The sequence below is a fragment of the Leguminivora glycinivorella genome, chromosome 13, assembly GCF_023078275.1.
Source record: "Leguminivora glycinivorella isolate SPB_JAAS2020 chromosome 13, LegGlyc_1.1, whole genome shotgun sequence".
Classification (NCBI taxonomy): Eukaryota; Metazoa; Arthropoda; class Insecta; order Lepidoptera; family Tortricidae; genus Leguminivora; species Leguminivora glycinivorella.
In genome coordinates, this window is record NC_062983.1 from 2,575,345 (window position 1) to 2,719,523 (window position 144,179).

General features: G+C 38.7%; 4 protein-coding genes and 1 non-coding gene across 8 annotated transcripts; 3 read left to right on the plus strand and 2 right to left on the minus strand.

The window, feature by feature from the left end:
• Window positions 1-11,895: 11,895 nt before the first annotated feature.
• On the minus strand, window positions 11,896-43,909 carry LOC125232664 (uncharacterized protein K02A2.6-like). The gene is made up of 2 exons (XM_048138417.1): window positions 43,747-43,909; window positions 11,896-12,674 (listed from the first exon to the last, which is right to left on the minus strand). The coding sequence occupies exons 1-2, from the start codon at window positions 43,907-43,909 to the stop codon at window positions 11,896-11,898; spliced, it is 942 nt and encodes a 313-aa protein (XP_047994374.1).
• Window positions 43,910-43,912: 3 nt separating this feature from the next.
• LOC125232665 lies at window positions 43,913-46,860 on the plus strand. Its single transcript, XM_048138418.1, has 2 exons — window positions 43,913-45,236; window positions 45,612-46,860. The coding sequence occupies exons 1-2, from the start codon at window positions 43,921-43,923 to the stop codon at window positions 46,858-46,860; spliced, it is 2,565 nt and encodes an 854-aa protein (XP_047994375.1). The 5' UTR covers window positions 43,913-43,920.
• Window positions 46,861-92,035: 45,175 nt separating this feature from the next.
• Window positions 92,036-92,884, minus strand: LOC125232668. The gene has a single exon (XM_048138420.1). The coding sequence runs from the start codon at window positions 92,882-92,884 to the stop codon at window positions 92,036-92,038; it is 849 nt and encodes a 282-aa protein (XP_047994377.1).
• Window positions 92,885-98,762: 5,878 nt separating this feature from the next.
• Window positions 98,763-105,685, plus strand: LOC125232975. 4 transcript variants are annotated; one of them, XM_048138837.1, is made up of 3 exons: window positions 98,763-99,122; window positions 99,628-99,796; window positions 105,130-105,685. In XM_048138837.1, exons 1-2 carry the CDS (start codon window positions 98,777-98,779, stop codon window positions 99,768-99,770), a joined length of 489 nt encoding a protein of 162 aa, XP_047994794.1. In that variant the 5' UTR covers window positions 98,763-98,776; the 3' UTR covers window positions 99,771-99,796; window positions 105,130-105,685. The 4 variants fall into 4 exon arrangements, with proteins under 4 accessions (XP_047994794.1, XP_047994795.1, XP_047994793.1 ...); XM_048138838.1 differs by having other exon boundaries at window positions 105,252-105,685; XM_048138836.1 differs by having other exon boundaries at window positions 98,763-99,796.
• A 13,909-nt stretch (window positions 105,686-119,594) lies between these two features.
• On the plus strand, window positions 119,595-119,669 carry Trnav-gac. The gene has a single exon. It is a non-coding gene; the product is annotated as a tRNA-Val (tRNA).
• Window positions 119,670-144,179: the final 24,510 nt, after the last annotated feature.

Below are 144,179 nucleotides of genomic sequence, written 5' to 3' on the forward strand. Positions count from 1 at the left end.
AGGTGGTAAATCATCTTTATTACTAGATTAACCTACTTTTGTCAATTTTAAAGCAGTTAATTTGACTTCATTCAAGGTCAAATTACTTTAATAGGTAACCCACTAGTGGATTAAATGCGTTTTTACCCGCTGGTATTAAAGGACAAAACACGTGTTTCCGAGCTAGTGAGGGGAAAACACGTTTATCACTGCTTCCAGTAGTTCCACGGGTGGTAAAACATCTTCATTGCTAGATTAACCCACTTCTGTCAATTTTAAAGCAGGAAATTTGCCTCTATTCAAGGTCAAATTACTTTTCAGTTTCACGATTCAACTCTTACACGATTCGTGTCTCGTCGTCTTCTCTCATGATTCGTTTCTTAACTTCCTATATCGAGTAACGAGTTAAAGACTCGTGGTAACCAGGCCAGGAAACCGTACTTTCCGGCGCTAGTGTAAAAACTTAGTGTAACTCCGTCGGACCGTATGACAACTGATAACAGCCGCCCTGAGGAATGGGACTTGGCCAAGTTTTCATAAGGGGACGGAGGTTGGAGGCGTTTGGTATTCGTATCGATTGCGTACACGTTATAGAAAATGTATTATTGGCTAAAGCATACAACCATGTAATAGTTATTTGTTATACAAGGGGGCAAAGTTGTATTTTAACGCCGAGTGTGGAATTGAAAAACGAGCAAGTGAAAGGATTCTATAGTTGAACCACGAGCGAAGAGAGTTCGAGAATAGAATCCTGAGCTTGCGAGTTTTTCAATACACGAGAAGTAAAATACATTTGCACTCGTGTGTAACACAAAACTTTTCCCCTCATTATGACGAGGAAAGTACCTACAATGCAAAAAACACGTTTATCACTGCTTCCAGTAGTTCCACAGGTGGTAAAACATCTTCATTGCTAGATTAACCCACTTCTGTCAATTTTAAAGCAGGAAATTTGCCTCTATTCAAGGTCAAATTACTTTATCCACTAGTGGATAAAATGCGTTTTTACCCGCTGGTATTAAAGGAAAAAACACGTGTTTCCGAGCTAGTGAGGGGAAAATTACTATTCAGTTTCACGATTCAACTCTTACACGATTCGTGTCTCGTCGTCTTCTCTCACGATTCGTTTCTTAACTTCCTATATCGAGTAACGAGTTAAAGACTCGTGGTAACCAGGCCAGGAAACCGTACTTTCCGGCGCTAGTGTAAAAACTTAGTGTAACTCCGTCGGACCGTATGACAACTGATAACAGCCGCCCTGAGGAATGGGACTTGGCCAAGTTTTCATAAGGGGACGGAGGTTGGAGGCGTTTGGTATTCGTATTAATTATAAAAAAAAAAAAAACATTTTTTATACTACGTGGAAAGCGGTCACCGTAACCTATGGACGACTGCAACTTAAGGAGTGTCACATGCGCGTTGACAACTCATTAGAAACTTGAAACGTGTTAAGTACACAGCAAAAAGGAGTGTACAAGTTCTAAGGAGGGTTCGGGTGGCCGACGACTGTCGTCATAAAATAATTAACTTTGATATACTTAATGTTAAAAAAAAAAATATTGCGACACCTAACACAGATCAACTTAGCCCCAAACTAAGCAAATCTTGTACTATGGGTGCTGAGCGACGATAGACATACTTAAATAGATAAATACATACTTAAATACATAGAAAACATCCATGACTCAGGAACAAATCCGTACTGGGCGGGAAGAAGTTGATAACTCTAAAATGACAACTTTACAGGGCGGCAATTTTAAACTTTGTGATTTTTTCCTAAATCCATTTTTAATTAGATTTTAGGTTTGAAACTAGATTTAAGGATAAAATTATACAATCTATCAGATAATTGTATGTAAATGGGTTAATTTATTACAGATTATGAGATATAGGACTTATCAACATGTGTACCATGGACTTGTTATGTTCTTCCCCATACAAAAGCGAAAAAAAACGTTAAAAATTAAATTTAACTTTATCTCAAAAATCCATTTTTCTGGCGATCATGAAGACAAAAATTGATTTAAAAATAGTTTTTAGCAAGTTTTCATATTATATGAAGACATATTAAAAACTCGTAGTCATCTTCAAGATATTAGACATATCAACAAATGTACCAACAACTTATCTATATATGAACGGATTGTCATTAGACAAATGATGAAAAAAAATCAAGTTTTGACCCAATTTTATTTATTTTTTCTATATTCTATCTATAAAAATAAAAATCTAATGATGTTCGTTAGTCTAGCTAGAACTCGAGAACGGCTGAATCGATTTGGCTAGGTAGTTGTGGTCTTAAAATGTTCGTAGAAGTCCAGGGAAAGTTCATATGGAAAGAAAATAACTATGGAAAAATTTCGAGGAATATTGAAACAAATACAATAATTTTATTATACTTCCATACTAAGGGCCACTTGCACCAACGAAAATGGAGGGTTAACCCACCATTTTATACGGAAATTGACAGATGACAGCTCACTAACCCCGAGTTAAATGTTTAGTGCAAGTGGGCTTTACTGTTACAGAACAAAAGTCGATAAGGCGATAGTTTGATACAAATTATAAGAAAAATAGCCCTTAATACCTGAAATACGGTAGTGACAAGTGACAGTTAAGATTTGCTACTTTAACCTATAAAGGGTCGCATACACGGTACGATTCATCTTTGCTATCCACCCGTTACAAATTAAGGTGCGACCACAGCGCTGCTTAAAAAACGGTGACGGTACGGAATCGCAGTGACGCATCGTATCCGTACCGTTTTTACCGCATGGTCCACAGACCGCTGATTATAATACGCAGACGGTAGGTACGGAAACGCAGTGACTTTCGTATGGGACACGGCGTGGGGAGCATGCAGTAAAAATGGTACGGATACGATACCGTCGCCGTTTTTTAAGTCACGGTGTGGTTGCACCTTTAATCGAAACGACCTACTTGGTACCTACTTGAAATTCTCTAGAAGCCTCTGATTTAGGAGCAATTTTTAACATACTCTGTTTTAGTTCTTTTTCTTTTTATCTTTGGATATAATCGTAGCCGAATGAAAGAATATAACGCAACATACAGTAGAAAAAAAGTTCGTAAATTATAAATCCATTTTTAAAATTGAGTACTTAAAGTGACTTCATTATTCCGTTTCGTAGGAGTAAATGATCCATCGTAACGTGTATTGCTTCGTGTACGGCTCGAACGTAACGATAAATTGCTTCGTGTATGGCTGGCAATTTCAATGCGATCGATCGCCACGATATTCGTCCAGTCGATCAAAGCGATTAATCGTACCGTGTATGGGGCCTTTAATAGGGACTGCACTGTCATATTTTTTGCAATATGTTAAATTGAATCTTATCACTGAGCCATAAAGTCGTCTGTATAGAAAACGGTCCACGTGAGAGGGCGACGAGATTGGTCTGGTGCCTCACTCGCACAATGTCTATAATGTGCTTGTGAGACACCAGCCCAAACTTTGTCCTCTCATGTGGCCGAACCTGGGACCGGAGATATAAAATCTATGGACCAAACAAACTTTTTGGCCAATATTCTCTGTCCGGTTCGCCAAAAAATAATTTGACATTTTTTGTAATTTTATGGCCTGGTATCTAGACCTTTAAGCCAAGTCTTTATTTTTGATAGTGACTGTCACTAATAAAATTACCATTATGTTACCATTATTAATAAATTAATTTAGTTTATATTAAAGTAGCTAACAAACCGCCGCGCTAACATCTGTTTATAATACTGACAGTTGATGAATGACAGTAATTAGTTGTGGCAAAAATGTCTCATATAAAAGACCTCGTGATTCGTGCTTTTACGTTCTCTCTAATGCTAAAAAAATGAGGTATAATGGTAATCGCAGGTAATAATCGTTTCAGCTTAAGACGAGAGTGAGCGACATCATTTGCCATTTCTGTCACACCTATGCACTGTGATTGCCAAGCGAGGTGCGTGCGCGCAGGAATAAAAGGTACCTCATCTCTTTGAGACGCCGCCTTAATCTAAACAAACAATACTCATATCTTGTGAAACACGAATCCAAATTTACATTCACAGCATGAATATTTATGTATTGAAGCTTTTACGCTTGTTGAAGAAACTTAAATAAAACAGATTATAACTATGGCAACATTACTTCCATATATGTACTTGTATCTCTATTCCTAATACAAATTGTATATTTAGACTGTTGTACACAATACAGTAATTATTACTACTACTACTACTACTATACTTATTGTTCAGGTTTTTGTAGAGGATTATTTGGAACTTATTTACAGACCTTTTATCTTTTAGACCTTGTATTATGACTGGGTATATGTCTACCAATACATCTGCCACCAACAACATGGTAATGCCAAGGAATGACACTAATTCCGTATTGTTAGGAACGAGAGCTCGTGCGCGCCTAAGAATAAATCAGATGCAGTGGTGTGGTCTCATCTCAACACAAGAAGTCTATATGGCTTGTTGGGAAGCTAACCGATGTCACCGGGGCCATCAGCTACACGTATTAAGATAGTTAAATATTTTGCATACATAATAATATTTTAGGGTCTGCTTGATAAATTATTTATAACTATAGATATTGCACAATTATTGATCAGTCCATCATTGATAACTCATTAAATATTATTTGTACATAAGTATTTAATTTGATAACTAGAAATATTCAACTGGCAAAAACATTATTTTGAAGTATTTTTATAACATGTCTACAAAAGAGTATGAAAATAAATAATTTTGTATATGAACAACTAGATAATTTGAAATATTTATTTATGTTCACAGTATTACAATCAGAATATGTGGACATATGCAGTTACTCAATCCTATCAAGTGATGGTACTTAATTTGATATATGGATCTATTCAATAAGTTTCCGTAATATTTTACCGTGCAAATGTTGATAACTTAAAATATGCAATATAAGACATTTGGTTACCTAAAAGATGTTATAAGAGGAACAAGTTTTTCTATTGATCAATTGAGTAAAATATTAAGTAACCGCTTAAAATTAGCTCGTTGTGATCTTAGCTGCACTTACAGTTAATAAAAAAAGTTTTCTGCATACACCGAAACAAGATATTTATACATTTTAGGCTTTTTTATTTTCATCTTTTTTTCAGATAAGTATGGTTTATTACACAATTAAAACATTAAGGCGGTTAATTAGATTAATAGTCATGTTCCTATCAGTAGAGGTTAATTTTATTGGTATGATCATGACTGACATGATTTACACTACATTAAGTACACTTAGTTGGTTTTCAATAGATATTTTGACATAGTATGATTAACATTTGATGTTAATAATTAATTACAATTGAATACAGTTTTACTAAAGAGTTTACACATAGGCTCAGGAGTATGTGTAACTTGATTGCTCCATAATTTTAGTTTGAACCTCATAATGTCCTTCGATGTTCAAATCCTATTACGCATTTGATTTCTATTTTGAGCGCCAATTGACATTTAAATAAATATTCACATTTTAACAGAATAGCATTGAGGGCTACGCTTTGATATCTCAGTTTATCATTTTTTTTTATTCTATTCAAACAATTTACTATTTGTACAAGTAGGTTTATACGATTATGCACTGTGATTCGCATTTGAACTTTATTTCATATAAAGACATGTTCAAATGTTAGCGGAGGAGCTTAATAAGTCCATTTTGATATCTTAATTTGTTCGGTTTTGCACGCTTAGCATAATATTTCACTTAACTTGATATGTCGTTATATCATAGCATAACATTTCACTAAACTTGATATGTCGTTATGTCAAAATGCAAGTTAAGAATACAATGACTGTGACAAAAAGCATAAGTAAATATGTCAAATGATGTACTAGGTTATAAATTTTAGCGAAGTTTAACATTAAGACATGTTCATGTATGAACCGAGAAGTGATAAAACAAAAGGCATAATAACTCGATTCGTCAAATAAATGTCGTTCAATTTCGAGATATTCACTTGATTTCAAAACCAATAACTTCAAAATTAATGTATTAAACTGGCTGTCTTTTTTATACATATAAATATAGACCCAGTGGAATCGATTGCGCCAATAAAAAAAAAATAACGTAAGTGAAGATGTCAACTTCTTCCCGCCCAGTACGGAAATATCGGTGCTCATCACACAAATAAATGCCCTTACCGGGATTCGAACCCAGGACCGCGGCTCAGCATGCAGCAGTCAGCAGGCATTTTTGATATAAATTCAACGCCCTTATGATAGGATCCTTATCAAACACAGACGAAGGGTTAATGTAAAAAAGAACTGAAAGTTAATATCGATAATTTAAAACATTTTACTTCGGAGATACAGATTGAGAACAATTTTTAGGTTTTTTTTTCCATTTAAAATTTCGTCATATTATATGAATCGGTACCTGCTTCTCGAAATGTGCATATTTTTTTAGTTTACAAATAAAAGATGCGCTCAGTGCTCTTTAAGTTGCGTTCGAAGAGGTAAACTCTAGTACCTTATGATATTTTTTCTGTAAAATGGCTCGATAGCTTTTATTATTTTATCCTAATACAATTACCAGTAACATTAAAACGTAATCTTCAAACGTAATCTTGTATTTGTTTACACCTAATAATCAAATCAAATGTCCTTAATTTCTTGGTAGACGTTGGGACTTATTTAATACCCAGTACTCTCTAAGCTTTACACTATGAGGTCACACCTCATAAAACCCTCCAACCTCTTCAGTGATTCATACAAAACTTTTGTTATAACCCGACTCGCCATGCCTACTGAATATTTCATTTAAATGAACATTTTTTCCTTCTAGAGCTTAAATTTGCATGTTATGAGCAAGGTGAAGTATTCACTTTGGGACGTGACTTTGTTTGGAAGATAAAAGGATAAGAAAGAAAACGCAGTACGTTTTTTTATTCTATTGAAAGAAGAATCAAGTTTTCTTAGAATTAGTTTTTCATGGTTAAAACTTGCCTGTGTGGTGACGGGTTAAGAATTTCACCTCCCCCTTTCTTCCCGCGGGTTTCGTAGAAGGCGACTGTGGGATATGAGTTAAATTGTGGCGTAGGCGAGAGGATGGCGACCTGTCACTGCAATGTCACAGTTCTGTTTTCTTTCAACCCCTTATTTTGCCAAGAGTGGCACAGAAGCTACATTAGTTTCATGTGATCTGCCTACCCCTCAATGGAATACAGACATGATTGTATGTATGTATGTATGGTTAAAATTGATGACGACAATTTTTGTGGTGAAGAGGAGAAGATAAAAAGAATCTTCTTTGTACTTAATTTTTACACACATAAACATATACCTAAAAAGCGAAAAGCGAGAAGCGAAAGCGTGTTGTGGAGGGGAGAAGGCTATGCGATGAAGCCTGGTTTAATGCTTTAGATAGTAAAAGGTGTCGCAGAAAGCAAACCGAGACTGGAACCTCAGTCAGTCAGTTTCCTCTGCCAAAAATGTGGCAGGTAGTGCCGCTCGCGAATCGGCCTCCACAGTCACCAAACGCGTTGTCGAAGCAGCAATGTGTAAATCGTCTGCATTAAACGCAAAGGCCTGTGATAATGAAGCATATACCTGTATTTCCAAAGTGGGCAGACAGAGCACATGAAACTGTTCATGTTTCAGTGGCATTATTACCAACTAAGGAGTTAAAAGAAAACGAAACTGTAAGTAATATTGTCTCGAACCAAACAAGCATAAATTTAAAATAACACCGGTTAACAATGGTTTTGCCCGTGATTGATGAAATACAGAAATAGGCAGTACTTGGTAAATACTAATCATCAATTATAATATTACAAGTGTCTTAGCTCGAGTTATCGAGCTATGCAAGTTTAATCTTGTATTGCGTTCGCCGCACTCTCGCAAGTTTCAACTTGTTCGTTATATATTATAATTATCACGGCTTTACTTTACTAGATTTAATACATCATAAAGAACGTTAAGATTGCGCTGGCGTTCGCTATCAAACACCGTGAAAATATAATTAGTGTATGACGTGGTAATAGCACTGTAACATACAGCAACATCATAAGTGTATCAAACAAATTTTGTTTTTAGTTTTTATTGTGAAGTTTGAACTAAAACTATGTGAATTTATATTTTTGATATGCCTCGTTCCTGTGAAAGCAATCCTAACTATTTTTGTTACGTGTGTGGTAAATTCACTACAAAAAATACGAGCGAAAACTTCAGTCCCAGAATCTGTCGTGCTTACGAACTTTATTTCGGAATACCAGTGAAAAATCAAGACAAGCCCTGGGTTCCGCATGTAATATGCTCGAGTTGTGGTAAATACTTGCGAGATTGGCTATCCGGCCGCCGATCATGTTTGCCTTTCGCAACACCGATGCTGTGGAAAGAACAAAAGGATCACATTGAAGATTGTTATTTCTGCATAAATAAGACAGAATGGCTTAATACGCGCAAAAAGAGAAAACATAGTTATATTGAAACGCCATCTGCTCAAAGTCCTCGCCCGCATGATGAAAATCACCCCGTTGCGGCGCCACCAATGGATGCTTCTGAAGAAATTGACCAGCTTAGCACTGAAGAAGACGATCTTACGGATCCTGATTTTTGTCCCCACAGCCAGGTACTGCAACCCCATCTAATTACTCAACCAGAATTAAATGATTTAGTACGAGACCTAAGTTTATCAAAATCACAAGCTGAACTTCTTGGTTCGCGTCTCCAGCAATGGAATCTCTTGGCAAAGGGAACAAAAATTACTGTTTTTCGGAACCGACACGATGATCTTGTAGCTTTTTTTAGTATGGACGATAAGAATCATCTTGTTTACTGCAACGATATTGATGCGCTGTTCGAAGCTTTCGGAATGGAGCTCATAACCAAATGCTTGGAGATTATTCATAGACTCGTCTAAAACCAGTTTAAAAGCTGTATTATTGCACAACGGTAACACGTATCCTTCTATTCCTGTCGGTTATGCTGTATATTTAAAAGAAACCTATGAAAATATTAAACATCTATTACAAATGTTAAAATAATATATGAAAGATTTTCTTGGAAAATATTTTTTTTTTCTATTTTAGTCATTGTTGAGAGTCAATCGGTCCTCGCTAGAGATACGGGCGGCCGGTTGCTCTTTCATTGGTAACGGCTGGTTTTATTGTGTTTTGTAGTAGTGCTTTATATAGGTTAGATCTGGTAAGGTGGTCAGGTCAGGTAGGTAATAAGGGATTTGGTTATGTTTTGTTAAAGGTTTTTAGGGTATCTATTATATATTTGGTGTAATTAATAAATGAGGCTAGTGTTTCTTCTTTGTCGGTTAACTGTTTTATATTGTAGGGTTGAATATTTTGATATTTTCTACAGATAGTCTCGTGGACGCATCTGGCATATGTGTATCTGGGGCAGTATTTAATCAGGTGGTCGATAGTTTGGTTTGTAGCGTTGTCACATGGACAAGCATCATAATCAGTTAAGCAGAATCGTTTAAGATAGGTTTTATTGTAGCCGTGGCCTGTTAGTATTTGCGTTAGTTGAAAGCTTATGGTTGTATGTTTACGGAGAAGTTTGATGTCATCTAGGGTGGGTAGCCATTGTTTAACATGTTTTCCCGTGGCACTGTCTACATATGTTTTATTATAGGAGGCATACGAGTTGGATTTTATATGAATTTTGTGATAGGATAGGGGAAAATAGTCATAATCCGGTTGTTTGTGCAATGTGGCCGCATGCTTGGCCGCGAGATCTGCCCTCTCATTTCCATCAAAGCCAGCATGGGCCTTAATCCAGCAGAAATTGATCATCATTTCCCCAGACTCCCTGATGTTATATAGGATTTTGTGAATATTATTTATATTCCTGTTGGTACTGCTCCGGTTGGAGAGTTCCATCAGTACCGCTTTGGAGTCTGAGAAAATGGTGACCTTTCCAAGTTTTCGGGCGAAACACCTTTGGCATGCTTGTTCTAGGGCCAGACATTCAAAATATGTGCAGACTTTAAAGTGATTGCAATCATTTTAGGCATGCAACAGGGTTACACAAAGTATTGCTGTTTCTTGTGTCTTTGGGACAGTCGCGACAGGGAAAACCATTACATAAAAAAGTGTGGCCGTTACGAAAAGCTTTTACACCAGGAACTGAAAATGTTTTTTATCCACCTTTAGTGCAAAAAGAAAATATTATTATACCACCTCTGCATATAAAATTAGGATTGATGAAAAACTTCGTAAAAGCACTGAATCGCGAAGGTCAAGCTTTTCAATATTTAAAAAAAAAAGTTTACAAAAATGACAGATGCCAAGTAAAAAGAAGGAATTTTCATAGGACCTCAAATAAAAGAATTAATGAATGACAAGACTTTTGAAAGCACATTGAATAGTATAAAACAAAGTCGCTTTTTCTGTCCCTATGTCCCTATGTATGCTTAAATCTTTAAAACTACGCAACGGATTTTGATGCGGTTTTAATAGATAGAGTGATAGTAGAGGAAGGTTTACATGTAGGTATAGTACCCGTGCGAAGCCGGGGCGGGTCGCTAGTTAAGCTATAAAAAACGGCTGCGACTGTCGTGGTCACACTTTATTAATGTCCTCCTTACCTCCCTTTTGCACAAAGTACTATTGTATGCAGTTTACAGTTTTCACAATAATTATATTACAGATTGGTTAAAAAGGAACAACCCTCTACCGATAATAATATTACAGCTTCAGTAAGCAACACGCCTTAACCAGACATCATCCCCACTTTCAACATGTAATTCCCCCCTGTCGCCTCACACGAAAACTTGGGCATTAAATATAAAACGAGCCCGCACCGGAATTGAAGCTGTAACCCGAGCCGACGACAAAAAGCCTCGCTCCCTTGAGGGCTCACCTTGTCACCAATACTTTGTGCGCAAGCGACGAGAGGCAGCGGGTTGCTGAAAAACAAAAAGTCTTCATTTTATAACGAAAACTATTAAATCTTTAGTCCTACACTTTTGACTCGAGAATATTTTAATTATTGAGTTGTAAGAACGACAACTACTCGTATAATTAGACTTATATTGACCGGGATATAGACCGTGATTATCTTTTTGATTTTTGTCGAGCTCCCGATATAAGATCCCGGTCTATAAGTCTAATGAAAATAACCGTGAATCATTCAAAAGACAGGTATAATATTTGTTAGCCCATTATAGGACCATGCGGATTGCTCCAGACTACCTTAATTGTCGAGTTTTATCCACGCAAACTTTATTTCCAATTAAAGTATGCCGGTCTTGCCCGCACTGACCTTAACTCTTATCTTCCTTATAATATGTTTGTTTAGAGATGTCGCATAACTGTTTTTATGAGCTAAGCTTTGAAATCGATGTATAATATTTAGAGACGCAAGTAAATAACGCCTCTGAAGTTGTGATGGGTTAAGAACTTCTACCGCCCCCTTTTTTCCTGTGGGTGTCCACTGTGGGATATGGGTTAAATTGTGGCGTAGGCTGGCCAAAATGCCATGTCAGAATTTCATTTCTTTCAACTCCTTATTCGCCAAGAACGGTACTGAAACTTGGGTAGTTTCAGGTGCTCTGCCTACCTCTTTATAGGATACTAGCATTTTCCTGCGGCTTCGCCCGCATATTAAAACGTTCAAACGTTGAAATTTGGACCCCCATTTCACCCCTTTAGGAGGTGAATTTTGAAAAATCCTTTCTTAGTGCTCCTCTATACCTTATAAGGAATCTACGTGCTAAATTTGGAATTTCTAGGACCAGGTTCGCGTTGACAGACTGGTTTTCACAACTACCTCACTTTGTACACAAATGTCAAACCCTACCCTCATTGTCCATACATAACATACCTCCCCCATTAAGAGAGTTCACTAATTTATAAAATTCACTAACACTATTACCTAAGTTACCTAACCCTACACTTACACTATGCTACAGCTACACTACTTTTAACACTTGTACTATTCTTCCTCTGTCTCTACATCCCTACCTTGAGATAACTCTGACTCACTGTCACTATTTCCTAGGGCTATTCTCTTATGATCGGGCGACTCTGGGGGTGTGGTCTGCCTGGCACGTTTATGGCTGCTGGATGCTGTGTTTTGAGAGTTTCTGTGTATCGCGATGTCTTGGGGTCCGGACACGCCTATGATGTCGGCCCAACGATGCGGCGACGGTATCGAGATTCGGGTATCCTCGTCATCGTCATCTGTAGCCCCATCGGTTGCCTCAGGAACTTTCTTCCGACTTTCCTCCCCGCAACGAAGCATCTGATTGATGTGTCTCACTAGCAGCTTATCGTTCCATCTCACTAAGTATCTGCAAACCCCTAATCGCTTTTCCACCATTCCTTTTAACCAGCGTGGTCCCCCGCAGTAGTTCTTGAGATATACTGACTGGCCAGTTTGAAACTCCCTGTTCTTCGTGGCACTATTCTTTTCTACTGCTTCATCTGTATCAGCACACCGAGAAAACAGAGGGTTCAACTTATCAAACTTCGTTCTAAATCGCCTATTGTTCAGGAGCTCAGCCGGAGTTTTGTCGTTGACGCTGTTAGGTGTAGTGCGTAAACCATACAGCACCGCTGCTAATCTCGCTTCCCATGGTCCTGAAGTCAATTTTCTTAATTTAGCCTTTACGGTCTGTACCGTTCGTTCCGCTTGGCCGTTCGTCGCCGGATGATAAGGAGCGGACAGTACTTGCCTGATCCCTTGGGATTGTAAGTATTTACGGAACTCCTCTGAAACAAAACTTCTACCATTATCGCTGACAAGTACGTCTGGAAGACCCTGTTCCGCAAAAATATCTCGCAAAATTCTTATTAAGGCAGAGCTGCTCATATCTGGTACAATCTTGACTTCTGGCCACTTAGAATAGGCATCGATTACGATTAAAAATGTCTTCCCCTGAAATGGCCCAGCATAATCCATATGTAATCTAGACCACGCTTTATCCGGTTTAATACACTGATGGGTAACCTTTGATGGCATATTTCGATTTTCTGCACACACATTACAGCTCTTCACCATCTCTTCAATTTGTTTATCCATCGCAGGCCACCAAAAATAGCTCCTCGCCATAGCTTTTGTAATCACAATACCGTCATGATTCATATGAAGCTCTTCTAGCACTTTTCCTCGCATCTTTTCTGGTATAACTACTCTATTTCCCCATAAAATGCAATCCTTATACATGGATAACTCATCTCGCTTTTGCCAATAAATCTTATACTCTTCCTCGCTCTTCCCAGGCCATCCATTGCGTATCCAGTACAATATTTTACTGAGGCACTTATCCTTCTTCGTCAAATTCGCTACTTCTGTCGCCGAAAATTCCAATTCAATGGGTGTCTCCTCTATGAGTAAGATTCCTAAAAAATCCTCCTCTGCCGTTTGTGCACCTGCTGGGCTTGGCCATCGACTGAGGGCATCTGCATTACCAATTTTTTTTCCCTCAACATATTGAATATCATAGTCGTACGAGTTCAAAAGAAGTGCCCACCTTAGCATCCTTGGTGAAATAATATTGGGTATGGGTCTCTTCGAATCGAATATTCCTAACAAAGGCTTATGATCTGTCTTGATAATTACTCTTCGACCACTTATAAACTGATGGAATTTCTTCAAGCCAAATATGATAGCAGCTGCTTCCTTGTCTATTTGTGCATAATTACGTTCATGTGCGTTCATGGTTCTCGAGGCGAACATTACGGGTCGGATACTTCCATCAGTCATCTCGTGTTCCAACACTGCTCCTAAACCGAACTGCGATGCGTCGCAAGATAAAATAAGTTTCTTTTTTATGTCGTAATGTACCAGAGTATCTGAACTGGAAATCATTTTTCTTAACTTTTCGAATGAATCTTGCTGAGATTTTCCCCATTTCCATGTCGCATCTTTATCCAATAATCTGTACAATGGCTCAGACATCGAGGCCTTGTGTGGCAAAAATCTATCATAAAAATTGATCAGTCCCAAAAATGCCTGAAGCTCCTTCACGTTACGTGGTGCTGGTGTCTTCTCAATTTCACGAATCTTCTCCTCGCAAGGGTGAATGCCGAATTCGTCGATTATAAAACCTAAAAATTGCACACTTCTGGCAGCAAATTTACATTTGGTCTTATTCACTCGCAATCCCGCTTCTTGTAACTTCTGAAGTACCGCCTCGAGCCTCGTATTGTGCTCTTGCACTCCATTGCCAGCCACCACAATGTCGTCTAACAGTACGGCTACACCAGAAATACCAGCCAATAACGTTGACATGAGTCGTTGGAATATGCCAGGGCAAGCCTTTACCCCAAAGGGTAGTCTCTTCATTTTATACAACCCCTTAGGAGTGTTAATAGTTAGCAAATTTGCTGTCTCCTCATCTACCATAACCTGGGTGTATGCCCGTTCCAAATCTATCTTTGTAAATAGAACTCCCCCTTGTAGTTCTGCAAAAGCTTCACTAAGGGTAGGTAAGGGGTAAGTGTCAGTATCAGTTACGGCATTCACTGTCGCCCTGTAGTCCCCGCACAGACGTACCTTGCCATCTTGCTTAAGCACTGGAACTATGGGTGTGGCCCATTCGGAATGTGCCGTCGCCTCTAAAACGCCTTCGGCTTCTAACCTATCCAACTCTTCGTAAATTCGGCCTTTTATTGCGAATGGTACCGGCCTACTCTTAAAAAATACTGGCTTCGCACCTTCTTTTGGTCTAATACTAACTACCGGGCCAGTATATTTCCCTAATCCTTCCTGGAACACTCCTGCATACTGTTTCTGTATCCATTCCAATGTTGTGGCTAATTCATCACTATCAACTTCTAACTTATACACTCCTTCAACTTGTATTCCTAAATCACGGAACCAATTCCGACCAATCAAGCTTGGCCCATTGCCTTTAGCTACCACTATGGATAAGCTTTTCTTCATTCCCTTATTTTGAACTACTACCGATGCTTTCCCCATTATACACAGTCTGTTCTCATCCCATGTCTTTAAAGAAATCCCAACATCATCAAAAACTGGAACCGAGCCCTGCCAAATCATCTTAGCGGTCTGCTCACTTATGAGACTGTAAGCACAGCCAGTGTCTACTTCCATATCTATCTTAACTCCATTTAGCATAATTTTCATCATATATGCTGGTGTTGTATGATCTTGCCTCATATTATTAATTGTAACTTTTTCGTATAATCCATTAAAATCAGATTTAGGTGCCTTATTTCCTTTTGACTTCATACCACAAACCGTCTCAATATGTCCCGTCTGGCCACAGCCATGACATTTGGACCATCTAAACCTGCAGGGGCCCCTATGAGGTCTGCCACAACGCATGCATGACGTTCTTTCTGTCTGCCTCTCATTCCTTTTACTGGTAAATTTATTTACTTCCATTGGTACTTCTAACTCACCCGAGTTCTGATTAGAAGAAGCCGGAACAATGATACTTGCATCAATCCCTGCCGCCTCATGAGATAAAGCAATCTCACAAGCTTGATCAAATGTCAATGTACCTTGCTGTAACAACTTCTTCTGTACTTCCTTGTCCCTGATACCACACACTAAGCGATCCCTCAGTGTTCGATTCAAGTCTTTGAAGTTACAGTCGATGCTCAATTTCCTTAAATGTGCTATGAAATCCCTAACCTTTTCCCCCTCTCCTTGATACTTAGTATGAAATTTATATGATTGCACAATTTCATTTGGCGTCGGGTGGAAATGATTGTTTAACTTGGTAACAATTGTTGTAAAAGTAACCTCACTTACTTTACTTGGTGCTATCAGTGATATAATCAGATCATACAAGTCAGATCCACACACAGCGAGTAAATTAGCCTTCTTTTTACTATCATCTTCAATATCACCTGCCTGCAGACAGAAACTAAACCTCTCTATGTAATTTTGCCAGCAGCCATGTGCCACATCAAACTCCCCAAACTTAATGCCCATTTTGCGCACTGATACCTAAAGTTATGTGTTTTTCACTCAAATCACACACTTTACACTGTAAATGCACACTATTGTCCTACTTTTTCTCGTCGCCACTATTATAACTCACAGTTTCGGGGTCCAAGCACATGTGCTGGTCCAGGTTCGCGTTGACAGACTGGTTTTCACAACTACCTCACTTTGTACACAAATGTCAAACCCTACCCTCATTGTCCATACATAACAATATATTTAGATTTAGACAGGCGTGACTGAATGTATAAACACTTATTGTTCAAGATAAAGATATTACAAATTCTATTCCTGGTTAAAAAAATAATAAAACGTCTCTCGCGGCTTGTCACTTGCACCACCTTTAGATTCCTGACAAATTGAATCTTGCTGGTCGCTCCGGGCAAGACAAAGGCCCCCCGTCACATCCTATTTGCCCCTAATGACCCCGAGCGCCTCATTTCAGAGCTGACGCCTCTCGCATTAAAAAAAACGGACAAGTGCGTGTCGAACTATGTATACAAGAGGGTTCTGGATATCCACACAATACAAAAAAATGCAAGTAAGAGAGCGCATCATTCCGGTTCTTACGTCGTTTTAAAAATATATGTTATTTGTTAATAGTTCTACCAAGTAGTTTAAAACTATTTTGATTTTTTTTACGCCGTGTCTTGCGTGGGCGACGCGGCACGGTCGCGCGACCATCGCCGTCGCGTCTCATACTTCCATATCGATAAGGTTTGATTTCGTATGCGTCGCATCGCCGTCGCGCGACCATCGCGCGACCGTCGCCCACGCAAGCCAAGGCGTTATACTACGTCGGTGGCAAACAAGCACACGGTCCGCCTGGTGGAAAGCGGTCACCGTAACCTACGGACGCCTGCAACTCAAGGAGTGTCACATGCGCGTTGCCAACCCATTAGAAACTTGTTCACTCCCTTTTGCTGTGTTAAGTACACAGCAAAAAGGAGTGTACAAGTTCTAAGGAGGGTTCGGGTTGCCGACGACTCAAAGGACAATAGACGGAACAAATGAGTTCCATAGGTCCTTCCGTCACCAACACACTGCACCCTCGTTGAGCTCTGGCAGCCTTACTCACCGGCAGGAACACAACACTATGACAGTATGATGAATTTAGAAGTTTTTACCTAATTACCTAATGTTTCACTCTTTCCAATCCATACTAATATTATAAATGGGAAAGTGTGTGTGTCTGTTTGTTTGCCCGTCATTCACAGCAAAACGGAGCGACGATTGTCGTGATTTTTTAAGGGGAGATAGTTGAAGGTATGGAGACTGACAAAGGCTACTTTTTGTCTCTTTTTAACCCCCCACTTCCCTAAAATGAGGGTGGGAAATTCGTATGGAGCATTGCGCAATTCCCATCTATAATGTTAGTATGGATGTAGAGTGTCCAAACGTGACATGCACGCATTTGGCATCCCGGTCCACACATGGGAAAAGCTTGCCGAGGACAGGGACAAATGGCGCAAACTGGTATTCGACGGACGCAAAATCCACGACAACTCTTGGTTTGCGACACTCGCAAGTAAGCGCGCCAAGCGTCATCAGCGCGATACGTGTTCGTCGAGTGCACACTTCACCTGCCCGAGTTGTGGTCGTGTTTGTCGCTCCCGTATTGGCTTACATAGTCATGAAAAACGATGTCGCCCCTCTTGACACTGGTTCTATAGTCTGTTATAGACTTTGAGGCCGATGATGATGATGATGAGAGTGTCCATAGAACTTCTAAGAAACGAAATACGCTATCAATTTCGTTAAATTATATCGGATCTATAGGTATATAATAGGAATCGGTTCTCTGTAGCTTTGATTTACGGACAGACAGACAGACCGATTCGACGTAACGAAAACTAAGTGGGTCATTTTTTTTCAAAGTTGTCTACCCCACTTTTTTATAACATACGTATTTTTTGCGATTCATACTCAGAATTCGATCCTAATAGACGAAAAAATTTCCCAAGATTTCTATATATTTTTAAAACCTTCCATTCCGTTACCGCCATACATGTATGAAAAAATGGTAACGGAATGGGAAAAAAACCTTGGGACACTTTTTCTCCTATTAGGATTGAAAGAGCTCGCGATTCTGAGTGGGAACCACATAAAAATTTCCCAATCCAAAGAAATGGGGTGGACAACTTTGAAAAAAAAAAATAGACCCAAGTGTTCCGTTTTCTCAATTAACTCACGGAATCCTAAAACAGTGACAAATCACGCGGATTCGATTGTGTTATCTGTGTCTTAGAAATGTTATTAGTATTCGGATATTGCTGCAAATTGTTTCGTTTGAAGATTGTACATAGATTAAAATGTCTTTTGTTGAGATTCTTGAATTGCTTAGTTTTTTTGTTTCTGATTAATTTGTTTGGCTTTTGGGATTTCTTTGGATTTGCAATGAGATTTCTCTTGATAATAATTGTCTATTTTACTATTATTGTATATATTTGTTTTGTTACGACAATGATTCTTCTGTTAAGCAAGTTTGTTTTTTTGCGAAATAAATTACTTTGATTAAGTTTTGATCGTGTAACGTATAGGGACAATTTCGACTTTCGTATATTAATGGACACATAAGGCACTCTACCTAAGGATTTAAAATATGGAAAATATATATATTAGTTAAAATTACCCGCCACCAGTCGAAATTTCCTCCCTGTGTCACTAATTCTATGTACATCATTGATAATTATAATACTTATAATTAAGATCCACAACTTGTGACTACAATTAGAAGATTATGGCTATATAACTATCACTTAGCTTTTGCCCGCGGTAAATTAGAAAATTGCGGAATGCTTTATACAAACTTCCACCCCCCATTTTCAGGAAGTGGGGAATTAGAAAGAGACCAAAAGTAGCCTATGTCACTCACTCTCCATCCTTTTAACTATCTCAATTCAAAAAATCACGTTAATTTGTTTCTCTTTTTTACAGTGAAATTCGGACAAACAAACAGACACACACACTTTCCCATTTATAATATTAAGTATAGTATGGATAAGCCGAACTTACTTCCCAAGAAAACTTTACTCGTATGTGAGTGTGTTTAGTAAAACGTCCCACTTTGTCGGTTAGGCGAGATTTACTTGTACCTGTATATGAATAAACTGACAAAGCGGCTTTATAGCAATCGACAATGTGGGACGTTTTCCCGTGCACACTCACATTTGCATACACCAATAAATTTATTTTAACCAAACCAAATAGAACATCGATATTTCACATTCCAAACAGGAAACCCATCCATTGGTTCAAATGTAAACGCAAAATAAATATTTAAATTGTACCCTTTCCGAACGACGCCCTCAATCCATGCTCTATGGTACATCGGGGAAATCTATTAGCTTTCGTCTCCTTGTTTATAGGTTTGATTCCAAGCATAGATTGCAGAAATCCTTAGATAGCGGGTATGTGACGTCATCATGGCACCACTTTACATTCCGAAAATATAAACTCGCGATACAATTCGTCACTACTTTTAAAAAAACTTTTATCTTCGTCTGTCAATGAAAAGAAAATTGTAGTAAGTATGTAAGGAATGCATATAACCTTACTGCGATTTAACTTTGAGGAGGAGCGTGAGATGCGAGATTTTTTAAAAGTAGTGACGAATTGTACACCGTTGCTGCAGCAGCTGCTTTGAATAATGACTGCAAAGAATTCATCCACGTATTTATGACGTTTTTGTCGAATTATTTGTTTAAAAACCGCTTCATCGTCAACAAATATTTACCATAAAAGAGTAAGCAAGTACGATCAAACTTAAGGTAAGAAACAAAGAACGAACATGAAACTATTGAGACTTCACTAATCAGTGTAAAGTTCTGTCGAATTCTCAATGTAGATTGCGACTCCAGTTTCTGTTAATATCTATTCTTACGGGTAGATGTTTGCTATAACGCCACTCTAAGGCGATTGAGAATTGAGGGAAAGCATTAATAAATTCGCACATATCCAGCAGGCCTCCGTGGCGCAGTTGGTAGCGTGATGGCCCCGGCAAGGCCAAAGGTCGCAGGTTCGAGTCCTGCCGGAGGTGTGAAATGAAAAATGAAATGAAAATGAAATATTTATTTTTCAAGTAGGCATATTACAATGCGCATATGAACGTCAAATAAAGCTACGCCGGCTCTAACCCTACGCCTCAGCCTCGAGAAGATTTCAGTCCCCCCTCAGTTGGGAGGGGGGTATCCACTATGGGACCGGCAAGAAACTCGGCGGGCAACTTCTTTTCAAAACATTACATCTTATAATTAACATGCATTAAATAACAACATACAATTTAACATGCAAAAGTATTCATCAAAGAATATGAACAGACTAGGTACTCTATGGAAATCAATTTCAATAAATTATATTATTGCTTAATAATACGTCGTTCTTCTTCAGAGAAAACATATCAAATTGTCATAGAAGAAAAAGATAATATGAATCTCAATATCATTAAATATGTAATTTACCTACACAACATAAAATATAAAATATTTGATGTGCTTTCTTATCTGAACTGTGTCCTCTATACATAATACAATTATTTTAATTGCTATTCGTTTTTTGTAGTTTCTGGTTCGGGCCATGCATGTTTGTCTGTCAAATAGTCCTCGACTCTGTAATAAGCCTTTAACATCAATGATTTTTTTAAGTAGTTCTTAAGAGCTGGGAGGGGTAATCTCAAAGCAGTGTCAGGTAACTTATTATAAAAATGAATGCATTGCCCAACAAATGACTTCTGTACTTTACGGACACGAAACTTCTTTATGGCAAGCTTATTTTTGTTTCTAGTGTTATAATTATGGATATCAGAATTCTTAGTGAAACAGTCTAAATTCTTAACAACATAAATTATACTATCATAAATGTATTGGGAAGCTACAGTTAAGATATTAATTTCTTTGAAGAGTTCTCTTACTGATTCACGTGTTCCTAAGTTGTAAATAGAACGAATGGCTCTCTTTTGTAATACAAAGATAGTCTGTATGTCAGCTGCTTTTTGTGATTTTTTTCCATTTTTCCTTTAATTAAAAAAACCGTCTAAAGTGTTACTATAGCTAGATTGAAGATCGAATAGAATAGCTTTATTTGTCTCACGCTTCATGATAGTGTAAATGATAACATAAGTTTATTCAGATCCTTCTTCGGTCTATAATTTTTTCTTCAATCAATGATTCCTAGTTGTAGATTTTCCTTCTTTCGACTGTGAAGGGTGAAATGATTCAAGTTATATCCGGTACATCGGTTGTCGTTTTCCTGGGTATGTCGTGTTCGTGATATTGGAACGGGATCAATGTCACTTGTTCCAACGTATTTGTGTTATATGTATAATAAATAATCAGCTCTGAGAAAGAAATTTGTTTCTACTAAAATTCTACGATATTTTGGGATAATTCTTATAGTTTAGAAAGTAGTAATGTACAGAATAAAATTATCGCATAAGTGGCCGAGAGGCGCTACGCGCCCGCCTGTGTAGTCGCGTGGCACGTACCTACTACTCTTCTGAGTTTTACGTAGTAACTTATTCTTCTTCTTCTTCTAACTTAAGAGCTGTGCTCTTGTCGGTGGAGCAATCTCCAACTCGTGCGGTCTTCTGCCAACTCCTTCACCTTCTGATACGACATGACCTGAACCTTTTCTTTAATTTGGGTGAAATAGTTTCTCCTAGGTCTTCCTCTTCCCCTCTTTCCTTCTACTTTTCCTTCTACGATGTTTTTGAGAAACAGGTCGTGTCGTAGCAGATGTCCAACCAGTACGCCTCTTCTGTTTTCTATTGTCTTTAATATATTTCTTTTTTCTTTAATCCTATCTAGAACTCTAACGTTTGATATTTTTTCTGTCCAACTAATCCCTTCCATTCTCCGCCAGCACCACATCTCGAAGCTTTCCAATCTCTCTCTGTCTCTTTTCGTCATTGTCCACGTTTCACAGGCGTATAAGGCGATGCTCCAGATATAGGATTTAATAAAAAGTTTTTTTGTGGTAGTACACATTTTCGATTTGAAAATGTGTTTCTTATTGTTGAAGGCTTGTTTAGCTATTGCGATTCTAGTACTGATATCTTGGCTACATCTTGATTTGTTATTAATTATACTTCCGAGATATTTAAAGTTATTGACTTCTTCTAAAACTGTGTTGTTAAGCTTAATTGGTCTACTTCTCTTTTTAAATTTGGATGCTGTTAAGATCTTTGTTTTCGACATGTTAATTTTTAAACCTGATTCCTGAAATATTGAGTAACTTATTAGTATTTGTTAAATAAAGCGTAAGTATTTGTCGTTATGCGGGCAAGTGAAGGATCAACATTAGTAACTTATTAATAATCTGTCCCTTAATAGTCCGCTATGTAACTTAAATCGTAAATTCGCACATCTAAATCAGCCTTTAGTTGCATTAACAGCGCTTTCTAGGAACAGGAACGGCAGCTAGCTAAAAGTAATTTTGCGCGCCGCAGGTGTGCACTAAAGCGTGTTAACGCATTGAACACACTTAATATTAAACGGTTGTATGTTAGTATGAAATTTGTGCAGAGATACGACGTTTTGGATATTAGTTTTGGTAAATGCAGCGTCTAATGTCTTTCCCTTTCATGTGCTCCTGGTAGTATTTTGATGGTTAGGGCTTGGGGAAATATTTTGAGATCCGGTGTCTTATAAAATGGCATATTATAATTATTATGTAATGACACTGATTTAAAGTTTCACGATTATTACTCATAATTGTTTTTAAAATCGGGACTTAATCGCGTATGACTACATATTAAACTGACCTCCAACGTTTCAGGGACGGCGTTGTCCCCGTGGTCTAATGAAATGAAATAATTTATTAATAACATCGATATCAATGATTATTATCTAAAAACACAGATATAGGAAGGACGGAGATCGGACATGGCGGGCGATTTGTATTTTTTATTTAACAAATAAGAACATTACATTATTCACACTTATGTTTCTCGCCAAACTCTCTTGCAGTTTGTTGGCGAGATCACACCTATCGCATTGAATACGCCTATCGCACGTTTTTGAACCGACACACTTAGATTGCCACTCCTTTTGGGCCCAGATACTTCTGTTTGATGAAATAAAACTGTTGTATCACAAAAAGTTTACAGGGATTTTATTCCTACTTTGGATTCAGGTCCCACGTTGGGCGCCAACATACCTCAGACAATGGCGATCAAATATATGAAAGAAGCGCGTTCCTACGCACACAGTCTAAGCGCGTGTACCATACACATCATTTCCATGTCTGTACCTACATGCGAACGACCAACGAGAGAGACAACGACAACAGATTACTGTATGCTCAATGAGCGAGCATTTCTACCGGCGGCTTGTCCGGTCTTTGGATTACGAGTATAATATGCTCTTCTTTTTAAACCCCGTCATAAAAACGACGGGTGTTATAAGTTTGACGTGTCTGTCTGTCTATCGATCTGTTTGTGTGTATGAATAAGTAACCTAACCCCAAAATTAAAATTTTGAAAAAACTCCCGACTGCGGACCGATTTTCATGACATATGGCTAAGAACGACCCCGACTAATTCAGCTTTCAAACAAAAAATAAATAAATGTAAACCGGTTCATCCGTTCGGTAGCTCCGTTAGGTTATCTTTTAGATCGGTCGATGGTTTCAAACTGAACGGGCCCAGAAGTATGCTCTGCGTCTACAAAGTAAAGGTGGCTAAAGTTGCAAACAGGCCAGCCTTATCTCCAAACATATGTGTAAGAAATCAAGCAAACTTCAAATATAATAGGACTCACCTGATGTGGTTCTGAATACCAGCGTATCAATGGGCCCCAAACCTTCGATATTTTAGACTAGGTCCACAGGCTCGCTGTGAGGCACGTAGAAATTTTCTTGTGATGAGTGGCTGGATATATCTTGTAATAATTATAAGCTCAAGCTACCGAGGAGCGAGCTAGCGGCGGTTGGGTCGGTTAAGAAGAAGTGTGTGTGGTAACACTGAGCTTCAGTGTTGCTCGCTTTGATAAAAGCGTTCCGTTTCAGGTTTGTCCCGTTTTGAAATCTGCTATTCGACTAAGTTTTAATCGATTTATAATTAAGACAAAAAAAATATGTAATACTTGTGCGTACTCATAAAAATACGGGACTATATTTACTTACTTAAAATTCAATACAGCTCTAAGTTCGCCTATCAAAACTTTTGAAACCCCAAAACCCCATCGAAGCATCGTTATCCGTCTATTATTTTACATGTTACCAGCGTGATCGATGGCAAACTTGCCAAGTTGGCTAATTAAATGATAAAGTTGCCAACTTTGGCACATTTTACCGAGTTTGAAGCGCCATCAGGTGTGCATAAAATTTAAGTTAGTGTGTGTTTGGTATAAATTTAAGGGGTTAAGGTAATTTTGTATGGGTTAAGGTAGCTCGATTAGTTGAGTACGTGATGTGTTTTTATTTAAGTGGTTTTAAATAATTAGTTAACTAAATTAATTTAGTCCCGCATATATTATGATTAAATCATACTTTGATACAAGAGCATAATAACAAGAAGAAAGTAGTGAAAGAAAGGACTTAATACAATCGAGGGTAATTTCAACACGGTAGTGTTTTAAATAGTCAAGAATTGCGAATTACATAATATATCTTTTTGCACATATTATTTTGTACAACTTTTTACGTACTACATTGGTTCTATAAATATATTATTTGACACAGTTACGTAATGTGCGTAAATATCACAAGAGTGACGTAAAGTAGGACCTACTATAGATAATATTATAATTAGTACGTCCATAATTTATTATTTTAACTTTTGTAAAAAAATTAAGATAACTTAAGAAGAAGTAAACTGTTAATAATGTAACAGTCAAAAGGTGACCTACCTACCCTATCCTATACTCTACCATAAGCACCCCATATATTTAACAACCCAAGAACCCATTAAGCTTAAGAACTACCCCTAAATTTAATACCAATTTATTTTGTTTGTTTTGTTCTGCATTTAAAAGGATTGGCCATAAGAAAAATAATAAAATGTGATCGTTTAGTAAAGGTAGGACGCCTAAGCTGTACGAAGTAACCACAAATCCTTTTCTCAAGTGTAGGAAGTTTCAACACACTAGATATTCCCCTAACATTTAGAAATTCTACCTCCTAGGTAATAATAGTTTCCGCTATTCTGATATTCCCTATAGATGAGTACCGATACATAATTTATTTTATAGAGCAATTACAACCAACATATTCTTTCAATTCTCATAGTCAAATATACACTTTGTGAAGTAGAAAGAAATAAAATACAATAATTAAGGTGAAAATTTCAATTTATTAGTCAAATTTTTAGGAATTTTATTTTTAAAGGTGTTTTATCCCCAACGCGTCCTAGTATGAATTACAATACATAGTCGGTAATACATACTAAGCTCTGACCATCAACGTAGAGCTATTTGCCAGTTCAATTCTTTCTTTGAATCGAATATGAAATTGGAATTCTATTTCAATTATTTCTATTTTATATTGAATCAGTGAACATACATCTTCAATATTGATACTATTCAAGATAATTTAAAGGAAAACACTGCAATTCAAGAATTCCAAGAACCCCTTGTTTTATTTTGTATTTAGGGCTTTATTTAGGCAAATACCCCCTGGTTTGCGCATGAGGTAAGGTCGCCTATTCTGTCATCTAAAATGCCAGGCCTTGGATCCTTTCTTAGAATCATCTTTTCTGGAATGTGAACCTATCAACCGGTTCTCTTAAAAATTTTGAACTTTATAAACCATAGAACCCCAGACTCTCCTCCAACATATCGACAAATGAAAATTACAATCACTATATTTGAACAAGAAAATTCCATTTAATGGCCATCATTGTATGTGGTAAGCTCGTACGCATTGCTATACAAGACTTGCCTCAACTGTCACGTTACGCTTAGCTGATATACTCAAGCCTGGACCTCCTGCCCAAACAAGCATCATAACTTCAATGCCAAGTAGCGAGAGAAAAGACCTGAGTCTCTTTAATTTATCAAAAACAAATCCGAAATAAAAATATTTAATTCAAACTGGCATTCCCGACAGAACCTAGTCCCTAAGCTTCTCAAAACCCAGCTATCCCATATACTTCAGCAATTAAACCTCCAAAGATATAGTCCCCATTAGCAGCTCATTCTACAGATATAATAAATAATAAAAATATAATATCACAATATTATCAAGTATAAAGAAATAAAATAATCTTTTATTTCTGAAGAATAAATAAAATATAATTGGCTTCAGCATTTTCTGAAGTTGATTAAGAACCTTAGTTCATTTAAAAGCAAAAGCTTGTACAGAATAACCATATAATTAACACATAAAATATCATTTAGTTTGCTTCAGAACTCCTTGGACTTAAAGTAAGACCCTTGGATCTCAAACACAAAAGCATGTAGTTAAGCATTGTTTTTCTGAAGTTGTTTAGAACCTTAGTTCACTTAAAAGCAAAAGCTTGTATAAATAACCATATAATTAACATTGTAATAAGTTCTCATATAAAATAATTTAGTTTGCTTCAGCATTCATTGGAATTAATGGAAGACCCTTGGATCTCATACACAGAAAATATGCAGATAAGCATTGTAATAAAATTATAATATAATATGCTCCAGAATTTTCAGAGAATTATTTAAAATCTATAGATTATTCAAAGTGTATAATAAAAACCCTTAATAAATCAGTTATGTTTTTAAGTACCACAAAATAGTCATATAACAAAGCACAATAGAACATCATAATGAAATCACAAAGAAAAACAGTGATAAATATTAAAGAACTCACATGACTCCTTCTTATCTTTGGAGAGATCTCCCCGTGGCTGCCTCGACCCGCGACTCGTTCCTGAATGATCCCCCTGCGCCCCGTGTACTGGCTTATATAGCCCGCTCGGATGCCGGCCCCGCCCGAACCTGCCACGCTAGCGTCCCCCCGGAGCCCCGACGGCCCTGCTCGCTTGTATTACCATATATGGGCATCCGTCGCGCACCCTCCAGCGCCGACGCGCTCATCTCGATCGTGATTGGTTGCGCACCATCGCCTGACGCCAAGTCGAGTTTCGACCTGTTTCCTAGAACTTTTGCTACCGATGTTTTGAATGATGTTTCTATTTGGAATGAAAATAATATTATATTTATGCATGCATAGGTTTGTACGAAACGAGATTATCGGATCGTCACAATTGCCCCCAACATTTGTCACAGAGGAAAGGTTTCGTAACCCTTGACTCGGAGCACAAATGTTCCCACTCTAAATCAGATATTGTTATTTAACCCTTTGATGTAAATGTGGTGTATAAAGTGACCATTACTAGAAAGGAAACAAATTATCCGGCATGAAATTATAAACCCACAGAATTATGACCCATGAGTCCAATTGCTTTCAGACAGAATTTCCACCCTCCATGCGACACTTGGTTGTGAGGCAAGTGAGCCCTATGTAGCAAAGTCCTCGCGTTTCATCCGGAATCTACGACCGTAGCCATTGAGATTCCACCACCTACATTGCCCAGATGTCCAGAAACAACGAAAACCTCCTCATAAAGAATGGAAAAACCTTTGCGGTAACCTCCAACACTTTTTCCCAGTGGCAATAACTCCAGTCAATAACCCACACAGGACAACCGGTTCCTTTCTTTCTTGGCTTTATGTAGTACTCTATTTCCAAGCAAGAAAGCTAGAAGTATTTTGAATTCATATATATTACGTTATGGCTCAATTGATTTCCACTCGATTTTTTTTTTTTTTATTCGTGTGGAACCCAAACGAACTCTAGATTCCTTATCTGAGGTTAGCGTCAGGATAGATGGACACGAAGTAATTCAAACATGTGTTTTAATTCACATGCTTGACCACCCCACATCACGTAAGCTCAGGAGTCAGCCAAATGGTCAGTTAAGAATGTAGAAGACATCCTTAAAAGTATTTGAAAGTCTCGACCGAGTTACTGGTACTACAAATGGACAGGAAGGAACTCCTGGACAGCCTCAGCCTTGCTATTACATTAATAATAACTGTATTTTATTTTGTGGAAGTTATTATTATCATAATCCTACTTATGATGAAAAATTACTATAAAAATTATACATATCTGGATGTATATCGGCTGCAAATTGCCATACTAATTTACAATGCAATTGATTTCAAAAAAATCATTTCTATAGAAAACTTTTTAGTTAAATAGCAATGACCAAAACTGTCTATCAGAGGCACACATTTCTCTCCAAAGGTAGGACCGCCACGTCACTGCAGTTCAAACACATGGTTCTTTTTTTTTTTTTTTCCACGTGCTTGCTGTGCAGCCCGGTACCCCGGATCCCCTAAGATAGGTTAAGCAAACTAAATCAAAACACTCCTTCTGCAAACCCACTCGTTCATAGAGAGTGTGACGGACGAATAGTGATAGCTTCTTGTAGAGTATTGTGTTATCAAAAAGAATTTACCTATAAAAGGTATGACCTTAACCTAACACCAATATTCTCTTGATAACACATCTTTGTTCCCCTTTTCCCCGTTTGCAAATAACAATAACTGTTGTCAATATTTGACGATAAACAACTCTTAATAAACTCTCTCATACAAAATCATACATCAATTCTTTCATCCATCCTCTTACATCTACACATAACATACATCACCTGAGTCGTACACACATATCATACATGTTCCATTCAATCATCTTTTATTCTTCCTCACTCGCTCTTTCATACAGTTTAATACAAAGTTGCAAACCTCAAAATATTGACAGTGAAAAAGTTTATCCCATTTTTTTTTGAACAAAATATATATTGCATTTTTCTTTATATTGAAAAAATCTACATAGTATACTATACTACAAAACATAACTTATAATTAAAGTTTACGCTTACGCTTAATGTTTAACGTAATTGGTTGAGACAAATTACGCTAAAAATAAATATAGTCAGAGCATCGCTAGAATTAATTCCTGATAGTCATGAATAAACCCTTACACATACGAAACCATGACTTGCTGTTCAACAAAAAGCCATAGCCCCGCACATGCACTGGCCATCCACAATCACCAAAAACCAATCCCACATTACACCAACCATAAAAATTACGCCTTATAAGCTCTAAAAATTACGCTTGGTTACGCCTTATATGCTCTAAAAATTACGCTTAATCATTTACGCCAAATTGCAATTAAATTTACGCAAAATGTATTTTAATTTACGCTAAATTAGTTACGCCAATTGCTTTAATCAAAATTACTACACGCTATGCCACTTAACTTAGGTATTCTAACTACAAAATGGTAACATGTTCTAAAAAAAATTTTTCTATTCATTTCCCATCCACACGATAAGAAACATACTTTAAAGAACAATATTGTCATGTAACGATTCGTGAATAGATACTACTACGCTACCATAACTAGATATTCTAACACTAAACTTGCCCCCATGTCATTGCAAGTTTTATGCTATTTACTAACTCTGTAAATGTAAAATTATTAGATACTGGCTTTCTAACCCTTGCAACATTATGATAATGATGAGCACACCCCCCCCCCCCCCCCCCAGTTACTAATTAAGTCAAACGGAAACAAAAGTAACGCACACATCCACTTACAATTTAATTCATCTGGTGCTTACACAAACTAATTACAATTTGACATGCCGGCACACGTGCCCCCCTGCGAACTAAACTTTTACATACTCAGTTGTGATAATCAAACTCGGAATAACTCACAACAAAAGTCATCTTTAACACACAAAAAAAATTACAGCTCTCTTTACTCGCTGGCATACATGCCCCCGTGACAACTAAAATTTAGCGTATTCTAAAGGGTTCAATTCGTGAGAAGCTGATTGATGGAAACAATTGACCAAAGTTTAATCACAAATGGATAAACAACAGTAAGATAAAATTTAAAATTAAATACAAAACTAAAGAGGAAAAACAATAAAATTAAACTAAAATGAAATAAAAGAAAAACTCAAACAATAAATACACAAAACTATTGTCAATGCCGGGGTTCGAACCCGCAACGTGCTACTTCGTAGCCCAATGCACTATCCACTAAACTAAGTGTGCTACGGCGACTGTGGTGAAATAGGCAATGTATATCGACGAAGACAGATTGCCTTGATGTTTAATTTTCTTTCATTTATCTTTTCTGATTATTTTACCACCGTAGGAACAATTGTGTTTCGGACAAAATGTCGCACGAAAAATATGAATGAACACTAAGCACATTTAGAACTAGTCCTGTAAATACACGAACAGTCGTATAACACTTACCCCGCGACAATAACACACTCGCACGTACTGCTTGTACATATGATTACGGTATACACCGTCTTTTTCACGTACGTAAAACAATTAAACTTTCCAGTTTACATTTCTAAAATGACGACATTGACGGAATTTCTCATTGACCTCTCACCTTTCTTGACGGTCCACTTTCCTTCTTTTCTTCGCGACACCCTACATTTTAAAATAAAAATATGTATGTTGTCACCAATCTAACCATTACCCTCTAAAGCCTACAAATTGAAACTAGATGGCGTTATTAGGATCATGTAATGTGATGTTATGCTAAAACATCATGTTTCAACCACAAGCAATACCGTATCACTTGAAACAAGCGACTACTAAAATAACATACATACACATACCTACAATTACATTTAAATTACAAAAGTGTTCCTTTACATACTTGTTGGCCTACTTCAGGTCCTCTTTGCGAAACTAACTTTTCTTCTTCTGTCACAAATTACACACAAAAAATCTAAGATTTAAGTTTTGGTGATGAAAATGAATAGTGACAAATACGCTGAGTTTCTTTCTCTTACTTTAAGCTTTATTTAATTACGTCAACGATTTCAAAAGAAATGAATAGATGAATAGCCCTTAATAGAAAATAAATGACTTCTAAATAGTCTCGTAATATACATACATTACATACCTACATTCAAAAACAAAACTATACATACCTACATTCAAACACACAACTACAGGTACATACATTCAAACACAACTATGAAAATTGAAATTTAACTTTTAAGTGTGTTCTCAGTTCTCACACTATCCGATCCGACCGATATCGAATGCGAAAACTCCCTGAGTAGAGTGCACCTTTAACCTCTTAATGTAAGTTTATCTATGTATAATGATGGTAATGACAAACTACTTACGACTTATTTCGTTAATCTGCTTATAATTAGAATACCTATTGATAATAGTTAGCTTATACATCACGCAAAATACGCGCAAGAAATCGGTTGCGGAAAATCGCCCGTACTACAATACAGTACAATACAATACGTACGTACATACTCTTACCCTCTGCTGACCATTACATTGAGTTGAAATTCGACGTACCTAACTTTTACTATTTCTAAAAATCACGTCTATGTTTTCAAAATCAAAATCAAACAACTAGGAGGTATAAATAGGTATATCTATGTTTATGAAAAACGTGATGAACTATCCCTTATTTACTGAATCGATACTATAGAATTGGAATGTAAAATTGGATTTAAACAATTGAATATAATAGACGCAGATTTTACTGAGTAGGTATGAAAAACAATTTTCCTTCCATGTTATATTATGAATACCTACTTACATACCTACTTCCACAGAATATATGATAGAACAAATACTTACTACTTACTTGGTACTTACTTATACCTATTACTTACTACTTACTTCGCTGGCACGATAACCCAAAATGAGTTTCGTCCTTCAACACAAGAACACGCCGTTTCGTTCGGTCTTGAGCGGTGTCATTACCTCACATTCACCTTGAGAGAATGGAAGAACGCCGCGATACGATAGAGTGGAGGTAGACTTCCGTGAGCTCGACGTTGACGAAAGCAATATTATGAATACTCGACGATAATGGTAATCTAATAATTATATCTAGTAAAACAAGTACTTACCAGGTACCTTGGTTTAAGAAACTAATTAAAGTTAAGAGTGAAACATTTCATAATACTACTTGACTCTATTTGACCTTACTTAACTCTAATGTTAATCTGAAAGTTTACTGATATGAGTGCTTATCAAAAATTTAAAAGACTAGTTAATTTTAAGACTAAAACTATTACTAAAATTGTTAGTAGAACTAGTTCTGTTCAAAGAAGTATAAAAGATTAACATGAAAATCCTTCTAATGTTGAGTAAACGTAGCAATGTTAAAACTAACAACTATGCAGCAATATAAACTACAAGAAGACTCAATAAACTACGGTTGCACTCACGTTGTTATATCACTATTGTTGCAACATATCTCGGGCCAATAAAAGTAATCACAAGACGATTCCAATTTAATTGAAAGCATTATAGGTTTATCTCGCCGAATCTATAAAGTTACGAAGATTATAATATTTCAGACATGCTCACTTACCTCGACATAATATGAAACTGCTAACTGACTCTAACTAGTCTGACTTCATTTACCATTTTACCAATTTCTTCTACCACGTCGATGACAAACAGGTAATTATACGGCCCGCCTGATGGAAAGCGGTCCCCGCAACAATTTTTGAAACCTTTTAATATCTTCTGGCTGATATTTACTCCACTGTGCCTTGAGTCAATTCACATAAACTTCTAAGTTTACTAAGCTATAAATGGGGAAACAAAACAATGGAAAAACATAACAGTACATAACAAAAGTAAATAGGATTAGTATAAAATAATAAAAGGGTAGATAAACATCTCAAATAAATGTCCCGTTAACTTGTGAATCTTCATTCCTTCAACCTCGAACTTCCTGCATCTTCACGTGCCCCCCCTTATATTAAAGTCTTGACCCACCATTATACAAGAATAAGATAAGTAGTGTAGACATAATATCTACACATTATGTGACTATGTTTGGTAAAACATATAACTTTTTATGGGGTAGGAGGCAAACAAGCAGACAGGTCGCCTACTGGTAAGCGATCACTGCCACCCATGGACACTGGAAACACCAGAAGTGTTGGAGGTGCGTTGCCGGCCTTTAAGATAAGTGTACACTTTTTTTTTGAAGATTTCAAAGTAGTATCGGTCCGGTCCGAAAATAACGCCGATGACGATTCATTCTATAGTTTAGCTGTATGGGCAGACATAACAATCGAAGACATTTAAACCCAGGTTCGGCTTTGCGAGCCATACTTATACATATTCATAAAAGAAAGTTGTAAAAGTCGCTGACATGGACTATATTTTATTCGCGTTTTAGTGATAAAACTGCCTATTTCTACCTATTTATATACTCTCACTCAACATTATGTATACATAAATGTAATGTGTAATATGGTGCAATAAAGTATGTTCACATATGTACTTAAAGTGTTAGTTCCTTACTTCCTTATAACAATCCCTACAAAAACGTTCCTTCAATGTTGTTCTTGAAACCCTTTCATATTCCTACTCATACATACATATAATCACGGCTATATCCCATAAAGAGCTGGCAGAGCACATAAACTACCAAGTTTCAGTGCCACTATTCATACGAAGAAAGTTGAAGTAATCTTTGCTTTAGTTGCTGTCACTAAAACCCTGACGACATATGAACGTCTTATAAACTATATGGCAGCTCTTTACAAAATCTGAAGGATTAAAACGAGCTTTGAGACTAAATAAGAACTAATAAATGTTAATTATAATAAAGATTACATGAAACCTTACACTAACCACGTATAATAGACAAAAAGATCCTAAATGTTAAAGACGACAATCGTACGTTACGTAGAATTGCTATTACAAAATGACAGGCGTTATTTTTGTGCCATACTAACTAACAAAATCCAACTCACTAGACTATCCTGTTTGCCGTTGGTAAAAACAAATCTATTCTATTTTGACCATCTATCAAATTATAGAACTTCCTACTCTAATGTTGATAACCATACAATAGACCTATACATATCAACACTAAGATTAAGTAAAGATAAAAGTAAATTAAGTAAAGGTAAGTTCAGAACATGTTAAGTTTTAAGTAAGAACCCCTATTCTATAGGATAAAGTCCTGCTCCAAGGTTTTCCAGAGCTCTCTATCTGAAGTAGTAGTCAACCAGTTGGGACTAGTCGGCGACGGCGGGCGGCGGCGGCGAGGCGGCGGCGGCAAGGCGGCGGCGAGGCGGCGGCGACGGTAGGCAAGGCGGTGACGGCAGGCAAGGCGGCGACGGCAGGCAAGGCGGCGTCGCGGGTGCGAGCCCGGCCGTCCCTCTTCTCGTTTGAATCTCAAGATTTGGCGTAGGCACTAGTTTTACGAAAGCGACTATCGACTGATCTTACTACACGTAAAATAATAAATAAATGCTAAACAAGTAGGTATGTTGAAGACATTGAAACTAACCTATTGCGGCTATGTACTTACAAAGTAAAACTTACAGAAATAAACTAAAACTACCTAGAAATAATATTTAACCTAGAAATAAAACTTAAAACAAGAAATTTAAGTTGCCTAGAAATATGTGAATATAAATTATGATGTATTATTTTTGGAATTTCCCTTTTTATTCTACTTAAGTAGATTTTTCTTTCTCGCTGATCCAACAACAAAATCTATAACCATTATTACCGTTAGAACTTTAAACTGAATCATTCATTACATATCGAAACGTAGGTGTAACAATAAATCGGCGACAACTTTACAAACAATAGCATAACAGTATATTCATAAATTCTATAGATAATCAAAATCAAAAATATAACTGTATATAAATATAAATTACCCAAATATCCTAGAAAAACAGGAAAAGTAAAAAAAAACAGAAAAATTTGATTATCCCATCGGAGGTTCGAACTCTGGATCCTCGAATCACATGCCCGATGTACTACCGCTGAGCCACATACGCTGTTAGCATAAGCTCGAATTTGTTGACCAGTATCCTCCCGTGTGACATAGTTTGAAAACCCCACAATCCCTAAATCTGATCAATTTTACCTATAAAAGATTTTAGCTTAAATTTTAGCTCGCTAACATTACTAAACACTAAAACTAACTTTCCTACGCTTTCTTATGAAACATGACTAAGTACACTCCCGACTAATTCAGTTTTCAAACAAAAAATAATCTAAGTTGGTTTCTGCGTTCGGGAGCTACGATAGCACAGACAAACACACACACAGACAGACAGACAGTCGAACAGACAGAAAGACATACTTACATACAGACAGACAGACAGACATACATACATACATACAGACAGACAGACAGACACACGGACAGTCGAACAGACAGACAGACAGTCAGACATACATACAGACAGACAGACAGACAGACACACGGACAGTCGAACAGACAGACAGACGTACAGACAGACAGTCAGACATACATACATACATACAGACAGACAGACAGACACACGGACAGTCGAACAGACAGACAGACGTACAGACAGACAGTTAGACATACATACATACATACAGACAGACAGACAGACAGACTTATAGCACTCCGTAGCGCGTCGTTTTTACTCGCTACGCTCGTGGTTCAATACCCTACTATCAACTTTGGCATGACCGGTCAAACAACAAACCACTCGCTACGCTCGCGGTTCAATACTAGAATCCCTCGCTTAAGTACTCAAGTATCAACATCGGCACGGCCGGTCAAACAACAAACCACTCACTACGCTCGCGGTTCAATGCTGAAATTCCCCGCTTTAGATATTAAAATATCATCATTGGCACGACTGGTCAAACAACAAACCACTCGCTACGCTCGCGGTTCAATACTAGAATCTCTCGCTTACGCGAATATCAACATTAACAAATACGATTAAACAACAACTTTGCCCCCTTGTAAAATAAATAACTAGGTATCTATTATTATTTATCTAATCCTAGTGACAATACAATACTAACTTAACCTACCAAACCCCTGTTTACAGTATATTGAACAATTTTGTCGAAAAAAGACATAAAACCCTCTAAAAATCAAAATTTGTTTTGTGATGAAATTTTGAATCCCTCGTATATTTTCAACCTGAGCGCACCGTCTAGTAACCACGTAGTCCACCAGACTATACTCGCTCTGTCAGTGTTGCCCGCTAAAGTTTACTGACAGATGGCACTTTTCCTCACTAGTAACAATAGTTCCATAGTTTGTCAAAAAAAACAAACAACTTTCTCCGTGTTTTCACTTGTTTATCAAGTTTTAAAGTAATAATTATTCTATTTTTTCAAGTGGAAATATATTCGCATACATAACAATCAATGAGGTAAAACCCCCGTACAAAAATAAGTGATAATTTAACCGCAATTCCACGACTATTGAAGCCGGCAAAACAACTTAACCTATCAGTGAAATTCATCATTTACTGTGAAACGAAATATAACAAATCTAGTTAAAATGTGTAATGTGTTAGATATTCAGTAACTACCACATGTTGTGTAAGTGATTTGTGGAATAGTGTTAAGTGATATGTGGAAAGAAAATGGTCAATCACCATTTATTGTCTTCAAACCCGTTGAATGCTGTAAGGTTAGTAATCAATTTATAGTTACACTGTATATAAATAAGATGCGTATAATCAAAACTACTCAAACTTAATACAATGAGTTGAAACTACAACTTGAGTCCTTTTTCACTGCAACAAATTGTGACATTAAAACATGTCACTTGCAAAACAAAACAAATACACTCTTAAGTAAAAGAAAGACATGAACAAATGTAAACAAATGAAGCTAACAACATTCTAATGTGGCAAACAACCACAACATGGAATACAAATGCCCATCCTGATCACAAATAGCCCGTCCTGGTCACGGCACCAAATTGTAACAGTCAAAAGGTGACCTACCTACCCTATCCTATACTCTACCATAAGCACCCCATATATTTAACAACCCAAGAACCCATTAAGCTTAAGAACTACCCCTAAATTTAATACCAATTTATTTTGTTTGTTTTGTTCTGCATTTAAAAGGATTGGCCATAAGAAAAATAATAAAATGTGATCGTTTAGTAAAGGTAGGACGCCTAAGCTGTACGAAGTAACCACAAATCCTTTTCTCAAGTGTAGGAAGTTTCAACACACTAGATATTCCCCTAACATTTAGAAATTCTACCTCCTAGGTAATAATAGTTTCCGCTATTCTGATATTCCCTATAGATGAGTACCGATACATAATTTATTTTATAGAGCAATTACAACCAACATATTCTTTCAATTCTCATAGTCAAATATACACTTTGTGAAGTAGAAAGAAATAAAATACAATAATTAAGGTGAAAATTTCAATTTATTAGTCAAATTTTTAGGAATTTTATTTTTAAAGGTGTTTTATCCCCAACGCGTCCTAGTATGAATTACAATACATAGTCGGTAATACATACTAAGCTCTGACCATCAACGTAGAGCTATTTGCCAGTTCAATTCTTTCTTTGAATCGAATATGAAATTGGAATTCTATTTCAATTATTTCTATTTTATATTGAATCAGTGAACATACATCTTCAATATTGATACTATTCAAGATAATTTAAAGGAAAACACTGCAATTCAAGAATTCCAAGAACCCCTTGTTTTATTTTGTATTTAGGGCTTTATTTAGGCAAATACCCCTGGTTTGCGCATGAGGTAAGGTCGCCTATTCTGTCATCTAAAATGCCAGGCCTTGGATCCTTTCTTAGAATCATCTTTTCTGGAATGTGAACCTATCAACCGGTTCTCTTAAAAATTTTGAACTTTATAAACCATAGAACCCCAGACTCTCCTCCAACATATCGACAAATGAAAATTACAATCACTATATTTGAACAAGAAAATTCCATTTAATGGCCATCATTGTATGTGGTAAGCTCGTACGCATTGCTATACAAGACTTGCCTCAACTGTCACGTTACGCTTAGCTGATATACTCAAGCCTGGACCTCCTGCCCAAACAAGCATCATAACTTCAATGCCAAGTAGCGAGAGAAAAGACCTGAGTCTCTTTAATTTATCAAAAACAAATCCGAAATAAAAATATTTAATTCAAACTGGCATTCCCGACAGAACCTAGTCCCTAAGCTTCTCAAAACCCAGCTATCCCATATACTTCAGCAATTAAACCTCCAAAGATATAGTCCCCATTAGCAGCTCATTCTACAGATATAATAAATAATAAAAATATAATATCACAATATTATCAAGTATAAAGAAATAAAATAATCTTTTATTTCTGAAGAATAAATAAAATATAATTGGCTTCAGCATTTTCTGAAGTTGATTAAGAACCTTAGTTCATTTAAAAGCAAAAGCTTGTACAGAATAACCATATAATTAACACATAAAATATCATTTAGTTTGCTTCAGAACTCCTTGGACTTAAAGTAAGACCCTTGGATCTCAAACACAAAAGCATGTAGTTAAGCATTGTTTTTCTGAAGTTGTTTAGAACCTTAGTTCACTTAAAAGCAAAAGCTTGTATAAATAACCATATAATTAACATTGTAATAAGTTCTCATATAAAATAATTTAGTTTGCTTCAGCATTCATTGGAATTAATGGAAGACCCTTGGATCTCATACACAGAAAATATGCAGATAAGCATTGTAATAAAATTATAATATAATATGCTCCAGAATTTTCAGAGAATTATTTAAAATCTATAGATTATTCAAAGTGTATAATAAAAACCCTTAATAAATCAGTTATGTTTTTAAGTACCACAAAATAGTCATATAACAAAGCACAATAGAACATCATAATGAAATCACAAAGAAAAACAGTGATAAATATTAAAGAACTCACATGACTCCTTCTTATCTTTGGAGAGATCTCCCCGTGGCTGCCTCGACCCGCGACTCGTTCCTGAATGATCCCCCTGCGCCCCGTGTACTGGCTTATATAGCCCGCTCGGATGCCGGCCCCGCCCGAACCTGCCACGCTAGCGTCCCCCCGGAGCCCCGACGGCCCTGCTCGCTTGTATTACCATATATGGGCATCCGTCGCGCACCCTCCAGCGCCGACGCGCTCATCTCGATCGTGATTGGTTGCGCACCATCGCCTGACGCCAAGTCGAGTTTCGACCTGTTTCCTAGAACTTTTGCTACCGATGTTTTGAATGATGTTTCTATTTGGAATGAAAATAATATTATATTTATGCATGCATAGGTTTGTACGAAACGAGATTATCGGATCGTCACAATAACCTAACCACAAAATTAAAATTTTGAAAAATAAAACCCCGATTTTCATGAAACTTGGCTAAGAACACTCCCGACTACCTCAGCTTTCAGCCAAACTAAATCTAAATCGGTTTATCCGTTCAGGAGCTAAGATTCCACAGACACACACACACACACACACACACACACACACACACACACATACAGACAGACAGACAGACACGTCAAACTTATAACACCCCGTCGTTTTTGCGTCGGGGGTTAAAAATGAACCTAATTATTTACTTAAAAATTACAAAACCTAAAAAGTTGTAAAATTGCTTTGCAAAACTCAGCGTAAATAAATCCGCATCACTCCGCTTGAACTAATTTTCTTACTAATCAATTCTTCTTTACCTAATTAGCGACTGGAAGTTAGTGTGAAAAATTCGCAGGAAAAACTGACTTGAGATAACTTGGGAGACAGAAGAAAAATAACAGCGGTATCATTAAATTTATATTTTTCACATCACCATTTTGGAAAAGGTTCTTTTCGTCCCTGCTATTAGGGAGCAAAGTGATACTTTTCCGTTCAAGGACACATTTTGTAATTTTTTTTAAAGTTTGTATTTACGCGTTAATAATTTCACCACCCCCGTTTTTCCCGTCGGTGTCGTAGAAGTCGATTGTGGGACATAGGTTAAATTGTGGCGTAGGCGAGATGCTGGCAACCTGTCACTGCAATGTCACAATTTCGTTTTCTTTCAACCCCTTTTTACCAATAGTGTCACTAATACTTGAGTAGTTCATGTGCTCTGCCTATCCCTTCATATCCTACAGGCATGATTGTACGTATGCATGTGTGTATTATATATTTTCCTGAAAAGTGACGTGAATAATGGTATGTGTAACATGGAAGCAAAATTATTTTCATCTTGTTCCACCGCTAACACTTGAATCCCTCACGACGCTCAGGATTATATTTTAGAATTCCTCGCTACGCTCAGGATTTAATTGTAGAATCCTTAGCTTCGTGCAACATTCAATCTACGCCCTCGTCGTAAATATCTCATTTTACTCCCTGGATACATAATCTAATATAATTGTTTACTGGCCTTTAATGGTATCCCACTCCTGGGCTATGGCCTCTCCCCTTAATTCCTCCCTTAATTCTCCCCGAATTAGTGCCTCTTCCGGACAGTTAGTAAGGTAGGCACAGAATTTTTAGATAGAAGACACAAGTTCATCTATTTATATGGCGGCCGAGCGTGTCAGATTTTGTACTTGTTAATTGCCTGTGATTTTAAATGTCCCAAGCCCTTGAGTGTTAAAAAAAAAACCGTGACACAGTGGACCGACCTTCATTAAACATGGCTAAGAACACTCCCGACTAATACAGCTTTCAAACAGAAAAACCCGTTCCAAAGTTTCGATGCCACAGACAGACACTTCAAACTTATAACACCCCGTCGCTTTGAGTCGGTTTTAATTTTGCCCGTTTAAGTCGTTTCTTGCAAAAATCACGTCATCTAATACAGTTTATTATTAAAATGTAATGGCGTAACTTACATTGTTTCGAGACACAAGGGAGCCCCATGGATTATATTTTAATTATGTCGTAATACTTTGTGTACGTGCCATTGTAATAACATTTTGCCGTAGATGGGGATAAAACTGGGGAAAGAGAAACACACGTAGGACATTCTAATACTGTTAGCCCCTGGGAAGATAATGTGCAGTAAAACTCCTTATAAGTTGAATAAGAACGAAATATGAAATAAGCAGAAGTACCTGTAACGGGAATACCCAAAACCGCAATAAAGATATGTACCAATATTTTAAACCCGTACCTATTTTTGAAACCAGTACCTGTAACCATTTATCATGCTAAAGATGTGTACAACAGATCTTCAGTTCCCATTAAAAAAAAATCTTAAAGAAAATCATAAGTGGTATTTTTTTCGTTAGCTAATCTGTGTTCGCACTGAGATTTTAAAGCAAATATAAAAAAGGCTTCCAACGTAATTTCATTAAGATTTTATCAAGCGTTTTAAACGCTCTTTTACGATAGGAAAATATGTTTTTTACAACGCGCCACCGAGGAAATAAACCATCTTTAACTCTTATCAATATTTGGGAAGGAGGTACTTCTGTTTGATTAAATAAAACTGTTGTGCTAAAAACAGTTTACAGAGGTTTTTTTATTCCTATTTCGGGTTCAGGTCCCACGTTGGGCGCCAACACATCTTGGACAATCAAATATGAAAGAAGCACGTTCCTACACACAAAGCTCGCGTACCATGCTTGTATGAGTGAGATAAGATAGGTCGACTGAGATCGTTCTTGACAGGAGGTAACTGTGAGGTAACCGAGGGTGGCTTTGATTTTGTCAAACTAAAAGTTTATCCTAAAAATAACAGTTCTCCGTTTTGTAATGGGCCAAAATTGCTCACAAAATATTGCTTACCCAAGCACAAAATTCAAAATGTAGAATTATGAACGTTTCGAGGCTTTTAATACAGGGTCTCTAAGAATAAATATGTATTAATTTTATTAAACCTCGCATTGCAACCGATACTACATAAAACGTTAACACAAAAAATATTTTACATGAAAATCTCTAGTATACTACTTTTTAAGCGCTTTATTTGCTCAGTTGACAAATGGTCACAGCGCCAGATTAGCTCGTCGTGACAGCTTATTTCGCTTCGCTGAAGCTGAAAGCGGACGTCACTAAGAAGACATGCAGCTTTGAAATGCTTTATAAAGGCGGTTAACTTTTGTTCCGTATTTTTATGAGTACGCACAAGTATTACATTTTTTTTATGTCTTAATTTTAAATCGATTAAAACTTAGTCGAATAGCAGATTTCAAAACGGGACAAACCTAAAACAGAACGCTTTTATCAAAGCGAGCAACACTGAAGCTCAGTGTTACCACACACACTTCTTCTTAAAACCGACACCGCCGCTAGCTCGCTCCTCGGAAGCTTGAGCCTATAATTATTATAAAATACGCTGCAGCCACGAATCACAAGGAGATTTCTACGTGCCACACAGCCTGTGGACATATGTCTAAAATATCGAAGGATTGGGGGCCCCCCTGGAAGCTGGCATTCAGAACCACATCAGGTGAGTCCTATTATATTTGAAGTCTGCTAGATTTCTCACACATAATTAGTTTTCGAGCCGGATACCACTCTGGTATCTGGCATTTTATTAATTTTCTTGTGATATTTGTGCGAACTTGTAGTAAAATTTCCAATTTCTTTGTTCCGTAAGTTAGCGAGAATCTACCTCCACTTACAAATACAAATATCGAGTTTCCGATCGCGTCGGACGATATTTCTCAAAAATACCGATACGTATAGTTAGATCTCAACGAGACGATTCTAATTATATATAGTTTCATAGGGTTTTGAGCATTTTTTGCGAAATTACATTCGTTTATATTTCCGTCGAGCGGGCGGTAGGTGTGCGCGCGTCGAATCGCCCATTGCATACCTATTAGGTCTAATTAAAATATATTTTGTCGCAATTCCTTTCTTTCATTTTGTACAACGTACACTATATTGCATTTAGTATTTGCGTACTAAATTGTAATTTAAGGTTCTGATATAACGTATCAGAAAACCAAGTTAATCGGTGCTGTCACAATACAGTATCGAGTAAAACTGTCGCTCGTATTACGTACGGCACAGGGTTCAAATTTCTGTTGCTCGGGTTCTACCGACCGGAAATCTTATCTTTGTAATTTACTTACTTTCAATTTGCGACAAATTATATTATTACACATTTTACTAACTAACTAACTAACATTGTGCTAGTACCTAGCCATTTTAGAGATCTTAATACTTAACATAAACAACATATTTACAAGTTTAGTCATATTTTATTTCGTGACAACTTTATTATTTCTCACAGTACAATAATATTACCATGACCGCAATGGAGATTGAACAATTAACTTTCGAACGCGATTTAGCAATTAATAATATTCAAAAAATTGTAGACTGTTCAGATAATGTGGCCGAATTTCGAGTTCGAGTTAAAGAATTAGCGGCAATTAAAAAATCATTTTTCCAAGTTCAAACGAAAATTGAAAAGTTATCGGCAAAGAATGAGTCATTCAACCGCGATGATAATTTAGCTGTGAGAAATCAATTTGATTCCTTGTACTTTAAGGTTCAAGTTGCCTTAGATACGTTTAAAGAAGAGCGTAAACAAAGCCTTACGTCCGTCTGCGGCGGATTTAGTGGGGTGTCACATGCGAGTTGCTGCACTCAGCAATCTCAGCAATCACATATTCGTTTACCGCGCTTATCACTGCAAACATTCACAGGTGTTTTGACTGAATGGAATGCGTTTTATGATTTGTTTAAATCACTTGTTCATGAGAATACAACTTTATCAAATGTCGAACGTTTTAGGTATTTGTTATTGTTTTTAAAAGATGAACCGTATAATCTTATCAAGTCTATTCCTGTTACGGACGTGAATTATGAGAATGCCTTACAGGTCTTAATTTCGCGTTATGAAAATAAGCGAATTATTTCAACAAAACATTTCGATAATATTTTCGACTGTGAATCGGTAAATGAGAAAAATGTACAATTAAGTTTACGTAACTTAATGAATTGCTATCATGAAAACATAACGGCCTTGAAATCTTTAGGGCTGCCAGTTGACGACTGGAGTTTTGTACTTTTAAATATTTTGCTACGCAAAATTACACCTAATATTCGTAGACGTTTTGAATTATCATTAAAAACTTCAAATGACATTCCCAACGTGTCTGAATTACTCGATTTTCTCGATAAGGAATTAGCGGCATCCGAAGTGATGACCGCGTCCGCGCGTACGTCGAGTACCTCCGCGGGGCCCGCGTCGCGCGCGGCGCCGGCGCCCTCGCTCGCTGCCGCTGGCGGAGCGGCCGGCTCGGCCCGCCCCGGCGGCGGTGACGTCATCGCGCCATGCGATGGCGGGAAAACAAGCAATGTCGCTTGCTCGATCGCACTCTGACGTGCAATATAATGCGCCGCGAAATACTAATTCGTCGTTTGCGCGTAATTCACGTACTATGAGCGTACATGCTACTAGTGCAACGGATTATTTAAATAAATTTAAATGCGTATATTGTAAGGATAATTCACATCCTATATATAAATGTGAGAAGTTTAATTTGCTCACTTTAAATGAACGAAAACATTTCGTAGAACAAAATAAACTTTGTACCAATTGTTTATTTTCTGGCCACGAGCCTAATGACTGCAAGTCGCGCCATGCTTGCCGCGTTTGCGCTCAAAAGCACCACTCTTCATTACATGAAGACGTGCCTACTCCAAACGTCTTACTGACTACGGAGTCACCTTCTTCCCCTGAGTTACGCTCAGTAGCGGAAACCTCCACGCCCACTCCATTACATGGAGCTACGGGGCAACCTTCTGGTAAGAACTGTACAGTCTTACTCACGACTGCGCTTGTAAATTTACGACCCCTGAACCAGGGGCCTTACACGCCGCGGTCCGTTCGCGCCCTTGTGGATCAAGGAGCGCAGACCACGCTCATTTCTGAGTCGTGCGTCCAGCGTCTTGGCCTGCCACGGTACTCTGTGACTGGCACTACGCTCACCAGCATTGCTGGCGATGTTCATCCTCGTGGTTACGTGTTGTGCGAGGTTACACCCCACAACAAACCCGAACCTAAACTTCAAATCGAAGCTTTTATTCTACCGAGCCTTACACGCTACACTGCTAATATTCCTCAATCAATTGGGAATATCCAGAGGTTCGAACACCTCCAAAATCTTAATCTAGCGGACCCAGAACTGCGCTCAACGCGACCTGTTGAACTGATACTGGGTAATGATCATCTCGACAGCATACTGTTACGAGATAATATTATAGGTCCTCCGGGCACACCCGTAGCCATCAACACTGTTTTTGGTTATGTGATAGGTGGTAGAATTTCATATGACAGTATGAAATGCCTTAGTGTCAATTTGAGCACTTGTCAACTTGACACGAAACTGCAACGATTCTGGGAATTGGAATCCATACCAGATTACCCACATCTTACGAAAGATGAGTTGCGCTGTGAGTCGATTTTCGTCGAAACTCACACACGAGATGAAAATGGGAAATATACAGTTTCCCTACCTTTCAAGGAAAACGCTCCGCCTTTGGGCGATTCTCGTGCTATAGCTCTCTCACGTTTAACTAAACTAGAGGCACGCCTGTCTCGCGACCCTGCCTTACGTGAGAACTATAATAAATGTATCCAAGAATATTTAGACTTGGGACATATGGAACCAGTCAGCGACTTAGCGAGTCCTGGCACTCCTCCCTACTACCTGCCTCATCATATTATCGTTAAGTCTTCTACTACTACGAAATATCGTATCGTTTACGATGCGTCATGCAAGACTACGTCTGGTCGTTCTCTAAACGATAATCTCCTCACTGGTCAGAAATTACATCAAGACATTTCTGATATTCTTCTGAGGTATAGACTTCACAAAGTCGTTTTTACGGCTGATCTCAAAATGATGTATCGCTACATCGGTCTTTGTAAAGAACACCGAGACTTCCATCGGATTCTTTGGAGATTTTCTCCCCACGATCCTGTCAAGGAATATCGTATGTGCTCTGTCACATTCGGCGTTGCGTCCGCGCCTTTTCTGGCCTTACGCACACTTCGTCAATTAGCAATTGATGAAGCTGCTAACTTTCCACTTGCCTCGCAAGTACTTCTCAACGAAGTATTCGTTGATGACGTCGTTACTGGAGCTGATACGGTTGAAGATGCTCTCACTCTTCAGCATCAGCTGACCTCCATTTGTAAAGCAGGGACGTTCGAACTCCGCAAATGGACCAGTAATAGTTCCGAGTTTCTGTCGCATCTAAACGATGATGCTTCCAATCATGATGATGCTCTTATTTTGTCAGCACTTGACACTGACACTTCGGTCAAGGTCTTAGGGCTTAAATGGAACCCTAAATCTGATACTTTTACCTACCAAACGGATAAAGTAGCTAACGGCTCACGCAAATGTACGAAACGTATAATGTTAGCGGAAATCGCTAAGATTTACGATCCTCTCGGGTTTCTCAGTCCAGTGACTGTTTTCGTAAAGCATTTAATCCAACTTCTATGGGCATCAGGCTCAGGATGGGATGCTGTTCCTCCACAGAATATCAGCGACTTGTGGTTTCGGTTCATCGACGAACTGCCGTTATTACAAGACATCGCGTTACCTCGTCATGTGCTTCCCAGCACACATCAAGTGTCACTTCATGGCTTTTCAGACGCATCTGAAAAGGCATATGCTGCCTGCGTCTACATTCGTGTTGTCGATCCAAACGGTGCTATTAGCACACACCTACTCATAGGTAAAACTAAAGTTGCGCCTCTGAAACGCCTAACAATACCTCGATTAGAGCTATGCGGAGCTCATCTCTTATCAAAATTGATAAAAAAGGTCCTCACTGCTTACAGCAGTAGAATATCGTTCGACCAAGTCTACGCTTGGTCCGATTCCACTATAACTCTTGCCTGGCTGCGTTCGTCTCCAGACAAATGGCGGACATACGTGTCTAACCGCATAGCGGAGACAACAAGCAACGTGCCTGCCTCACAGTGGCACCACGTTCAGTCCGCAGATAACCCCGCAGACCCCGCGTCTCGTGGTGTTCTCCCATCTCAGTTGAACCATCAATTATGGTTCACGGGACCTGCTTGGCTCAGCAAAGATGAGTCTGAGTGGCCTAAGACTAACGTCATATGCCACACCGACGAAGAACGTCGCAAGCATGTTCTTCTCACTCAAATCAATGAACCTAATAGCTTAGAGTTCATTGAGCGATTTCATCGCTTCCAAGGTTACTACGCGTCACTGCTTATGTATTACGATTCATAAACAAATGTCGTAAAAATGAGAATCCTACGACTAAACATGTAACTGTTCCTGAGACGAAACAAGCTCTCAGTCGAATAATATCACTTGTCCAAAGTGATTCCTTTCCTGAAGACATCTCTCGTCTCAAAGACGACGACCGATGTACCAAACGTCTTCAAAAACTGAAGCCTTTCTTGGACGATGCCGGACTCCTCAGGGTCGGCGGTAGAATAAATCGGGCTAATGTACCGTATGATGCCAAACATCAGATTCTGCTTCCTAAGAAACATCATTTTACAAATCTGCTTATAGATTTCTATCATAAAACACAGTTACATGTGGGACCTCAAACTTTGCAGTTTGCCCTCGCACAGACCTACTGGATCCTGTGTGCTCGCGATGCAGTACGTATGCGTACGCGACGCTGTATATCATGTATTCGCGCTCGACCTGTTGCGCCACAGCCGTCAATGGCTCAATTGCCTAGTACTAGGGTTCGATCACTTCGTCCCTTCTTAAATACATCAGTTGATTTCGCGGGACACTTCTTCCTTAAATCAAGTAAACTTCGCAACGCGAAAATTTTCAAATCATACGTGTGTGTATTCGTTTGCCAATCGACGAAGGCAACCCATTTGGAGCTAGTCCCTGATTTATCAACCGAATCCTTTCTAAACGCATTGCGTAGGTTCATATCCCGACGCGGGCATTGTAAAACTATTCGTTCCGATTGCGGACGGAACTTCGTAGGTTGTGACAGGTATCTATCTGAACTCTATACGTTTCTACGAAACGAGTCCAATCAGACTACTATAAATAACCAGCTGACTAACATGCAAATCACCTGGCAATTTAACCCTCCGTATGCGTCGCACTTTGCCGGCCTCGTCGAACGAGCCGTAGGTAGTCTGAAACGACACTTACATCGTGTCATAGGCACACTGAAACTTACACAGGACGAATTTAACACTCTACTTTGTCAAATTGAAGCCGTCTTGAACTCAAGACCCCTGTGTCAACTTAGTAATGATCCCACTGATCCATTACCCCTTACTCCTGGACATTTCCTCATCGGGGAACCATTAACGTCTTTACCTGAATTTGACTTGTCTAACGACAATCCAAACCGCCTCGCGAGATGGCAGGTTATTCAACAAGCCGTTCAACATTTCTGGAAACGCTGGAGCGTAGAATATTTACACCAGCTACAACCAAGAGGTAAATGGTTCCACGACAATACTAACACATCCCTCCGAGAGGGTTCTGTAGTCGTGTTGATAGATAACACACTACCACCATTGCAATGGCGTCTCGCGCGCGTGCATCAATTGCATCCCGGCGCCGACGGTATTACCAGAGTCGTAACTGTACGCATCGGTAATACTCTTACTAAGCGACCTGTCGTTAAGGTCTGCCCTTTGCCTGTTGAATAGGCATTACTTAGGTAGAGCATTACATGTTTTAGCCCTAAGTTAGCATAGTTTTTTCTAGTTTTTAGATAAAATAACGCATTATTTTATGGTCGGCGGTATATGTTCCGTATTTTTATGAGTACGCACAAGTATTACATTTTTTTTATGTCTTAATTTTAAATCGATTAAAACTTAGTCGAATAGCAGATTTCAAAACGGGACAAACCTAAAACAGAACGCTTTTATCAAAGCGAGCAACACTGAAGCTCAGTGTTACCACACACACTTCTTCTTAAAACCGACACCGCCGCTAGCTCGCTCCTCGGAAGCTTGAGCCTATAATTATTATAAAATACGCTGCAGCCACGAATCACAAGGAGATTTCTACGTGCCACACAGCCTGTGGACATATGTCTAAAATATCGAAGGATTGGGGGCCCCCCTGGAAGCTGGCATTCAGAACCACATCAGGTGAGTCCTATTATATTTGAAGTCTGCTAGATTTCTCACACACACATCCTAAAATTATGATATACCCCTGATAGCTAGCAATTCTTTTTTTTCATACACTCAAAGAAATAGGTACGGGCTGAAAAACAGCGCTGTGCAGTCACGAGACTCGCGGCACAAGCTGAGTCTCGAGCCTATTGTCGCACCTAGTATTTAACTGTTGGTAGTTACTTAGTTATTTTAGTCCTCAAAGTTGTGATCATAGCTAATATATAATATAGACATGATTGTACTGTATCATAGCGTAGCTTACTCTTAGTTGCATGATAGAAATAAATACTTAAGTAATTGTACCTTAAAATTATTTGCGACAATAAATGCCTTTTTATTTTTATTTTTTATATAATGTTTTATGACATTGTGAGTATTACTTGTGGATGTGACTCGGTTTTCAGCTTATTAAATACTTATTTAAAATTTTTGGAGGTCTCTGAAATCGCTAAAATACCTAATTTAGAAGAAATTACATATAGGAATTTTTGGGGCAAATCATTTTATTTCATCAACAACAGCAATTAATTATATTTCAGGCATTTTTTTTATATTTATAATTTATTTTCAATCTTCAATCAAGTGATTCAGAGCAACTAATACTAATGAAATCATACGTAATCGTACAAAGTGGTTGCTTCATATATTCTGATTGTCCGTCAATGACATTTGATATTTATTTTAATTCGAGTTTTATTATGATATAAAATAATCAATCATACAAATTAGCTTAATTTGAAAGTCTTAAAATTAGTTAAAAGTCACACAAATTATGTCAAACAAAGCGAAAAAGGTAACTACAAAACCCTTAATTGACCCATAAAAGTCTTACCATATGCATTGCAAAGTAAGGTCCCAACATAGTTGATCAAGTATTTGCATTAACTGTGTCGTGAAATATTGTTGTGTGAACCAGTTCCACCTAGTTTAATAAGCTGTGTTAAAATAGCTTACGAAGAGTCGAACTTTACCGAACCAAGGATTAAACTACGTTATTGGCAAACAATAATGTACATTGCGGAAATGGAGATAGATTGGACATCGTACATACTTACCCTTCAAAGAGGAGCTACCAACAGCGCCAGTATCGCGTTTGAGTGGCGGCCTCATGGAGGAAGGCGTGCCCGCAAAAGCCTCGTATACACCTGGAGGCGGAGCGTAAAACTAGCTTCGGGAATATGGCCTGAGCTGGAACGAGGCTAAGGTCATGGTCAGCCACCGCTCAAGATAGAAAGGCGTGGATGGATCTTGTGGATGCCCTATGCACCTGTGATGCTTTTGAGATGTGGTGCTGAAGACGGTGCTCAGGATTCCATGGACTGATGAACAAACCAGTCAATACTGCGAGAACTGAATATCATCAAGCGGCTCTCAACTATTTGTCAGGAGAGAATACTTAGGTTCTTCGGGCATATCATGCGTTCTAACCAGCACACTCTCCAAAGTAACATATGCTCAGCAAAGTCGAAGGCCGACGCTCCAAGGGTGGTTTCACAGAACATTACTACTGTCTCAGAGCCCCCGTTAGGTACGACGACGAGCGAAGCGAGGAGGACTGTTAGGTATCTTGCATCCCCAACACATCTGACTCGCTATTAAAAAGCAAATTGCAACTTTATGCCGTCTAAATATTATGCACAAATATTATCTGCGAAAGTATTGTTCGACTAGAAGACTATTATGCTCATCAACATTACGCCAACGTACGATGCGGTATTATAAAAATCTGCGAAATTATTTATGCCAAAGTATATTCTGCGTAATGTGTTTCTGCCAAACGTGACCTCTGCCAAGAACTATTATCAGGGGCGGCTCACTCCGCGATCCTTTCGCCGCGCTACAAGTACATGCCGGCGGCCGCGAGTTCGCGGCCCATTCAGTGGCGACGACCTTCGCGCGGCGCAATAGAATTCAATGTCGTCTGCACGCGTGCGGTCCGTTTGTTAATGTAGGTAAGAATTTAGAATGGCGGCGTTTTGTGAACATGAAAGGAGTGAGCCTTCTGTACTTGTACTATTATATATTCTGTGCTATTATGCAAATCAAATATAGTAGAAAAAAGTTTCTGCGAGATAACTAAACTGCGAGTAAACCGCCAATTTCGGTTTACATCGCGTTCGCCTAACTTTCATAAAATTAACTATTATCTGCAATAACGCCAAGGACGAACTCGCGTGCGGTGAGCTAGTTAAGGGGAAGACTTGAAACAGTTTCTAGTAATTTCTTCTTCACTGCAGCTTCTATTTCCTAAGAGATTAGAATATAGAGAAGGGGCATTCTTAGAATTATTCAGTTCTACTTCTACATCATTATTTTAAAAATAAACTGAGTCTTATTAATTCCATGGTCGTTTTTGGTGACGGTTTTATAAGCATCACAACATAGATATTTTGCGTTATCTTATATATTTATTGTTATCATCAAAAGTTCTGTTTAGTAGCGATAAGCAAATTACCTAAGTATTTATTTATTAGGAAATCTGTATCTGCTAGTACATCGTAATTTTTACTTTACGATGTCAATAACCGATACTCATAACTACATTTAAATTTAGAACTTTATGCTATGATAAAAGTACACTTATTAAGTAGATGTAGATATATCCTTTATTCATCTTTCGTCGTCTAGATAATTATATTATTATTATAGTAGTTATGTATACAACTGTACACAATTAACTAATGTTTATTTGGTTCCGGTTCACAGATTGTTTTATGGAATATAATGGTAAAGATCCACAATCCGGTGAAGAATTTCAGGTAAAATAAATAAATACCTTAAAACTGACGCACCCTTAATAACCCGCTATAATTCCGATGAGAAAACGACTACCTACTCGATATGAAACTTGGAGCATACTTAACCCTTTTATTTCAAAAGGACGTATATACATTAAAATGGTGAGTCGCTTATAACGTTTTAGAATATGTAGGGGTTGCAACCTCAAGTTTGCATACTTGGAACTTTTACTTTTAAACTTACGTACAGGCTCGACCTGTAATTACGGTAATACCTTTGGAATATTAGTAAGAGTGCTGGTAACCTAGCGGTAAGTATGTGCGACTTTGGTTCCGGAGGTCGCGGGTTCGAACCCCGGCTCGCACCAATGAGTTTTTCGAAATTTATGTTCGAAGTGTCGGTGAAGGAAAACATCAAAAACCGGACTAATTCCAATAAGGTCTAGTTTACCCTTCGGGTTGGAAGGTCAGATGGCAGTTACTTTCGTAAAAACAAGTGCCTACGCCAAATCTTGGGATTAGTTGTCAAAGCGGACCCCAGGCTCCCATGAGCCGTAGCAAATGCCGGGATAACGCAAGTAGGAATGATGGCCTTTGGAATTATGGGTTTAATAATAATACTTTTTCTACTCCCGAACCGTTATTCGTCATTTACAGGGTCGTGCACAGATCTTTAAAACCCTACATAAAGGCGCATGCGCGCAGAATCGAAAAAACTGAAAACGCATTGTTTGGCTCTGTAACCATGGCAACGCCTTATAACGACACTGCGGGCGTGCGCGGGAAGGCTTTGGGCAGCCGAGCTGACAGTGCAAACCTTTGAGTCAAAATACAGGAAACAGTGTGAATTTCACGAAAGTTATTCAAGAAAACTATTAAAAACTAAGTGCATGGTCGTAGGAAAAGTATTGTATATTGCAACGGTGTTTAACTGAGTCAAAAAATACTCGTGGCATCTCAATAACAATTTTCGGCTTCGCCTCGAATTGTTACCCACGCCACTCGTCTTTTTTGACCTCCTTTAAACGCCTGTTGCATAAAATACTATTATGCAACTGGTGACTAAAAGAGGTCGAAAAGGCGAGTGGCGTGGGTAACAATTTGAGTCGAAGCCGAAAATTGTCAATAAAGACGCGACGAGTATTTTATGACTCAGTTAAACACCGTTGCATACAATACTTCTTCCACGACCAAGTACTTACTCTTGCGTACTTATTTTAGGACACAATAATTATGTTCCATCGCTCTGACCAATTGAGTCACGAAAGTCTTCCAGATATAGGTACAGAGTAATATCTACCTAGGAGACGCAAATTATTCTGTTAAGCAGCTTATATGAGACAGTGCGATAAAAATAGTCTTGCTGGTAACACAGAATACTTGAGGACAGATGTTTCATTTCTATGGGTATAAACTCAAAGCTACGGTTAACACTTGAACCAAGATTATGGTCAGGTGGTATTAAGCCTATTATTTTTGCTTATGTCTTTAACACTTACAGGTTCACCCGGTCCCCATAAAATTCTTACGTACCCATTTTAAACCGACTAACAACTATTTAGATTGTTCAAAAACATTATATTGTTACCACAGAATTAGATTTAGATAGTAGAAACACTTTCATCTATTTGCATGGCGGTCGAGCGTGTCAGATTTTGTACTGAAGTTGTTACTTGCCTGTCATTTTAAATATGTTTCAGGCTCTGAGTGTTCATAATTATTGTGTTTTGTTTATTTGTTGACTTCATTTTACAAAATATGACGTCCGAAAGCTGCAAGCTGCGATTAAAGTCGGACAACTCAGGGAATTTTTTTTTGTCAGGGTACCCCCCCCTAACATGTAATTTTTTTTTTCATTCCAACCCCAACGTGTGATATATTGTTGGATAGGTATTTAAAAATGAATACGGGTTAACAACAATCGTTTTTTGATAATATTAATATTTTCGGAAATAATCGCTCCTAAAGGAAAAAAAGTGTCCCCCCCCACCCCCTAACTTTTCAACCATGTGTTTAAAAATTATGAAAAAAATCACAAAAGTAGAACTTTATAAAGACTTTATAGGAAAACTATTTTGAACTCAATAGGTCCAGTAGTTTTTGAGAAAAATAAGGAAAACTACGGAGCCCTACACTGAGCGTGGCCCGACACGCTCTTGGCCGGGTTTTATTATTGCTTTTGATGACCCAATAAAAAAAAAGACATCTGTGATGGTTACTGTCAAAACATAAATAATAAATTCTTTACTCATAGAAAAGTGTCTTCTATGCTCCGAGCGTTCACTCGGGCCTTAGTCTATGCAAAGTTTAGAAGTGTCAGTGTAAAGGAACCCTTTGGTGTGACCCTGTCCGTCCATCTGTCTGTCTGTCTGACACATTACTATTTTTTTTAACCCCCGACGCAAAAATGACGGGGTGTTATAAGTTTGACGTGTCTGTTTGTCTGTTTGCCTGCCTGTCTGTCGGTCTGTCTGTCTGTCTGTCTATCTGTCTGTCTATCTGTCTGTCTCTCTGTCTGTCTGTGTATGTCTATCTGTGGCATCGTTGCTCCCGAAGGGATGAACCGATTTATATTTAGTTCTTTTTTGTTTGAATGCTGAGTTAGTCGGTAGTGTTCTTAACCATAATTTATGAAAATCGGTCCTATGTCGGGGGTATTTCAAAATGTTAATTTTGTGGTTAGGTTATGAAATAATATAAGAAAAGTGAACTCGCTGTTTTCAATTAGCTAAGACTCCGTAGCTGCTACGGATCGCTACGAAACGCTACGAGCTGTAAACTGCTACGCCCGACACAGAAATGCTACGTACATTCCAAAATGTCTACTTCTCATACAAAGTTGTTGTCACTTAAGACCTTTCGTATATTGAACGTGCGAATGTGAAAATGTCTTACGCTATTTAGGTAACGGTTTTAAAATGAACACGGAAATTTCAGGAATTTTTATAGGTATGATCATGAAGGTATTTTGCTGGAGTTATTCTATTTATAAGGAATATTAATTTTATTACGCGATGACAAGTTCAAGTAGTAGGTATAAGGTGCAGCGGAGCAAATCTCGACTGGGGGTCATTATCATTGTTACAGTTGCCCCCAAGCCTTCGAGTCTTGCCTTGACGGAAGTGCCCCCCATTAATTTCTACTCTTTTTTGCCAGACTATTACAGTAGAGCTAATCAGATGTTATAAATATAGTTGTAGGTGGGCTTAGGAGGTATCGATATGCTCATTTAAAAAATCGAAACAAGATGCCATAATATTAAAGAAAAAATGACGGACACCACCAGTGGCGAAGGCCGGATTCGAACCGCTAACGCCATGAACCCCTAGGCCACCCCGTCACAGCGGAAGCCGCCGAAATTTCTCTTCTATTATGCCATCTTTGTAAGACTAGGCGTCTTTGACCAACTCTAAGGGCAAGGAGTAGGTGCTTGCACCTCCTATACGAAACCTTTACAGGTTTACGTTATAGCTAGAGAGACTGGTGCTGCCATCTATACGCCACTATAGGAACATATCAAATTATTTTAACAAATATTTTGATTTTTTCTTTAATATATGACATCTTATTTTGATTTTTAATTTATACATAGTGTACTTAAAAACACAAAATCAAAATATTTGTTAACATAATTTGATTAATTGTTCCCATAGTTGCGGATATGCTCATTTGCCACACGAAAAGTAGCTTTATGAAAACACAATTTTACTATAAATTTAAATATGTATCATACACGAAAGAAAAAACGACAAGGCCCATTGGTGGACGAGCCGGGAATCGAACCCGGGTCCAGGGAATATTCAATAAAATAATTTGATTTGTTCCCTAGTTGCAGAATTTTACTTTCTAAATACTCTTCAGTAACATAAATTTAGTAGCCCAACCTAGGCAAGGCTAGTCTTTTACTGATTAAAGTGAATAAAACCTAGCTAACCGGCTATCGGCGCCCATTACAGATAGCATCTCAGGCATTTTACACGCCACTGTAGACGAAGTGCTGTTAACACTTTCTTTGTTAATTGTTGCCATTTGAAGCTATTTCTTTTTTTATAGGATTTTTTGACTCAAAATATAGTACTTGTTAGAAGTGAGATACCTACTAATTCATTAATTTGTGAATAACATACATGTGTAGCGGTCAAACAGTATTATGAATAATGAAATTTATTATAGTTATAATTAGCTTTTGCCCGTGGCTTCGCTATCGTTAGAAAGGTACAAAAAGTAGCCTATGTCACTCTCCATCCCTTCAACTATCTCAACTTAAAAAATCACGTCGATTCGTCGCTCCGTTTTGCCGTAAAATATGACAAACAAACAAACGGGTGTGTTTCACCATTTATAATCTTAGTAAGTATGAATGAATGACGGCAAAAAATTTTTCCCCTCACTAGCTCGGAAACACGTGTTTTGTCCTTTAATACCAGCGGGTAAAAACGCATTTTATCCACTAGTGGGTAAAGTAATTTGACCTTGAATAAAGTCAAATTAACTGCTTTAAAATTGATAAAAGTAGGTGAATCTAGTAATAAAGATAATTTACCACCTGTGGAACTACTGGAAGCAGTGATAAACGCATTTTTTGCGTTGTAGTTTCCTCGCTATAGTGAGGGGAAAAGTTTTGTGTTACACTCGGGTGCAAATGTATTTTACTTCTTGTGTGTTAAAAAACTCGCAAGTTCAGGATTCTATTCTCGAACCACTCGCTTCGCTCGTGGTTCAACTATAGAATCCTTTCACTTGCTCGTTTCTCAATTCCACACTCGGCGTTAAAATACAACTTTGCCCCCTTGTATAACAAATAACTAATGTTTGTATTAAGCTACTCCTTGAAACTTGATTTTTAACCCCCCACGCAAACACGACGGAGTGTTATAAGTTTGACATATCTGACAGATTTTCTAACCTAGTGGCGGCAGCTGGAAATAATTTGACACCATACAACATGGAGAAGCCCACAAAATGAGGGCAGCACCAGTCGTCCACGTAATACAGGGTGTGTATTCCATACGGGCGAATATCTTAATGACGATTAGTATCGGATCTAAGGAGCCCAACTACATGATTTTTTTTTGAATAGATGAGATTTTTTTTTCATACATAATAATTCAGCACGCAATGTATTATGTCCACATCAATTAGCGTACCTACCTAAACGTCATTACGACATGACGTTTATGTCATGTCAAATTAATTGGATGGTGTACATTGCTGCTTGGCCAGATTTCAAAAATTAATTACTCTTTATTAATAACATTTTTTTACAAAATGATTATCCTATACGATTCGTACCATCGGATACTATAACTGGGTACATTATTCGCCCGTATGGAATCCACACGCTGTATAACTTGTCGTGTATCGTGAACAACGTTGTTACAGTTAGTGTCGTGTAAATCAGTGCTGGAGTAAATAGGGACTCTGTCCTATAAAACGAAGTAAAGTAGTGGCTGGCTTTGCTACGATTTAGTAACTTGGTTGGTAAATAGGAATGTAGGGAAAACAAAAGAAAAAAAAACTAGGAATTTGTAGAAAAAGTTGCCCAAATATTATTTTAATACTTATACGTCTGAAAAGTAATTGCTCGCACCAATGAGTTTATCGGAATTTATGTGCGAACTGTCATTTGATATTTGCCAGTTGCTTTTCGGTGAAGGAAAATATCGTGAGAAAACCGGACTAATTCCAATAAGGTCTAGTTTATCTTTCGGGTTGGAAGGTCAGATGGAAGTCGCTTTCGTAAAAACTAGTGCCTACGCCAAATTCTGGGATTAGTTGTCAAAGCGGACCCCAGGCTCCCATGAGCCGTGGCAAATGCCGGGATAACGCAAGGAGGATGATGATGATAAACTAGAATAATTAATTATACGTCTACCTTTTTACAATAATAAGTATTTGAATATTTCAACAACAAAATGTCTGTATTCTAACAAAGATATTCAAAATCCCTTGAATTACTTTCCTTTTTATTGTTATTCAGACTAATTTCTAGAAATGTTTATTAAATAAATTAAAACATTTATAATATCACTCATAAAATCCTACCTTTTAAGCCTAAGCGTCTTTCTAGACATCTAGCCGCAAAGCACTTTTTTAATCTTTTCAAACCCTTTATTTACATTTTTAAAGCAAAACCCTCACGGGGGCAATAACTAAGGGCCGCTAGCCCCAGGGGCCTGAGTCTGAATTACTTTCCAAATAATCGTAAATTTTCTTAAACTTTTGCCCTTTTGAATAATATTATATCTTCCGAAGTTCTCGTATTACGAATTCACAAGAATCAATTCGCCCTTGAATAAATAATAATCGTTATGTTTTTGATTTTGGTGATGATTCAATGTTAGTAGTAGATGTTTAATTTGAGATGTATAATTAAATAAATATTGGAGGACGCCTTACACAGATCAACCTAGCCCCAAACTAAGCAAAGCTTGTACTATGGGCGCTAGGCGACGATATACTTACTTATATAGATAAATACATACTTATATACATAGAAAACATCCATGACTCAGGATCACAAATAAATGCCCTTACCGGGATTCAAACCCGGGACCGCGGCTTAGCAGGCAGGGTCACTACGCGCTAGGACAGACCGATCGTCGGTCGGTTGTGTAATATAAGTACTTTTAAGTTTGAAAAGTGTAGTCTTATCGTTTCCGTATATTCCGCAGGTTCAAAATACCAAAAATATCAATGAACATCGAAATGATTGTCAAATACATTTTTACATTTTTTTTTATTTGTTTAGAATATTTACTGTTTACACTACCAGTCTTTGATTAATATACAATACCAGTGAGGGCCAGAGAGGTTTCAACTCACTACCCCCACTGCCTACTACTGCTACTGTCTTTGCCAAATTAAGAGTAGTAACTACAAAACTCAAAGAAAATAGCCAAACTTGCATAGGCTTGATGTTCTTAAATTACACCTCTTATATATGCGATAGATCTTTGGCTGTAGGTTCGTACATACTTAGTTGAAGTTTTAACGCGGTTAATGGTGTGCAGTCAGAAGTGTGAGGAAATTTAAGAACTCCTGAATATTCACGGAAAGAAAACTTCTCCTTATCGTTTTGAGAAACGTTTAGGGGGGGTCTTTCAGCACGGATGTGGTATGCACCATTCAGCTTAGTGGAACCCGTTCTCGCCAGTGGTATGCGGATGAATGCACAATAAAATTTAACTTTTTTGGTAGATGACGTCAATGTAGCTTTCAGAGTGGAATATGCATTTTTATGATTATTTTGTTAACCGTTGTACCGTTAACATCGTGAGGAGACCGGACTAATTCCAATATGGTCTAGTTACCCTTCGGGATGGAAAGTCACTCTGAAGGGACTCCACACGGTTTTCATCGATTTTTGACAAGTTTTGAGTTGAAACCCCTATTTCTGCACTACAGGTAGAATTATAAGACCAACGGCTATCGGTTTTTAAATTTTTTATCTCTATTCGTAAGAGCCATATTTTGAAAAAAAAATTAGTAGGTACTTATTTTTTTAGGAATTTTTCAAACATGATCTAAAAAAGAGTTTTATCGAAATTTGATTTTAGTGAAGGGTGTTACGTACATGAAACTGAAATTTTTGGATTTAACTTTGAGTTTTCTAAAAATTCAAGAGAGACTTCAAGAGAGAACTCAAGAGAGAATTTTAAACTAATTAAAACAAAAAAAAAACCAGTTTTTAACCCTAAAGTTGTTCAAATTTGATGCAAAATACCACAAAATAAATTAAAATTTTGAGAAAACCCCCGACCGCGACATAGTGGACCGATTTTCATGAAACATGACTAAAACACTCCCGACTAACTCAGCTTTCAGACAAAAAAAACTAAATCAATCGGTTCATCCGTTCGAGAGCTACGATGCCACAGACATACACACACACAGACAGACAGACAAACAGACAGACAGACAGACAGACATACACACAGATAGACAAACAGACAGACAGACATACACACAGATAGACACGTCAAACTTATAACACCCCGTCGTTATTGCGTCGGGGGTTAACAATGACCTGTGAAGTAATTATGAGATGCTGCTATTTTGTGAAAGACGATGCTGATTTAAACTTTCACGATTATTACACATAATTATTTTTTTAAACCGGGACTTAATCGCGTATAACTACATATTAAACTGACCTCCAACGTTTCAAGGACGGCGTTGTCCCCGTGGTCTCGGAGAAGACTGGCTTGAAATGACATCAACACCTTCTGACAGCCGCGCGAGCTTTTCGAACTACCCGCACTTGGTTTTGATTATCAACTTGAACTGTTTGCGCACTAGGGATGTTACTCTGTCGACATACAACACTGACGATATTCGATTTAACGACTGTCGATATTATTTTCGGCTTACACTTATTAATGACAGGATTCCATGTGGATGAGATCCTAAAACCTTCGTCCCGATTGAAATTGCGATGTTTTTTGATTTCAATGGCTTCACGCACTTTTCTACTGTAGAAATGGCGTTCCGTGGATAGGACTTTAGGGTCATGTAGTTCGATCCAGTGGTTTGGCCCTGACTCTAACAAAAAAGTCCCGGTTTTATAAAATAATTAAAGACGATTCTGTTAATATGGCTTTAGGAACTATCATAAATATCAATTGGATTCAAATCGCAGGGAATGCCCTAAAAAATATACGTAATACATACATACAATCACGCCTGTTTCCCAGAGGGGTAGGCAGAGATCACGGATTTCCATTTACTACGATCCTGACCAACCACTTTCACTTCACACAATTTCATAACGTCTATTTCCAAATATTTCAATATGTTTGAGTCACGGGAGTTTTTTATGAAATAGGAAGCAAACGAGCAGACGAGCCGCCTGATCCGGAACATCAGGGGTGTCACTTACGCGTTGCCGACCTTTTAGAACCCTAAATACCGGCTTCTTGAAGAACCACATAGTTAAAATTGCGATAGTAATATCTTGATCGGAAAAATACATTTAAACTAATATACCCCAGCCACATTGCGTGTCTATCACTTGCAGGTCGGAAGTCTGGAAACACTTTAAACACTCATTCCCAACAATTAGTTTAGTCACGTTCACCTGAACCACACTTACCAGTTATAAGTGTTAAAAAACGTTAATTAACACTCGTGGACACGCGATATTTTTCAAAACTATATTTTAATATTTTAAGTCCAATATTACTATACTTGAGGAAAGTCACTGCTGTATTAGAACAATATTATTAACTGTTTAACCACGTTCTTGTATGTGATTTGTATTTTTTCTGCCTGTTACCCTCCGTGAAATCTTTCTCACTTGATGGTCTCATCGGAAGATCAGCGCTGGAAGTCACCAGGAACACGCTGAGGTGAGGCCATTTCGTGGCACTTCATTCCTTTCTGTCTTGTTGTTATTATGTGTATTTTGTCTTGCCTGAGTTCACGAAAAAATATATTAGTACCAGACCTTTTAGCACAACTTGCCTTGTCGCGCGTTAGTCCATACATCAAGCGCGACTTCAAGTATGGACTCGTGCGCGACCAGGCAAGTTGTTCATAAAGCCCCATTTAGATGGTACGAGTTTCTCGCCCGTTTTGGTCGAGAAACTCGTATGACATTATCGTATGCGATAATCGCCTGGCGAGTATCGTACGAAAACGTTTACATTCGTGCGAGAAATAAAAACTCGCATACGAGTATCGTATGCGATACTCGCCAGGCGATTATCGGCAGGCGAAATAGTTTAGACGGAGAGTTGAATTTTCGGGAGATATTCCCATAACATTTCTCGACTCGTCTAAACCGATTCTCGTATGACATTTCTTCATTTGGCATTAAGTTCGCCTGTTGTAAATTTTTTTTACTGTGCAATTAAGTTTAAATAAATAAATGCGCATTCAGTGGTGGACGACCTCCGCATGGCGCAAAAAGAACTCAATATCGGCTGCTCGCGTGCGGTTTTTACGCAGGTAAGAATTATGAAAGGTGGCATTTTGTGAACATCAAAGCAGCCTTCTGTACTTGTACTATTATTTATTCAATGCTTACATGTAATTTTAGCTATAACTATTAACACGACAATTATCAATATACTGTAGTAAGCTATTGTAGCAGGGCAGGGGGTTGAATTGACCCGATGCTGGTGACAAACTTAACACTTTCGAAACCGGGCTCTACGCGGCGCTACGACATTTTCGCTACATACGGGGAAACCCATGTAATCGGCTACGCTTCTACGAGCGGTGTACCCGACAGTCGGGTTCTTGGTAGCGAAAGTGTTAAACAGTTTCAGAGGAGATAAAATAAAAAAATGGGGACAAAAATCACGAAACAACAATCTAGAAACATCTCCTAAAATGACACTACAGCCTACCGCTTGAAGGGGAGCACTGCCATGCTGAGATAAAACAGTGTAACTGAAAATTAGAGAAAAAATCAAATTATTTTATTACCTACATTTTTTTTTAAGTAGTTACATTACTATATATGCCGAATGCGTCGGGCCAAATTGGCTACCTACTGGGACACCGCCGGGTCGGAGACAGACCAAAGAAGACATGACGGAATAACCTCGACGCATTTTGCAGTGACTGGCCGGAGCAGGCGGCAAATCGATGATAAGTGGCAGAATATAGGGGGGACCCAAAAATGGGCTAGAAAAAAAGTATATGAATTAAAAACCGAAATAGATACCATATATCAAAGAAAAAACGATCGAACTCACTAGTGGCGAAACCGCGAATCGAATCCAAGTCTCCAGCTATCGCAACCTTATTTGCTTACGGCTACACCTTTTTGACCGCCCGATCGCTTGGGGCCTTTGTAGTGTATCTCAAGTTTTTGACAAGAAGCAGATTTTACACATATTCATTAACTCAACCAAAGTTGGGCTTTGTCAGAGAGTTCCTTATTTAAATTACCGATGAATTTAACATTAACGACTATTTCTAGCATTATCATGTTAAAATGTAAGTAACAAAGATTTAAATGGCGCCTTCAGTAAGGATGCGTTCAACTTACAGTAGAGCCGAACTGCGTGGCTGCGTTCGTGTCTCGCAAATGGTCTCGTCGGAATATCAGCGCTGACCTTCGGGTCGGCATTAAATATGCTGCTGAGATGGGACCATTTCGTGATAAACTTTCCAAATCCTTGTACATTTGTAGTTTAAGTCATACTTTATGCATAATGTGTGTAGTTTTTAAGTTTATTGCGAATAAATATTTTGATTATGATTATGATTATAAACGTGCAATTTACATTTTTAAGGGGTGTTATAAGTTTGACGTGTCTGTCTGTATGTGTATGTCTGTCTGTCTGCCTGTCTGTCTGTCTATTTGTCTGTCTGTCTGTGTGTGTGTCTGTCTGTGGCATCGTAGCTCCTGAACGGATAAACCGATTTAGATTTAGTTTGTTTTTGTTTGAAAGCTTAGTTTGTCGGGAGTGTTCTTAGCCATGTTTCATAAAAATCGGTCCACTATGTCGCGGTCGGGGGTTTTTTCAAAATTTTAATTTTGCGGTGTCCTTAAAACCGCATTTTTTTCAGATACCCCGTTTTATCACGCCGTGGTATTCGAAATTACTTCGTAAACAAGTTCATCCAGATTTATGAAAGAAGTTCGTTATAAATAATTTTTAAGGGCAAAAGTTATTTGACGCAGGTGTCCTTTAACATTTTTTCGCGAAACACCGCGGAAGAAATGCAATTATGCAAATTAAAAACGGCTCCGAAGAGGTGGATTGGGTTTTATGTTGTTTCTCATTTTTGTAAATTTTGCTTTATAGGTTTAGTTGGTTTAGCTTCGGCTTGCGTTATGGGGGGCTATTCGTCAATTATATATTCATAAATACTTTTGCCACACACACACACACTCACAGTTTCGTTTCGTTTTCTTTCAACCCCTTATTTGCCAAGAGTGGCACTGAAGCTTTAGTAGTTTCATGTGTTCTGCCTACCCCTTTATGGGATACAGGCGTGATTGTATGTATGTATGTATGTATGTACTTTTGCCCGTGGCTTCGCTCGGGTCAAATTCGAAAATGGCGGACTGCTCCATAAAAATTTCCACTTAAAAATCACTTCAATTCGTCGCTCCGTTTTGCCGTGAAAGACGGACAAACAGACACACACACACTTTTCACTTTGTATTATTAGTATGGATAAGAGATATGGTTGCCGAGTGGATATAACTTCCGATTTTCAATTTCAGAGGTCGTGGGTTCAAATAATAGCTCGTTCCAATAAGTTTTTCAGAATTAACGTACGTATTTACTTACATAATATTTATCATATTGGTCGACATTTACCTACTTAATTACACTTAAACACACTTACCTCAGAGGAATACACACAAACACAATTTTTTTTTTAAATGAAATATTTAAGTTAACAATAGAGCCCTCATGCAAAAAGGGTGGGCTTCTGAATTCAGCAAAAATGCACTGCTGGAAAACTATGCAGAAAAGTGCGTATTTAGAAGAATGGTGGTTTCTACTGTGATTACAATCTAGATGAGAGTTACCACATGCAAAACGTTTACGTGTATTTCAGTTATTTTTTTAGAGTTCCGTAGTCAACTTATAAAGAATCATAAATTTAAAAAATATGAAAAAAATGACTAAAGTAGAACTTTATAAAGACTTTCTAGGAAAGTTATTTTGAACTCGACAGGTTGAACAGTTTTTGAAAAAAATACGGGAAATTACGAAACCCTACACTGAGCGTGACCGTCGTCTTGGCCGGTTTTTCAATTTTACAGAAATATAGGTTAAGCACTCTGTCACTTTGGTAAGTAATCATTTTTTAGGGTTCCGTAGTCAACTAGGAACCCTTATAGTTTCGCCATGTCTGTCTGTCCGTCTGTCCGTCCGTCCGTCCGTCCGTCCGTCCGTCCGTCCGTCCGTCCGTCCGTTCGTCCGTCCGTCCGTCCGTCCGCGGATAATCTCAGTAACCGTAAGCACTAGAAAGCTGAAATTTGGTACAAGTATGTATATTAATCACGCCAACAAAGTGCAAAAATAAAAATGGAAAAAAATGTTTTATTAGGGTACCCCCCCTACATGTAAAGTGGGGGCTGATTTTTTTTTTTCATTCCAACCCCAACGTGTGATATATTGTTGGATAGGTATTTAAAAATGAATAAGGGTTTACTAAGATCGTTTTTTGATAATATTAATATTTTTGGAAATAATCGCTCTTAAAGGAAAAAAAAGTGCGTCCCCCCCCTCTAACTTTTGAACCATATGTTTAAAAAATATGAAAAAAATCACAAAAGTAGAACTTTATAAACACTTTCTAGGAAAATTGTTTTGAACTTGATAGGTTCAGTAGTTTTTGAGAAAAATACGGAAAACTACGGAACCCTACACTGAGCGTGGCCCGACACGCTCTTGGCCGGTTTTTATTGACTGTAATGTATGTACATAACAGTACAAGTATTCGTTTTTTTTTTTTTAATTATAAATGGGGTTACTCTTGACCATTAGTGTTGAAAAGAGGAAGTTCTAAACGACTGGCGGTAAATTAGACCGAAGTGAGTGTTTTAAATTTACACGAATTGCGATCTCGGAAACCGTTCCAACGATTTCGATGAAATTTGTTATGTGAAGGTTTTCGGGGGTGAAAAATCGATCTAGTTTAGTCTTAGCTCCCGGATGAAACGCGAATTTTCGAGTAGTACGAGTACTAATTAATATAACCTAACCAAAAAAAATTTTGAAAAATCCCCCGACCGCGACATAGTAGACCGATTTTTATGAAACATGGCTAAGAGCACTCTCGACTAACTCAGTTTTCAGACAAAAAAACTAAAAATAAATCGGTCCATCCGTTCCGGAGCTACGATGCCACAGACAGACACACACACAGACAGACAGACATACACGTCAAACATAACACCCCGTCGTTTCAGCGATGGGGGTTAAAAATGAAGACTTTCTGCGACTTATGAAATGAAAACCTGGCATCCCCACTCTAAAGGCTATTGTTGACTTGCGTTGTAAATGCAAACCGGTTTATTTTTACCGCTTGTTTATAGTACGGAAAATGGTACTATAACATTCATAATTGAGGCCGGGGTTGTTAAAACTGTAACTTTTCATCATAAAACGTGTATTGTTTTAAAAAAGCTTGTTCTTACATTTTAGAGCTCCATTTTTGTACTATTTTTATCCGAGCGCTGGAGAAGTGAAACTCTTGTTCTTTTCTGCTAGTAGGGCTAACAACATTACACACATATATACATACCTACACACGCCTTTTTCCCAGAGGGGTAGGCAGAGATGACATATTCCCATTTGCTACGATCCTGACAAACTACTTTCACTTTAGCACTTTAATAACGTTCCTCATACATGTTTATTTATTAAAACTTTATTGCACAACAAAGAAACATGTACAAATGGCGGACTTAATGCCAAAAGGCATTCTCTACCAGTCAACCATTGGTTTAAATAGATACATATTATGTCGGTGCTGGAGATAGCTAACAGACACAAATATAATCGTGACATCAATGATAAATGTACAAAACTAAGAATACTACACATACACACACATACAATCACGCCTGTATCCCATAAAGGGGTAGGCAGAGCACATGAAACAACTAAAGCTTCAGGGCCACTCTTGGCAAATAAGGGGTTAAAAGAAAACGAAACTGTGGCCTTGCAGTGACAGGTTGCCAGCCTCTCGCCTACACCACAATTTAACCCACTACTAATACTTATATAATTACATAAAGACAAAACATACAATACATGTTCATCAAAATTAATAATTAATTGTTTATTATTTATTAAACATGTTAAATCGGGTAACACAAGTAAAATTTAGAAGGTCGCTCCTAGCTAGCCTAGGTTCCTGGCTTGAAGACGGTATTACATACTACGCCGGTAGTCCGTGTGGATGAGCCCTTAGCTAATGACGTAGTGAGTGTAGTGTGCAACCCAACAAATGGCAATTGTGCCGAAAGTGAGGGTAGTTTCGCACCGCCCCTGCCGCCGCCGACCCCCGCGCCGAGCCAACGGTCGCAGCGAGCTGCGGCCCGCAGTCTGCGTCGGGATACCATCGGTATCACGCGTACTCAATGAAAATGCTCCTCGTTACGGAGCGAAACATGTCGAGCGACCTTCGACAATTTTACGTGAGTTACCCGAATTTACATGTTTAATATGTCAGTGTCTCACGGTAGTTTTATTATTAAAATTGTTTATTATTTATACGAGTATGTCCTCATCACACAAATAAATTTAATGCCCGTACCAGGATTCGAACCCAGGACCGTGGCTTAGCAGACACGCGCTAGGCCAGACCCGTCGTTAATTTTGGTTAGTTAATGCGACCAGACAAAGCAAAAACACCTAATTTTACTCGCACTTGTGCAACGCATTCCCCAGCCTACTAATTCTCACTTAGTCTAGTAAAAACCGGGAAAGTTGGCTGGTGTAACCGCCAGAGGGCCATAAGTCAGTCCGGCTGCAACGTGAGGATTAATCAGCCTTTAACTACGACCATCCTGTATGTCTAAACGACTTATGTATAACAACTTAGGTTATAATAAATTTAAACTTTATTTTAATAGTGTAAGATGGAGTTTACTGGATGGAGGGAGATAGGACCTTTTTGTATTGAAGGGTGGAATATGTTGGTCAGTTTACATTTGAAAAATTTAGGTAAAAAGTAGAGGTGTGTTTAAGTTGTTGTTTATACTTGCTATGTTGTTTCGTGTATTGAGGTGTGCAATAAAGAGTATTTGTATTGTATTGTATTGTATTGTGTGTGAATGTGATTGCAACAGAACTGAACTGAACTGCAGTATGGGGTTCTTCAAAAAAGGAGTGTACAAGTTTATTCAAATATATTGCCGATTCAAATGACAAGTAGCTTGTTGTTTGAACCAAAGAGCACGTAGGCGCTATTTTAACCAAAAAACTTGTTGAACGAACATGAAAACTGGTTGTATTTTCTCTCAGTGTAATGGGTCGGCAACGCGCATGTGACACACCTTGAGTTGCAGGCATCCATAGGTTACGGTGACCGCTTTCCATCAAGCGGACCGTATACTTGGATGACCACCGACGTGGTATAAAAAAAACCGGCCAAGAGCGTGTCGGGCCACGCTAAGTGTAGGGTTCCGTAGTTTTCCGTATTTTTCTCAAAAACTACTAAACCTATCAAGTTCAAAACAATTTTCCTAGAAAGTATTTATAAAGTTCTACTTTTGTGATTTTTTTCATATTTTTTAAACATATGGTTCAAAAGTTAGAGGGGGGGGGGGGACGCACTTTTTTCCTTTAGGAGCAATTATTTCCGAAAATATTAATATTATCAAAAAACGATCTTAGTAAACCCTTATTCATTTTTAAATACCTACACACGACACGTTGGGGTTGGAATGAAAAAAAATATCAGCCCCCACTTTATATGTAGGGGGGGTACCCTAATAAAACATTTTTTTCCATTTTTTATTTTTGCATTTTGTTGGCGTTATTGATGTTCATATTGATACCAAATTTCTGCTTTCTAGTGCTAACGGTTACTGAGATTATCCGCCGACGGACGGACAGACGGACGGACGGACGGACGGACGGACGGACGGACGGACGGACGGACGGACGGACGGACGGACGGACGGACGGACGGACGGACGGACGGACGGACGGACGGACGGACGGACGGACGGACGGACGGACGGACGGACAGACAGACAGACATGGCGAAACTATAAGGGTATAAGTTGACTACGGAACCCTAAAAACGAACTGAAAATGATAATTGTTTGACTTTCGGAAAAGGAAATTCGTAACCTCATGTCGATTTAAAACACTCCTTTCGGTCTGATTTATTGTATCGCCACTCGTTCTGCCCTCCCTTTTTTCCGCACTTGTATCGTAATGTTAGTAATGTACCTACTATACACAAATTTAAATGAGTACTAAAACAGCGACTTTGGACAGTGGACACCCTAATTGCCTTCGTCTTAGGTGCAATGCTTCCACGCGTATGGTTTTAAAAACCTAGTAGCCCTCTTTTTAACCGACTTCTTTACTGAAAATAAAGAAGGAGGTTATAATTATATTCGGGTTCATTTTATGTATGTTACCTGATTACTCTGAGACCTGTGGTCCAATTTCAATAATTCTTTTTTTGTTGCAATAATTCTTTGGTGGTTGGTGGTTTCATTTTTTTTTATACTACGTCGTTGGCAAACAAGCATACGGCCCGCCTGATGTAAAGCGGTCACCGTAACCAATGGACGACTGCAACTCAAACAGTGTCACAAGCGCGTTGCCACCCTATTAGAAATATTAATCATATTAATCTGGAGCTGTTCTGATGATTGGTTCCATGAAGAGTTGAGGGAACTCCTCAAATTTTGAAGGCACGTGTATGGTGATTTCCGTGTTTTCTTAAGTAGCTCGAGTAGTTTCTCTCGAAAACTAGCACTTTCATAAAGTGAGCCTCATGATGATGATTGTTCTTTTTGAAGTCGGTTGTATTTTTTTGTAAATAGTTTTTCTTATTCATCAAAGTATTCGGCCACCTAGGTAAGTACTAGAGTCACGTGACTCACGTGCGCGGATCACGTATCGATAAGTACGGAAAGATGTTACACCGAAGACACGTCGGATCGGTATCTAAATGTGAGAACAGACAGGGTTTGTTATGGTTTTCTTTGGATTTATTTATTAAAAAAAAAAAGAAATCCTCGACATTGAGGACCAATTTTCATTCAACATAGCTAAGAACACTCCCGACTACTTCCGCTTTCAAACAAAAAAATACGAAATCTCCGTTCGAAAGATACGATACCACAGACAGACAGTACAGACACACACATCAAACAGACAGATAGACACGTCAAACTTATAACGTCCCCTCGTTTTTACGTCGGGGGTTAAAACAAATGACAATGAATTCATCAGCGTCGTTCTGAGATATTGACAAAACTAATTCATATTTATATTATAAATATCTGGGCAACCGAGCTTCGCTCGGTTCTGTTTCGTATCCTTGACATGTGTCGCCATCTAGTTCAAAAATGAATAGTACCTACATCGAGCGAAAGAATTCTCAGCCTTAACAACACAACTACTCCACACGAGATGGCGCGCATTTCGCCACAAAAACTCAAATAGTGTATTTTCTATTCGTTTTAGCCTTGACCTGTGTCGCCATCTAGTGTTTGCAATAAATAGTACTTACATCGACCGAAAGAATTCTGTCTTAACAGTACAACTACTGCACACGAGATGGCGCGCGAAGAAAAACGCATAACTCGAAAATTCGCGTTTTCCGGGACCTAAGGATAAGTTAGACCGATTTTTCACTCCCAAAAACCCCCACATAACAAATTTCTGCGAAATCGTTAGAGCGGTTTCCGAGATCGTCAGTGTAAATAAATATATATATAAATAAATAAATAAATATACAAGAATTGCTCGTTTAAAAGTATAAGATATTATCAGTAATTTATCACTATTTGACGACCGGTCTGGCTTAGTAGTCGGTAGTGACCCTGCCACCCTGCCTACTAAGCCCAATGGTCCTAAGTTCCAATACCGGTGAGGGCATTTATAGTATTTGTGTGATGAATACAATACATATTTGTTTCTGAGATTTTTTTTATTATTATTATTATTTCAAAATCAATTATTTTTAAGGACGAAATTATAGTAGTAGCAGCAAATAAACACTTTATTGCGCAAAACACATTACATAAAGTACAGAGAATATAATAAGAGTGTACCAAGGTGAACTTTTCCCTTTAAGGGATCTCATCTCTTCCAGCTAACCATGTCCCAGTCATCTCGATAAAGAATGTGCATAATCGTAGATCTGAAACGTTGAAATCAGTGTTCCATTTATTCGCACCAAACATCAAAGTATTGGAGTACAATTGTCACGTGCACAGATCACGTCTCCACGTACGGAAAGATGTCACGACGAAGACACGTCGGGTTGGTATAGAATAGCACGTCTCCACTAACTTACGTATATAATGGATGTTCCTGATTTCGTGTGACTATGAATATTACCCTTTATGCATCATCATCCTCCTCGCATTATCCCGGGATTTACCACGGCTCATGGGAGCCTGGGGTCCGCTTTGACAACTAATCCCAAGATTTGGTGTAGGCACTAGTTTTTACGAAAGCGACTGCCATCTGACCTTCCAACCCGAAGGGTAAACTAGACCTAACTGGAATTAGTCCGGTTTCTTCACGATGTTTTCCTTCACCTCGATATTAAATATCAAATGACATTTCGCACATAGATTCCGAAAAACTCGTTGGTGCGAGCCGGGGTTCGAACCCGCGACCTCCGGAACGAAAGTCGTACGTCCTTATCGCTAGTACCCTTTATTATAGTGATATTAGAGCGAGACGCCGCGAAAGGTAGTCTGGCTCTGTCGTACCAATACGCAAGAGCGATAGAGATAGATATCTACGAGTGTTTCGTTTCGTGAGCGTTTGTGCCATTCGGCTAAAAAAAAAAATTTAAAATTTAATCTGTTTATTTCTAAGAAACGTACATGCATTTATAATATACTTAACTGCTAATCTTAAATTGAAAAGATTATTTGAGTTAAGGAGTCTAGTTACATATGAATTGTTATTTATTTTATTTATACATAATTAAGTTTTTTCGTTTTTAATAAGTGTTTTTCAGTATATAACGAGCTTGGCTACAGTAGGCCTAGCACATGATTGCCGCGGGAGTATGTCGCCGCGAGATAGATCACACGTCTTCTTCTAACTGTATTAATGACATAAGGACGGGTAGTCTATCTCGCGGCGACATACTCCCGCGGCAATCATGTGCTAGGCCTACTGGTTCGACTTTCTAATGAGTCTATCAATTCATACCCAGTACGTACCCAGTTACGTATTGTGGGCTAGCGATTACGATGCTACGCCTCCAGTTTAGCTTCGACCAAAATTAAAAACACACAAAAAAAAACCTCAACTCTGTCTTCTCAATATCAAATATTACTTAATTTTAACGCGCAGATAAGTGCCACAAAATGGATTTCCGATCGCTGTAAAATGGAATGAAGATGTAAAAGATATTCGCTATTAAATATTATAAAAGTCCGTGAGCAATTAGTAGCTTTCCGGGTGTCGGTAATTCAGCCGGAACGGCGGTGCGGTTACAGTGCGGGCGGAGGCGGCAGCGGAAGCGGGTATCTTAACGGCCCTACTACCCATCAGTTCCCTACAAGTAAAAAGACATAACGCCGAGTAACTGACTAAGGGTCACTTGCACAGTCACCGGCATAAAGAAATGATGATTTCTGTACCTTGTCACTTATAATTAATTGTTTGACAATTTCGTATATTGACATTTCAAACAAGATGTTAATATGACAATGTACAGAAATCATCACATATTTTTGCCGGTTACTGCACTACCGAAAATGAAGGGTGAACCCGAGGTTAATCTACCATTTTAAATGGAATTTGACAATTGACAGCCTACTAAGCTTGAGTTAATCGGGTAGTTCAAGTGGCTTTAACGCCGTGTCTTGCGTGGGCGACGGTCGCGCGACCGTCACCGTCGCGTCTCATGCTTCCATATCGATAAGGTTTGATTTCGTATGCGTCGCATCGCCGTCGCGCGACCATTGCGCGACCGTCGCCCACGCAAGCCACGGCGTAAGACTTTCTTTTTCTTCTTAGAATATTCGCGTCCACTGTTGAACATAATAAATAATATGTGTCTTTCATGGATTTACCTTCCATTCCATATGCGGCGGTTCTGTGCCAGGTCAGCCCTGCCGTCTTTTTCATGTCGTCCGACCATCTAACAACTTGATTTACCGTCACTTCAGTAAAACGTTGAGATCCGGGAAATATTACTCAATGTGGCCTTTTAGGCTATTGCATAGGTGGGTCACTTGATCTGTTAAATTATGGTGATATGCCACTCTCAACTCACATTTTGACATAGAGTGAAAAAAGTAAATACCTTTTATTTTAGAACTAGATATGCTGCTAAGAATACCTAATGATATTCAGACACAAATTACCACATGGTTGGTCTCGGTTTGCCACACGTCGCGTGATGATGTATGAAGCGTTTTTTTTCCGCTTCAGCACCCGCTCCGCTCATCACCATAATCACCCCGCGCATTAAATGGCAAAATCACCCGCAATGCAGATAAATGTCATATTTTGTATTTAAATTTAAGTAACGCGTTTAAATGCGCTCATCAAGCACGCGTAACTCTGGAAAACGCATTGGCACATGATCGTGTTAAAAGTCTTTTATGAAATTAATATGGATGCTTTTATGACGCTTGTCCGACTCATCAATGAGTTTTTAGGAAATTATGAACGATAAATAAATAAATAAATGAATATTATTGGGGACACCTTACACACAACGATTTTTTTAATTTATCAACTGGGTAAATCCACGTATAACCTAACCTAACTACAAAATTAAAATTAAAAAAAAATACCCTCGACTGCGACATAATAGACCGATTATCATTAAACATGGCTAAGAACACTCCCGACTAACTCGGCTTTCAGACAAAAACAAACTAAATCTAAATCGGTTCATCCGTTCGGGAGCTACGATGCCACAGACAGATACACACACAGACAGGCAAACAGACGCAAGTCAGCAACAGCTTTTAGAGTGGGGATGCCAGGTTTTAATTTTATAAGTCGCAGAAATTCTTAATTTTTAACCCCCGACGCAAAAACGACGGGGTGTTATAAGTTTGACGTGCCTGTCTGTCTGTTTACTAATATTATAAATGGGAAAGTGTGTGTGTCTTGTTTGTCCGTCTTTCACGGCAGAACGGAGCGACGAATTGACGTGATTTTTTAAGTGGAGATAGTTGAAGGGATGTAGAGTGACATAGGCTGCTTTTTGTATCTTGAAGCCGCTGGCAAAAGCTAGCAATTAATAAAAACACGCTGGCCGCATCTCCCGCCACGCCTCCCTGAATGACGTCATACGTAGGGCGCTTGCTTCCGTCAGCGTGCCGGCCATCCTAGAGCCGAACGGTATCGCACGTGACGACGGCAAGCGACCTGACGGTATGACGCTCATTCCTTGGAGGCTGCGGAGGTCGCTGATATGGGACGCGACATGCGTTGATACGCTGGCGCCGTCCCACCTCTATGCGACCTCGTCTAATGCTGGAGCTGCGGCGACAACTCTAGAAGCAATCAAAAGGCGCAAATACTCCGCCCTTAGTGACGGGTATATATTTGCGCCTTTTGGAGTAGAAACTCTTGGGCCGTGGGGGCCAAGCGCTAAAAATATAATGAAAGAAATATCGCAACGCCTGGTTGACGTATCCGGTGACCAGATGGCTGGCAGCTACTTTGGCCAGCGAATAAGTTTGGCCATTCAAAAAGGCAACGCTGCCAGCCTACTGGGCACCATCACCTCCGAGGATGATCTGGGGAGCATTTTCTATTTGTAATTATGTAGTTTTAAATTAAATTGTTTAGTTTAAGTTATATATAAGTCATTGTCTTGTGTTTTTTTTTCTGATGTATACCATGTTTATAGCAATAAAGATTGTTATTATCTCAATAAAAACGTACCTACCTGACTAACTAAAATTAGGGTAAGAAGATTTTGCTTTTGGATTTGTGTACTTAACATAGCAAAAAGGAGTGTACAAGTTTGTAATGGGTTAGCAACGCACACGTGACACTTCTTGAGTATAGATGACGGTGACCGCTTTCCATCAGGCGGACCGTATGCTTTTTTGCCACCGACGTAGTATTAAAAAAAAAGTTTTTTTTTGTGAGAACACAGGCTAAATCGTCAAATGACGACTGGTCTGGCCTAGCGCGTAGAGACCCTGCCTGCTACGCCGCGGTCCCGGGTTCGAATCCCCGGTAAGGGCATTTATTTGTGTGATGAGCGCAGATATTTGTTTTTAAGTCATGGATGTTTTCTATGTAATATAAGTATTTGTATACTAGTAAATATATTGTTATTATTATTATTTTTTTTTTTATGGGATAGGAGGCAAACGAGCAGACAGGTCGCCTGATGGTAAGCGATCACCGCCGCCCATGGACACCCGAAACACCAGAGGTGTTGGAGGTGCGTTGCCGGCCTTTAAGATGGGTGTACGCTCTTTTCTTGAAGATTTGATTTTATTAATAAATAAATAAAATATATTTTAAGAACCACAAGTATGCTATCGATTTAACTTTTGGAATAGTTATTTCAAATATTTTTGCAGCAAGAATAATATGTTGAAAATGCTTATCTCATTTTATTTTTAACAGGCGAGCTTCCACTGTCAAGCCTGTCATTTAATGCGAAATGAATCACTTCTGATACTTTTAACTTTTTATTAATAACTTGATGCTTTTGTAAATATGGGAGCGAAAGAAGATATTTAGCATAGGTTCCGTATGATATTCTGATGTCCACTGGACCTTCAATGCGAGTAAGTATTATTATGTACGACTTTAGATGACAGTCTGCAACAATAGTTTAGAAAGTAACATTTTATATTGCCATTTGCCACAATGAGAAATTAAGAGGATACGGTAGCGAAAATGCTAAAATGGAAAGGAGCCCCCTTTCAACTTGGGAATTTTAGTCAAATATACAAGTGTTATTAACTAGATTTATCGAAACAAAAATTGTCCCTTAAGAACAACTCAGTCAAAAGATATTTCAAAAAAATCTTTAAAATCGAGGTTCCGCTCTCGACTCTTTCCTCCTTCAAAACTTAATCAATCGGAACGAAATTTGAGAATCTGAATAACAATGAAATAATCTATGTCGGACCGTTTAGCTTTTATGGTTAATTGTTACAAATCTTGAGTATCACACCTTTTTTTGCACCACAATGAAAAAGGCCGTTTTTGGAAATTTTTGATTGGCTCTAGAGTCTTTAAAAAGCAGAATATCAAAAAAATCAAAACGGTCCGACACAGATAAAAATAATAACAATCTGTGTTGAAAAAATCATTAAGTATTCTATCTTCAAAAACCAAGGAGGAAATAGTCGAGAGCGTTTGTATGAGAATTGACCCCTACCGTATCGTCTTAAAGTCTGTATTTATACCTCTGCCACACTATGCCCTTCGCACTGCCCTCTGCGATGTTGCCCTCTCCGGCCACACACTGCCCTACTCGCGCGATAATGGCAGTAGGTTGTTGCCGACTGGCGCCAAAAAACCAACAAAATACTCAAAATAGGGAGCGGTGGGTATGTCGAGGAGCACATTATGCCTCTGCCTACTTCCCTCGCTGCTTCCGATCTCGTCGTTTGTGGCAGTATTAAAAATATTTCATGTAAGTATATGGCTACTACTAGTATAGGTTAGGTAGGTTTCCACGCCATCACGCTCTGAATGACATCATACGCAGGGCGTTGATTTCAGCTAACGTGCCATGTTTGCTTGAGCCTCCGGGTCTTAGCCGGTCTGATGGCAAGAGGCCGGATGGTATGACCCTGGTGCCCTGGGAGAAAGGGAAGTGCTTGCTGTGGGATGCTACATGCGTCAGCACTTTTGCTGCTTCCCACTTAGGTCGCACAGCGGGGTTAGCGGGGTCAGCAGCTGAATCAGCCGCCCTTAAAAAGCGAGAGAAGTATGCGTGCTTGAGCGGGTATTTGTTTGTGCCTCTCGCGGTGGAGACCACTGGGTGTTGGTGCTCAGAGGCGCGGTCCTTCCTAAGGGAGCTCGGTAGTCGGTTGCGTGCAAAGGGACTTGATCCACGCTCCGGGTCATTTCTGGTGCTTATGCGGTGATTATCCATCGCAGTTCAACGGGGGAACGCTGCGAGTGTGCTGGGTACTTTTGCGCCGGGAATGACTCGTGGGGGGCTGTTCGACGACTGAATAATAGGGAGATGTATATGGTTTAGTTTTTGGATATTGTGTTTCTTAGCTTTTAAGTATTAATTATTGTTAATTGTATTTTGTATTATTGTGTAATTTTGTATATTTAGAATGAGTATAGGTACATATATGTAGGCACCTAGGTATAATAATAATAATATTGCAAGCTTTACCTACTAAGAACTGCATCTATATACGGACCTCTATATCTTCATACTTTTCTTTATTAAGTATATCTTTTTTTTACGTGCCAGTTTAATTGAGAAAGAAAGAGGGAGTTATTTTCCGTAAAATATGACATATTTAATACCTACCTAATCGATGGAATCAGGCGTTACTTTGCGAAAATCGATGTTAATCGTAAACTAGAACTTTCCTTTGCTAATCCGCGAATAGATAACGTGCAAGTCAATCAGTGCTAACCTGTTATAATTACTTGCGTATTTTTTACATGCAATTAATTTTTCCACCCTCCCACCGCAAAAATAAAAATAATTAATAATTATAATAATTAATAATTTATTTGCGTATTTATTTTTATTTAGGGTGGGAAAATTAATTGCATGTAAAAAATACGCAAGTAATTATAACAGGTTAGCACTGATTGACTTGCACGTTATCTATTCGCGGATTAGCAAAGGAAAGTTCTAGTTTACGATTAATACCTACCTGTCAAATATTATGAGATTAGCTCACTCTGTCTCTCCTCTCCTCCTATCGGTTTTGCGTACAAATAGGGCTATTTAATTTTGATGGTTGAACCCTAAAAACTAGTAGTCCGTAAAATATGCCCGTCGCTTTTTCAACAATACACGAACTGGCGATGTCGCCCGCAGAGAGCGATAACGCCAGAGTATACTTTGTTTGTTAAAATTGTAAAATGACGATACATTTGATGACAGTGCTTGCAGCTGATGGGCTTTTTTATCCTGGTTTATTTTGACTTGAAGTGACTTAAGTGTCTACACAAAATTGTGGAATGAGCTACCTTCTGAGGGTGTTCCCCTTGTGCTATGACATGGGGTTCTTCAAGAAGCAGGTATTTAGGGTTATCAAAGGTCGGCAACGCATAAAGTGACTCCCTGATGTTGCTTATGTTCATGGGCGGCGATAACTGCTTCCCATCAGGCGGCTCGTCTGCTCGTTTGCTGCCTATTTCATAAAAAACTTCTAAGTACATATATCATTGATTCCGTAGCCTTTTGACGCCTACAATCATTCCAATCCCTCCAAAAATATTAGATGTGCGTTATCAACCCTAGAACACTTTTACATCGTCGTTGAGCTCTGACAGCCTCATTTACAGAAGGAACTCAAAAATATAAAATAGAGTTCCGTCTATTGTCCTTTGAGTCGTCGGCAACCCAAACCCTCCTTGGAACTTGTACAGTCAGCTGCGGAGAAAAGTAGACCCCCTTGCATACAAATTTGTATGGCAGGGGGTCTCCTTTTCTCTGCAGCTGACTGCACACTCCTCTTTCAAGATGGCAATCGCTTTCGTAAAACTAATGCCTATGCCAAACCATGGGATTAGTTCACAATTTGTCACAGCGGACCTCAGGCTCCCATGAGTCGTGGAAAATGCCGGGATAACGTAATGAGGATGATGGTGAGGATGATACCTACTGCAATATGTTTCATGTAACGGTTGTAGCACCTTGTTTAAATGCAACAGTACAAGCAATGCATAAAGGCAGCGCCAGAGCTGTTTGTACGACAGATTGCAGGTGCGACCGCGGGCTGATTTATACAGCGATTTGTCATGCGATGCGGACCGCTGGCGGTGGGGACAGCTAGGGCGCCTATGTAGGTACGGAATTTACCTGTGTGTGTATTACTGTTAGAGTCTGGGAAATACAGCTTTATTGGTTAATGAAACACCATCATCCTCCTTGCGTTATCCCGGCATTTGCCACGGCTCATGGGAGCCTGGGGTCCGCTTTGACAACTAATCCCAAGATTTGGTGTAGGCACTAGTTTTTACGAAAGCAACTGCCATCTGACCTTCCAACCCGAAGGCTAACTAGGCCTTATTGGAATTAGTCCGGTTTCCTCACGATGTTTTCCTTCACCGAAAAGCGACTGGCAAATATCAAATGATATATTAAACTCAGTTCAGAAAAACTCATTGGTACGAGCCGGGTTCGAACCCGCGACCTCCGGATCGAAAGTCGCACGCTTTTACCGCTAAGCCACCAGCGCTTATAATGAAACACCATAGATACTAAATTACAGAATGTTTATTTCGACACCTGACTCCTTCAGCACAACTTGGGTTGTCGCGCGCGAGTCCATACATCAAGCGCGACTTCAAGTATGGACGCGCGCGACAAGGCAAGTTGTGCTAGAGGGTCTGTTGTCTTATAATCAATCTAATATAAATATAGGTATGTGCCGTTACATATAAGTATTTGTACAGCGATTTGTCAGCTAGGGTGCCTGCGTAGGTACGGAATGTACCTGTATTATTATAAAGTTTAGGGAAATAATATTAATTAGACATATAGTGATGTAGGGAACAAATCAAATTATTTTATTAAATATTTTTTGATTTGTCTTTTTTAAGTAGTAACACTACTATAAATATAAATTTTATAAACTGAAATAGATACCATACACTAAAAAAAGCGATTAATCCCACTGGTGGCGAAACCGGGAATCGAACGGTGGTGTAGCGGTTTATCACGTCAGCCGCGTTAGCTGGAGACACGAGTTCGATTCCCGGCTTCTCCACCAGTGCGCTTGATCGCTTTTTCTTTAGTGTATGGATAGACTTATATGTACCGTGATTACTTTTTTTTTGTCTAGCTCCCGATTTTTCGATGTATCGTGGTCAAGCGAAACTTCAAAACTCTTTTAACCTGTTCATTGCCGATATCCGCATTCGCATTACAATTTAACATATGTCGTGACGCAAATTCGAGTCTTCGGTGCGGAAGCCCAAACCATCCAGCACATAATTCAAGACTGCCCTATTACACGCTATGATAACCATATGTTCCATAAGATCTTTTGTAACCATATTAATTTATAGTGTAATTTTTATCATGAAATGAAGAAATCTAATCTAATCTAATCTATATATGTTCATTGTGATTAAACGATTATTATTAGTATTATTCATTCATTCATTATGCCGGCCCTCTTGAAGACCTGTGGCCCGTTTCTCGAAAGGTACAAGCCTTTTATTACAAATGTGTTTCCATGACAACCCATACCATTTGACAGTTCGCGCACTTGTAATACAAGGCTTGTACCTTTCGAGAAACGGGCCCCAGATGGCCACAAAATGACGAAGCCACAAAATGGCTGACTGCTCTTAGTCTAGATATTTAAATAAAATTTTACGTTCTATATTTCTATTTTCTATTAACATGTATGCCATACGAATAAATAAATAAATTCGAGTCTTTGGCAATGAACGGGTTGATAATGTTTGTCGGATAACCTAATGCCGCATTATGCTGATATCAATATAAAAACAGTAATAGATTTTTCAGTACAGATGGGCTTTTTTATACGCACTAGTGCGAGAAGTGGTTCATTATATGTTAGGTCGAAACTTTGGAGGGTCATCTTTTTTTTTTTTATACTACGTCGGTGGCAAACAAGCATACGGTCCGCCTGATGGAAAGCGGTCACCGTAACCTATGAACGCATGCAACGCAAACAGTGTCACATGCGCGTTGCCACCCCATTAGAAACTTGTACATTCCCTTTTGCTGTGTTAAGTACACAGCAAAAAGGAGTGTACAAGTTCCAAGGAGGGTTCGGGTTGCCGACGACTCTAAAGGACAATATACGGAACAAGTTAGTTCCGTAAGTCCTCCCGTCATCAGCACCGCACCCTCGTTGAGCTCTGGCAGCCTTACTCACCGGCAGGAACACAACACTATGAGTAGGGGTAGTAGGGTCATCTGTACTGAAAAACGTCGTACGATACACGTGCGAAAGGAAATTCGTAACTCGTGTCGATTTAAAACACTCCCTTTGGTCGTGTTTTAATTTATCGCCACTCGTTTCGTACTTCCTTTTTTACGCACTTGTATCGTAATATACTATTATAGAACACTTTCTGTATATCTTGCAAAATATAATTTGTATTCTCACTTCATTTCAACATAGAAAATCATTGAAAAACACCAAAAAAAGAAGCTTTCTAGCTTTTGTGCTAAAGGAACAATACACAGGTCCCAAGTGACAAAAAGCTTAGAATAGATAGCAACGAATGCAACTACGTGATTTGGGTCGAGATTTAGGTTTTAGGAAAATTCGACCAATTTTCCATACAAATTTTGTTCCCATTTTCCTCTGTGAATATTAAAATCAAATATTAAGGCAGCTTCTGAGCGAGCTTACTCCATCGTAGGCCACGTCTTTGTCTTTGGCTAGTCTGTGGCCAAGAGTAAGCCCATTTATAATTTAAAAAAAAAGTTCTACACTCTTTAGGGGCTGACAACACCCAATTGCGCAAAATGGATGTTACGTGCGCAGTTTTTTAGACAAACTTTTATATTTAGTAAGACAAGTAAATTATATGTTATTATTCATTATATTTCAACGAATAAGATTGAAATATATTCATTTCACTATATTTCGATACAAGATTTCATGGAGTCGGCTCGATAGAAAAAAAAATGAAAAGATTGGTCTCGAGTTCGTCGTTAAACGGTTCCATGTCGTTCAATTATTCACTTAGTTATATATAATTAATATTAAAATAACAAAAATATACATAGCTGAAACACTAACGAAACATTTTGCACAAATAATGCAATTTCCTATTTTATTTTAATATTTTTCCGTACTTTTCGTACCTAGCCGCCCCCTTTTAGTGACATCGCGCTCTCACTTACTCCCATACGAATAGACAGTGTACGAGCGTTAAGGCCATTGGGTGTTGTCAGCGTCTTAATGTAAAATAGTAAATGACTTATTCCTGTTTTTTTTTTTAGGGTTTCGCGCTAAAATTGAAAATGTATCTACGCCTGTCTGTCTACCCGCATGTCATAGTCATTATACTCAGAAAATATAAAATATATTTTGAACCTTTGGAACGCGGGTGCATTTTATGGAAAAAATACAATTTCATAAAAATACACGTTTTGGATCTGGTATTAAATTTGCTTCGACTGGCAATTCAACTCAATTTAAGACATTTCTTTTACTTTACGGCTTTAGGTGTCTAATTTTTTTTTAAATATCAATAGGCAGAGAGGAAAATGGGGATAACCTTTGTATGGAATAGCGATTCCCACTTCCCCTTTAAGTTATTCTAAGAATAGTGAGGCCATTATTTACCGATGCATCTATTCTGGAGGTGTTCGATGTTTTGTAACTTCGTACCTATTTTATACAGTTCTTATAAAAATACATTTAAAAGTGGAAAATTTCTGCCTTGGGTGAGATTTGAACTTACTGCCTCCAGCGCTCTGCCACCAAGACTACAACCAAGCCAGCGAAATTTTGCACCACTCAAATTTATTCTAAGCCTGGCATTGATTGCATAATTTCATCTTCTAGTTTGTAATAATCAAAAGTTAAAAAAAAAAACATGGTATTTATGGATAATCGGTCCTACATCCGAAATCGGATCGGATAACGTGAAAATGCACTAACTGAACGGTCGTTGACGTCCAACAAACTGACAATCAGTAGACCCCTGTCACAGTATAATAAAGAGTACTATCGTACAGTATGGCCACTCCCGCTCCCCGCTGAAAGTGCCGCCCACCCCCCGCCGTCAAAAACGCGAACAGTCGACCTGTCTCACTCATACAAGCATGGTCCGCGTTCACCTACACGAGCTTAGAATGTGTGCTAGGAACGCGCCTCTTTCATATATTTGATCGCCAGTGTCCGAGGTGTGCCCCTGTATAAAGGATGTCATACGAGTATATTTAATGTGCCTAAGTACCGTCTAATTTAATTTAAGAACAAATAAAGAGTCTATAGCTGGCCCCGTAGCCGAATGGCATTTCTCCGACGCCAAACGAAAGCGATACGCCGCTGGCTCTGTCGCGCCAATACGCAAGCGCGATAAAGATAGATATCTACTAGCGCTTCGTTTCGTGAGCGTTTCGTGAGCGATTGTGCCATTCGGCTAGCCACCCTGAGTCTGTAAAGTTCTACATACATATCCTAAGGGGTTTTAACAAACATGGATTTCTCCGTTCCACATGAAAAGTTTCTGAAGTTTTAAACTTTCTACAAAGTGTGCAAATTATAATTGTGATATGCTTTTATTATTAAATTAAAACGGGACTTAATCGCGTAAAACTTACGTTTTATACCATCCCGTCTCATACCATCGGATGTCGTGAGTGTTGTATGTAGGCAGAGTGGCAACCCTAGCGTAAAAGTGACTGATGACAATCAAGTGCGGGTAGTTCGAAAAACTCGTACAGCTAGAAGATGTTGATACAACTCCCAGCCAGTCTACCCGTGACCACGGACGTAATGTCATGTCCGAAACGTCGGGTTAAATATAAAACGTAAGTTTTACGCGATTAAGTCCCGTTTTAATTTAATAATATGAGTGAAGATCGTGTTAGTTTAAATCAATATGTGATATGCTTTTATTATTTTCATGATATACTCATTTTTACTTAGTTCGATATTTTACCGATCTGTCAGCGCCAAAAGTAGGTAATTATTCATTCTAAACACTGCCCTTTATCGCCACGAGTTCCGGTCCTGAGCTAGTCTTATCCAGTTGTGGTTCCGTAGCCGAATGGCATTTCTGCGACGCGAAACGAAAACAAACCCCGCGAAGGGTAATCTGCCTCTGTCGCGCCAATACGCAAGAGCGATAGAGATAGATATCTATGAGCGTTTCGTTTCGTAAGCGTTTGTGCCATTCGGCTACGTACAGTCAACCAATTGGAACCCTAGGCCACTGTAGAACTATGTCATAGTGACGTTATTAATCAGATTGTGAGAAATCTCTTACTGCTTGTTATTTTGACATGGTTGTAGAGTGGCCTAGGGTTCCAATTGGTTGACTGTACCCAGCAACCTTCCGGATGTCGTCCACCTAACGAGCTAATGGATGCCAAGCGCTTCTTACGCCTGTAAGTCTGTTCCGTCAACATTTTAGTCCATCTGCCATCACTCTGACTAGCAATATGTCCCGCCCAACACCATTTTAGTTTGGTAATGACGAAACCCACGTCTTGCACCTTAGTATGACGATCGATCGCGCCACTCCTCACTCCATAATTTATATCAATGATTGAATTGGTATGACAATGAGTGTCAATCCGCGGCAAGAATAACATGAGTCACGATTTTATGACGTTCCATTTTATTCACGATGCACGTTCAGTGATAATCTATCTCTAAATAAGTGTTACTTTCCCGATATATGCATAGATTCTTTCATTTGCAGCTGTGGTTCAAATAAACAATAAAGTCGGGACTCACGTTACTTTTACGTGGATTCACCCATAACGTCTATGACTACATACATACAATCACGCCTGTATCCCATAAAGGGGTAGGCAGAACACATGAAACTACTAAAGCTTCAGTGCCACTCTTGGCAAATAAGGGGTTGAAAGAAAACGAAACTGTGACATTGCAGTGACAGGTTGCCAGCCTCTCGCCTACGCCACAATAGCCGTGGTTCAAATAAACAATAAAGTCGTGACTCACGTTACTTTTACGTGGATTCACCCATGACTTATAGTCGTATCTACTATCTATGGAAATATGTCAGAATCGCCTAAAATCGTACCCGGTGACCGCAAAGCAATTACACTTGATAGCCGTCAACTAAAAGCCGGGGCTAAAAAGCTTTTTGCGTAATCCAATCATTTTCTATTGTTATTTCATTATGGTCTTTGGATAGTTTTAACTATGCCTGAAAGGTTTATCCTCGTCCTGCCCAGTGTGATTTTAAAAGGACATTTTTCATTTTTTTTTTATGATAGGTACAATAGGTAGGTACAAAGAGTTTATTTAGATGTACAAATTGTACATACAAAAATTCCAAAACATATTATATGCATGCATTGCATGGGTTGCCCGTGTGGTGACGGGGTTGCCCGCGTGGTGACGGGTTAAGAATTTCACCACCCCCTTTCTTCCCGTGGGTGTCGTAGAAGGCGACTGTGGGATATGGGTTAAATTGTGGCGTAGGCGAGAGGCTGGCAACCTGTCATTGCAATGTCACAGTTTCGTTTTCTTTCAACCCCTTATTTGCCAAGAGTGGCACTAAAACTTGAGTAGTTTCATGTGCTCTGCCTACCCCTCCATGGGACACAGGCGTGATTGTGTGTATGTATGTATGTATAATTTCATGCTCAAGAATCTCAATATATAAGTATAGGTTACTTCGAAGCTGAAGTTTGAAGTGCGGGTTTTAATAATAAAATGCCTAAAAGTATGAAAATAAAACAAATATCGTTTGTTACATTTCTTATCTAACATGAGTGGGGATGATAAGACACATATGATTAGACACATACCTAATAATAACATAAAATTGTGTATCCTAGCCATAAATAATTTGAAACCGATTTAAATAAAATAAATGACAAGAAGGTATTTCAAGGTATGACAATAGCGTTTAAAGACTTTCAGGTTCTCTCTACCAAAATCACTGCAAAGTTACCTTGGACATATTTAAGTTAGTCACTAAATAAGCAACAACCCGCAGAGCTTTATAAAATAAAATGTGTCCACGAAATTGCATTTCGTTATCTTTTGCGGTGTAAAAGTGAGGATTTTCGTTATGAGCTCATTCGTCTTGTGTGTCTGTGGTTTAGTGCAGTGCAGACGAGCAGGCGACAAGCGCGGTTTAAAAATATTTTGTGTATGATTGTGTGTATGTTCTGTGTGTTGTGTGTGTATTTATTTCCTTTTTTTAACCTCCGACGCAAAAACGAAGGGGTGTTATAAGTTTGTCATGTCTGTCTGTCTGTCTGTCTGTCTGTCTGTCTGTGTGTGTGTCTGTCTGTGGCATCGTAGCTCCCGAAGGGATGAACCGATTTAGATTTAGTTTTTTTTGTTTAAAAGCTGAGTTAGTCGTGTTCTTAGCCATGGTTCATGAAAATCGGTCCACTATGTCGGGGTTTTTTTTTTTCAATTTTTTTTTCATTGCCGGTGGCTATAATTCCGTGCTTGAACCCGGAAATCTTCAAATCAAGGGTGAACAGGCATCTTCTGGGCAAGTTCACTCAATCATAGGCCACGTCTTTGTCTTTGGCTAGTCTGTGGCCAAGAGTAAGCCCATTTATAATAAATTATTTTAAAAAATAAATTTCGATAAAAGTCCGGAAAAGAGGGGGACGAATTTCTGTGTGGTATTTTATCACTCAAGAAGGCCAAGAAGTGGTTAATTATGTGCCTGGGTCGAAACATCAAAGGGCCATATGTACTGAATAAACGTCGTACGATACACGTGCGAAGAGGAAATTCATAACTCGTGTCACAAACTTTTGAGTTGATCTATGAGAGACACACATTTTCTCCATAAATTGTTTTAACATAGCTCAAACGGCGTGGGCAGCGTTTTCAATTAAAGCTCTTAATAGCCATCGGATGTCCGACTTGTTTAGCAAATAATCGTCATATTTCAACCAATTCACACAAAATCTCAACAAATTATATACTTTATCAAAAATTGATAAGGTTATCAAAAAGCACTCTCTTCATATGTGAAAACCGTAGGAACAACTGTGCCAAGTTTCAACGCTTATTCAGAAAATACATGGTTCCCATAATGCAGGGTTCTTGACATTGCAATATCGTCTTCAGTAGGATACTATAAAAAAATATGTAATATATTATATGACATTCTTACAGAGATTGACTGAGTCCCACGTTAAACTCAAGAAGGCTTCTGTAATTGTGGTTAAGTACTCAGACAACGACATTTATAATATACAAATACTTACACAGAAAACATCCATGTCTCAGGAACAAATATCTGAGCTCATCACACAGATATATGCCCTTACCGGGATTCGAACCCGTAACCGCGGCGTAGCAGGCAGGGTCACTACGCGCTAGGCCAGACCGGTCGTCAAAACTACTAAACTATGAAACGCCCGTCTGCCCTGCCCTGTTTAGTGCTTATGTGTATTTTTAATCACGCAGCCAGGGACCAGGGTTTAATTCCACTGCAATCCTCTCCATTGCATCTTTCCTAATTAAAAATGTATATAATTTTCTTGTTGTTTAGTTTCTTAAGCGTCGGCTTTACCACCTGCCTGTTTTATGAAACTTATATGAAATGAAATGAAAATGAAAAATATTTATTGCTTTAAACCATACATTACATTTCATATATAATGATAGTAACACGAAACATACTTATGATACACGAAATATATTGTAGTTAGAGGTGTTTTTTTAATGTTTTACATGTTGCATTTATCAGTGATGAGAATGTTAAGGTGTGTGATGTGACAAGAGTGGATAGAATAAGAAATGAATATATTAGAGGAAGCCTGAAAGTTGCGCCTATAATAGAGAAAGTAAGGGCGAAGTTTAGCGTGGTACGGTCATGTGATGCGGAGGGATGAGAGTCATGTTACGAAACAAGTATTACGGATGAGTGTGGACGGAGGAAGCGGGAGAGGAGAACCGAAGAAAGGGATGGACTGTGTGAGATGTGATATGGAACGAATGCAAGTGACTGATGAGATGACGTCCGATAGGGATGTATGGAAGAAAAAGACATGCTGCGCCGACCACAAGTAATTGGGATAAGGGCAAGCGGATGATGATGTTATGAAATATTCAATTCTTAAACTATCTAAATAAATATTATATATTTATTGGGGAGTGGGAGGAGGAGGGGAGAGTTGATACGTCTCTTTACTGCGATATATTTAGGAAGTTACAGCAAGGATCATGTTGCATAATTATATCTGAAATAGCATGACAAGTTCGTACGTTTCCGTAACGATACAAAGGCAAATATTTTCGCATTACATCTGTATCAGATTAAACCATACCATTATTAAAATTTGTAGAAAGTGTTACACTTACTTGGCTATAAACAAATCGTCTGTAATTCTAACTAAATTAGGTCCTCACAGTTTACATAAGAACAAATGTGGAGGTAAAGAGCAGCGATTTGTATTATCTAGGAACAAACAAATAAATTCCAATTGGGCGATAAAGGTGCAGCGATCGGCGGGATCTAGACGAATGGACGGATTATGGCCGTGAGTGCCCGCAGACTGAAGAAAACTTAGAATAGTTTAGAAACAATAACATTATACTATAATTGCATTCAATTTACTATAATCCAATGGTCACAGGATGCAACCCCAAGACACCTTGGTGTGTAAAGTAATTTTGAAATTTCCAAATTTTTTCGTTGTTGTTTTGGTCATTACTTTTAGGTCACTTGCTTAATATTATGTTATATTTAGACCTACAGTAATTAATTATTACAATTCATTATTTTGTTTTTCCTTTTTGCAATAAACTGATTGATCAATTTGTGTCACAAAATGTAACCCTGAGGAACACCTTGTATAGACACTGCGCAATTTTCAAGTTTATTTTTAAGTTCCTATTTTGAGTTTTTAAATTGTCTCGATTTTCCAAAGGAGCGATATTTAAGCTCTTTAATTTTAATTTTATTTTAAATTAAACAGTAAGGATAGTAATGGCGTTGCATAATTCATTCAAATGCTTTAGACTAGTCAACGAAACAAAATACATAGAATCGTGCAGCTATCGGTGAGATTAAGACGAATTGAAAGATTGATGAGCACAATTATTATAAAACCACAAATAGTAAATTGTACAACAAGGGCATGAAGGGCATTTTTACCCGAGGGGTATATTCGCGGCGAGAGTAACACGAGTCACGATTTTATGGCATGTTCCATTTATTCGCGAAGCAAGTTTAAGTGATAATCTATAATACGAGTATGTGCTACTTTCTCGATATGCATAGATCCTTTAATTATGCAGTTGTAGTTCAAATACACACTCAATGAAGTCGTGACTCACGTTACTTTTACTTGGATTTACCCTGAGGCAATTTTAGTTTAAATAGTAGACGAGGGTAAAAATTTACATTTATGCCCTTTTTACACTGTGGTGAACTAGCCTAGCGAGATAAGTAAAACAAGCTAGTTCCACATTAATAAGTTGTATTGTCAAATAACGGCACACAAGAGTCACAAGCACAAGTAGAGAAAGAAAGAGTACAAAGCACAGCACAGTATAGTAAAAGAGGAAGTCAGAAATAGCACAGAAGATAGGAAAAGTACATAACGAAAGCACACATTAAAAGCGTAAGCTTAAAGCATTAAGCGGCGCACAAGCAAACCGAATATTATAATGCAAGCGAGTCGGCGCGTAAGCATTAACCGTTAGCTCAGGCGGCGCGAGCGCATGCGTCCAGCCTCGAGAGTGATAAATTGCCGACTGGCTGGGATTTCCGAGCGCACACGAAAGCGCGCTCGCCCGCCGATCTGCGGCGGAGCGGCCCGAGCGATAAGGCAGTACCTCAACGCCGCGCTTGCGTCGCGCGAAGCGTAACAGCATTTTAAAACATATTATTGTTCAAATATTTATTATTTATTAACAATATATTGAATGCACCTGTCGCCACATCAGCCCCCCCGAGACCTTACGGTCGACAACCTAAGGTCGATAATAATCGGGGAAACGTATATGGCGACCAGAGCGAGATAATTTAGGTTCTGAAGGAACGACAACTGAGCTGGGCGGCACGGTCGATGACGTTTTGGTAGGGCCAGACGATTCCGACAAGATGTAGGCAGGTTTTAACCTATCGACGGAAATAGAAACTTCCCTACCGGCGATGTCAACTCTAAAATATTTATCCGACCTATCAACTACCCTGTAGGGGCCAGCATACGGTGGCTGTAGCGACCTACGAACAAAATCTTGTCTCACAAAGACGTGAGTTGCAGTTGCCAAATCCTTATAAATAAAAACTTTGGCAGAACCATGGCGAGCGACTCTTGTTGGTTGCAACTTTTTCATATGTTGGCGCAAACGCGACAAGAAGTCGGTGTAGTCCGCCAGCTGGTCAGGCGTCGGTTGCAACAAATCGCTGGGAAGTCTTAGCGGCTCGCCGTAAACTAACTCGGCGGTCGAAGCAGACAAGTCTTCCTTCCATGCACTACGGATACCTAAGAGCACTAGTGGAAGGGTTTCAGTCCAGCATTCATCTGCGTGGCACATTATGGCAGCCTTAAAATGACGGTGGAACCTTTCCACGAGCCCATTCGCTGCTGGATGATACGCAGTAGTCTGCAAGTGACGCGATCCAGTCATGGTTGCTATCTGACGGAACAAATTGGAGTCGAATTGCCTGCCTCGATCCGTAGTAATATTCTGCGGGCAACCAAAACGCGCTACCCACGTCGAAATGAAGGCCTTCGCAACACTTTCCGCCGTAATGTCGTACAAAGGGACTGCCTCAGGCCAACGAGTAAACCTATCAACAGCCGTGAGACAGTATTTGAACCCATTCGACACAGGCAAAGGGCCAACCAGGTCGACGTGAACATGCGAGAACCTACCAGTGGGGGGTTTGAAATCATGCACCGGGGCGTGCACGTGGCGTGAAACTTTAGACCGCTGGCATGGAATGCATGCACGCGCCCACATCCTACAATCTTTTTTAATTCCAGGCCACACATATCGCTCAGTCACTAATTTGATAGTGTTCCTAGCGCTAGGGTGACTGAGTCCGTGAACAGCGTCGAATACCTGCTTCCGAAACTCAGATGTAATAAAAGGACGTGGAATCGGCCGGGATACATCACAGAACAGCTTGTCAGATCCAAATGATTTTTTCTGTAAATCCAGAGATGAACCGTCACTAAGTAAACTACGAAGCTCAGTATCTGTAGCTTGCGATAAAGCTAAAGCTTTCAAATCTAGACCGTCTGTGATGGCATCAATCCGAGATAGTGAGTCCGCGACAACATTCTCCTCGCCCGATATATGCCTGATATCTGACGTAAATTGAGATATAAAATCTAGATACCGGAATTGCCGCGGAGAACACGAATCGAGGGACTTTTTAAAAGCAGAGACTATAGGTTTATGATCAGTGAGTATAAAAAATGGCTTCAACTCAATCATATGCCTAAAATACTTCACTGACTCATAAATGGCTAAAAGTTCGCGATCGTAAGCGCTATACCTCGTCTGAGCAGGTGTCAATTTACGAGAGAAGAATCCCAACGGTTGCCAATGACCCTCGACCTGCTGCTGTATCACGGAACCAATCGCGAAATCTGAAGCATCTGTTACCACCGCTAAAGGAGCGGAAGGGTCTGGATGAGCCAGGAGAGCGGCATTAGCGATACTTGACTTGCAAGCATCGAAAGCCTCCCCTGCCTCCGGAGTCCAGACAACTGGGCTGTTGCTCTTCACCCCTGGACCACTTAACAGTCCATGGAGAGGAGCCTGTAATTTAGCAGCGCCAGTAATAAACCGCCTGTAGAAATTAAGCGCTCCTAGAAAACGCCTCAGATCCTTAATCGTCTTAGGTCTAGGAAAGTCCTGGATAGCCTTAACCCTAGCTCCTATAGGCTTAGTACCCTCCGACGAAACCAAGTAACCTAAAAACTCTACTTTAGGTACCGCAAATACACATTTGTTAGCGTTTAACAAAATACCGTGCTCATTGAAACGCTCAAAAACGGCTCTCAAATGAGCTACATGTTCAGTGTCATCAGCGGAGGCTACCAAAACGTCATCGATGAACGGAAAACAGAAATCAAGGCCCCTAAGGACTTCATCCATAAACCGCTGAAATGTTTGCGCTGCGTTGCGCAAACCAAAACTCATAAATGGGAATTCAAAAAGTCCAAAGGGAGTCGTGATCGCCGTCTTTGGAACGTCCTCAGGCGCAACGGGAATCTGATTGTACGCGCGCACTAAATCTAACTTGCTAAAAACCTTGCATTTAAAAAGGTTATGCGAGAAATCAGCGATATGCCGCACTGGGTACCTATCTGGAACAGTCCGTGCGTTAAGAGCGCGATAATCGCCACAAGGACGCCAGCCATTGTCCTTTTTAGGTACCAAGTGCAGCGGGGACGACCAAGGACTCTCCGATCGTCGCGCAATACCCGAGCGTACCATATCCTCAAATTCCCGTTTCGCAATTTTGAGGCGATCCGGTGCCAAACGCCGTGGCCTTGAAAACACAGGCGCACCTGGCGTAGTCTTAATAAAGTGCTGCGTCTGGTGTTTACATTTACGCTCTTGAGGATTACCGGCAGGCCTAATAATGTCCGGGTATTCCTCAAGCAGGGCATGAAATGGCACATTGCCAGTAATGACCTTGATTTGCGCGCACTCGCAAGCTGAAGCATCTACAGCGGCTGATGAGAGCAAAGTTATTCCATCGACTAGACGAGCATAGCGAACATCGACAAGCAAACTATAAAACGAGAGAAAATCCACTCCGATAATAGGTTTGCTCACATCAGCAATGACAAAACGCCAACAAAACATACGGCGTAAATTAAAATCAAGCGCTAAAGTTAGCCAGCCATAAGTACTAATAGCAGTGTTATTAGCAGCATAAAGTTCATAATCAGTCTTTTGTAAATGACGACGATGCGCACGCAAAAAACTAACCGGGTAAACACATAAATCGGACCCGGTGTCCACCAAAAACTGCACTTTCGACTTTGCGTCAGTAACAAATAAACGCTTCGACACTGGAACACCATCACTGGTCGCTACAAGCGACCGACTAACTAGTTTTTTGAGTACGCACAGGGGGAAAGGCACTTATCTGCTTTATCCGCGTATTTGTAGTGGTACCAGCATAGGCGCTGGCCGTCGCCGCTGGGCTTGCCCGCCCGCGAACGGCTCCGGGAACGGTTCCGTGGCTTGCCGCGGGACCTCGACCGGGGCGGACCTTGACGGCCCCGGGAGGTGGACATCGCGTCAAGCCTCGACGTCAACGCGTCGATTTTCAGGTGCAACTGGTCGATTACAGAAACTGGAACGCTAGATGCTGAAGCCGCAGCCACCTGATAACCGGGTCCCGGCGGTGTAACTTCATGCACCTTGTCCGCCATCTGGGCTACCGTATCCAAGGGCAAGTTGTCCTGATAAGCGACAATACTCTGTAGCACCGTCGGTAACCGGCTCATCCACAAGTGCCGGATAAAGTCATCCGGATAATCCGCACCCGCTAAACTCCGGATATGCCGCAGGAACTGGCTCGGCTTCCTGTCGCCGAGCTCCTCTTTCGACATCAATTGCTTCAAACGCTCCTGCTTAGAGCTCGACAACCGAGCTATGAGCTCTCTTCTAAGTGTACCATATTTATCACTCGCCGGCGGGTTGGTAATAATATCTTCCACTTCAACCGCGTACTTGTATTCCAAAACCGATATGGCGTGATAAAACTTGGTACTGTCACTCGTAATCTTGGTCAAATTAAACTGGCCGTCGAGCTGCGCGAACCACATAGTCGGCTTATCCGGATAAAACGGCGGCGGTTTTACGCTAATGTGACTCACTGCTTCACCAGCGCCGGCCCCCACCCCAGGGGCCTGCACCGGCCTCCTAGGTGTCTCAACCTCGGTATCAGACATTTTGATATTTAAAATTGTAAAACGTCTATAAAAACTTAAAACTGATCTCAATACTAAATGCTTGTTAAAAGATAAAACGATAAAAATGTCTGTTAAAATTTAAAACTCAAACGTTTGTTATAAATTAAAATTGAAAAATAACCGTTACACGGCAAAATTTAAAAATGTCCGTTATACGGTAAAATCTTAAAACGTCCGTTACACAACCGTCCAATTCAACAGAGGTCACCAATTATGTGGTGAACTAGCCTAGCGAGATAAGTAAAACAAGCTAGTTCCACATTAATAAGTTGTATTGTCAAATAACGGCACACAAGAGTCACAAGCACAAGTAGAGAAAGAAAGAGTACAAAGCACAGCACAGTATAGTAAAAGAGGAAGTCAGAAATAGCACAGAAGATAGGAAAAGTACATAACGAAAGCACACATTAAAAGCGTAAGCTTAAAGCATTAAGCGGCGCACAAGCAAACCGAATATTATAATGCAAGCGAGTCGGCGCGTAAGCATTAACCGTTAGCTCAGGCGGCGCGAGCGCATGCGTCCAGCCTCGAGAGTGATAAATTGCCGACTGGCTGGGATTTCCGAGCGCACACGAAAGCGCGCTCGCCCGCCGATCTGCGGCGGAGCGGCCCGAGCGATAAGGCAGTACCTCAACGCCGCGCTTGCGTCGCGCGAAGCGTAACAGCATTTTAAAACATATTATTGTTCAAATATTTATTATTTATTAACAATATATTGAATGCACCTGTCGCCACAACACTTTTAACAAACAATTTTATTGCTCAGTAAAATTGTGCAATATGTTTTAACTATTTGGCTGTTGAGACCGATTACCTTAGTCTTAGAAGAAAAGTTTGCTTTCATGCTCTAGAGTCTAGAGCATACAATGCGATTTCATGTAGTCTACGCACGACATAAAGGTGCACTTTTTGAGCACGAGAAGTGAAAAGTATACTGAAAAGTACTATTTGGTCGAGTAATACACTTTCAGTAAATTAATTGTGTTGCAGGTATATTTTGTCATTTGTCGAAACAATTTGGGCCACCACATTTACTTCAATTTTAGGTCACTGGTCCACCGCAGCTGTTATATTTTTTCGTTCTGTCTAAACGTGACGAATAGCTACGCACAATACGGTTTCATTTGGCAGAAGATTGCCGCGCGGAGCGCGCAGGCCGCATACGAAGAAGGGTCGGACTAGCATGATACCTTCTGTATTTTATTATTTACTAACAGGAACCGTAATGTGAATGAGACATTGCACATATCCAAAAAAAACCTGGCTTGAACCATCGTAACTGTCAAAAATTGTCATAATTATTTTACTTTGATATTATTAGCCTTATGTTAGGATGGCTTCCTTATCAAACAAAGATGAACAAGGAAGGGTGGGTTTTGAATCAGCCTATTTATCAGCTTTTCAATCGTAATATAACGTAATAGCAAGTGTAAACAAGTATGTAGATACTTGAAATATTTTTTTTTAATTCTAAGTTAAAGTCGCTGAAATGCTGGTATCCTGGCGTGACTTATGTGAATATTCATGTAGGTATCTACATACATATAACATCATGTCTATTCAATAATTAAAATTTTTGTTTCAGTTGTGATAGAAATTCTAAAAACAAAGTTTCAGTCTAATAAATTAACTTTTTAACAAAAAATAAAACCGCCTTCAAAAAAAGCGTGTTACAAAACACGGAGAAACTAAAAAGCCAAAAATAATAAACCTTCGAATTCAGATTTCTTATCGGATTGCAATAATCTAAACATCCAAATTATAAACAAATCAATTATTTTTGTAGTCGGTACCAGACCTGTTCGTCGCCTTGCTATTTCCTGTTTGCTCCACCCAACCATACGCAGGCTGGCCCCGACTCCAAAAATAATTGATTTGTTTATAAATTTGGATGTTTAGATTATTGCAATCCGATAAGAAATCTGAATTCGAAGGTTTATTATTTTTGGCTTTTTAGTTTCTCCGTGTTTTGTAACACGCTTTTTTTGAAGGCGGTTTTATTTTTTGTTAAAAAGTTAATTTATTTGTTGATTTTTAGTGGTTCCTAGTGATATTATATGTATCAGTCCGAATATATGTACAGTAGTGAAAGAATTATCCTTTAACTCCTAACCATTGAGGAGTTGACCTTCCATCATCAGCTCAGTCACATAAAATTATTACCATCAGGCGTAAATACTGGTTTACCTTTGAAAAATACACTAAAAACATTACATGTGCCTATAACATTTGAAGAGTTCCCTCGATTTCTCCAAGATCCCATCATCAGACCCCGACTTGGTGCCAATGGGACCATCTCGGGGTTATACCCGTTCGATCAAAAAAAAAAATTTTGAAAATCGGTCCACGATTCTCGGAGATATCGAGTAACATACATACAAAAAAAAATAAAAAAATAAAAAAACATTCAGTCGAATTGAGAACCTCCTCCTTTTTTGAAGTCGGTTAAAAATAAAATAATACAATATATTATATTTATAGAAATATTATTTTATTTGAATGTAAAAAAAGCTAAATCGGCGATGAGGTACTACCCTTTTAGAACTGTAACAACATATTGATGGTTGCAAGTGTCTAAAGCGTTTATGATTGAAGTACTTTCTTTGTCTGACTCATTACTGTTTACACTCCTTTTTCTGCTAATTTTATAATATTGAAGCTTGAAGTAATCGTCATGCTAGCACTTCACTGCCCGCGGTCCGATAAGCGATCTTCTATCGCGCGTTGATGTATGTCGGGCCTAACGCTGCCAACCCAAAGCAAAACGACACAAAATACAAGAAAATGTTAGGCGCTTACGACATTCCGTACTCGATAGGTTACACCTAAGCCTTAAATTGATTAGTATCGGTTATATTTACGATTCCCTTTCGGATTTATGAAAAGATCGCATTGCGTGGTTGGTTTAAAATTAAATGTATATTTAAACATATTTTTACATAAATGGAAACTATTTTAAAGCTGAATTTATGATCAAGCTATAGCATTAAAATGCTTTTCCCAATTTGACCAAATTTTGCAGCTAAATCACATTTTTCCGACCTATAACTATGCTAAGGATAAACACTTTTGAAAAGTTTAAGTCCGAAACCTAAAATATCAGTCAACGAAATATCGACATTGGTTTTTTGATATTTTGGTCGACGGAAGTGACAGTATAAGGACGACCTTTTGTTACTCGTACTGTGCTAAAATCGTTGAAGCAATAAAGTCTCCGCCACACATAAAACGTTTTGAATGCATTCCGCTCGCTATCCGCGTTCGTTAGTTCCCGCCGGTGGCCACCGGGCGCAACGCCAGCGTTCGTCAGCTCCGCTAACGCTCCGCCTACGCCCTCAAAACGCGCATGTGTGGCCGGAGCTTTAAATGTTCGCCCAATAATAGGAATAGAATAATTCTCCATGACCACCGTCTATTTATATCTTCTAATAACTTTATAGCGTTTAAAGGGAAACAATGTTTGCAACTATTTAAATTTATTTTCATCACAGAAAACCGGGTATGACAACTCCTAATTAACTTCATCCGTCACCATCTAAAACATGTCTAAAAATCATCAGCTTGTAGTGCTGCGGTAATTCCACCATTAATCACCGACCGCAGCGCCATCTGGACTACTGTATCGTCAACGAGCGCTTTTAGACGACACGATACAGGTACGATACTGTAGCGACCCTTAAGACGATACGGTAGGGGTCAATTCTCCATACAAACGCTCTCGACTATTTCCTCCCTGGTTTTTGAAGATAGAGCAATGATTTTTTCAACACAGATTGTTATTATTTTTATCTGTGTCGGACCGTTTTGATTTTTTTGATATTCTGCTTTTTAAAGACTCTAGAGCCAATCGAAAATTTCCAAAAACGGCCTTTCATTGTGGCGCAAAAAAAGGTGTAAAAAAATACTCAAGATTGGTAACAATTAACAAAAAAAGCTAAACGGTCCGACATAGATTATTTCATTGTTATTCAGACTCTCAAATTTCGTTCCGATTGATTAAGTTTTGAAGGAGGAAAGAGTCGAGAGCGGAACCTCGATTTTAAAGATTTTTTTGAAATATCTTTTGACTGAGTTGTTCTTAATGGACAATTTTTTTTTCGATAAATCTAGTTAATAATAATAACACTTGTATATTTAACTAAAATTCCCAAGTTGAAAGGGGGGCTCCTTTCCATTTTAGCATTTTCGCTACCGTATCCTCTTAACCCTGCGACACACATGCCTATAGCTTGTACAATAGGCATGTGAGCTGCCGTACAAAATTACTGGCAAATGGACTGATATGCCTTGTTCTTTTTAACCCAAGACGCAAAAACGAAGGGGTGTTATAAGTTTGACGTGTCTGTCTGTCTGTCTGTCTGTCTGTCTGTCTGTCTGTCTGTCTGTCTGTTTGTCTGTCTGTATGTGTGTCTGTCTGTGGCACCGTAGCTCCCGAACGGATGAACCGATTTTGATTTAGTTTTTTTTGTCTGAAAGCTGAGTTAGTCGGGAGTGTTCTTAGCCATGTTTCATGAAAATCGGTCCACTATGTCACGGGCGGGGGTTTTTTCAAAATTTTTAACCCAATCCAATGTCCGTATAGGATGTTCCTAGATATTTGAGAGCAGGTTGTTCTCGCTTTTTGAATATATCCTAACGTTTTGAAACAGCATACAGAAGCATGGTAGAGTGACTAAAGCCAAGCGCGGATCCAGCTTCGTGCCCAGGGGGGGGGGGGGTGTCACGTGGTAAAGGCCCAGGCCTGGGGGGGGGGGTCACGCGGTCTATTAGTACGGCCAACCTAGGCTCCAGTGGGGGTCATGGCCCCCATGACCCCCCCCCCTGGATCCGCGCATGATTAAAGCCTTGACCGATATGCGGCTATATTGGTTGTTGGAACTAAACGCAAAGTTTCAACCATCACTACGACGACGGGAGCGACCTCTGCCTTAAAATATGCGCTCTAATTTGCGCATTAGCCATCTTCGTGACTTTCGTTTTTGAACTCGTATCGAGTAACCGATATCCTATTTTTCTATTTTGTATTTTGTGGCAGAATAGAGGATTTTTACCTTTTCAACATTTTTTTATTCTGCCTGGTCCTTCTCCAAACCACAACATGGTCTTCGATGCCAGATAATTTGGAATCAGCGAGCTACGAGCTATTAAGGACCAAGGGCCTCCATTGCGGCTGAGACAAAGGAGAAACGCATCGTGTGGAATATTTCCTGCCCATCCAACATACCGGCTTTCCAGTGAGGAGTGCAGCTAGAAGTATCCCGAGGCGGCTATTTCTTCATCCAGCTACGAAGTGCTCAACTGTTCTACCTATATTCCGGATACGACGACCCATATCATTATTCCGTATTCGACGACGTCCATAAGGAGTGAACAGGTTAAGAAGAGCTAAAAGTGAGTCCGTTCCTTAATTACCATCCTAAATTCTACAAATACCTATTTTCTAAAACATTCTTCTATTTGACACAGCGTATTAAGATAATCAATTAATCACCTATCCTTTAAAACCCAATACCTATTTTAAACATACATTAAATCAATAACCGTTACCTATTTACGATTTCTATACAAATAAATCATACCTAAAACTCAAATAAATCTTCCGTTTTAAAATTGCATAGGTAAATCGGCCGAGCGCTGATAACGTTTTTTGCTATATCTAACGGGACGCCCGGCCGCCATAGGTATTTATCGCCATAACTCAGCCGGCTTGCATTAAGTAAACAACATTGGAATAATTAGGATTAAATTCATAAGAAAGTGGTTAAGTTTACGTTCCTGGTTTATTGTGCTGGTGTTTATGGTGAAATAAAGTGTTTATTTAAGTGCTGAGAAGGTAAATATTAAGTACAATTAAAGATGTCAGAAGCCGTGATGAAAGAGTTAATTAAAAAAAGGGGTCATATTAAGTCGCGATTAACTAAATTTTCAGGTTACATACGCGAGTTAGCCGAAAAAGTGTTGTGTGCGGCTCAGGTGACGGAACTTCAACTTCGGATTGCTAAATTGGAATGTGTTTACAACACGTATGATGAAATTCAAACCAAGTTGGAGTACATGGCAGAGGATGACGAGGCCCAGTTAGACGAGAGGTCTGAGTTCGAGGATTTATACTACTCGTCAGTCGCGGCGGCTAAGGAATTGGTAACCATGCATTCCAAGGTCGCGCCTAGCGATGGGGGTTCCGACAACAATACGCGGCGCCATCCACATGTAAAATGTAAGTTACCTACCATTTCTTTACCGAAGTTTGGAGGCTCGTATGATACATGGCTTGAGTTTCGTGACACATTCGATAGTTTAATTAATAATGACGACTCCATTGATGATGTAAATAAGTTTCATTATCTGCGGGCTTCATTAGTAGGAAGTGCCGCGATAATTGTACAATCCTTAGCCTTATCTAGTAGTAACTATAAAATAGCCTGGCAGTTATTATGCGATAGGTACAATAACAAGCGGTTATTGGTGAATAATCATATTAAGGCCATATTTAATTTAACCCCAATTACCAAGGAGTCGCCGACAGCTATTAGGCATCTTATAGATACGATATGTAAAAATATACGTGCGTTAGCGACCCTTGATGAACCAACCACCCATTGGGATACATTATTAGTTTATATAATATGTCAAAAACTTGACAATGTTACTAGACGAGAGTGGGAGGAGTTTGTGCCTAGTTGCGAAACAATTACTTTCGATGCTATCATACATTTCCTCAGCGACCGTGCGGATCTGTTGGAAACCATGGCGATGGACGGGCCCGGGCGCCGCGCGTCCTGGCCGCTCGCCGCTGGCGCCGGCGCTGCCTCCGCTGCGCACGCGCGCTCCGCTGTGCGACAAGTTAAGGAAAAGTGTTTCGTAGGACTAGATGAACGTCAAACTAATACTGTGAGTAGCCCACTTTCTTCATATGAATGTCCGTTGTGTAAGCGTGGTCATTGGCTATTTGGGTGCCCCGACTTTCTCGCGTTATCGAATAAAGAACGCGCAGATAAGGTTAAAGGGATGAAAGTATGTCTCAATTGCTTGAAACCCGGTCATATAGCAAAGTATTGTAGGCGTGGTCCGTGCAAAGAATGCTCATTACGTCATAACTCGCTTCTACATATAGATATGTTGCCGACGACGGCTCCCGTAGCAATGCCAGTCATAGAAGTGAGTCCTAGCGACCCTAGTGAGCATGACGATGATGAACCTGGGCCCAGTCGCAGTGCTAGTAGCGGCTTGTGGTTGCCGGCCCTTCCGGCTGTCGAGTCAGGCGAAGGGCAAGTCATACTGTCTACCGCTCTAGTACAAGTATATGATCGTGATGGTAAACCACATACGGCACGCGCATTCTTAGACAACGGAGCTTCACCTAATTTTATTAGAGCTGACTTTTGTAAAAAACTTAACTTACCTATTAGAGATATAGCTGCGTCTTTAACTGGCATTAAAGATATAAAGTCAGACGTAGGTAAAATATGTAATGCTAAGTTCTCATCTTTATTGGACAAAAGTTTTACCATGAAAAGGTCATTTTATGTAGTACAAAAAGTAACATGCGACTTACCTATGTATAAGGTAAATGAATCAATGTTGGACATACCTAAACATTTAGTCTTGGCGGATCCTAAGTTCCACACGCCGGCCCCTATCGATATTCTTCTAGGTGCCGAAGTCTTTTGGGAATTAGTAGGTAGGGACAAGATTAAATTGGGACGAAACAAGCCCGTGGTTTACGAGACCAAGTTAGGTTGGGTAGTGTCTGGTCCTAGTATGGATAATTATTATTCAAAAAATATTTGTTGCAACTTTGTTCAAATAAATAATCAAGACGACGAATTGACGCGTTTTTGGAAGTTAGACGAAGCCACAATAAAACCCGCGACGGCTTATTATTCCAACGATGAACGGGCTTGCGAGGAACATTTTGTTAAAAACACCTCTCGGTTACCGGACGGTAGGTTTATGGTTAGGTACCCTTTAAAGCAGCCTTCATCTTTGTTGGGCGATTCTTACGAGCGGGCTAGGCAATGTTTTCTGTCGTTAGAGCGCAGACTAGAACGGCAGCCGCAATTGAAGTCTATGTACATGGAGTTTATGAATGAATACGAGACTTTGGGAGACATGTCCAAGGTTACTTCCGATGAAAACGTAGGAAACTTTCTACCTCAACACTGCGTGTTACGGCTATCTAGCCTCACGACAAAGTGTCGTGTCGTGTTCAACGCTAGTGCGCGTACGTCAACCGGAGTAACGCTGAACGATATTCAGCACGTGGGACCCACGATTCAGGATGATCTCATAGCTATCTTGTTGCGTTTTAGACAATATCGCTTCGTGTACACGGCTGACGTAGAGAAAATGTATAGAAGGATAGTCGTGCACCCTGACGACAGGCATTTGCAGCAAATCCTTTTTCGCAAGGATCCATCTGATCCTTTGTGCACATATCAATTAAATACGGTCACTTACGGTACGGCTAGTGCTCCGTTCTTAGCTGTTAGGTGTCTTAAACAGTTAGCACTGGAATGCTCAGACCCTCAGCTAGCTGAAATCATTGCCCGTGATTTTTACATGGATGATTTTTTGTCAGGGTCTGATACTGAGCTACAGGCTGCCAGTATTATAGCTCAGGTTAGCGCAGTACTTAAGAGTGCCGGTATGCATTTACGCAAATGGCGTTCAAATCAACCTAGACTCATAAATGAGCATAGTGATGACTCTACAAACCTTAATCTGGGTAACTTGGATGAGAGTAAGACGTTAGGGCTAGGTTGGACAAGTGGAACTGACGATTTGTACTTTACCATCGATTTAGGGAAAACCCCAGATAAGTTAACAAAGCGGTACATCCTTTCCACGATAGCAAAGATATTCGACCCTCTAGGTCTTCTATCACCAGTTGTAATACAGGGCAAAATCCTGCTTCAGCTTTTATGGCTTTCAAAGCTCTCTTGGGATGATGAAGTGCCTCAAGAGATTTATAACAAGTGGCATAATATTACCACGTCTCTGCCAGAGTTAAACCACTTACGCATTCCGCGTAGGGTCATAGGAATTCACGCATCGCGGGTGGAATTCCACATTTTTAAGGATGCGTCTCAATCAGCGTACGGGGCTTGTTTGTACGTACGCACAATCACTAGTTCAGGAGTAGTTACTCGGTTACTCATGTCAAAAAGTAGAGTAGCCCCACTCCGGCCGATAACTATTCCCCGTGCGGAATTATGCGGAGCTTTGATCGGAGCGCAGCTTTACCAGAAAGCGCTAACATCACTTCGCATGAAAGCAGACAGCTGCACATTTTGGACCGACTCCATGATCGTCTTAGGATGGCTTAGGATGCTACCAAACCAACTTAAGGTATTCGTACGAAATCGCGTAGCAGATATACTCGAAATCACCGGTGGTTGGCCTTGGCGACACGTACCTACTAACGACAATCCAGTCGATCTGGTCTCACGCGGACTTGACGCGGGGTCTATTGCTGCTGCCGATATTTGGTGGAATGGTCCAGCATTCCTATGTAATGACGAAGAGGACTGGCCCAAAAATCACCACGCGAGCAATGATAGTGATGAGGTTAAGGCTGAGGTAATCACGGCTCATGTAGCGGTCGATGTCACACTATCACCTTTATCAGAATTGTACCTTACGAAGTTTTCTAATTTTACTAAACTTAAACGTGTCACCGCTTACGTTTTACGGTTCGTTAACAACGCGCGACCAGGTAGTGTTAAACGTTCAGGGTTCCTTAGCACTACAGAGCTACAGGCGGCTATGAATACATTAGTAAAATTAGCACAAATAGAATCATTTCACTCATATGACGATGTTAAAAATAAAACTATGCTCAAAGCCAAAGACCCGCTTACAAAACTGGATCCTTTCGTGGACTCTGAAGGACTTATGCGTGTAGGCGGTAGACTTAGAAATGGGCCTTTTAACTTTGACAAAAAGCACCCAGCTATCTTGCCAAAAGGGCATTTTATAACTGTGACATATTTTAACTCGGTTCATATAATTTTGTTACACGCGGGACCTCAAGCCATGCTAGTATATATCAAATCTACGTATTGGCCAATCGGTGGTCGTATCCAAGCTAGGTCAACGTATTACAAATGCGTCCTATGCACTCGCATGCGCGGTGCGACTATAGCGCCACTCATGGGCAACTTGCCCTCCCCGCGAGTAACACCAGGCTTTCCGTTCGAGGTTATATGGGTGTACACATCTTATTACTAGTTGCTTATGCTTATGATTAATATTTTTAGTTAATATTTCTATTAATTTCATTTGTTTAACTTTAATGAATACTCTGTAATGTTGACATGTAAAAGTGCCCCCGTGGCCTATTTGCTGAATAAATGATTTTGTATTTTGTATTTTGTATTTAGGTTGTAGGCGTAGATTATGCCGGTCCGATACTGGCCGCGTCTCGCAAAGGTCGTGGTAGTCAAACAATGAAAGTCTACATTGTGATTTTCGTGTGTTTTAAAACTAAATGCGTGCACCTCGAATTATGCAGTGACTTATCTGCAGAAGGTTACATGGCGTCGTTAAAGCGATTCGTTAGCCGCCGCGGACTGCCTTCTGACATTTACTCCGATAATGGAACCCAGTTTGTCGGGGCGTATAACGATTTAAAAAGGTTTCTTAGCACGAATGCAAGGACGTTATCTGAGTCTGCAGCAAATGACGGTATTAGGTTTCACTTTATTCCACCATATTCAGCGCACTTCGGTGGGTTGTGGGAAGCGGGGGTGAAATCCTGTAAACACCATTTAGTTAGAGTTCTAGGTAACTGTCACTTAACCCATTAACGGCTAGCGGTGCCATACGGCATCGCTTTTCCTGTGCTTAGTATTTCGCTGTCTAAGGTTACAATTATTGAAAAACTAAACAGATTTTTGATGAATTAGATACCTAAGGGTACCAGTTATCACTATAACCACATATATTGTAGCAATTTGGATTATATCTACTAATTTCGAGTACCCAAAAATATAGTATCTAAAAATGGGCAAATTCTTCATGTTCGGTCTGAGGAAAATGGTCAAAAATGGTTTTATTTCTAGTAAAGTATAAATTAAATGCATTTTATTCTATTTTGGTATATATTATTGATCCGATGGTACTCAAAAACTATTAAATTTTAATTTCACTTTCCGTGTATAGCACGGCAAAATTTGCCGATGCCGTACGGCATCAGTAGCCGAGTATGTTGTCTTTTCAAATGATATAATATTACGTGTACTATGTTTAATTCCTCTTATGTTTTAGCATTTTGATTACAGTTTTAGACTATTATTGTCCTATTTCAACATATCTAGTGAAATTGCTTCAAGAAAAGTAAGGTTTTGAGTTATAACATCTATGTTGGTCCTCTTGCCCATACAGTATATCAAGGTTCAACCCACTTGGTTATAAATTAATTTCTAACAACACTGGTTGAGATTAAGATAGGATGATGGCGTGGTACGATGATGCTTTTTACAGCTAAGAAATCTCAATACCGGTATCAATATAATTAAAAGCTTCATATAGTATAACCTTACACCGGAGCTTCATATACCTCGTTTTTAGCCATTATAGAAAAATTAGGATGTCAATGCTACATTGTGATGAAGATTTTGGTCACTTAGTGGTTACTAATAATATACAGATATATTCAGACTGTTTCACAAACGGTTTACAACAAAATTAGTGAGATCAATATAAAGCAGTTGGGTATGTCTGGAATCTACCTAAACAATCAGTCATTTTCTGGTACCATGCGCTGAGGGTGTACCTCCTAGATGGGTCTTATAATAGTGTAAAAAACAATCCAGATAACGTAGTTGCCAGTACGATTTAGGCCTTTATCCTTAATGTACGTAAAACTTACAAGTTACATAAATATTTAAAAAATAACAACTTGTAATTGTTGACACGGTACAAGGCTAGAGGTGCCATACGGCATCAGTATTTTTCTCCAAAACTATTGGTCCGATTTAAATTTTAACTTTCGGTCTCTAATCCTGGAAAGAAATATAGTAATATATTTAAAAATTATCAAAATCGGCGACATGAAAAAAAATCAGCCGTTAATGGGTTAACATACCAAGAGATATATACGACACTGTGTCAAATAGAGGCAATCTTAAATTCTAGGCCTCTTACCCCTTTAACCAGCGATCCTTCTGATCTGTTACCACTCACTCCAGGTCACTTTTTGATCGGACGACCACTTACAGCTCTTCCGACTCCCTGTCTAACAGAGATTCCTCCTTTGAGGCTAACACGGTACCAGAGGATTGAGCAATTAAAACAACACTACTGGGTCCGCTGGTACAAGGAATACGTCTCTGAACTTCAGGAGCGCACTAAATGGAGGCAAGCCAAGGGTCAACTTGCAGTCGACACCATGGTCGTTATTAAGGACGACAACCTGCCTCCATTGAAATGGAAGCTCGGCAGAATCGTCAACGTCATGCCTGGATCCGATGGCATCAGTCGCGTGGCCGACATCAGGACGTCATCCGGGATCATCTGTCGTGCGTTCAGCAAGATATGTCCACTACCAGTCGACAAGTAATTCCTCGGTTGAAAGACCAAGCTTTCAACGTGGGCGGGCATGTTGGAACTAAACGCAAAGTTTCAACCATCACTACGACGACGGGAGCGACCTCTGCCTTAAAATATGCGCTCTAATTTGCGCATTAGCCATCTTCGTGACTTTCGTTTTTGAACTCGTATCGAGTAACCGATATCCTATTTTTCTATTTTGTATTTTGTGGCAGAATAGAGGATTTTTACCTTTTTAACATTTTTTTATTCTGCCTGGTCCTTCTCCAAACCACAACATTGGTCTTATTCGTGGCTTATAAGATTACGCAGCGATGCATTGTTACGGCCCAGCCACGACATTGGTATAAGCGCGACAGCGGTGAGCGGCGGCCATACATTGGAGCGAGACACAGCGATGGGACTTTTCATTCGCACGTATGGCTTCCGCTCACCGCTGACGCGCTTAGACCAATTTCGTGGCTGGGCCATTAGTCTGTCAGTATCAAAAAGACACATTTTTTGGTAAAAACGTCACTTGATACGTACATAATAATTATGTATTTCGAGTATAAATTAACTATCGGCCTAGTTTTTAGACAATAATTGTCAAAAAACTAGGCCGATAGTTAATTTCTCAAAATTCCATTTATTTATTTATTTATTTAAACTTTATTGCACAATTGGAAAAAAAAAGTACAAATGGCGGACTTAATGCCTTGAGGCATTCTCTGCCAGTCAACCATAGGGCCAAACAGAAATTCGCAAATGTGGGTGCAGTGAGAAAAATAAATTTCATTTCCTTTAGTGACCGTGAAAAAAGGAAGTTCGAAACGAGTAGCGGCAGGAGTTACGAATTTCCTTTTCGCACGTGTATCGTACGACGTTTTTCAGTAGGTACAGATAGCACTCCAATGTTTCGACCTGGCATATAATGAACCACTTCTCGCACTAGTGCGTAAAAAACACCATTTACTGAAAAATATATTTTTCCCCTCACTAGCTCGGAAACACGTGTTTTGTCCTTTAATACCAGCGGGTAAAAACGCATTTTATCCACTAGTGGGTAAAGTAATTTGACCTTGAATAAAGTCAAATCAACTGCTTTAAAATTGACAAAAGTAGGTGAATCTAGTAATAAAGATGATTTACCACCTGTGGAACTACTGGAAGCAGTGATAAACGCATTTTTGCGTTGTAGTTTCCTCGCCATAGTGAGGGGAAAAGTTTTGTGTTACACTCGGGTGCAAATATATTTTACTTCTCGTGTGTTAAAAAACTCGCAAGTTCAGGATTCTATTCTCGAACCACTCGCTTCGCTCGTGGTTCAACTATAGAATCCGTTCACTTGCTCGTTTTTCAATTCCACACTCGGCGTTAAAATACAACTTTGCCCCCTTGTATAACAAATAACTATTTCTCAAACATGCAATGAAATATTGTCTTTACGTTCCTTAAAATGGGCTGGGAAGTATCGCTTTTTGGGCGCAACAACTCGAAAGGAATGTAAAGGGATTTCATATTATTTTTTAGGCCTAGGCCTGAGAAGTAACTTTTTTTATAAAATATTGTCCTTTAGAGCATTTTTTTTTATTTCATTGTATGTTTGAGAAAAGCACTATACATGCCTCGGCGTGAAAACGGATTCCCGGCCTCGTATCCCTATCCGGCCTCGCTCGCACGCTCGCTCGGCCGTATATACCCACTTGGCCGGAAATCCTCATTTTCCCGGCCTCTGATGTAATGTACTATTCCTAAAGAACATCGTCCAGTATAAAATACTTTCAGCCCAACGTTCATTTTTCACCAGCCGCATGCATAGTTTATACAGGAAATATTAGCAGGAAAAATACTCTAGAATATTTCAGGATAAAAAGAAGGATTGCATTAAAAATAAACATGTGCGGAAAAGATTAAGGTTTTGCATTTTAGCCTTTTTAAGTGTTTAATGAATTATTTATGTCTGTCCCGTATTGAACCTGCGCTACATACGTACTAACAGAAGTTTAAATAAAAAAACCGGCCAAGTGCGAGTCGGACTCGCCCACCGAGGGTTCCGTACAAACTTAATAGTTGAATCATCAAATGTTATTCATAATTATTAACTCTACAGACTTGACTAAATCCCTCAAGACTCAATTTACCAATTAACAAGTAATATTTGAATATACAATTTTATTGTTAGACATCGTCCAAAGAAAATGAAGACTATTTGACTCAATAGTTTATATGTCGTAAAGACGCTCCTGAACCGACCTCATTATATCAGGAAAAACCCGATGTAGGAAATGAGCGTTCAACGTACAGCGACATCCATCGTCAAATAAAGTTTATGTTGGTAAACTTCGGAGATAAGGGGGGAAACGGTATTTTTTTTTTACATTTTACCTCAAAACACAATTTTTTTCCTCAACAAAAAAATTATAATAAATAGTTTTCATATGTACAGTTTGAGCTCTTTCTAACGATACCCCATTTGACCTAGTAACTTTAAATTTGTAGTTTGTCCCTCTTTCATTTTGGCCATTTTCTGTAAATAATATTAATAAATTAAAAAAAAAACACCTTCAATTTGTAGAGGTTAACAATAATCATAACTATTCCAAATTTCATACCGATAGCATAAGTAGGTTCTTGAGATATTTAGTAATATGACAGACGGACAGACAGACAGACAGGCGGACAGAGCGGCGCCATAACGGTTCCTTTTGTATCTTTTTAGTACGGAACCCTAAAAAGTATACAGCGCCCCCAAACAGTAACTTGCTAACATCCAAAATTACATGTGAAGTTTATGCTAACGAGTCACGTATTAAAAAACGTCAAAAACTACCCTAAAGGTATTCATTTCTTACAAATGTTAGGGATTATGATCTCATGGTTACTTAAAATATCAGAATATGTGAAGCAAGTTTTTGACCTAGCTACGTATATTTTATAATTTAATATGCAGAAAAGACAGCTTTAAATAATTTTTGTAAATAAGTACCTGTCAGAGATAAAATTATTCAAAATATCACCTTGGTGTCTTTTAGCCCCGAGTATTTCACGCCTTAGTAGTATATATCTCATTTAACGACATAAACTGGTCAGACTGTCCCTACAGTCCATTCAGTAGTGTTGTTCCCATCTTTTAACGAGCTTTAGTTTCAGAAAAAGCAATATAAATATCAGCTCAATGCTAAGCTGCGTTGCCAGACATCGCTAAATATGTTTATTTTATTTAGAAAACGTTAAAAAACAATTTGTCCGAGTAGTTCCAACTTTATTTGATAAACCAACCAAATACAAAACCAAGCTAATCTGTCACTGGGCGAATGGTTTTTAACCTCCTAATTTATTTTCAATTACCACCAAGTTTAAGGAGCCTTCGGAAGGTACATTTTATAAACATTTATACCTAAAGGTTCAGACTATAGTTCCTGAAATTTTGCATTATCAAAACTCGTGTTCTCAAATATATCAAGGACAAAGATCCGATCGACCACACTTAGTAACCAACAGGAATACATCCCAACTAATAGGGTTTCAGTGCTCAGGCACGTTCGCTTTGATACGTTTTACGGCATCTCTATACGACTATTTCACCCCAACCACCATAACGTCGTAAGTCACAACATAAAAATTTTACTCACAAAAAAAAAGTCGATGCTGAAGGCAAGATGTATCAAAGGTAACTGTTGTTTAGTATTGTATTATTTTTTGTCACTTATACTGGTTTGTATCTAGAGAGTAAAAAGTCTATTTCTCTTTGAGTGCATCTTGTGCAGCGTCTAGTGATAAAAGACGCGTGCGTTCTCAAATCCTTTGAGCTTTGTAGTTTGCTGCTTTAAGAGTTAAAATAGCATTTCATGGTTTTCTTACAATATATTTTGAAATTAGGTTACAGTTTTACAATGGTAGAAAGTGGTTTGTAAGTTGTGTTAAGTAATTAAAATTATGTCTAGTTACTGAAGGCCTATTTAACATAAAACAGTATTTATCGGGATTAAGAACCCAAAACCGGACGACCGGTCTGGCGCAGTCGGTAGTGACCCTGCCTGCCTGCGTTCGAATCCCGGTAAGGGCATTTATTTGTGTGATGAGCACAGATATTTGTTCCTGCGTCATGGATGTTTTCTATGTATATAAGTATTTATATATTATATATATCGTTGTCTGAGTACCCATAACACAAGCCTTCTTGAGCTTACCGTGGGCCTCAGTCAATCTGTGTAAGAATGTCCTATAATATTTATTTATATTTAATTATTTTTTAAACCATTGGTTTCAGTGGCAGGATCACTTAAACAAACACAAATAATTTATTTTATTCAGCAAATAGGCCATAGGGGAACTTTTACACGTCAACATTCAGGAAGGTGTACAGAAATATTAACAATTCAAAATATAAATTGTAATCGAATTGTTAAACTTAGCAAAAGGGACGATAATTACTTATAAATGTATAAAGTCTCTAAATGTCGTCTAACCTGAAGAATAAAAAAAAAACACAAACAAATACAAAGAACTACTAACCTAAAACCGAAATAAATTACATATATGAAAGAAAAAGTGACCAACACGGGGGCAAGAACCATACCGTTCTGCCCTAGGGATGGACAGAGGGCGCTACGAGTCCTTGTATAGATTACTCATATGAGAGATAATTTCGACCTCGACAGCTGTGACCTGGGTTGCCGAGCGGATTAAGAGGCATCTCCCGCGATAGGAGGGTACGCTGGTTCGATTCCAGCCTCAGGCACCAGAGGACTTGGTCACTTTTTCTTTCATTTTAATTTATTTCGGTTTTAATTTATATACATAGTAGTGTGACTACTTTAAGACAGCACAAGTTGAAATATTTTCAATAGATTATAATTTAACTTGTGTTCATTAGAACTACTAACCTGCTAGACCAGACATCACGGCTAAGATGGATGGCTGTCTATCATTTGTCACTATGTCTGTCACGTTCTAACAACTAACAAGTATGTAAGTGCGAAAGTGACGCATGATATGACAAGAGACAAAAAGACGACCAATGTAGGGCCACTGGCCATAAATTCTCTTGTGAATTCCCAAACCTGTCACCACGGAAAGCTGCAGTATTAAAAGTTACTGCTAATGAAGTCTCAATCCGAATTTCACCTTTCACCCCATCAGTATTCAACGCATATGCGCGGTAATATTGGTTCCATTCATCAGCTTCCTAATAACCGTAAAAACAAATAATGAATCAGCATTAGCGCCTGCATCTGTCCCGACTTGCATCCAGACTCTGATAAAACGCAGTATCTCCCACTATTCAGCTCCACTATACAGCTTTTTGGCTTCACCAACTTAATACTTCTCTACCCATTCAAAGAACCAGATAACTGCTTAAACTGACATTGCATTTATCGCTTTTTAACTTCAAAATTTCACGCGCGCGCGAAAAAGGCAGTAACTTTCTGCGACAATTTGCGATTTACGTCGTTTTTTGGATGTACGTTTTCTTTGATTGTAAAAGGTTGTAAGTGTAATTTTAGGCTTGTTATATACGTCATTTTGTGAGGGTAAGTAGGGCTTGCCTGTGTTATTTATAGCCCGATTTGTCGTCGGGCCAAACCGCGCCGATTCACCGTGTTTAATGCCTCCACGATAAACAACCTCTGCTATTTACGCTTACACTATGCGGTCATTATTTTTATAGGCTTGTGTTTCGTTTTTATAGGGAAACGATTATTGTAAGTGGGTGATATGGAAGAGTGATGCTTATTGTTTTTGTGCGGGCACGGTGTTTTTAAATATCTAGGAGGCTTGAGATTAATTACTTTTATTAGAAATCTGGTATTTTATTTGATTTTTTTGCGACAATGGAAGTACAAACTAGATTTGGAAGAGAAATACATATTAAATAAAAGTTACTTTATCTGCGTAAATATCTTTGGCCGATAAGCAAAGTTAATAGTTATTTATTTTACAAGGGGACAAAGTAGTTGTTTAACCGTACGTGCCAATATTGATATCCGAGCCAACGAAAGATTCCAAAAAGTGGAATCTTGAGCGCTGTGAGGGTATCAAGGCACGAAGGTCAAACAAACTTTGCCACCGAGTGATTCACAAAATTTTTCACCACACCAACACGGACAAAATACTGACAATAAAACATCAAAATAAATCAATTTTTTTTATATTACGTCGGTGGCAAACAAGCATACGGTCCGCCTGATGGAAAGCGGTCAAAGCGGTCACCGTACCCTATGGACGCCTGCAACTCTAGGAGTGTCACATGCGCGTTGCCAACCCATTAGAAACCCAAACCCAAATCCATCAATTTACTCAATATTTATGATTCAAAATCATCATTTATAGGTAACATCTAGCAACCAGATTAAGACATCGAGTTAAAATTTGTATGAAATTACTTCTTGCCCCCTTGTGGATAAAATGCAATTTGCTATCTGTTTTCGAATAGCAAAGAAAGCCTTTAGCAGTTGGTGTGGTGAAAAATCATAATACTATAATAGATTTCCGCAAAGTACCTAACGCTTGACTCCGTCCTACTTTTCGATCACTCTTTAGCAACTAAGCTACCGCTGAGTATTTATCTGAAGAGTGCGAATCATGTTTTTTCATTCGTCATTGATATACGCGCCCGGTGACTATTTTAAAAATACTATTTCAGTACAGATGGTCGCTTTTTTATGCACTAGTTCGAGAAGTGGTTCATTATATGGCAGGTCGAAACTTCGGAGGCTCATCTGTACTGAAAAACGTCGTACGATACACGTGCGAAAACTTCCTTTTTTACGCACTTGTATCGTAATGTATTATTTTGAGCAAGCTGCACTAAGGGTGAAATAAAATTATCAAATACCAAATTTATTTATCAAATTCCAGTCTTATTAATACTTGTACCTACAAGTAAATAATCCGATTTGGCTTGTTAGCGTGATTTTAATCCTTAAAGGTGTTACTGTGTCAAAGTTCAGTAAAATACCATTAATTTTATCAGCATTTCGTATTCAGAACCTAGCGAATAATGTATTAAAGTTGATAATTTGGTAGGTAACTGTTGGGTAATGAAATAGTTTATTTTATTACAATTCAGTTATGTCATTAGTCGGTCAGACTTTTCACCTTGTCTGGTCGATGTCAAAGTTAGGTTGTAGGTAAACTTTTATACACCGTGTTGTTTTTGTTTTCCGTTAAATTCGACACGTAGCTAGGTTCATTATCAGGAACACCTGTACATCACTTTTAGTTAAATTCGCAAAAAAAATTGCATCATTTTCATACATAATAAATGAATTTAGTAGTGTGAGAGACCCTTAAGAATAACATTCAAGTTAGTGTCAAGTGATTGACAGCACATGTCAAAACAAATAACATTAGGAATTGGTAAAGGTGTCACACACGTGTTCAGTGATTATATTTATTTTTTTAACAACTCGATAACCGTAAGAGTTAAGACGCTAGTTTCTTAGAGAAATTAATTGTATTTGATCTAAAGTTAACGGAATTCAATAAAAACAGGTTGTATTCCAAATTATTTTACTTACGCTGGTTCAGTTACCCGATGTGGATGTTGGCCTCTGATTTTCATCATCACCATAAACTTCGTCGGTATTTTCCATATTTTTCTATCCTGTACCAGCTTTTCGACACGGCCCCTACTTTTTAATCCCCGACGCACAAACGACGGGATTCATTTTGATCTTACAATGACCATAAATTTGCTCAAATGAAAATATAGTATTTTTACTTGACAACCCCATAATTGTTAGGTTTGGTTAGCTATGATTGTAAGGTTTGAGAAGAAAATGAGAACTGCTTTCTGTAAAAAAGTTGATTTTTGCGCAAGTTCCTCTACGTTTGTCTATTTTAACATAAATACGGACCCTCTTCATAAAGTCACTTAAATCCAAGCACTGAGTCTAGAACTTCTTAACAAGAAAACACTTATCCCACTTTTTTCGATGCCATAGTCTAAAATTTTACTTTAATAGTTTTAATCAGACTTAAAATTAGTACTGAAATTTGTTTGAAGTTTATTTAGGCTGTGGTTAAGTCTGCATTCAGTTCGACAAGGTTCTATGAAAGTATGCAATTATAACTAAAATAACAATTTGCTCTTTTTTAACCTCCGACGCAAAAACGAAGGGGTGTTATAAGTTTTAGGAAATACGTGTCTACGTGTCTGTCTGCCTGTCTGTTGGTCTGTCTGTCTGTGTATGAGTCTGTCTGTGGCTCCTGAACGGAAGAACCGATTTAGATTTAGTTTTTTTTTATCTGAAAGCTGAGTTATCCGGGAGTGTTCTTAGTCATGTTTCATGAAAATCGGTCTACTATGTTGCAGTCGGGGGTTTTTCAATATTTTAATTTTGTGGTTATTTTTAAATTTAATACGTTTCAGTGGCGCCCTCATAGTACCTAAAGAGAATTTAAAGGATGACGATATTGACGATGTTATTAATATTTCGTCTATTTTTTTTCTATGGCCAGAAAGGCATGAAATAGTACATTACGATACAAGTGCGTAAAAAAGTCTCGACTCGTGTCGATTTAAAACACTCCCTTCGGTCGTGTTTTAATTTATCGCCACTCGTTTCGAATTTCCATTTCGCACGTGTATCGTACGACGTTTTTCAGTACAGATGAGCCTCCGAAGTTTCGACCTGACATATAATGAACCACTTCTCGCACTAGTGCGTAAAAAAAGACCATCTGTACTGAAAAATGTATGTATGTTTTATTTCTACTAGTAGGGAATAGTTAGTAGGCGCTATATACTTTCTCCATACATTTTGCGTGCCATTCATAGCTATATTATAATAACGTATTCTAATTTAGGTATACTCATAATTGCTACACTACTACGGAAAATCTTTTACCGGGAAGACAATTTAAAATAACAACTTTGAAATAATAAAAGACAAGAAGCATTCAATTTATTGCATTCAGTCATTCAAGCGTTTTGTAATTAAATGAGTTAAAACTGAACTGCAGTTAAATCTGCGCTGAGTTCAGGCGGTGAATTCACTATTCTCATTTGCTTGCAAAAATTGACTACTTGGGGTGAGCTCAAATAACAATTACCTCAAATTCAGAACGTCTTTGCCTTTGACTAGTCTGTGGACAAGAGTACAGCCCATTTATAATAATAATAAAAAAAGAAGTTTAGAATAAAATTTCATGTGAAAAAAGATCTTATAAACTGATTAAAATTTAAAAAAAAACCCCGACATAGTGGACCGATTGTCATGAAACAATGGCTTTCTAAGAACACTCCCGACTAACTCAGCTTTCAAACACAAAAAAAAAATCCAAATCGGTTCATCCGTTCGGGAGCTACGATGCCACAGACAGACACACACACAGACAGACAAACAAACAGACAGACAGACAGACAGACACGTCAAACTTATAACACCCCGTCGTTTTTGCGTCGGGGGTTAATAATTAATAACAGAGTCCACCGATGGTCGATCCACAAAATGGAACCCAGGTTTTTAGCGGCTTACGCGGCTAACGTCTTTACCACTAAACCACCCGGTCGCCGTGGTACCAGTTAATACTTTTTTTTATAAATATAAATATTGGAGACACCTTACACAGATCGACTTAGCCCCAAACTAAGCAAAGCTTGTACTATGGCCCATATTATGGGTGCTAAGCGACGAAATACATACTTAAATAGATAAATACTTAGGTAATACATAGAAAACATCCATGACTCAAAAACAAAATATCTGTGCTCATCACACAAATAAATGTCCTTACCGGGATTTGAACCCATGGACCGCGGTTTAGTAGACAGGGTCACTACCAACTGAGCCAGACCGGTCGTCGACTTTTTCTAGTATACCAATTAGTAATGTAGAAATTGCAGAACATTCTCAAAAAGCGGAAACATTCTTGAGAATGTTCGCAGAACATTCCCGCAACATGCAATTTATTATTTAAACAAGAGAATATACTTGAAATAATGTTTAAATGGGCATAATATAAAACTATATGTTATTATAGGTATAATATTGTTTATTACAGTTAGCTATTTTGTTGATAAGTGATAAGTTACCTAAATTATCACTATAAGTTGCTTAAATTCTCACTATACTTCAGGGTACATTTCGACTTTCAGACTTCACAGTTAAGTCCTGACTTTTTTAAATTAGGTACCGAACTATTATTTCTTGATGCCTGTTTTTGGTCATGCCAATATATGGTATATACAAAAAAAAAAACAAAAAAAAATACAAACAAAAAGATCGCTGTCAGGATCGAACTTGAAAACATCGGCATACGAAGCCAGCTCACTACCACGGGACTACGTCTTGACTTGCTGAGTTCGACGAAATTATGGTATAAACTACGAAGTTACTAAGTATTCTGATAAATTCTCGTTCTCGAGAACATTCTCAGAAGTTACCGAAAATTCTCATGAGGAATGTTCTGCAACTTTGGAAACTTCTCGACCGTGCATTGCTAATACCAATGTTTTCTCTGAAGGGATTGACGCTTTTGTTGTTACTTTTATATTTATGAATTAGTGTTATTTAATCTAAAATATGAATGAAACTGTCCCAATCTCGTTAAGCAATATGAACGGCAGTCAAGATTGCAGTAATGTCCCGAAGTCGGACACTATTTACTTGTGCTAACTTGATTCGCAGTGACTTGCGCTTTACAGTTCCATAATAACAGTAGGTAAGTCGAGAAAAAATAGAAATGAGAGCACACAATAATATAATCGCACACAAGTTAAGATAAGAGTAATAATTTTAAATAATAATAGTAATAGTTCTACATGACATCAAAGCTCTCCAAACGGCATCTACGTGTTGGATCTATATCCACACGCACGCCTTATAAATGACTGGGCTCGAAAGACCCAAGAGTTTTAAACGGAGATACAAATAATAATAATAATAATGGGCCGTGCTCGTTGACATCACCATCCCCCATGATGAGAATCTCGTGAAAGCCGAGAAGGACAAGTCCAGTAAGTACCTAGACTTGGCTCACGAGATAACCGCCATGTGGGATGTTGATTCAACGATCATTGTTCCGATAGTCGTTTCAGCGAACGGTCTCATAGCGAAGAGTCTCTACCAACATCTAGGTTAGGTTTTTAGGGTTCCGTACCAAAAAGGTACAACAGGAACCCTTATGGTGCGACTCTGTCCGTCTGTCTGTCCATAGTGTCCATCTGTCACATTCCTAAATATCTCGAGAACTACTAATGCTATCAACTTGAAATTTGGAATAGTTGTGAACATTGTAAACCTCTACAAATAGAAAGTGTAAAATTTTTAAATATATTAATTTTATTTGTAGAAAATGGCCAAAATGAAAGGGGGGCAAACTGTAAATTTCAAGTTACTAGGTCAAGTGGGGTATCATTGGAAAGAGCTCAAATTGAACGTAAATAAGCTATTTTTTATAATTTTTTTGTTGTGGAAAAAAAAAGAATTTTGAAGGAAAATGTAAAAAAAAATACCGTTCCCCCCCCCTTATCTCCGAAGTTTACCAACGAAAAATTATGAAAATTTTAGTAAATATTTGTTTTATGCTAAATATTACAGGAAAAATATAATCGTGTTTGTATTTTGAATACTTTTTTTTTAATTCACAAAAAACTTTTCAGATTTTTACTTTCAATTTACCCACCCTTGCGGATGTATATCGTACTTCAAATTAATACGAGATGTTACGTAAACCAACTTCTCTCCAATAAAGTAAAAACTGTTTCAATCGGTTAACATTATAAAGAATTATCCCTGAAAAAACCAGGTCGCGCAAATTAGTTAGAAAATTGACCGGGAGATGGTGATATACACAATAATACTCATTAGTGCTAATATGAGATTATTTTTACTAGGTAGTTTGAAAGAAAGTTTGTACGGAACCCTCGGTGGGCGAGTCCGACTCGCACTTGGGCGGGTTTTTTATAATGTGTTTACATATTTTTTATAAATTGTTTTTTATGTGTGTTTTGTATTTTACATATTATAAACAGCCTAACTTAAGACAAAAGATGAATAAAGGAGGTAATAATAATGAGCAAGGCAGGTGCCATAGTTCTTCCGATAGTACCGGTTACCAATCCACCAGCAACTAAACCTAGTAGCCCAGTTTCTTTTTGTACCTTTTTCTTACAATAGTTCTACACTAACCGGGGCTTGTCCTTGGGCGCATTACTATAGTGCGGACAGGGATAATTGCCGGTTAGTGTCACATTACTTTTTTGATTACATTATCTTAAAGGGCCTCTGCGCTGTTGACTTCGACCCCACGTACGCCTCTCAAAAGTCCGAGACCCCATGGTCCTGAGAACTGGAAAGGACATACAAATAATAATAGTAGTAATATTTTATTCGAGACAAGTGTAAGAATATGAAAATTCTGGTATTTAGGTGTCCATGCCTTCGCTTGAACCACTAATGAAATTAACACCTTCGTAACTCAGCCCTAATCGAGTGAATTCCTCGACTAGTAGCGCCAAGCGTTGGTCGGCCAATGTTACGATATAAAGATTGCACCAAACGTGACATGCATGCCTCATCCCGGTCCACAAATGGGAAGAGCTTGCCGAGGACAGGGACAAATGGCGGTGTTCGACGGACGCAAAATGCTTGGTTTGCGGCACTCGCAAGTAAGCGCGCCAAGCGTCATCAGCGCGATACGTGTTCGCCACGTGCACACTTCACCTGCCCGAGTTGTGGTAGTGTTTGTCGCTCCCGTGGCTTACATAGCCATGAAAAACGTTGTCGCCCCACTTGACACTGTTTGTATAAGTCTGTTATAGACTTAGAGGCCAATGAGCACCATCTACTAGTATTAAATATAGTGTGTGTGTATAGTATGTGTAATTTTGGAAACGGTATTTTTTTCGATAGCAGTCGAAATTTTCCGCTTCCTCTCTGGATTTTAACTGAGGAGTTTTACTGTTCAAACAAGTACTGTGAAAATGTTTATAAATATCCAGCAAGTCCTTTCATAGTTTCTTCAAGTTGGTAACTTCTGAAAGGTGCCTATCATCTTAATAAACATCATTAAGGTAGCGTAATGAAATCATGTCAAGTCCACTTTGCTCTTAAGATTCTACTCAAATTAAGTAATGAGGATTAAGTACCGATGTGATGGAGTTCATAGACAATAATGTCATTTATAGGACTGAAATTAGTGGTATACGACTAAAGATTCTTATCAATTATTTTTTATTAAAGGAAAAATTGGAAAAATTCACACCTCCGGCAGGACTCGAATCTGCGACTTACCACTTTGCCGGAGAGGTCGCTATGACCAACTTAGCCACGAAGCCTTCTGGGTGAAAAGAATTGCACGTATCCAGAAGGTCTGGCAGATATTTCGGCGTTCTTAACATTCTTTCAGAAGTTTTTTAGTTTATTTCGTCTTTCTTTAAGTTTTATTTCGATAATATTGTCACTCATACTATTAAATACATTAACGGTCATACTTACTGTCATCATCATTCCCTTGCCCTTTTCCCATTATTTGGGGTCGGCGCAGCAGATCATCTTCCTCCATTCCTCTCTGCCGTCATTTCCATACTAATACCTTTTTCACTCTCATATCATTGTTCACACATTCCATCCATCTTTTCTTAGGCCTTCCACTACCATTGTATCCATACGGTCATACTTACTGTGACGTAATTAAACCTACTACAGGTTGCTAGGCAGAATGATGGCAGGTGCACTAAAATCTAAAAACGTTAACGGAATGGTGGCCACTTACAGATGTAAGAAGGGCATCCGTTGGCTAGTTAGGACATCCAGAAAATTGCGGGTCACAACTGGATGAGACTAGTTTAGGGGCGGGACAAGTAGCGTACTAAAAGAGAGGCTTATATGCTCTGCACTGGGCGATAAACGGCTGATATGGCGATGATGATGATTGCATTAAAATTGCTACGATCGTCAATCTGACCTCACACATTCTGTGAGAATTGAGGCCTTCAGTCAATACAAATCCAAGATCAATAATGTAAACTTACTACTAAATGCGTTTTTTATCATGCAGAAACGTCTGCGAGCGATATTACATATTTTTAAATTAAAGGAAAAATGGAAAAATTCACACCTCTGGCCTTGCCGTGCTTGTTTGCTATAACGCCGGTTGAGAATTGAGGGAAGGCATTGATAAATTCGCACACATCCAGCAGGCCTCCGTGGCGCAGTTGGAAGCGCGATGGCCCCGACAAGGCCAGAGGTCGCAGGTTTGAGTCCTGCCGGAGGTGTGAATTTTTCCTTTAATTTAAAAATATGTTATTACTAAACGATTAAAACGATACACTTTCGTGAACAAACTGTCGTCCATTTAACCTCCGTTCATTCAAAAACATGTACATTTCAATCCGACCATTCAATAACTCTAAAACGATGTAACGATCACTCAAAACATTTCCACTTATACCAAACGTATTCATCAACAAAATACCCGCAGTGCGCCGAAAAATCCCAAACAAAATGGACAGCCAGAATAACCTAACACAATTAGAGAATATACCCCGCTCACTATAGGCAGTTATGCAAAGATAAATCAAAAATCCGTACTCCAATATGACTTTTATTCCGTAGTAACAAGCGTGTACCCAACTCCCAGCTTTTGGTAAGCTAGCCGAGACAAATGACTACGATATTGGCTGTTAAACCAAGTGGCGTGCTGAGCGATGTGCCGTGACCGAAAGTTTCTCGAGAATAGAGAAACCTATCGGAAATATACTCGGAAATTTTCGGGAACGTTCTCGGAGAGTTATAGACCCTTTTCGTCGCAAAATTGATGAGTTTTTTTGTTTAACTGTTTATTGACAGATATAAGACGAATGCCATTGGAAGCGTGAAATAAAATATGTACTTAAAAAAAACAGTGCGAAGCCAGTTCGAGTCGCTAGTGTAAACGAAACAAAAGCAAAATTTTCCATTAAAAAAAAGATCATCATCCTCCTTGCGTTATCCCGGCATTTGCATTTGAGTCCGCTTTGACAACTAATTTCAAGATTTGGCGTAGGCAGTACTTTTATGAAAGCGACTGCCATCTGACCTTCCAACCCAAAGGGTAACTAGGTCTTATTGGAATTAGTCCGGTTTTCCTCACGATTTTTTCCTTTACCGAAAGGCGACTGGCAAATATCAAATGACATTTCACACATAAGTTCCGAAAAATTCATTGAACTAGCCGGGGTTCACACCCGCGGCCTCCAGATCGAAAGTCGCACGCTCTAACCGCTAGGCCACCAGCGCTTCCATAAGAAATAAGATAGTGCATAACTTATTCATGCTATTAAGACAGAACGTTCTCGACTAAGAGACTTTTCCGGAAATTTCTTCGAAAAATAATTTCTCAGAGACAAAAACATTCTCACGCGCGCATCACTATCAGTTTTTTGTCCCGCCATTTACGTTTGGCCAGTGTGCTCCAATATCGGACAGAATTTTGTCAATTTTGATTGGGATGAGCTGCACGCGTTTTGGCGTGGGTTTGTTTTATTTGGCTTGCGTATTTGGAACTGTTAGAAAGGCCACTTAGCGTTTCAATGGGGATTGACGATGTCAAAATTTAGTCAATTTTGAGACGTCAAAGACAACATTTCCGTCTCCACTATTTAGATGGCTAGCAGTCCTCAACTGTACGTTTCTCTAGAAACTTCCTGACTCGCACAGCTAAACTGTTGAATTAAATGTCGCCTGCGGTATTTCCGGACTAATACGACCTTCAAATCCTCAAGAAAAGAGCGTACAGCCGTACACCCCTTTTAAAGGCCGACAACGCACTTCTAACACTACTGGTGTTTCGAATGTCCATGTGCGGCAGTGATCGCTTACCATCAGGCGACCTGTCTGCTCGTTTGCCTCCTCAAAGAAATACATAAATTTTATGGCTACGACGAGCCTGGTTTAATGCTTTATATAGCAAAAGGTGGAAGGCAAACCGGGAGAACACACGAACCTCAGGAGGCATGAGTTTTCTCTGTCAAAAATCTGGCAGGTCGTGCCGCTCGCGAATTGGACTCCACGATCACCAAACCCGTTGTTTAAACAGGGTACGTAGTCGAATGGCACAGACGCTCACAAAAAGCTCACGAAACGAAACGGTCGTAGATATCTATCTCTATCGCTCATGCGCATTGGCGCGACAGAGCCAGGCTACCTTTAGCGGCGTTTCGTTTTCGTTTTGCGTCGCAGAAATGCCATTCGGCTACGGCACCAGCTGAGCAATGTGTAATTCGTCTGCAATAGACGCAAAGGCCTGTGATGATGACATTGGCTCAGTCGGTAATGACCCTGCCTGCTGAGCCGCGGTCCTGGGTTCGAATCCCGGTAAGGGCATTTATTTGTGTGATGAGCACAAATATTTGTTCCTAAGTCATGGATGTTTTCTATGTATATAAGTATGTATTTATCTATTTAAGTATGTATATCGTCGCTTAGCACCCATAGTACAAGCTTTGCTTAGTTCGGGGCTAAGTTGATCTGTGTAAAGTGTCCCCAATATTTATTTATTTTTTTATTTATTTATTAATTTATTTGTATTTAAAGATTAGTAAAAAACTAGATTAGGAAAGAAAAATTTACCATTCCTTTTTTTCAAGTGGGTAACTTCGCTTTAGAGCAAAATGAAACGTAGAAATACCATTTTTAGAAACCTTGCCTTTACATAATTAACCGTTTGTGGAAATTCAAATTTCACCCGGTAAATTAAAAAGGTGTGAATTAAGTTCGCAAATTATACAGTATTTAGCTTGGAGCTCGCAATTATAACAAATTTCTGTTCTGAAGGAGAATTCGTTTAGGAAACCCGTTGCCGGTTCGCGCCGGGTCTCTTACGTAACTGTTTGTTTCCATTGAAATGGGAGCGTTAAGAAGCATAAGTGGTGTGAAGTTGAGTGGGGATCAAAGATAGCGTGATAAGAGAGAAGTGTAGACTGACTGTAGATGTGGTGACAAAGATTGAGATGGGTATGTTCGGGCATGTAGAGGTAGAGAGGATGGATGAGAGGAGATTAACGTAGAAAGTACTTGTAAGAAAAAGAGTGGAAGAGTCAGTTGGAAGTGGAAGACCTAGGCGAACTTTCCTCGATCAAATCGGGGAAAGGGTATAGCCGTGTTTGTATGGGACATTGGCCCCAGAAGCCAAATCGATTGCCGTTTTGCCAATTTATAAACCTAAATGAAAGATGCTTTTTCATAAAAAAAAAACACCCTAATTGCTGCAGGTTTTTGAGAAAATTAAAAAAATCGAAAATTGGTTTTAATTTTTTTTTATCTAAACTACAAATCGATTTTTTTGTAACTTACACACATTATGTAAGCAATAAAGATGCATTATTTAAAAAAAAATGAATTTCCAAATATCTTTATAAGTAGTGAAATTTTCAGTTTAAAGTTTTCAAAAAAATTTTTTTTATATTTCCGTGATAGGGACACCCACCAATTTTGGTTATATTATGTATAAACTAATATTCTATAACATATATTTTTTTCAAAAACATTCACTTGGATCAACAGGGTAAAAGTACCATGTGTATGTGCAGGGAGAATTCGCCCGGTCCCGGATCTTCCGCCGCTCTGTACGAATTTGAATTTCGAACGTGACAAATTGCTCAAAAGGAATAACTCATATTTTTATTGGCTGTATGCGGCTTAGTTGGTGTCACGTCACGAAATTAAAAAATAAAAAAGGCGGGAAACGCGGCTTATTAAGGAGTTCTGTTCCGTTAAATATTAGTTTTGCAATGGAAAAAAGGAGATTATCCGCAAAATATTCTCCAAATCTCCAAGATCGTTACATTATTACGTTCTTAGTAATATCAGCGAACGGCTACGCAAATATGCGATCGATTATATAGAAAAAAACCTGCTGTCCGTAGAGGAAAACGTAAGCACACTTCTTTTTAAGTTCTTTGTACGATAACTTATGTGTGTTACACAATTTTGTTTGGTTTAAAACAATCTATACTATTATATAAAGAGGAAAAAATTGTTTGTTTTATACAATAATAATATAAGTAAATTCTGAACAAATATGTAGGTACGTTAAATCAATCATAGCCATATGATTAATTTGGCGATTACACGTACCTATGTTGACTGACTTTATAGTAAGAGTAACCGAGTACCTATGTTATTAAACTTATTAACTCTCTGGTCGTTAACAGTTACAATTAATAATGATACAAATATTGCTTTTTAGGTAGAAATATTAAAAAACATATATTTCGAGCAAGTACAGCTTCCAACAAATATGCTCAGAACACTGTTTTTGGAAGTTATGTCGTTTGGCGATGTGTTTCTGGAAGAAGAAGGAATTGTTTTGCTTGACCAATGCTCGCATTGCAAGTTTCATCGACAGAGTGATGGTTATAGACGCTATATTGTGGAATACAAAGAATTATTTTGTCAGTTCTGTGCAGGAAAGTTGTTTTATGTAGAGGACAATATTTAATGCGTAGGAAAATAGATAGGATACCTGTTAATTTGTAATTCAAGTACTTCAGTATATATGCTATCACTCAAGTAGAGGTGTTGTGTTTGTTTGAATAATAATTTAACATAATAATCTATTTAAATGTCGACAATTAATCGTAGATGCGACAGCTGTAAGAAACAATACTGTAAAATATCAGGTAAGAAGAAAATGTTACATACACCTGCAGACGTCGATTTCTTTTCTATTTCATTAGTACAGAGTTTCAGTATTGGTGATTCTATTTGTGGATCCTGTCGAACTAAAGCCTATCGTAAAAAAACACCAGTGGTCGATGCGAATACAGACCTTGAAATCAGCAGCGAAGATGAAGACCCAACCTTCTCTGTTCATCTGAATAATCCCATTTGTGTTGAATCCGTTGAGTTACCAATCCAAAGAACTATATCTACACACCGCTGTTGTTGTATTTGCTCTAACTTGGTAAACCTACAAAAAATACCTAAAAAAGCTAGACTACAGGCATACATTCAGAGAAAAATATATATACCTACAGATAACAGATGTTGTCCTTCACACATCATAAATGGCCAGTTTTATCAGGACGATTTAAATAAGATTGTAATTTATTCGAACACATCCACAATTAATGTATTAGAGATATCGGAACTCTTTGAGTCTTTGGCTGTTCAAACGCAATTAAATGTATTTGATAAGATACAAAGTAGAGCACTCGCAGATAATGATTTAAAAGTTTTAACAGGCTTTACATGGAACGAAATTGATGTCATTCGAAATAAATTGGTTAGCTTACGAAACAGCATGCAGCGTAGTACTTTACAAGCAATTATAGTTTTTTTAGTAAAATTACGTACTGGTAGTAGCAATAAATTAATTTCAACAATGTTACAGCTCTCGAGAGAACAAGCTGTTTCCGATTACGTAGCGAGCGTAATTCAGTCATTTGAAACAGATGTCCTTCCGTATGAGTTTGGGATAAATACACTTAGCAGACAATGGTTAATTGAGAACCGCACAACCGATCTTGCCATTAAAATATTTAAAGCCACAAATACCTTGATTCTAATTTTTGATGGTACCTATGCTTACCATCAAAAGAGTAATAATAACGAGTACCAACGCAAGTCATACTCTGGCCAGAAAAAGACCCATTTATGTAAACCATTTACAATCTGTACGTCAGATGGCTTCATTGTGGACATGTTGGGGCCTTACCATGCGAATGAAAATGATGCTAGTATAATGCGTAAAATCATTGATAGCATGAGTAACCTTGTACAAAGTGACGACATATTTGTTCTCGATAGAGGATTTCGGGATGTCGTTCCTTTGCTGGAATCAAAAGGATTTAAAGTTATGATGCCCCCAATCAAAGGTAAAGGGAAACAATTAACAGCTCAAGAGGCTAACGAGTCCCGAAGTGTTACTAAAATTCGTTGGGTTGTAGAAGCAAAACACGGTGCCCTAAAACAAAGATATAAACTGCTTGACCAAACATTAGACAACAAAATGCTTCCCAAAATAAAAAGCTTATATAGAATTGCTTCATATCTATTAAATCTTTTTGGCAAGCCGTTAACTTCTGACATTCACATGTCTAATGAGATTTACGAACAAATGATATCGAAAAACTATTCAGAAAACCTTTTAGCAGCGGAAGTAGAACAAAAAGGCTGGTTGCGAAAGAAACTACCCTTCCAAATGTTCTCATCCAATAATATTACCGATTTCCCCAATTATCAGAGCCTGAATTAAAGTTATTGTTCACTGGTAGCTACCAGTTAGGACAAGCAATTTCATATTTAGCTGAGCTTTTAGATGAAAACGGTACTTTCAAAATGGCATACGTTAAAGATCAAACGAAGTTATTAAAAATACAGGTTCAGTCACGACACATTTCTAAAAAGGTGTACAGATGTTTTTTAAAATATGATCCTGAAGCTGAAGGCATTCACACAATACAACAGTATTGTTGTGAATGTGCCAATGGCTTGAGAACTGTGGGCTGTTGTTCGCATGTGGCGGCTGTGATTTACTATCTGTCACACGGCAGATATTTATCTAAAATTCCACGCCCCAATGAAAGGCTCAGTTCCCTTTTCCAAAATGAAGGCTTAATTGTAACGATTGACACGGATAGTGATGACGATTAGTATTAATTAATACATCTGGCGACATTAATCTATGTTGTACGTTGTACCATACCATCAACCACAAACTTAACTGAACTGACCATCGGTAGACCTAATTAACATTGACATAGTAAGACCTACTGATGGCCAGTTAGATGTGTTCCTGTTTGTAATATAGACATTTTATTTTGACGATGCTCTTATGTTATTTTTATTAGATTCTTGTAGTTAGCCATATCAAGTCCAATAAATGTATGGTATATCATAAGTCTGTTTCATTTTGGTAATGTTGATCCAAGTGAATGTTTTTGAAAAAAATATATGTTATAGAATATTAGTTTATACATAATATAACCAAAATTGGTGGGTGTCCCTATCACGGAAATATAAAAAAAAATTTTTTGAAAACTTTAAAGTGAAAATTTCACTACTTATAAAGATATTTGGAAATCCATTTTTTTTTGAATAATGCATCTTTATTGCTTACATAATGTGTGTAAGTTACAAAAAAATCGGTTTTGTAGTTTAGATAAAAAAAAATTAAAACCAATTTTCGATTTTTTTAATTTTCTCAAAAACCTGCAGCAATTAGGGTGTTTTTTTTTTATGAAAAAGCATCTTTCATTTGGGTTTATAAATTGGCAAAACGGCAATCGATTTGGCTTCTGGGGCCAATGTCCCATACAAACACGGCTATACCCTTTTGCAAGAAGGCAAGGTCTGAAGTTTTCGAAACCGACGAGCGTGTATGAGAAACGTTATGGAAGTATGTGAAGCGAAAGTGGTTTGTTAGGATCGTAGTAAATGGAAATCCGTGAATGCCGAATTCAATAAACATTTTGCGGTCGTCATGCTGGGAACGGGTGTCCTATCGTTTGACCAAAACTTGTTTAGCAAATTGACATTTGACAACCAACTAACGATATACTATTATTGTGTTGCGATTATAGGTAGGTAGTGTCGCAGTAATATTGCTTTCCATAATGCCATATTTTGTTCCGTTTAATAATATTATAAACCACGCTATCAGAAATGCAGAACCTATAGATAGGTTAAAATTAAGGCAATCATAACGGGTGCGTATTGATCGATATAACTTTTTTTGATATATTTTTAGTCGTTATAACGATCATTTGATATAATTATTAAATCATATAACAACAAATAATATACTAACAAATTGTATAATTCTTATTTAATATAATGATCATTTTTTCGAATAACATTTATTATAACATACTTTGTGTATAATTCTTATTTCCGATAATAAATAAATTGTATAACACAAATTCTTTCTAAAGCACAGTTAAAATAAAAAACAATTGTACAATAAATTAGATCCATCATTTACTCTTTATTTAAGTAGATTACGTTAGAACTGTGATCTCTACACACAACGCGCTGCTACCAGAAAAATAGGTTAGGTTAGGTTAGAACTTTGACCCTTAAACATATGTACTGCTATCAGAAAAGTAGGTTAGGTTAGGTTAGAACTGTGATCCCTTCAAAAAAAGAATAAAATTAATTCATGAAATGTTTTATACTGTTTGCTAGTTATATTATACTAGTCGTATATCAATAGATAGTTATACCATATAACGGTTATTATTATAAATAAGTGTTATACGAAATAATGATTATACAAAATAAAAGTAGATATTTTGTGGTTATACCAAATGTTAATTATGTCAAATGAGTGATTATATCCTTTAAATATATACGAAATGTTGTTATATCAAATGTTATTATACCAAAAAAAGTTATACCAATCATTACACACCCAATCATAACAATAATTCCAAAGTTTCGTTTTCTTTCAACCCCTTATTTTGCCAAGAATGGCACTGAAGCATTAGTAGTTTCATGTGCTCTGCCTACCCCTTTACGGGATACAGGCGTGATTGTATGTTGTATGTATGTATGTATAACAATAATTTCTCAAAAACTTATCACAGCACCTAAATATTATATTTAGGTAGAATAAGTTTTAAATTATAAAAACCGTAATATAATGGAAACAGTGCAAGCTGCCGTCTAACCCGTTACTCCGAGATTAGGTACAGACAAGTGTCAAGTCCCGTGTTAGCACGTTCCAGTACTAACCCTAGTACAGTCAGCAGCAAATTAAAGAGATGTGTTATAGAGACTAACTAGTGGCTTTGGGAGCTGTATACCTTCGCGACACACTGTGAGAAATTTGCATTGTGAATTTAACAAGTTCGACTTATTGCAGGTTTATCCATTTGAAACAAACGTATTTTAGTAAACAAAATTTCAAATCACAATATTGATGATACAAGTCGAGTTTGTTCGAACAACAAGATCAAACTTGTTAAAATATTTTTGATTGAGTCAGCCAAACCATATGTTTAAAACAATATGCGTCATGTTGCTTTTATAAAATCGCCTTGTTGATTCAAATATATTGTTGATTAAAATGACAAGTAACTTGAGAAAATAAGAAACTTGTAGAATGTAGTAGTCACACTTAATAGAATCTAACTTGTTGTTTGAACCAAAGAGCACAAAGGTGTTATTTTAACCAAAAAAGTTGTTGAACGAACATGAAAACTAGTTGTTTTTATAATAATATGGTGTGACAGGGATCACATTCTTGTTCTTAAAGTTACGATAATCTTAAGCCCCATATTTTTGTATTATACGTTATACGGCTTTTAAGCCCTTTAGAGCAATTTCCGCATTTTACAAATTCTCCATAAGCTAGATCGACAACATATTTGTCAATCATAGAATGTGATTACAGAATTTTATGAGAATCAGTTGAGAACTGCGACCTGTAGAGGAGACCATCCGGACATCCAAAAACCTCAATTAATAAAGTTTGAGATTTCTGACCACGAACTGGGTGGCTAGCCGAATGGCACAAACGCTCACGAAACGCTCACGAAACGAAGCGCTAGTAGATATCTATCTCTATCGCGCTTGCGTATTGGCGCGACAGAGCCAGCGGCGTATCGCTTTCGTTTGGCGTCGGAGAAATGCCATTCGGCTACGGGGCCTGTACATATCTTTTATTTATCTACAGTCAATCAGTCATCATCCTGCTTGCGTTATCCCCGCATTTGCCAGGGCTCATGCGAGCACCGGGTCTGCTTTGACAACTAATCCCAGCAAGATTTGGCGTAGACACTAGTCAAGCGTTAGCCATCTGACCTTCCAAACCGAAGGCTATCGTACAGTATGGCCACTCCCGCTCCCCGCTGAGAGTGCCGCCCACCCCCTCTCGGTTACCTCACAGTTACCACCTATCAAAAACGCGAACAGTCGACCTGTCATATTTCACTCATACAAGCATAGTGCGCGTTCACCTACACGAGCTTAGACTGTGTGCTAGAAACGCGCCTCTCTCATATATTTGATCGCCAGTGTCCGAGGTGTGCCGAAGGGTAACTAGGCCTTATTTGAATTAGTCCGGTTTCCTCACGATATTTTTCTTTATTGAAAAGCGACTGGCAAATTATCAAATGACATTTCGCACATAAGTTCCGAAAAACTAATTGGTACGAGCCAGGGTTCGAACCCGCGACCTCCTGATCGAAAGTCGCAACCTCTTACCACTAGGCCACCAGCGCTCCATTTATCTGCAGTATCTCTACCTATATCCATACTTAATATTGGGAAAGTGTATGTGTCTGTTTGTTTGCACGTCCTTCACGGCAAAACGGAGCGACGAATTGTCGTGATTTTTTTAAGTGGAGATAGTTGAAGGGATGGAGAGTGAGATAGGCTACTTTTTGTCTCTTTCTAACGCGAGCGAAGCCGCGGGCAAAAGCTAGTTCTCTATAGATGTCAGACATTTTTGGTGCGTTCAGCTACTATTAAAGCTAACTGTACCTCACGATTGCTACGGACACTAGCGGGAGAGTGCAGGTTGAGAGATTAAGTAAACCATTTTGAGTGCCCAATAGAATTTAGAAAAGTTTTATTATAGAGAATGTAAGGACTTATTTTGAAAGAAATAAATTTCGTACTAATCTAAGATCTCTGTTGTACGCGCAGAGAAGAGGCCAATTGCTAATGCTTCTTAGCTTGTCGTAGTTTTTATCTACCGATCGGTAGATGTCGCTATAGGATACCCCAAAGGCACACCTCGGACAATGGCGATTAAATATATGAAAAAAACGCGTTCCGACGCACACAGTCTTAGCTCGTGAACGTTTATCATGCTTGTATGAGTGAAATATGACAGGTCGACTGGTCGCGTTTTTGACAGGCGATAACTGTGAGGTAACTGAAAGCGGGTGGGCGGCACTTTCAGTGGGGAGCGGGAGTGGCCATACTGTATGGAAAAAGACGCCGCGTTGGCGTCTTTGCCATACAGTTGGCCCGACGCTATGGTCGCGAGAGAGATGGGGGGGGCTAACTACTGTATGTATATGTATAATTTACGACTTCGCATTACCGACAAATTGTATGTGTCTATTCGTACAAAATACAAGCTTCCCTGATATTACACTGTGACACAGCGCCATGGACCGAATAATTTCCGCATGTAATCCTGTATTAGCTCGCTCGGATTGTCATACAAATGACGTCATTATTGTACTCAGACCTATTTGTATTAGTTGGGTCCAGCCAGACCACCTTGACTACTAGACGGAGCATTCAAGACAACTCAAAGTTTGTTTTTAAGTAGTCTAACCCCCTTATTCATAAACAGTCAGTAAAGTTATTAAGCCGATAAACTTAAATTTTGTTTTTTATCATGCAGAAACGTTTGCGAGCGATATTATATAATTTTCAAATTAAAAGAAAAAATGGAAAAATTCACCTCCGGCAGGACTCGAACCTGCGACCTATGGCCTTGCCGGGGAAATGGCTCTTCCAACTGCGCCACGGAGGCCTGCTGGATGTGTGCGAATTTATCCATGCCTTCCCTCAATTCTCAACCGCCTTAGGGTAGCGTTATATATAGCAAACATCTACCCATAAGAATAAATCTTAACAGGCATGGATAAATTTGCACACATCCAGCAGCCCTCCGTGGCGCAGTTGGAAGCGGGGTGGCCCCGGCAAGGCCAAAGGTCGCAGGTTCGAGTCCTGCCAGAGGTGTGAATTTTTCCATTTTTTCCTTTAATTTAAAAATATGTAATATCGATAAAGTTAGTTTGTCCCTTTCCGACGTATTGGTGTGATAGAAAGGGACAAACGAACTTTATCGGCCTGAGTATAAAACCGTGAGGGTTCCCTAACTATAAAACCGTGATTTATCCTAAGATAAAAAGATGACATCTGCCAAGAAACTGGTGAGAGCTGAATGCAGATAGCAATGGACTGACATGCGTGCACGTGGATAATAAAGATGAGACCTATGTCCGAAGATGGCCGCTTTAGAGACTGCCTGCAATATATAATAGATAGATAGCTACATATACATTTTAAGTCAAAATTGATACCCCAAAGAAAAAGCGATCCCATTGGAATCGAAAACTAGAACATTCCTTTGCTAATCCGCGAATTGAAAACGCGCGCGCGTTGGCGTTATCAAATCGCGGATTAGCAAAGGAATGTTCTTTCTAGTTTACGATTAACATGGATTTCCGCAAAGTAACGCCTGATTCCATCGATTATTCAATCCCATTGGACTTGTGTCGTATGTCAGTGGCTGGAATCGAACTCGGGTCTTCAATTTACGTGGCTAACGAGCTTACCTCCATATCATCTCGACCGCTTTGGTATTATTATACCAGTCAGAAATTCTCTGGATTATGTTGTTATCACTGAAGGCCATTTGATATTTACCAGTCGCTTTTCGGTGAAGGAAAACTGGAAGGTCAGATGGCGATTCGCTTTCGTAAAAACTAGTGCCTACGCCAAATCTTGAGATTAGTTGTCAAAGTGGATCCCAGGCTCTCACGAGTCGTGGCAAATGTTGGGATAGGTATGATGATGTTGTGAAATTGTACAAAATGCGGTGTCTGTGTAGTCTGTGGTTGGGTCTCATTTTAATATCCAAGTTATCCGGTTCGAAGGACCACCGGGATTAGGAGGAACTTGTAATTGATATTGATTTGGACTTTAGAGTGATTTAGTTATATTTGGGCTGTATTTGTTTGTTGATTGTTTTATTATCTGACTTAAAACGAAAATATGACTGTTTCATTCCAATGTGTACTCGTAGTTAGTAAATTAACCATCTAACAATTGCAATCGTTAACGGGGAATTATTTTTTTTTAATACGATTGTACTAGTTATTACATTACTAAAAATAAATGTTTTTTTTTTTTTAATTAGCCTCTTTTGTGTCCCACTGCTGGGCAAAGGCCTCCCCTCGCTTTCTCCACTCGACCCTGTTGTTGGCATTTTCCCACCATTTCGGGTAGAATGCGTCCAGGTCGTCCCGCCTCTCCTTTTTGGTCTGCCTGCACCCCGGGCTGCCCCGTCTATGGTGTTTCGCGGGTCCCAGTCTGTAAATATTTTGGCCCACCTTTCCGGGTGCATGCGGCAGACATGTCCAGCCCAGTCCCACTTTAGCTTAGCGGTCTTGACGCCCACATCTGCAACTCCAGTTCTGGAGCGTAGTTCCGTGTTTCTGATTCGGTCAGTTCTACGAACACCTAATATACTACGCTCCATCGCTCGATGGCAAACCTTGAGTTTCAACTTTAGAGCCTCAGTTAATGACCAAGTTTGTGCCCCGTAAGTCATGATAGGCAGGATGCACATGTCAAGGAGTTTGCGCTTAAGACACAGAGGAAGGTCACCCTTCATTAGCGCTTTCATGGACCAGAAGCTCTTCCAGGCATTCTTGATACGTCTATCGATTTCGACAGACTGCCTGTTTTCGAAGGATGCTATCTGGCCCAAGTAAACATACTCCTTGACGTATTGTATATCCTGCCCATCTACCACTATTCTATCCTCAGCTTGATTGGTCATCAACTGGGTTTTTGCTCTGTTCATTGAAAGTCCTACCTCAAGGCTTGCCGTGCTAAGATCTAAAAATAAATATAACACACCCAAAGTATAAACTAAGAAACTAAGTAGAAACTAAAATAGGTACTATAGAAAACAAGGCATATGTTGGTTGTATAGTAAAATTAAGACATGTCTTGATAATATTACAATTGAAAACAGTAAATAGCGTAGACCTACTCTTGAGTTTTGTGTCTTTTTGGATTTGGAGCAGTTCATTATGTACAAAAGGGCTTTTGCCGCTTTTTTCCAACGCTACTTAGCAGTAATATATATATATATTATGCAGTCATGCAAAAGCATCATTACCTGAACGTCTCTTCGTTCTCTATTAGTCCAAAAGTTTGTATCCCTTTAACCACTTAGTGAATGTTGTGTACCGAACAATACCTTTTTAGCGGGTGTCGTTACGCCAAGTTACCTACCTACTGTCAAAGCTACATTATCAGTACACTAACTCCAAAATACTCAAACTAACTCAAAACAACTTATCCCCAGTAACAAATTAGGGCAAATATCGGAGTGCACCAAATAAGGGAATCAGCACTAACTTGTCACAAAGTTAATTAGGCGAACTGAGTCGGACACGGAATTTACGGACGGAGACTGTTGTTCGTGCTTACAGAGACATAAAGGTTAACAGATGCCAAATGAAAAGGAAAAAGGGTGATATTTTTATTTGAGAAAAGTTGGATTGGGTGTGGGATGAAACGAATGCAAATGAACGATGAGTAGATGAGATGACGTCCAATAAAGAGCTATGGAAGAAGAAGACATACTTTATAATTGGGATAAAGGGTAAGCAAATTAACAAATGCCAAATGAAGAGGACAAAGTATGACGATAATTATACGTTGAAGAAAATAATGATGGACTGAGTGTAACATGATATTATGAAACGAGTGCAAGTGAATGATGAGATTGACGTCCGAAAGAGAGATATGAAAAAAAAGGTATAATGCACAATTGGGATAAAGAACAAGCAAGTGATGATTAAATAATAGAATAAGTAGGTACTTGAATTGCTTACTATAATAAAGATTCAATTTTAGAATTGCTCATTAAGCTCATAGGAGTCAACCGAAGAATGTTTCACTTCGTCAATAATTTGGACGTCCTTGCCCTAAATTGTGACACAAGCTATTGTTTACTGTGTATTAAATTCATAATGAACACCAGTTTTAAAACAAAACACTATCACGAAAATCTAAATGCCACCTGGTATTAATAAACACGTCATAAATGAATCGTCCAATATGTCTCGATGACAATAGGTTACAAAACCCCCAATTGTCACCCCACCATAATGATCCGCGTAACAATGGATCGCATTTGGCGACAAACATACGAGAATTAAAAGCGCCGTGCATCGGAGCATTTCCCCCATTTTCACCCCTTAGCACATTCAACGGATCGACCCAGGTATCGCTCGTATCTTGGGCATCTTGGCCTCCAAAATGAGAGATCGCCACCTTACCTGTTGACGTGTCTGTGCACTTAAGAAATAAATGAATTTGAATACCCGTTCCTGCGCAGCCTCTTGCCAGTCACTGACTTGTCGAAGTTGACGCAGATCCGTCGCGACACTGTGCTTCCAGCCTGTGTGCGTAGCCGAATGGCACAAACGCTCACGAAACGCTCACGAAACGAAACGCTAGTAGATATCTATCCCTATCGCTCTTGCTTATTGGCGCGACAGAGTGAGACTACGTTTCGTTGTCGTTTGGCGTCGGAGAAATGCCATTCGGCTACGGGGCTTGGATCTGCGTCAGCTTCAAGTTAGTGATTGGCCAGCGGTTACGCAGGATCGGGACAGATGGCGATCCCTCACTTCGGAGGCGAAGATTCACTTTGGATCACTGAGCCAAAAAATTGTAGTTAGCACATTCAGTGCCCCAGCGCTTGATATGTGCTACGAGTGTAGACGATAATACGGGGACTTGGGGGCTGTTCTTCAAATCGATCTTGGCCCACATCGACTGTATGCTGTGCATTGTTCTCTGTTCCCTATGCGAATATTCGAGCGCATTGTAAACATGTGAATACACTAGGTACCTTTATAATTGTAAGTGTAAAGCCCGAGCTCAGAGCGTTTGGTTCGGCGAAGCGTGGGCCCACCATATTAAGCGTCGAATCAAGACACTTGTATGAGCTTCAATTGTTTGAAATGCACGCTGCACGCCCCGCTGCACTGCACGCCCAATATGAACACGCACTCAGGCCTTACGCCAAATAATTGAGGTTGGCGGCCAAGCTTTACGTTTATCTCGCTTTCTGTCTAGCTCTGTGCGACATTCAGTCCCAAAATCTCTGCCTTGCACCAACTCTGCACATATCATGCACCTCTGATCCCACTTATATAAAATATGAGGTAAGCCGATATGTGCCGTTATCTGGGAAAAGGGACCTTATTATCGGTAGCGCTTACGCCCCGCGGCGTCGTATTTGTATACGAACATCGTTCATAACGCCGTAAGAACCATCGACAATAAGGTCCCTTAACCCAGATAACGTCACATATTAAGAACCGACAGTTGCATGATGGTGCTGGGTGCTGCCTTTTGCGACCGCCGCGGTGCGCGACAAAACTCTGCCCCGTATGTCCTCCTCCTTTCAGTATTCAAGGCAGTAATTCATCATCGATACACCATTTTCACAAAAGACTTATGTCCCTATAAACAATAAGGCTCATACAACCTTTACAAATTAAAGGGCTTTCACAATGTGCCGTTATGTCGATATGATCTGCCACAATTTGTGTCCATTGTTGAAATGTTTGTTCTTGGATTGTGAGTTCCGTTTCGTTTAATTTGTTTGTGGCATTGATGACGTCAATGTATTGTTAAATAAAACATGACGTCTTTTATGAACTGAACATGGACTAAAAACTGAAAGATATAATTTTATTACAAATTTTAATGACATATCAATATTTTTATTGTTCTACTTTTAAGAAACCTTATAAGGTTTTGTCAAAACTATAGTTTTGATTATTGAATTTGACAAAATGAATGATTCGATTATCACTGATTTGATTAACGATAAGAAAATGAAAATTATTTAATCTATATAATCATACAAGTTCGATAAATTTAAGTTTATTTCAATTAAGAACCTTACCTTTTTGTACCTAAGGGTATCTCTCTTTACCAAAACAATTCTGAAATCAAATCTCTGAAGACACTAAAATCCAGGAAATTAAAATCGCGACTCCTAAATCAGGCTTTATTTCGTTAAATTCACGTCTTCTAACATCACTAAGATAAAACAAAGGGCTTTCCGAACTTTGGTCCCGAGGGGACAAAGTTGTCACCAATTTTGGCCCTTCGACGGGCCCGATGGGAAAACGAGGCCCTGCACTGCAAGTTATTTAATGAATTAATCTTGGTAAGTTTGATGATTCTGAGAATTAGGTACTGTATCGAGAATGGAATTTTATTTTGTTGCGTAAACAATCTTACACTGAGCCGATAGAAGTACCTAATGATGGTCACCATCATCATCATCATATAAGCCATTAAATATATTATGTAAAAATGCATGCAATCATTAGTATCATTACTTAGCCATAAAAGATAGGACTCCTTAACTCAAAAAATCTTTATTAGTTAAGATTAGTAGTTAAGAAAAAACATGTTATTTGTAATTATTTATAGAAATAAACAGTTTAAATTTTAATTTTTTTTTTTATCGCCCACTGCTGAGCATAGGCCTCCCTTCGTGTACGCCACTTATCCCGGTCCTGGGCTAATCTCATCCAGAAGTGCCCCGCAGTTTTTCGAATGTCGTCCACAAACGAGCCAACGGATGCCAGGCGCTTCTTACATCCGATAGCGGCCACCATTCGGTCAACATTTTGGTCCACCTGCCATCACTCTGCCTGGCAACATGCCCCGTCCAATTCCATTTGGGTTTGGACATGACGTCACCCACGTTCCGCACCTTGGTGCGGCGTCGGATCTCGACATTCATCACTCGATCTTACGCTCCGTCTTGCGTGAGCGACGGGCGACGCGACGCGACGCGACGCGATGCGACGCGATGCGACGGCGATGGCTCAAGGTCATCGCGTATCCATCGCGCGAAACTTCGGCACTAGCATTTTGGTGATTAGAATCACAAGATTCGCCGTCTTTCACAATGTGCAAATGGTCTAGCGGGTTTGACTTCTAGGTGGAATCGTTTGCGCCATGAGTGTCGTGAGTTCGAATCTCGGCTCACGCAATCTTTTTGCATTTTTATTTACTTTTTTCTTTTATGTTCTACTAGCTTTTGCCCGCGGCTTCTCTTGAAAGACGGACAAACAAACAGACACACACACACTTTCCAGTTTTATCAGTATGGATTATTTGATTTTGTTTACCTGCTTATTTCTTTCTCTAAGATTCTACTTTCTTATTTTTTTTTAAGAACTCCGGGTTTTATACTAACAAGGAAAGTTTTAAGTAGCACACAATAATACTGCATTTTGTTTTTATGAACTTAATGTTTATTTTAATCCATACTAATATTATAAACGGGAAAGTGTGTGTGTGTCTATTTATTTGTCCGTCCTTCACGGCAAAATTGAGCAACGAATTAACGTATACTATTTACTTATAACGAATGCTATTTACTTAATGTTGAAATGAAAAAATGTCATACAGTGTAACCCAGTGTTTTTAATGCTGCCATCTAGTGTCGACTGGCATAACCACTACACTAAGAGCCCTTATTCCTTAGAGCGTTCATCAATTTCGTGAAATAGCCATTGATAGATGGCGTTGGTGCTCGGTACGCGAGCCACCGGTAACGCAACACACAGGCAAGAATGATCTTGATAGTTTTGAATTTAATTGCTAGTAACAATTCTTTTGGTTTCATGTGTTAACTTTTTTGTAAAGTTTACAAGAGATAAGAATATATTATTATTATATGGTACCTACTAATTGTAAGTAACTTAAAATAAACAGTTTCAAAGAGCTGAGCTGTGTGCATAAAATTACATGTGTTATTGGCCCGGCTAATGAGATCAAACATGGTCGAGTTACGATAAGTAGAATAGCAGTTCTGTTATTCATTTCCTGACTCGATCATGTGACCTTGGACATCATCGAGATCGACGCTGCTCATCAGCCCAAATGTAATAAGCCCAAACATAGTGGAGTTATTATGAGTAAAATAGCAGTTTTGTTGACCATATCCTGACTCCACCATGAAAACCAGAACCTCATCCTGGGGGCCGGTTTTTGAATCTCACATATGGGATTTGTCACTAAAATACCGGTTGAAAACAGTGAATTGCTTAGTATTTTCAGTGACAATTTTCTGAATTCGAATGCGTGAGACTCAAAAATCGGTCCCCTGGTCCCGAAATATAATAATAATTCAAACTCTCATCAGATTTCAAGTAAAATTTCTTGGATAAAATTGCATGTGTACAAATCAGGCGGACCGTATGCCTGTTTGCCACCAACAGGATCAAGATTTGTTTAGTCGCAGTACCTATACAGCACTTCTCAGAACTATCTACCTGCTTACGCTTACGAGAGCACGGTGCGCCGGACTATCGAACGTAGGTCCACTGTCTATGAGCGCTGTATATTTTATTCGAATTTTATGTGCTTTAAAATAGTACATTACGATACAAGTGCGTAAAAAAGGAAGTTCAAAACGAGTGGCGATAAATTAAAACACGACCGAAGGGAGTGTTTTAAATCGACACGAGTTACGAATTTCCTTTTCGCACGTGTATCGTACGACGTTTTTCAGTACAGATGAGCCTCCGAAGTTTCGACCTGGCATATAATGAACCACTTCTCGCACTAGTGCGTAATAAAAACACCATCTGTACTGAAAAATATCTATCGACACAAAGGTATGTCTTATATGTATTTTTTTTTATATGGCAACAAGAAGTTCTGGTTTAGGATAATATTATTATTTAAGAGTTACAATAAATGCAGGAATCGCAGGAATTACAATGAACGCCCCTTAAAGAGTAGTCTAATTATATTTTTTTTGTATGGGTACCTTTCCTTGTTAGTATAAAAGCCGGAGTTATTAAAAATAAAATAAAAATAAGAATGAAGATTCTTACAGAAAGAAAAAAGTAAACAATCAAATAATAGAAAATAAAAGAAACAAAAATAAAACTGCAAAAGCACGCCTCAGCCGAGGTTCGAACTCACACCGCTGGCGCGGCGTCCAGACGTCGAAACCGCTAGGCTACGAGCCCGTTGTAATAACTAGTTAATTTTGTGATCCTATTCACCAAAGTCAAGTGCTAGTACATATATCGTAAGGTCATCGCACTAGTGTTTCATATAATCATATTTTTAGTTCACACTTAAATTTTAATATTTTACGCAGACAATCTCGTATCACCGTGCACATAATCAAAGGCTGTCAATACAAGTTACAAAAGTTGTAATTTCCTTACTTTTTAGGCACATTACTCCTTTGGTCAACTTATGTTAATTTGAATATTTTGAATTTTTATTATAAGAAAATATAAAGAATGAAATGTGAGACTAGTAATCAATCGTTATTTCTCTAGTCCGACCTCTCTACGTATTGAATTTGCTTCTAAAAATCAAATAGCTTGATCGCGCGCCCATCGCCATCGCATCGCGTCGCATCGCCGTCGCGGGCCGTCGCGGGCCGTCGCTTACGCAAGACACTCCCATATGAACACAGCGGTTTGATCGCATCGCGTCGCATCGCGTCGCTTAACATTCGCATGTTCATCGCTAGTCCGTCGCGTCGCATCGCCGTCGCGTTCCGTCGCCCACCTAAGACAAGTCCATAGAGATAGAAGGTTTGATTTCGTCGCATCGCATCGCATCGCATCGCCGTCGCGGGTTCGTCGCTCACGCAAGACGCGGCGTAAAAGTTTAATACCTACCTACTATACTTTTACATTTGTAAAAAGTTGTGATTCTAAATAGATTTTTTTTATGAGATAGGATACGATCACTTGAGCACACCTATTTATTATTGACTTACGTGTTAGCATTTTCCTTTACTTACAATAACAAAATATCAATACTCCGTTAGTACTTGTTACCGAAAATTGGGCACAAAAGAATTTAAATAACGCAGCAAGTTAGGTTAAACTCGTTTGAAGATACCCAATAGCGGTTGGTAAATTAGATTATTTTTGTACGGTTGAAACAATTTTGCTGATATGGTTCAAGTAACAAGAGGCAACATGTCGATTTTATCTTAATATTGTGTTTTAAATAAAACTTCAGTGAGACTCTAGTTATTTGTTTTACAAGAAGGCAAAGTCGTTGTTTAACCGCACGTGCCAAAGATTCCAATATTGAACCGCGAGCGTAGCGAGTGGTTCAAAAAGTGGAATCTTGAGCGTTGCGAGGGTTTCAAGGCACGAAGGTTAAACAAAGTTTGCCACCGAGTAAACCATACAATTTTTCACCACACCAACACGAACAAAATACTAACTGTTAAAAATCAAATTGAATCAATTTCATCAATGTGTTCAATATTTTTGATTCAAAATCGTCATTTATAAGTAAATTCTACCAGCGAGCTGAAGACATCCAGTTAATTTGTATGAAATTAGTTTGCACCTTTGTGAATAAAATGCAATTTTGCTATCCGTTCTCGAATAGCAAAATTGATCCCCACCAGTTAGTGTGGTGAAAACATATTTAAAGTATTCTAAGTGGCTTACTCACGTTTTAAATCAGTCGAGTGCTTCATAGTGTTACGCCGTGGCTTGCGTGGGCGACGGTCGCCCACGCAAGACACGGCGTTAGACAACGCTCAATGCGATAATATTTCATTGACCGGAGCGAAAGCGTGGGTCTATAATGTTACGGTATACTCGATAATCTTTGTATGTCCGGATGTTGTTCTCCTGTGTAGGCTGAAATCTTAACCGATTTTCTTTAAATGTTATAACCATATTCTACGATAATTTTTCTTGTCTATTTAGTTTTTGCTTAGATGCAAAAAAATCCATAAAGAAGTGCCAAAATCTTAAAACCATCCAATATTACGCAAAGGTTTACAGGGTGGCTAGCCGAATAGCACAATCGCTCACGTGTGGGGCGGGAAGTACGACGACAATTAAACACCTTGAGTATTGCGTAAAGACTGACTTTATTTCACAGTTCATACCTATTTAAGTACATATACTTAATACACTATTCAGCACTAATATAACTCCTCACACCTCCCCTTTTACAGGAAAAAAAAAATAATTATACATTTTTTTTTTTTACATAGCGTCTATCCTCCTCAGTCCTCTTGTACAATTTGTTTGTACATATTTCAAAATATATTTAAAACGTTTTTTTTTTTTTTTTTTTACAAAGGGTATTTGATAAAAAAAACAAAACAATTGCTTATGGGACTCAGGAGGTTATACTGGCTATACATGTTTTTACATTTTTATCTTTTTTTTTTTTTTATTATTCATAGAAGGGCTTAGTTCTATTCTTATGTACTAACATTGATTTCCCGTCAATTTCAACCTCCACATTAGGAGACAAATCATGTAGAACACGGTATGGGCCCAAGTAAACATTAGCTAATTTATTTCCAACTTCATTTTTAATTAAAACCTTGTCGTTAGGCTTGTAAACAATACTGTTTGTTTTGAAATCATATCGAAGTTTTCTACATTCTTTTGATTTTATTAAATTTTCCCGTGCTTCTTTTTGACTTAGCTGAAGTCGGTATTGCAATTCTTTTGGGTAGCTTTCGTGATTATATAAGGGTTGCACGGTATCTCCGAACAAATTACTAGGTAAGTTACACTTCCTGCCATACACAAGTTCGAATGGGGTGTACTTGGTTTCAGTATGCACCGACGTGTTAAATGAAAAACTCCAAAATGGGAGCCAAGTGCTCCAAGTTTCTGGATGTCTATCTGTTTGAATACGTAAGAATGCAGCTAAATGTTTATGTGTGTTCTCAAGAGCTCCAATACTTTGATGGTGATAAGCTGTGGAGTTTAATTGTTTTATATTAAGTATTGCACTTACCTCTTTAAAAACGGTTGAAACAAACTCTGCACCCCGATCGGAAGCTATCTGCCTGGGAACGCCGTATCTAAGTATAAAATTGTTTACCAAAGACATAGCTACGTCTTTACTTCTTTTAGAAAGTAATGGATAGGCTTCTACAAATTTTGTTAGTTCGCACTGTAATGTGAGTATGTATGAATAACCATTGTCATCGGTCTGTAAGGGTCCAACTAAATCTAAATAAATTTTCTCAAAAGCATATGTTGCAGTTGTCGTGATTACCATTGGTTCTTTAATGGGGGTAGCATATTTGTTTTTCTGGCACTTATCACAGCATTTAACAAAATTTCTAATGTCTTTTTCCATGCCCGGCCAGAAGTAATATTTTTTTAAATTATTGTACATTCGCCTCATACCTGCGTGACCAGAATGCGTGACTAGTGGGCAGAATATGAAAGTCATTTAAAATTATTTTACGTTGTTCGCGATTAGATACTCTTATTAAATCTTTCAAAATACAAATATTCACTTTCATTATACATTCAGGCTTCTTTATTTCATTCATTAATTTTTGTATAAATATTTCCATCATTTTATTTTGCACGATGTATATCATATTAATATTCATTTTACAACAAAAGAGATCCAGCTCTTTCACAAACTCGCCTGGCGAAATTTGCGATGAAGAGTCCAGAAATTTAATATAAATAACGTTTTTATTGCAGTCGTATAAGAATATCTTATTCTCATAGTCATTTATTAACACATCTTTCCTTAGCGTATTTAACTCCTTTCTACTAATAAATCGTAACTCTACTGAACCCGGTAACTTATTATGTGTTTCTATAATTTTTGGTGATTGTTGAAAATCATCCTTGCTAGTCATATTCCGTGTTATAAGTGTACGAGTATTACTTATTTTCTTTGATTGTGCTCTAGTCGTAACACATATCTGTTCATTTAAGGTTTTTAAGTCTTGACAAGTTATATAAGCACGCGACAACGCGTCAGCGGGCGCATTATCGGATCCTCTTACATATTCAATGACAAAGTCGTATTCCTCAAGCGCTAGCCTATATTTTAATAGACGACTCGATGGATCCCTCATTCCAAATAAGTAGACAAGTGGCTTGTGGTCTGTTCGAATAATAAAATTAGTACCATACAGATAAGGTCGAAAATGACGGACGGCCCAATATATTCCTAAGAGTTCTTTGTCTATGGTTGGGTAATTTTTCTCTGATTTATTTAGTGTTCTGCTAGCATAAGCCACTGGTCTGTTGTCTCTGTTGCTTAAAACTGCTCCCAAAGCATAGCCAGATGCATCTGTCTGCAAAATAAACTTACTGTCCGGTGAAAAATCTGGGTATTGAAGAACTGGTGGAGATGCAATTTTTTGTTTTAAAGTATCGAATGACATTTGACATCTTTCGTCCCATACAAAGGGGACGTTTTTCTTTGATAAATGATTTAAAGGTATTGCGATTTCAGCAAATTGTTGAATGAATTTCCTATAATAGTTTGCAAATGCCACAAATCTTTTAACTTCGTCGCTATTTGTTGGAACTGGAAAATTTTGTATTGCCGATATTTTATCCGGGTCAGGTAATACTCCGTCACTTGAAACTACGTGACCCAAATACAAAAGTTCTTTCTTTAAAAATTCACATTTGTTTGGATTTAGCCTTAAATTAACTTTACGCAACCTGCTAAATACATCTAATAGATTTTTGTTATGGTCATCTAGATTTTTACCAAAAACTATGAGGTCGTCTAAGTAAATTAAACATTTGTCGTATGTCAGACCAGACATGGCGATATTCATCATCCTGGAAAATGAATTCGGACTACTGCGAAGGCCCATTGGCATACGGGTCATCCTATACTGGCCGGAGTCAAAGGCCGTAAACTGTCTACTATTTTTGTCGAGCTCGCATTGATAATAACCATTTGCTAAATCTAAGTGACTAAAATATACACAACCCGAAAGAGAATCTAAAATTTCTGTTATGTTAGGGAGTGGAAATTTGTCATCCTGTATACAATTGTTTAATTTCCTATAGTCTATTACTATACGCCATTTCTTTTCTTTTGTTCCGTCATTTTTTTTTGGGACTAACAAAAGGGGACTAGACCACTCGCTTGAACATTTTTCTATGATTCCTTGTTTTAACATGTTGTTTAATTCATCCTGTATGATAGTTTTCTGAGAATGTGGTAACCTATATGGCTTAGTGTATACCGGTACAGTATTG

What these genes read in the sequence shown, in the direction of transcription:
- LOC125232664 (XM_048138417.1), bottom strand. Translation starts at nt 43,909, where the DNA reads ATGACGTCACCGCCGCCGGGGCGGGCCGAGCCGGCCGCTCCGCCAGCG. An exon ending in TTCCTTATCGAGAAAATCGA is followed by an intron (nt 12,675 to 43,746) that starts GTAATTCAGACA and finishes GTTTTGTTTCAG; the next exon opens with AGGAGTTCCGTAAATACTTA.
- LOC125232665 (XM_048138418.1), top strand. Translation starts at nt 43,921, where the DNA reads ATGGCGGGAAAACAAGCAATGTCGCTTGCTCGATCGCACTCTGACGTG. An exon ending in TGTATCCAAGAATATTTAGA is followed by an intron (nt 45,237 to 45,611) that starts CTTGGGACATAT and finishes CGGCGTTGCGTC; the next exon opens with CGCGCCTTTTCTGGCCTTAC.
- LOC125232668 (XM_048138420.1), bottom strand. Translation starts at nt 92,884, where the DNA reads ATGTCTGATACCGAGGTTGAGACACCTAGGAGGCCGGTGCAGGCCCCT.
- LOC125232975 (XM_048138835.1), top strand. Translation starts at nt 98,777, where the DNA reads ATGAAAGAGTTAATTAAAAAAAGGGGTCATATTAAGTCGCGATTAACT. An exon ending in ATGAACGTCAAACTAATACT is followed by an intron (nt 99,797 to 105,251) that starts GTGAGTAGCCCA and finishes TCTGAACTTCAG; the next exon opens with GAGCGCACTAAATGGAGGCA.